Here is a 144,179-nt window from a genome sequence, read left to right as displayed (position 1 = left end):
ACTGAAACCAGCCTAACAGGTGGATCAGTTTCCTGAGGCTGCTCTAAAAATCACCACAACCCTGGTGGCCTAAACCAACAGAAATCTGCCACACACTTCTGGAGGCCAGAAGTCTGAGATCAGTTGTACCTTTTGTTAATTGAATTTCATGAAAATTATTTTTTTTTTCCCCCCCAGAGATACCATAAGAATGTGAAAGAGCAGGCCTCAGGCCAGGAGGAAATATCGACAAAGGATTTGTATAGAGAATACGTTGAGAACTCGTACAGCTCAATTACAAACAACCCAAGGAAAAAGTGGGCAAAAGAGTGGGACGCTTCCAAAAGAAGACACACAAATGTCTAGTGAGCACAGGAAGCTGTGTTCAACATGATTTGTATCAGGGAAAGAAAAATGAAATGTATAACAGAATATCCACTTGCTCTCTTTGGCTTGGTGACGGTTACAAATACAGAAGCTGCCGGGGCACCTGGGTGGCTCAGTCGGTTAAGCGTCCGACTTCGGCCCAGGCCATGATCTCGCGGTTCATGAGTTCAAGCCCCGCATCGGGCTCTGTGCTGATGGCTCAGAGCCTGGAGCCTGTTTCAGATTCTGTGTCTTCCTCTCTCTCTGACCCTCCCCCGTTCATGCTCTGTCTCTCTCTCTCTCAAAAATAAATGAAACGTTAAAAAAAAAAATTAAAAAAAAAACAAAACAGAAGCTGCCAAGTGTTGGTAAGGCCATGGAGCAACTGGAACTTCCGTAGGCTGCTGGAGGCCATGTAAAATGGTGCAGCCTCTTTGGCAAACCTATTGGCAGTTTCTTTCAAGTTAAACATGAGCCCACAGTATAGCCCCGCCCAGCCTTTCCATTTGTAGTAAGTCTTTACCCAAGAGAAACAGAGACATAAATCCCATAAGTGAATGTTCATGGCGACTGTATTTGAAATAACCCAAACAGGATACAACCCAAACGTTCATTGTAAGGATAAATGAAAATGATTTTCTCCTTTTGATTAAGGGCAAAGAGACCATGTTCCCTTTCTGGTCTTCTTAGAGCGTTTTCTTAGAGACGTAGCAAATCCGAGTCCTTGCTCTGTTTGGAATAGAGGTACCTGTTTCTAGAGAGTGAGCCCCGTCTCCAGCGTTGCGACGTCAAGGTCTTTCTCTGGCCTGGCCAAGCAGACGGCCCTCAAGAATTAGCTCGAGACTCTCTCACAGGAAATGTGGTTAACGAGCAGTGGTTTAGTCTTTGGAAGATAAGAGACATTTTTGTTTTTCATTTTCTTTTGCTGCCTATAATGTGTCAGATTTCCCCCCAAACTTTGCAGTCGGTTTTTGGCTACATGCATATAAACTTATTAAAGCTGACTCAGTAATAAAGTGTGTTTTCTGTTATTGGTATGGTGGGGTCTTTTGGGAGAATCTGATTGCTTTATACCCCCAATGCCACTCACAGCTGAATGGGTTCGCATATTGTTATCTGGTTATATGATGGAGTATTTTTTTTTTTTTAATTTTTTTTTTCCAACGTTTATTTATTTTGGGGACAGAGAGAGACAGAGCATGAACGGGGGAGGGGCAGAGAGAGAGGGAGACACAGAATCGGAAACAGGCTCCAGGCTCTGAGCCATCAGCCCAGAGCCCGACGCGGGGCTCGAACTCACGGACCGCGAGATCGTGACCCGGCTGAAGTCGGACGCTTAACCGACTGCGCCACCCAGGCGCCCCTATGATGGAGTATTGATCAGCAACAGAAGAGAATGAATTATTGTATTCATGCAACAACATGAACGAATTTCAAAATAATTATACTGTAGCCCCAAAGTGAGCCAGGTCTCTCCTCCCCATCCTCTGGGCTTTTATTTTGGCCTCAGTGTTTTGGTATTTCCCAGTGCAGAGCTCTTGGACCAGAAGGAACCATACATTTCCTTCGGTTCTTTATCTTATCTCAGGATAATTTTTTCACAGCCACAGTGGAATTCATAATTGGGGGACGGGAGAGGGTTGGACCTCAGTTTCATCATTTTTAAAAACATCTATAAAAATATGCAGGGCCCTCACCCCACCAAGTGCCAGAGGTCCTGGGAGCAGTTTCAACGTCTGGATTTGCAAACAGGTGCTGACCGCAGAACTGCCTCCCATCACCTGGGGGACTTTCTCAAAAATAGCTTTCTGGCCACCTCTGGGAATTGTGGTTTAATAGATCTGAGGTGGCGGTGGGAATCTATATTGTTTTGAAGGGTCTCAGGTGAGTCTAATAAGCAGCAAAGTGTGGGTACCTTACATGCGTATATAAGGGGGCTGCGTGGGTAACTTCATTGACCACAAAACCCCATCTTTTTCTGCCCCTCCCCCCTTTGCTTTCATCAGCTGGCTGATGCCTGAAAAGCCCCTGAAGGAGCTTGCAGCAGCCTGCAGCACAAGTGCCAAAGGCTACCCGCAAGCTGTTCCCACTAGCTGGAAGGGAGACCGATCAAAGTTGTTGGTTATTTAGTATAACCTCTCTCTTGTCCCTGTCCTGCTCCTAAGCACCTACGTGACGGTGGACCAGCGGCTGATCTTTACCAACCTCAATTTTCTGCATTGTACATTTGGGTAACATTGGACTAAACAGTCAAGATAATTTGATTTGATAATTAAGATTTGATAATGTGAGAGTTGGTGATTTTTATCTTCGTCTGAATGAAGGTGTTGGTGAATAGGTTTGAATAGGGCACAGAGAGAGGGACAAAGCTTTCATTCTTTTGGGGAAGTCTTCCTCAACACTGCCTCCCACCACCTTTGGGACAAGTGCAGGTCTTGGTTCTTACCCAGCACGCACCTTACCAGAGAATTGGCTACAGTCTAATAAAATTGTCTCTGTTTATCTTCCCCGCAAGCAAGGATCATGATTTATTCTACTTCATCTGTCTAACGCCCAGAACCCAGCTTAGTGGACAATAAGTGTTTAATAAGTATTTGCTGATTGAATAAACGGATAGAGTGTAGATGGGTGGATGTTGAAAACAGATAGATGAAGTGAAAACCGTTAATAAGAAAAGGGCTAGAAATTCGAGCACAGCGCTTCTCAAGGAGGGCGAGTCAGAGAGTGTCTAACAGCTCCTCTGGGTTTTTGTTTTGATATTTAATAAACCTTAAAGAAGTGTATGAAATATTGAATCATTTATAGGCAGCATGTGTTAAAAAGAAGTTGGGGCACAATGTGTTCTAGCTACTTCACTTCTGCCTGAGGCTGGCCCATAATTGCTACCCAGGCAGGGGTAGCCATTCTGCCACTCAGAGACCACCGTGTTACTCCTGATAAGAATTTCAAGACATCTGGGAGCAAGCCTAGAGCAGTTCATCCCATTTACCAACCTGCCTTGAACTCTCCCAGATAGACAATGTGGGGCTTGGCCTGGAAAAGGTTTAATTCTCTTATTTAGTGCCATGGAGGGTGTCGGAGGGGGTGTCGCCCTGGCCTCTAACCACGGAGAAACACATAATAAGGCTTTGGGTTCAGGTGCTGCTACCGTTGCCCCAGAAATGAAGTCGGGTCCGTGCATCCTGGAGAGAGCAGCCAGGAAGGCTCTCATTCGGTGTGGGGAGGTCGAATGCAGGTAATAGTTGGGGGGTTTCCTCTCCTGCGAGTAAAAAGGTGTAGCCACACCAAGTATAAACACTTACCATCAGATGCTTTTCAGAATTTATCCATGACACCAACATGTGGTTTGTGTCCTACTGGGACTTTAAGGTGGGATTGCATTAAGAGGGAGGGTGAGTGCTTTTTTCCCCCTTCTGAAATTTGTTGCTTGCCTTTAAGCTGGACGGTCAGGAAGGACTGACTTGCAGAATAAATGCTGAGATGCCACTCTGTCTCTGTTTTTTTTTTTCTCCCTCATATATTGAGGAATTCAAGGTTTCAAGGCCACAGGGAGTTTGCCAGTTTCTTTCTAATTTGTCCAAGAGGTGTGTCTATTCTTACATGGACTTGTAGTTCAGACTTATTAAGGCTATAGAAACATCCCTTCTCTTCTGATTTCTTTTTTTTTTTTTTTAATTTTTTTTCACGTTTATTTACTTTTGAGACAGAGAGAGAGACAGAGCATGAACGGGGGAGGGTCAGAGAGAGAGAGAGGGAGACACAGAATCTGAAACAGGCTCCAGGCTCTGAGCTGTCAGCACAGAGCCCGACGCGGGGCTCGAACTCACGGACCACGAGATCATGACCTGAGCCGAAGTCGGCCGCTTAACCCACTGAGCCACCCAGGCGCCCCCCTTCTCTTCTGATTTCTGAGATGAGCAAACACACATTCTTTCTCTGTCTTTTATTTTAGGTTTAAAGCATTTCAGGCCCGTGGGCTTAAAAAGTATTTTTCTAATGTCTGTTGAATATTCTCTCTTTAAATTATGTTCTTCCATCTTCGCTGAAAATAAAAGCCAATCTGTTTGTGTTAGCTATAAACATATATCATAAAGGAAAAAAAAAAAGAACCCAGGTGATTTAGAGGGGCAGAGAAAGAACAGGATAGTAGATGGAGATGTGTTGGTAAAATGATGAAACCCGAGTTGAGACACAGAGACTTAGGACTGAGCGAGACAAAACGAGGAATATGTATCAGTCAGGACGGATGAGGTTACGCTGTAGTAACAAAGATCTCCTTGATCAGGGCCTTCGAACTGTAAAGGCTCATTTATCGTGTGTAAAATTCCCCCGTGGTGTGGGCAACATTAGAAAGCAATCATCCTGTATGTCACGTTTTGTCAGAAAACATAAGACCAAGGCCTAATTTCAACATGTGAAGACATACGTCTTCCTGTGTGCCAGAAGCAGAGGGGAATCAAGTATCAGCGAGGAAAAGTAATGACTACTGCAGAAGATAAAGAGGGGGAGTCTTGAGAAGTGAAGACAGAGTGCAGACCACAGTGGAGACACATTCAGGGGCACTCCGGGGCACAGAGTCAAGACTTCTGGGTATCAGGACTTAGGGAGGGCCTTTGTGGGAGTCTAATGAATGTCAGCCTTAATCCCACCCAGTTGAGAAATGAGGCATGGGAGTCTTCCAATGGCCTGCGGAAAGGTCATCTTTGTTTTTGACAAGGCTGATTCTGAGGCCTGCCTTAGTGTGCCTGCATTCTGTACCCCCTTCCAGGAGGTATGGTGGCCTGACTCAGGCAACACTGCGGGGAGAAGTGACAGAGCCAGCCTCTGAGCGGGAGAAGACGTGAGGCTGCTACACCCACCCACCCTCTTAGGCCATTCTTTTCCCGTGGGGAGGAGCAGGCGTGGAAGTTACACTAACAGAGGTGCCTTCAAATGAAGGAACACCAAGAGGAAATGAGAAGCATCCCTTCTCCCCAAGTGAGACATGGAGAAGAAGCAGCCAGTTCTCATGGAGGCAGTTCTGCCTGGATGCAGGGGTGGCCGTGGGCCTTGTTTTCTCAAACACAGTGCAGCTGAGAGAGAGAAGGTGAGGGAGACAGAAGCAGAGAGAGACAGAGAAGAACCCATACGGAGGAAGAAATACTCAAGAAAAGATAAAGACCCAGAGATACTTTCGAGACAGGAAGAGGGAGGATAAAAGGGGACTCAATGAAAAGCAGACAGGGAGGGAGAGCGAGTGATCGCATTAGAGTTCCGAGGGCAACCAGGGCAATAAATACAAATACTCTTGTCCTGTGTGGGTTAGGAGGAATTAGAGGGGGCTGGAAGGCAGACTGAAGGTGGCTGTAGTTGGGCTGCACACCTGGTTCGTCCTCCAAGATTCTTCGTCCTGTAGCTCTCGTCCTCCCAAGCTCTCAGTATGATGCTGTTGGTGATTCATTGCTGAGAAGATAACGTAGGGCCGTCTCAAGACAGATCTCGTAGGTCACCAGTGAACCCTTCCTTGCTCCCTAGAGCCCAGCTCTGGAGGATGGGAATGGGATGGGAATGGGGGGAGCCGTGGGCCACTGAGATTTCACCATCGCTTCATCGCTAGGCAACTTGGTTGTGAGGGGTGATTCTTTGGATTTCTCTTCCATCCATTTTGACAGCCATCTAAAAAGGTGGCTAAAATGTGGCCTGAGTAAAGCAGCATCCATTTGCAGCTGTGCATTTCTAAGGGTTCCCATTTGCTTGCTTGTTTGTTTGTCTACCCAAATCACACAGCACACCTTTGCGTTCATTTTCCCATCTGATTTTTAAACTCAGAATGTTAAGAAAAAGGGGAGGTGGGATGGGAAGTGGGAATGGTTTTCTCACAGGAGACACTGAATTAAATTCCAGTTTCTAATGTTTGATACTAGTCAGCGTTATTGTCTCGTCTGTGTATATTCTTGTTTCAAAAACATTCATTTTTTATTTTGAGAGGTGGGGGAGTGGCAGAGAGAGCGAGAGAGAGCAAGAGAGGGAATACCATGCAAGCTCCATGCTGGTAGCATAGAGCCCAACACGGGGCTTGATCCCACAACCGTGAGATCATGACCTGAGCCGAAATCAAGAGTCAGGTGCTTAGCCAATGGAACCACCCAGGTGCCCCTGTCTGTGTATGTTCTTTTTGGCTGGTAGCAAAAATCACTCTCCAGGCCTGAGATGATACACGGATGTCCATCATCTTGGTGAGGTTCCCAAGCTGAGTCGTTTACATGATTGTGTATACACACCCCCATAGAGAGCTTTCTTCAAAATGCTTGCTCACATTTGGCATTTAAAGAATCTCTGAAGTCGTTTACTTCCTTTTTGGCCTTGACAGAACCCATAATACATTTTCCCAAGCACTTTGCCCCTTTGCTTTTAAAGTGATCTATTTTCTCAGGGAAATGCAATCCGTATGTCTCTGACTCATTTACACTTAAGTCATCAGACTGCTGTCTGGTAAAGGCTATTGGTGTTCAAGGCACCCTAGCAGATTGTCACAGAGCTTTACAGGGTATGGGACACACAGTGGCCATCCCCTCCTGAGTCAGACCAATACTTCTCCCCTCAGTGTTTCAATCCAGAACTTAAGTGATTTGGGCCAACCTAAATGTGTGTCTCCTTTCCCAGAATGTGTGATTGATGTCTATAACCTTCATAAGGACTTAATAAGAAAAACATGGGCTGATTTCCCACCTCCCACATCTCCACTTCCCCTTTCCTTAGAAAGTGCTCGGCGTTACAAATAAATTTGGGGCAGACAGATGACTTTAAGGAGTTCTGACTGCAGTCTCATTATAAAGGTCTAGCCTGGTCTTGGGTTCAGCTGAAATTGGGCTTCTGCCATTGACACAACCTTCCTTCTACTTGGGGAAGACTCATGTGCATCGTAAACAAAGAATAAACAAAACTTGGATTAACTAGGAGCCAACCTTCCACTGGGAACGCAGCCAACCCTTACACATAGTTCCCAACCTGCTTTGATAAGTAGAAGGCAAACCCTAGTAAAGTGCTCTGATATCAGAGATTTATTTAAAACAAACAACCGACTAACTTGGAGGGGTTGATGCCTATCCTTGGGTCTGCACGACTTCCCACATCTGTAGCTAAGTGCTGAACAATGAGAAGCCTTCGCTCTCAGAATGATTGCCCGGGGCACAGCCAGATCCTTAATCATCACAGAAAAATTCAATTGTGTTCAGTTCTGTGGCAGGAAAATAAGTGCACGCATATGTTTTAGAAACGTCTTCCACATGGAGGATGGAAACAACTAGAATTTTCTGGTTCAAACAAACTTAACCTCCCAAATTCAAGTAACCATAATATACCACTGCCTCTAGTATTTTTAAAAAATGATGATAGGGGCGCCTGGGTGGCGCAGTCGGTTGAGCGTCCGACTTCAGCCAGGTCACGATCTCGCGGTCCGTGAGTTCGAGCCCCGCGTCGGGCTCTGGGCTGATGGCTCAGAGCCTGGAGCCTGTTTCGGATTCTGTGTCTCCCTCTCTCTCTGCCCCTCCCCCATTCATGCTCTGTCTCTCTCTGTCCCAAAAATAAATAAAAAAAAAACGTTGAAAAAAATAAAAAATGATGATAAAAGTCACCATTTATTGCTGGCTTGCTATGAACTAGGAGCTCTATGTGCATTATCCTTAAGTCTCATCATCCAATCCCTTTCAAGAACTGATGTCTCCTCCATTATATCGATGGTGCCAGGTGGTTGCCAATGAGTGGTGATCCAGAGCTCAAGCTCTTTTCCTGAGACCCAAGCTACTTCTCCCAAGGTGTTTTCGTAGAGGCTTGAGTTTCTTCATTCTGTGGAAATTCTGTTCCTGTTGGAAGAGGGATTCCAAGGTTTCTTCCAAAATAGCCATATTTCAGCCTTCCTCCCCGGGTTAACCCAGGATTAAATCAGGTACCATCAGAGGATCAAGGCTGTACTCTCTTTTTGGTAGATGTAAGGAGAAATCATGGAGCAGTAGCCATCACATTGGGAGGAGTTTGGAATTTCCCTCATACTTCCGTGAAAAATGATTTTGGAGGGGCAAGAGCATCACAAAGCAGGGCTGCCCGATTTTGGGGGCTGGGTGTGTGAAGGATGAAGCACACACCTGTCCAATAGAGGAGGTCACTGGGTTTTACAGGCAGCCTCCAGCCTAGTGTTCATTGGTCCATCTATGGTTGGGAAATAACCATGCCTATATCCCTCAGCTACACTGAAGGGTAAATGAGAGAGCATATGTAATGTTTTATTATAGTGTCTGCTCATGACCACAGGCCCTGTATTAAGTAAATCAGAATCTCTGAGCAGTTTATGTTTGACCAAGGGAATGTTTTCCCCATCATGGAATGACCACTTTGGTTTTCTAATATGGCAATCAAAGCTCTAATCATGGCGGATCTGTGGACTGGCTTTTGGACAAGATAATTTTTTTCCTCCTTTTGTTTTCCTGGGCTTGATTGATATCAGCAATGGGATTTTACCGGGTTTAAACACATCCCACTGCATACGGTCTGAAACTGGTCTGCAAAATCAAACTGGATATACATCTAGAGGATGGTTCTCAGACTCCCTGCCACTGGCCAATCCATAAATCCTAGACAGAAGTCCTGTCCATTCCACTTCTAAGGCCATTAGAGAAACAGATGTTCAGATACCTGAGTTCCAAAATGCAGACCAAAAGAACATCTTTCTCAACATTTTTCAGTCCCCTAAAAATGTGTGTGTGTTTTAAAAGTAGGTAAAGAGCTGGTTTTAATCTTGGCTAAACTAAGAGAAACCGTTAAGGCTATTTACCAATCCAATTAGTTATCAGTAGTAAGACAGCTCCGAGAAAAATTCATGGCCAGTGTAATGGCCATGGAGATTGGCCTGGAGATTGCTAGGTAAATGCCGACTTTGTAGTCACGTTTTGAAACAAGCTTCTCTTCCTCAACACAGTGCAGTGCCCGAGACCTTGCACGTTCTGTTTCCCATGTATGGGTGACAGATTCTGCTGGCTACTTGGAGTTGGACGTAGTCAACCAAGTGGGAAAGATGAAATATCAGTTGGATTTTTGACATTCTGTTCTAATTGGGAGAGGCTGAGTCAGCTGTAGTGTGTGTGTGTGTGTGTGTGTGTGTGTGTGTGAGAGAGAGAGAGAGAGAGAGAGAGAGAGAGAGAGAGAAAGAGATGGAGGGAGAGACAGAGAGACGGAGATAGACAGAGACAGAGAGGAGAGATCGATTCTGCCATCCCCATACATCAGGGATGTATGTATCCCTGAACATACATGCTTGAGCATATGTCTCAGAGAAAATTTGTGGCTTCCCTTGCCCTACAGTCTTTCAGATGAGACCCAGGTGACAAAAGCAAGCATGGCTTGAATCTTCACGAAAAGCAATGCAACCCATTCAGTTGAGTGAAGAAATGAAATGGGAATGAGAATTCCCAGAACCTACGACCTTGCTTGATCAGCGGGAAAACCCCAACTCAACCCTGACTTTCAAATATACATTTGTCAGTGTTCATTTAACAGGGCTCTGTGCACTGCTTTGATCTTCTTACATGAGAAGAGTAACTTTAAATTATAAAAGATTACTTCTGATGACAGGAATAAAATTGATCTCCTTCCACCATGCTGGGCTTTGCATCCCCTCTCACATTCCTGAGCATTGAGCTTTCCAACTGAGGATTTGAGAGCTGACAACTCTGGGGAGAGACATGTGTAGAAAACAAGGCCTGGGCAATGGGAGGCAGACAGCAAATCTTCCCAGTTATTTTTGTCTTCATTTTGAGCAAGCTTACGGGAAATGCGTGGTCTTGTTCTTTCCAGCCACACGTACTGATGTCGAGCACACACAATACCCTGCCACCGTGTGCTGGGGTGGGGAGAGTCCGCTGCCGAGATGAGGAGAAGCGTGAAGGGAGGTGGGGAGGAGGTTAAAACACATTAACTTCTAAGGCTCCTTTAAATTGTACCATCTTGAGCAAAGAAAAGGCTGAATTATGTAAAAGCTGGCCAGGTGCCCACATCTGGCAATGGTCAGAGTGTTTTGTAAGCAGGCAGTTTCCACACAGCATGCAGAGCTGGGTCCACTCTGGAAAGAATGATGAGGCTGTGAAGAAGTCCATGGGACCTGGCCCCCAGACGGATACCCCTGGGGTGAGGGGAGCATTTGATCTCCCAGGGCAGCCAGGTGAGGTGAGTTATGTCCTCTGTGCTAGGACTTCATCGGGACTGTGTGAATTCCTGCTTGAGTCGAAAACCATCCGTCCGTTCTGGTGTCGGACTTTGAAATCAAATTTTCTCCAAGTCTTCCAAAGGTCTTGGAGGAAATAAGACCCTCTCCTGTGTCTGGAACTTTAGTCTTTCTGAGTAGACCACTCCCCTGCATTCCCTTGCCCACCCCCCACCCCAGATGGCAATCGGTCATTCCCGGAAGCCGCACCACCCCTGTGGCCCATTTGTTAGCTTCCTTCTATTTGCTGCCGTTAGGCCCGGGCCTTGCCGGGGCTCCCGGAGCCCTGGACCAGGGATCTGAGAGTGCAGCCAAGTGGCATCCATGTGGGTTTTGTATGTTGGAGGCATATGTTGTAAACAAGTCCCTACCTGGCCCAGTTTCTGTAGTTTGGACCCACCAAACCAGCTGAGGTAAATGCAGACATTAAGATGTGTATTCCTTTCTTAGAGGAACAAAAGAAGAAAATGTGTCAAGTGCGCACTTGGGGACCCATTTAGCCCAAGCGCCCAGCCTAGCGTTGCGCTCTAGGAGACAGACCAGAGGCATTCACAGAGGGGAACGCACCCACTGCAGCCAGGCTTGAGTGTGTAGAAAGAAGCACATGGCTCTCTGTAAGGGCAAAGGGTCCTGGAGCCTCTTTTTAAAACCGGCCCCTGAAGTATGTGATATGATTTAGATATGTTCATAAAAACAGCCTGGTCGGTTTCTGTTAAGTCAATGGCATTTGAATTGCTTCTCGGATATTTAGCTCTTGCAGGATCCTTTATGACATGGCTGTGTGCAATGCTGCATTTCACAAAGTCTGGCAGGCTCTGCTATTTTCTTCTTTAACCCAGAGGGAGTGGAGACAGAGAGGAGTTGAGAGCGTACCTTCTAAACCCTGTTTTTCACTGCTAATCTCACACTTTGATGCCGAATGACTTAGCTACTATTTTACAAGAGTTGGATGCTTAGCTGACCGAGCCACTCAGGCGCCCCGAACCTTCAGGTCATCTTAATAAAGCCCGTGCCAGATCCTCCAGTGTGGCTGTGGAGGGAGGGGCGGCTGTAGCTCAGAGGTCACGTCTCCAAGGTTCACCTGTCCTTGGATAGCTCATTGCCCCGACTACATTATGGGTCTAGAGATGTTGGCATCCTCTTGATCTCCCAAGCTTCCCAACTTTCCTCCAGGAGCTTCTTCAGTCCATACAAAAGGCATTGCTCGTCTGGAGGAATTAGACAAAAAAAAAAAAAAAAAAGTTCGAAAATTTTGCTTTCAGCTGCGACGTAAAAATCATTAGGTACAGTCTGGATCAGGATTCCAGAGACAAGGCCATAGTGAGCAGAATTGTCTCACTTCTGTCAGAGAGGAGGGAAAACCAAGTTTAAGCCACTGCCCGATTCTCATGCATCTGCGAGAGAGCTTTTATTCTTTGGCTTCTAGAGCCACAGAGATCTACTTCAATGAGTAAGTTTGAAGAATGCCCCACAAATACTAGCAGTATTTTTTCATGCAAGGAGAACATAACTTTCGTTACTTTTTTTCCCGTCACTGGCGTTACTTCGTTCAGTCACCGGCCAGTCATATGGAACCAGATTGCTGGATTTTTATCACGCTTCAGTGTTTTTGAACACATTCACGTGAGCCTTTTCTTCGATCTTCATATTAGCCCCATGAGGTGGACCGGGCAGGTTGTATTTCATAGAGGAGAAAGCATGGCAGCACCGGTGAGTCACTCGCCAGTGACAGAGTGTGGATGGCTTGTGACCGGAGCCTGCTGTTTGTCTCCTTAGCTCAGGTCTTCTTCAGTTAGTTCTGCAAACAGGCCAGCTGGGAGCTTCCCGTTCACAAACATTCCCTGAGCTGGGATAGGATCCTTTAGGTCACTGTAGTCTGGTGTCTTTTTATATCTCACAATTCCATAGGAACTCTTAGTTGTCCAGGTGTTTAAAAACATCACTTTTTTTTTTTTAAATGTTTATTTTTGACAGAGAGAGAAACAGAGCATGAGCAGGGGAGGGGCAGAGAGAGAGGGAGACACAGAATCCAAAGCAGGCTCCAGGCTCCGAGCTGTCAGCACTGATCCCGATGCGGGGCTCGAACTCACAGACTGCGAGATCACGACCTGAGCCGAAGTCAGATGTTCAACCGACTGAGCCACTCAGGCGCCCCTAAAAACATCACTTTAAAAAGTCCTCTGAAACCTTTTCCTTTGATCGTTCTGGGGTCACCCCTCCCTCTGGACAAATGCATTCTCAGGGCACAGGACGGAATAAGAGAACTCACCAGATTAGAGAAGCTGACCTGACTGGAGTTTACTGGTTGGTGCCCCTGGAGTCTGCTATTTAATTTGTGTTGGCTTGTTTACCGCTCAGAGAAATTGCCAAACGTGCTTTTCCTGAAAAGATGTTTTTTTCCTGTTAATTACACTGACATCCCATCCAATCAACTCCGTTGAATCTGTGTCGTGTGTTCAAATTCCGGAAACTCTCATTTGGCTGCAGACACATCCGTGCAAAGATAGTTCTGGGGCCTCGGGCTTGCAAGGCTGACACTTCCCTTCCGGGGCCTGGTTCTCCTGGCTGCTTCCATGGGACATCTGGGGAGCATTACAGGCCACACTGAAGGGTTCAGGGAGGAGGTTATCCAAGAAGGGCAGGTCTGACCTGATGGGGACATTGGGTGAGTTTCCTATAGGCTGCGGTGCCTGTCGTTCAGACGCATTTGTTAAACACACACCGTGTGCAGAAGGCATTAGGGTCCTCATACTCTACCTGGAGACACCCACAGGGGCGCTGTCACCATGCTGCAAATATTACGGCTGGAATGGAAAATACAACAGCCAACAACAGCTGCAGTGAGAGGTGTGGCCCGGGGGGAGAGAGCCTGCACAGAGGCCTGGGAAAGTCAGGCGCCAGGGCCACTTGTCCCTTTGACGTCAGACTGCATTTCCTTGTCTGTAAGGTGGAAAAGCTGGCCTGGGTGAGTTCTGAGATCCTTCCAGCTCAAGTGGTCTCTAATGGCACCATTCCACTGGGAAAACACAAGGTAAGAAGAGCCCTTTGGTCCTGCCACCAAAGTTAAAACATTCTTTTCTCCAAATAGAAGTTGTTAGTCTAAATACAGAGGCAGCTCCGACCGGGGAATGGAGAACACGGCCGAAAGCAGGTGGTTGGGTAAAAGTCGTTTTGGGTTCATGCCACACTCCTGAGGAGAATGGCTTTGCAAAGGATATGCCAGCCCCCCACTCCCTGCACACAGCCTGGTGGCTGGTGCCCCATACTCTGGTTCCTCCCTCTTCCTGGCCAAATCCTTCTCCTGACTCCCAGCTTTCCAGGGTGAGACTGTAGCCTTACCCAAGAGGCCTGTCATTCACGCACAGATTGGTGAAGGAGCTCATCCAACAAGCCACAAAGTGAGGGGGTCTCACAGGGCTGGAGGGCGCCCCTGACAAGAAGGACACAGGGGGGTGGCCCCAGGGGGCTGAGGTGGGGGGGGAGCCTGCAGGGAGGGTCTGCCCAGGGCTGCCTGCTTCGAATTCAAGGAGGGGCTGGCTTGGCCAGGGCACAAAGAACAGGCCCAGGGCTCTGTTCACCCAGAAGACCCATGTGGTTCCATTCAGATCGCTTTGGGATAATAATGCAGTTTTCTTTTGTTGTTTGGCTTGTTTGTTTGTTTTTTAAGAGTTCACATTTCCTGTGCCCAGGGTTTTCCAAACACCCCCATGCACTGCCCTTTCCAGATGGAAAGGCCTTTGAAGGAGTGACTCCCTCCGCCCCACCGCCCTCGCTTCCCCGTCTCCCGCCCCGAGCAGAAGCTCCCGGGCAGCCTAACAATGGGTTTTATTTTGGAGCATTTTCTGTTTTTCAGAACCGGAAGCACTGGAGAATTTTCTCCTGGTGGAAGTGCAGTTGCTTGAAGGCACTTTTGTTTGGAAAGGGAAAAACCAACCAAGGGAAAAAGAACAAGTGACATTTAGAGGCCTCAACGATGCCAAATGAGAAAGAAGAGGCCTTCGGGAAGGGTGATGTGGAGACCCGCGAGCTTCTGGCTGGCCCTAGGACATCTGGGGAGGGCCTGGCTTTGCCTGCATCCCAGCCCCCCTCTCCGCATGGAGAGGATCTCTCTTCATGAAGTGGTCCCTCCACCTACCTGTATTTGTTACACGGATTAGCTGCTGGGTAACAGATCTAAAGAAAGAAGGTAGTGCTGTCAGGGATGAAGCAGTAGGATGTTATCTTACACTCCCCTGCCTATTTTATGGGGAACCTTGTCAGCATGCCCCCTCCTTCCGGCAGTTTCCGAGGATGAGCACAACCTGGGCCGGAGCCCTTCTCCCAGACCTTCGACATCATCGTGGCCCGTCTCAGAGACTCCACGCATGCACTTCAGCTTCCATCTTTGTTCACTTCAGAGCTGGGGGATTCTTCAGGGGAGAAATGAGGAAGACACTGGGGGGAAAGACAGAAAGAAAGGGTGGGGGAAGGAACCCCAGGCAACAAGTGGCACTTGTGCAGGAGGGGACCATATCCTAATGACAGCTTCTGGCATCCACGCCCTTCCTGAACACGCAACCCTGGGGGTTCCCATATCTATTTGAGGGAGCTAAAGGCTCTCTTCGTAAGAAGGGTCCTTGTGCGGTCATCCTCGGCCAAAGAGGAGAACAATAATAAACACACCGCCATGAGTAGAAGAAGGACCATCCTGTCCCCCTCCCTGCATTCCTGCTCGCACACAAGATGAGAATTCTGTCTTTTCCAAGGTAGGATGCATAGCCTAGGTCTCTCTGTCTCTCTGTCTGTCTCTCTCATCTTGAACCTACCTCTGGCTACAAGCTTTCTCCCATCACCTCTGCTTCCAGGTGCTAAACAAACCTGGGCACTGCCTGAACCACTGCGCTCTGTCCTGGGCTCCTGGGCGCACTTTCCTCTGCAAGTCATTGGTCCATGTGTCTGGTGGGCAATGACCTCTATGCAGCCCCAACTCTCCCCTTGAGTGTATCCCAAAGTCTCAGCCTAACAAGAAAGGAGTGGGAAACTGCTTTGATCTCCATCCCAGCTTTCCCTGAAAATCATCTGGTGTTTGGATCTTTGATTCCTGTGCATAATTCTCATTTGGTTCAGAATCTACAGAAAGACTGCAATTAATAATGGCTAAGAATTACTGAGGATTGAGTCTGTACCAAGAAAGCACAGGTTTAGAGGATTTCGGTAAAATGTACCAAGTCACTGGCCAGGTGATGGTGGGGCCTGCATGACCCTTAAGCTCATGCTTTCAAGAATTCCGTGTGACATTCGATAAAAGCAAGAAATGAACAAGTGGGACCACATCACGCTAAAAAGCTTATGCACCGCAAAGGAAATCATCAACAAAATAAAAAGGCCACCTACCGAATGGGAGAAGATATTTGTGAATCATGGCTGGTAAGGGGTTAATATACAAAACAGAAATGATAAAACTTAAAACCAAAAAAACAAAACCAAAAAGAACAAAAACAATCTGACTAAAAAACAGTCAAGATCTGAATAGACATTTTCCCAAGGAAGACGTACAGATGGCTAACAGGTACAGGAAAGGGGGCTCATCATCAGTAACCATCAGGGAAATGCAAATCAAAACCACAATGAGATATCACCTCACATCTGTCAAAATAGCTATTATCAAAAAGACGAGAAATAAATGTTGGCAAGGATGTGAAGAAAAAAAGGAGCTCTTGTGCACTGTTGGTGGGAACGTAAATTGGAGCAGCCACTCTGGAAAACAGTATGGAGGTTCCTCATAAAAACTAAAAATAGAACTAGCACATGATCCAGCAATCCCACTTCTGGTTATCTATCCACAGCCAATGGAAACTCTCACTTGAAAAGATATATGTACCCCATATTCACTGAAAGATTATGTACAATAGTCGAGATATGAAAGCAACCCAAGTGTCCATGATGGATGGATAGATAAAGAAGATGTGGTATATGTGCACAATGGAATATTACTCAGCCACAAAAAGGAGTAAACCTTGCCATTTGAAACAACATGGGTAGACCTTGAAGGCATCATGCTAAGTGAAATAAGTCAGACTGAGAAAGATAAGTACCGTATGATCTCATTTTTACGTGGAATCTTTTAAAAAAACTCCAAAAAACTGAGCTCATAGACACAGAGAACAGATTTTGGGGTGGGTAGAAATGGGTAAAGGGAGTCAAAAGGTACTAACTTCCAGTTATTTATTTATTTTTTTAATTTTTTTTTTCAACGTTTATTTATTTTTTTTGGGACAGAGAGAGACAGAGCATGAACGGGGGAGGGGCAGAGAGAGGGGGAGACACAGAATCGGAAACAGGCTCCAGGCTCTGAGCCATCAGCCCAGAGCCCGACGCGGGGCTCGAACTCACGGACCGCGAGATCGTGACCTGGCTGAAGTCGGGCGCTTAACCGACTGCGCCACCCAGGCGCCCCCTAACTTCCAGTTATAAAAGAAATAAGCCATGGGGATGTAATGTATGGCATAGTGACTACAGCTAATAATACTGTATTGCATATTTGAAAGTTGCTAAGAGAGCAGATCTTAAAAGTTCTCATCCTAAGAAAAACTTTCGTAACTCTGTGTGGTGATGGATGTTAAATGGACTTATGGTGGTGATCGCTTCACGACAGATACGAATATTACATCACGTTGCACACCTGAAACTAACATAATGTTGAATGTCAATTATAACTCAATTTAAAAAACAGAGTTGAGCAATTTAACTTGGGAAAGAAAAAGAATTCTATGGGACAAAGAATCTGGGGAAAGTCAAAGGCAGGAAGCTGGAGAGAGACCCGCAGACGGTCTGAGGGAAGGCATCCCTGGGGCCCTTGGGACAAGTCTAAGTACAGTTCCTGTCCCCATGCCCTTGCTGACCCATGCCAGCTCTCATGCGACAAGAAGCAGGGATTTATTAGGCCATATGGCTTGGATTTTCCGGGGTATCCCTGATTTCAAATATTCTTTCTCATCCCCAGATAGTTCCAAAGTGGCTCTAAAAATAGAGTTGACGTGAGTGTAGAGATTTTGGAAGCTTGAGCCATCTGCCCAAACTTTGAAAACATCATTGTTCAAGGATAGAAATTCATAAGTGCAATTTCAGAAAATGAATCTTCCCTCTCACTTATCCTTTCCCGGTGTGTATGGTAAGTGGAGTTACGAGAGAAAAAATAAGTTTAAAAATTAAAAAAAAAAAAAATTCACCAAAGCATTTCAAATACGGTGTTCATTTTATATTCCCAGCCTCTATGGAGTTGAAAGGCAAGGCCAGCAGCCCCCCTACCAGCCCATCATAAGCCCTCTTGGTGGGGTCCTTCCTGCAGCCTGGAGGGTATGAAGCTGTGAGGCTGGCTTTAGAGTGGCTGTGGGAGAGCCCTGGAGGCACCGTGCCGGCAGGTGGCAAGGGGCATCTCCTGCCTTTGGCGTGTGAGGGTGTTTCTGACTTTGCTGACCTGGGAGCCCCAGAGGGATATGAGACTTTGTGAAACTCTGCCTGGAAAATTCTCGTAGTCTGGGAGGTGTGGCTTCTCTACTCGGAACCCCTTGGTCCGAAATGCTTGTGAGATCTTTGTTGTCTCAAGTGAAACTTCCCCAGACAGTCCCATTAAGGCTTCATTTGCAGAAAGGAACTTAATCTCTATAGCTGCCAGTATTGCTGATGTCCACCTTTTGGGGGCTCCTGTCTTGCTGAACTGGAGGGAATATTTTGGGCAATGTGCAATGAGAGGACTCTGGAAAGGGGATGAAGCCAGGCTCTTTGAGTTTCAGGCCAGGACTGTCTTCTGGCTCTGTGTCTCCCAGGGACTCGCTTGGGAAGGCTGTACTGGCTTCCTCCCCCCCAGTAAGGTCTCCTGCGGGACTGAGCCTGACCAGGTGGGGCTGACTCAGTCCTCCTGAATGGCCTTGATGGCTTGTGGGCCTTTTGAACAGGCAGAGTCCTTAAAATTCGCTGTGTCCTTTTAGGCAGAACCCCAAGACTTCACAGATCTCTCATCCCTTGACAACTCTCCACTTTCCAAAAGGCTCCTTAGCTTTTCTTACAGGCTTGCCATGACCAACAGCTGCTTGGGTCCCTTTTCCTCTAGTCTTCCTCTTGCCCTTACAGCTGAGTCAAAAATTTAGGCAGAATGGAAAGAAGGAGGAGGGCCCAGAATAGAGCATTTCTCCTTCCCATTCATTCTTCTGCAATCACAGAGCCTCTGTGGATTTTCCCACCTGCACATCCAGGAGGTCCAGGTCCAAGTTTAAGAAGTGCTGGAGTGGGTTAGTGGTATTCTACCAGGTTTGCAAAATAAAGTAAGCGGGCTACACATGAAATTTCTACCCACAGAAAGCGTTAGGACAGCCTCTTTGGAAGCATTCTTTGAGGAGTATGTAATTTACTAGGAAGCTCATTCTGGATAACGCCATAAAAAGGCTTACCTTAGCTCATATGCCAAATCTTTAATCAAATAACAGTGTATAGCAGGAGCCTGCCAAGACTCGCTGGATGAAAGCCACTGTGATTTCTCCCTACAGGGCTATACATAGATGGAATCCAATGGATTCCACACAGTATGAATGAATAACAGATCAGAGAAAGCTCTTGGCGGATCTGCTACAACTACCTTAGATGAAAAAAAGATTGTTTCTTCATATTAATATTTACGTGTCATGGGGTCATTGCCATTTGGCTGGGTTTGCTGCTTGAATGAACAAATGATGACATTCTGACCTGAAATGCTGCTGCTTTTAAGAAAGCCCATGCACATACTCTCCAAACCAGTCACAGACTAGTCATAAATGATGCTCAGCAGACAATGTTTATGGACTGGAAAAGCTAGGCAAAATATCCATGACCATTTCAGAGGGAAGAAAAAAATTGACGAAAAACTGTGCTTGCTGCGAAAATCTCACCTCAAACTTAAGAAGTTGATAAAATCTCACTAACCTAAATTTCAAATTAGACTTTTCAGATCTTCTAAGAGGAAAAGGAAAATGTTGCATGACATTTTCTGTTATTTGATTTTTTCCAATAGCTCCTATGTATGAGAAAATGGTCTGTATGCCTTTGCCTGCACAGTATACATTTTTCAATATGGTTTCCCTGCAGTGTTGGTTGAGGAGCACAGTTGACCATTTGGAGGGCCACCTGGTCTGAATTCCAAACTCCTGAAGCATAGTCTCCAGAGACCCACAAAGATTCTGAGGTTTCCAGGGTTCAGAGAAGTAGGTGAAGAGGCTACAGAAGATGAGCATCTATCCAACCAACATGTCAACATCCAATTATTTATTTATTCATCAAGACAGGGTGTTGAGGGATGTCTCTGAATTGGTCTTAGACAAATGTGTTCCATAGGAAGTTAGAAATTACTTCCTTGCTGACAGGAAATAGATATGACATATTCATGAAAAAGATGGACTTCAGTGAATTAGGACAAAGAATCCTGACCCAGCATGACAGCTCAGTGCATGAGTCCCATGTTGAACATGAAGTCAGAAGCTATCTTGAATGTGAAAAAGGCTTATGATGTGTAAGCTGCTTGAGCGCCCCAAGAAAGCGTCAAAGAGACTGACCTGCCATGTTTCCCATGGGATTGCCATGGGATCATGAAGAAGGCACGTGGCCAAGGGACAAAGGGACTTATTGTCTCATTTTGGCCATTGCTTCAGGGGTGAAGGACACTCGAAGGATCAGGAATTTGGCAACTAGGGAAAGGGGAGTTTTTCAGGTTAATATACCAACTTCTTGTCAACGTTGACGTATATTGTTTCATGTTAATGAAATAATAATATCCTGTGCCAAAAGTCTTTATGAGAGATGGCACACAGGGAAAGAAATAACTATCTGATTCAATCTAGTATTTAATACAATTCAAATATGTAGCAAACAAGATAGATTATTCATAAAATAATGAATCGTAGCCTTTCATGTATCCAAGAGTTGGCATGAAGGTCATTCATTCATTCAGCAAATGTTTACTCATAGAAGGGTTTTTTTTTTTTTTTCCTGTGCTGCGTGGGACACCTCATGTTACTTCATCAATGGCTAATTTCATGTGGAAAATGGCCAGTGGTTTCTGTGTCTGCTCTGGAGCATGGAAAGAAACATCGATTCATGCCAGACTGAATAAGTCACCCCCAAGACTACTGTCCTCAATCATTCTCTAGATAAGTTATGGTATGATGTTAGCCACTGTGACCTACAAAGCTATCATGCCAGTGACTCAAAAGAATGGTGGTTTCTTGTCTCTCATGTAATAGTTTCCAACGGGTTTTCCCTGTCAGTGAATAGCTCTTCTCCAAGTAAGGATGCAAGTCCCAGTTCTTTTTCCTCTTGTGGCACTGTCATTTTCAACTCGTGGCTCTCAGGTTCTCCTCCCTCATTTGCATAAAGCCAGAGGTGGAAGAGCATGAAGGCAAGTGTGTAGGAAGTTTTAAGGGCTAGATCTGCCATCACACATCACTTCCTCCCATGGATCAGAACTCAGTCAATACCACCTGCCAAGCCACAGGAGATGCTGGGACAGTCTAGCTGTGTGACGGTGAGGAATACAGCAGACTCTGCCACAAAATACATGGTGGGCCAAGTGCTGGGCTGAGTGTCACAGGTTTGAATGGTATGCACATGTCACATGGAACTCAAGTCACTTGTCAGGTTCACAGCTGACATACAAGTGGCAGAACTGAGACTGGACCCAGGCAATGGGACTTCAGAACACACACTCTTCACCACTATGCAGTCTGCTGTGCTGTATGCTCCAGTCACACCCCCATCCCAGAAACTTGGTGGGGGGTGCTGCTCTGAGCACAGCCTCCTGCCCCTGTCCACGAAGGTGCTGAAGGAGTGGTCGCAGCCTCCACAGTCAGTATGTGGTGTGTGTATTGGAGGGACCATACAGGTGCCTTAGGTGAGGTTTTTCTCAAATTGCAGAAATATGTTAAATGAAACATAATTTTGGAAGAACTACAGGAGACAAAATAAAATCTCTTTTTAAAGACCTCCAGGGGTGCCTTGGTGACTCAGTCCATTAAACAACCAACTCTTGATTTTGGCTCAGGTCATGATCGCCAAGTTCATGTGATTGAGCCCCACACTGGGCTCCACACTGTCAGCGTGGAGCCTGCTTGGGATCCTCTCTCTCTCTGTCTCTCTCTCTCTGCCCCTCCCCTCCTTGTGCACTCTCTGTTTCTCTCTCTCTCTTTCAAAAAAATAAACTGAAAAAAAAAAATAAAGACCTCCAGTGAAGGCAACATCACAGCTTTCTGATGATGTCTTCATCTATAACCAGATTAGGAGTTTCCTCTTTTTATCTTATGCTTCATGTTATGGCATAAATTCTAGCTCCCTCTTCACTAAAGATTGAGAACAGCTGTCTCCTTTCCAATTTATTGGACATAAGATTCACTTTTATTAAATTTCTTCTTTTTCCCCTCTCCAGTCTACAAGTATTTCGTTTCCTTGCCTCATCTCTCCCCACTGGATCTCCAGTTTAGGGCTAACAGCATGTTGAGGATGGTCTTGGAGTTCATCTTCCATTGTGCCATGGGACCTAGGAGTGAACACAAGAGCAGTGAGCTAGGGCCTGGTGCCATAACTGCACAGCTGCTTCTGCCCCTAACTGTGTGACCCTTGGCATGTGACGGAAACTCTCTGCACTTGACTGCCCCCATCTGAAAGAGAAATGGGCAAGATAATTTATTTCTACATTTCTTCAACTCTGAAGCTGCTTTGAATAAATCTTAACAGCTCTATTCCAGTTTTTTTTAATCTTGACAGAGAGCATACCAGTTCCAAAAAAGAAAAAAAAAATTGTTAAAGTTCTGAATCACTTGATTTTGCACTTTCTGGGTGCCAGAATCTTGACCCTAATCATCAAGTAAAACTTGTCCAGTCTAGATATCTATATTTGATCATCCAGTGTGTGTGTGTGTGTGTGTGTGTGTGTGTGTGTGTGTAACTCAGATGATTCAAAGTCAGATACAAACGACATGATTCAGGGGCACCTGGGTGGCTCAGTCGGTTAAGCATCCAACTTCAGCTCAGGTCATGATCTCACAGTTCATGGGTTCCAGCCCTGTGTTGGGCTCTGTGCTGCCGGTTCGGAGCCTGGAGCCTGCTTTGGATTCTGTGTCTTCCTCTCTCTCTGCTCCTCCCCTGCTTGTGCTTTCTCTCTCTCTCTCAAAAATAAATAAACATTAAAAAAGAAAAAGAAAAAGGAATAAAATACATATTCAAAAGTCAAATATAAAAAAGTATAGATTGAGGATTCTGACTCCCACATCTTCCCTTCCACCCTGTTCTCTATCACCTCATTATTTCCTCCCCATAATCTCTGCTTCCCATATATTATTCTACTAGTTCTTTATGGAAATATGAACAAATGTGCTCCTCTCATCCACCAATTCTTATTATATTATCTGTACCTTTCCTTTATTTATTTTAAATGTTTAGTTTTGAGAGAGAGTGTGTGAGTGGGGGGGCAGATAGAAAGAGGTCAACAGAGGATCCAAAGTGGGCTTTGAGCTGACGGCAGCAAGCCCAATGCAGGGATCAAACTCATGAACTGAGACGTCAAGACCTGAGCTGAAGTTGGACACTCAACCGAGTCAACCGGGTGCCCCATCTTTTATTTTTTTATTTGAGAGAGAGACAGAGACAGAGACAGAGACAGAGAGAGAGAGATATCTTGAGCAGGGGAGAGGGACAGAGGGAGAAAGAGAATCTTAAGCAGTATCCATGAGTAGTGCAGAGCTCAATGTGGGGCTCCATCCCATGACCCTGCCATCATGACCCGAGGTGAAATCAAGATTTGGATGCTCAACCAACTGAACCACGCAGGTGCCCCAGTACCTTTCCTTTTTTGAATTTAGTTTTGATTTTTTATTGAGATATAATTGACATATGTTTTATCAGTCTCACGTGTACAACATAATGATTCCATATACAATCTAAGGATCACCATGATAAGTCTAATTAACATCCATGATCACACACAGTTACAATTTTTTCTTGTAATGAGAACTTCTAAGATCTACTTTCTTCACAACTTTCAAATAAACAATCCAGAATTGTTACCTGTCACCCTGCTGTACATTATATCCCATGACTTATTTACTATATAACTGGGGGGTTGTATCTTTTCACCACTTTCATCCACGCCCAGTCCCCTGCACTTTTCCCTTTTCACTAGGCTCTGACATCTTTCCACGTTTCTCTTTAGATGGTGTCCTCACTGTTTTCTCATAGCTGCATAGTATTCCTTTGTCTAGAGGTATCATGATTTAGTCAGCTTGTCTCCTGTAGATGGATGCTTGGCTCATTTCCAGTCTTTTGTTATTACAAACAATGCTATGATGGATAGCTTTGCAAATATGTGTGCAAATCCTTCTGCAGGATAAATTCCCAGAAGCAGTATTATGAGGTCAAAGAGTAAATGCACTTGAAGGTCCACTAGATCTTGCCAAATTGTCCTCCATGGGGCTTTATGGTTCTTACATTTCCATCCTCGATACAGGAGAGTCTCGTTTTTCCACAACCTCCCCGTTGGGTGGATTGTCAAATCTTTGGACTTTTGCCAGTCTGATAAGTGAGAAATGGTAACTGAGGATGGTTTGGGTTTTATTTGCTTTTATTAAGAACAAGTAACTCAGAGCCCTTTGAAAGCAACAAACAGATTTGTTGAGAATGATGGAGTCACATCATGGTAGGAACCGTATTTGACTTATTACTTATGCTCTAAATCAGAGTTTCTTCACCTGGCTGCACAGCAGAATCACCTTTTCACAAACGTGGGAGCCTGGGTCCCACCTTAGCCAATGAAAGGAGAGACCTTGGAGACAGAGCTTTAGCTCATTGTCCCTCAAGCTGAAGTTCTCTGGGTCGTGAATCTGTTTCTCTTTTTCTAGCTGTATTCTCTGTGTGGCATCTGGGGCCAGCTTCTGTATTCTCTTTTTCCTTAGCTGCAGAGGAACATTCTAAGTCTTTTCTGCAGCAAGCATGGCTTCTTGCTTGGGAACAAAGCTGCGAATAGACCCATTGAATGGCGTGTCCCAACAAGCTGCGTGTAGCATGGGAAGCGGCCACCATGGAGCATCGGCTGTTCAGCCCTTCCTGCCCAGTGCCTGCAGGCTCCACCAACCCTTAGGACCACAGGTTTGTCTCTCTCTTTCTCTCTCTCCTTCAGAAGGAAACATTAAAAAAAGGAACAACAGGATTCTAAGGCTGGCTCATGTTCACAGTTACGCTTCTGTCCTCCTAGAACATTTCCAACTTAGCTAGTGTAGGACTGCTCTGGATTTTCAGGACATATTCCAAATGCAAATCATCTGTCTTACCAATACGTATATATATGGATGTAAATACACGGATACTCATCCATATCATAGAAATAAAATTGTGAGGTTCTGCACCAATTTCAAAATCATGTCCTACAACTGAGAACTATGGCTTAGGAACTTAGCAAAGTGGTGAAAAACCTTGGCTTCGTCTCTGATACACCTTCCAGAACTGTGGTGACTGGAGGGGCTAAGATCCTCCTCTTTGAATGCCAAGGGAACCTCAAGATTTGCTCCAAGTGGCACACGGACTGCAGGTGGTAAAACGCTGTTGCCCTCCTCCCTCTTGCTCGGCAGGAAAAGCAGTTCACTTCATTGCCCTTCAAGTAGGGAAGACAACTGGTCCCAGTGAGGGAGGTCCTTGTGGGGGAGTGGGAGAGAAAGGGGATGTGCTTTGTCTTTCAGGGCAGGAGGGAGCTGTCCTACAGTCTTGGGGCTGGCCGGGGGCTGGCATAGACTCTAAATAAGCTGCAGAATTGCCTGCAGTGAGTGTGGAGGCGGGAGCCCAGCAGCAGCACCCTCTTCCTGCTCCAGAGAGTCTACAGAGGCACCTCATAACCCAACAGACTTGACTCCATCTAACTTCAGCCACTCACAGGATCAGCAATAATCTGTTCACTTGGTAGCCCCCTCTGAAGGGCATCTGAGGCAAGTAAACCGAGAATAGTAGCATTTATTGAATGAATTTGGGGTTAGTAAATGGGAACTGTATCTACAAGTAACATCATTTTCCATTCTGTTTCTAACGTAGTTATTTCTGACTACTTCTATGGCTTGGAAAGGTGGTGTCAAGAGTTTGAAAATGAGCAAAACCATCACTCTTACTGTCTTCAAGGTCCTAGACTTCATCTCCCCCAAGAACAGGGATAAGCTCATTCCCATGAAGAGAATAGTTCCTTCCTCTCCTTCAGCTCTGGTCCAAAAAGAATGGTCCTCACTTTTGCGGATGCCGCGGAGGAAGGTCAAACAAATGTGTGGAGAGACGTAGAAGGGCCAGTGGACAGGGGTACTTGCTGTGCTGTGATTCTTTGGAGCGGCTGTGGAGGTCCCCGGGGACACCTTGCCCAGTGTAGAGCCCTGACCTGGGCATCTCAGCAAGGTTAGTTTCCCCTGGCCCCCAAACACCCACGAATGGAGACCACAAATTTCGGTTGGCTGTGCTGTGGATTCAGAAATTTCTTTTTTTTTTTTAAGTTTATTTTTATCTATTTTGAGAGAGAGAGATAGAGAGCCAGTGGGGAGGGGCAGAGGGGGGCGGGGAAGAAAGAGAGAATCCCAAGCAGGCTCTGTGCTGTCAGCACAGAGCTCATTTGGGGGCTCGAACTCACAAACTATGAGATCATGACCTGAGCCAAAACCAGAAGTCAGATGCTTTAACCGACTGAGCCACCCAGGCACCCCCAGAAATTTCTCTGAGTACAGGGAATATGTGAAGTTGTATCTGGTAATCAAACAATAAAGGGGGGACTGGGGTGCCTGGGTGGCTCAGTCAGTTAAGCATCTGACTTTGGCTAATGATCTCATGGTTCACAGGTTCCAGCCCTGCGTCAGGCTCTGTGCTGACAGTTCAGAGCCTAGAGCCTGCTTCAGATTCTGTCTCTCTGTCTCTCTCCCTGCCCCTCCCCTGCTTGTGCTCTGTCTGTCTCTCTCTCTCAAAAATAAACATTAAAAAATTAAAAAAAAATAAAGGGAGGACAGATTTTTGAAATCGGCATTTTTTGAAGCACTCAATGGGGCACAATTTACTTGCCTCCATGAAAAGTCTCTGAAAACATTCTATCTCCATGGTGCAGAGTAGACATTCATTCTTTGCGAAGTTTCCAAGCAGGAGCAGATACCAGACAAGCTAGTTGTTCGGCATCACAAATTCAAAATAGTTATATTAGCTGTATTTAAAATGTTTTACCTGGTTATTTGGGCACCCACAAAGCCCAACCCAACACGCCTGATTTTCTTCTGGTAGCGTCTAGAAAAGTTGATTTTTTTTTTTTCTGTTTGGCCGCCCTCTTCTTGACCTCCCTTTTCTCCCCAGTGCTACTTATAAGATGGCCAACCTCTCATTCCAAATAATTACTTAGTAGTACCAGACGCTGCTTTTTCCCACAGTGTGTCTCCCCCTTCTCCATGATTATAAGACAAAGGCAAACGACGTTTCTCAGAAAAGAGCTGGAAAATTGGAACCCAGAGAAGTGTGTGCTGCTCGGTGACCCAAGAGTCCCCCAGGGGTACCAGATCCACTTCCCACCTCCAGGGTTTCCCTTTCACAGTCCCCAGAGAAATGCCACCAGTGCAATTTTCTGCATCTCATTCCAAACTCACGAAGGTTCTCATTATATTTTCAACATGAAACCTCAGCACTCAAAACGAATCATTTAGGATGACAAGGAAAAGATATGAAAGCCTCTGGTAACTGGAATAATTAGAGGAACGGAATCCCCAACTGCACCGACTTGTCCCTTCCATTTTGAGTATGAGGACAGGCCAGAGAGCTTGGTTCACACCCAGAACCTTCCCCTGGCTCTCTGTGAGGCCTTGGGCAAATGACCTTCTTGGCATCCTGGAGAGCTTCATCTTTCTTTTCAGTAGTCCTGTTGGGAAAGGCAGGGGTTTAGAAACTTCTGCAGGAAGCTGGCCAATGCTTAGGCTTTTCAAGCTTATCTGGTGTCCTCGGCTTGTCCCAGGAGGGAGCATAAGTAGAATTGCCTTTCGAATGTGACCTATAGCTCAGCCGTGTCACTCTCCAGGATTCTGAATTTATGCCTGCCAGAGAAGTTTGTCCAGCGTTTAAATTAGGTAGAATTTCATAGAACCAGCACACCAGCAGGTTTTTAAATAGAATGTCTTCCCAGAGATGGTTGTCCATACCCATGGGGAAATGCACTGAGCTTTTCCAGGGAGGAGCTGGCCCGATACCCAGCCTAGTAGAATCCCAGTTAAGTCTTGTGCAGAGGTTAAGGCCAGCTTTCTGGGGAACACAGTAAGTTCGGGAATTGAATAGTGGCCAGACAGGTGTTATTCGGTCCAGAATTATCACAGTCTTTGTTATTTGCATCATAAATGTGCACCCAACCTCATTTACTTTTAGTCATTAGAAACCTCCTTCCCTGCGGGATCCATTAGTGGGAAAGAGAGGCTGATTTCAGATACGGGAGCTGTAGGAGGTAACTGATCGCCTGGCCTACCTGGCCCAGGTGGAGGCCAACCGGGAGGCTGTGGGGACTCAGCCTGTGTGGGAAGAGTGGGGGGCTCCAGGGACACAGGCTGGAATGCACCATGGACCTACAAAAAGCAGGGCAGAGTGACACCTAGTGAGGCCAGCACCGGGGTCGGGGGTACTCACCATGTTGGATGTATAGTTTGCAATCCACAGAGGGTGGAAACGTGAAGGTCCTTAATGATATTGTGGTTGGAGATCGAGAATTTGGATTTATTTTCTATCACCACTGTTAAAGGAGCAGCAGTTATAATTTATGAAGTGAAATTCATCAACACACTGAGAGTAAAAAAGAAAGAGAGAGAGAGCAAAGCATAAATAAACTATTCTCCAGGAGGTCATGGGGTGGAGTTAAAGTTTTTTGAAGCATGGGTTTGGAGCCAATGAATCATTGTGTTTCACTCTTAGCCCTGCCTCTTAGTGATGGTGAGACTTGAGCTCTGAGTCTCAGTTTGCTTGTCTTTAAGGTGGGAAAGTCATACACGACTTATGAGAGAGCTGTGGGTGTTACATATGAAGCTATCACTTCATGGTTTCTGAAATGCTAAATCCCCACCCCCTCTCCTTCCAATGAATGGAGCACTTTAAAATTCAGTTTTCTGCTTAACTAAGTCAAATCTCCTTTGGTTCAGTCCTTGTTATAACGCCTTTCTGAAAGGCATTAGTTAATTAATTCTGACTTTCGCCGATTCACTCAAAAATCCAATCCAAATTCACTCAAATTAGTCCTGTATTATGAATATTCATTCATATTGTGCTTTATTGTGAGTTATTAGAGAGGCAGGAGACTGGGATGGACATGAGCTGTAAGGAACTGTAGATGTTTTAAAATTCTGTTCCCAGTTTGCTCATTTATTTATTTTTCCAGAAAATGAGTAGCATAAATAAAAATGTAATTATTTAAGAGTTTTGATTAGTTGAGTTTTTGCCATATATAACCACTCATTATCTGCCTGTCTGTCTAATATTTATATACATCTAATCCATCAATGGTATGAAGTCATGCTTTGGGCACAATTTGATTATGCGTCTCTAAGTTATTTCATGAGATTTGTGAAGTTGATTTGTACATCACTAATAGGATGGAATGATTTAAAGTCCATAGAGAGTGGTGCCCGGGTGGCTCAGTCGGTTAAGCGCATCTGGCTCTTGATTTTGGCTCAGGTCATGATCTCAGGGCTGTGAGATGGAAGCTCATGTCAGGTTCTGTGCTGATAGCACAGAGCCTGCTTGGGAATCTCTCTCCTCTTTCTCTGCCCTTCCTCTGCTCTCTCTCTCTCTCTCTCTGTCTCGCTCAAAATGAATGAACATTAAAAAAGATAAAATCCACAAAGAAACGATGAGTAGACTGGTTCCTCATTCTGTCCATCAGCATTTGCTGAGTCACACTGAGCACTCTGCTCCAAGCACTGTCTGAAAGTGGTAATGGTTATGGGAAGGGAAAATCAAGGGAGATCTCAGACCATCAACTGAGTCCAACCAGGAGCACATGTGGGGTGTGGCAGTGCCTCCTTCTGGGGTTCCTAAAAGGAGGGGGGCCGTGTAGGAAGCCCATGCTGGAAGTAGCAATGGGAAAAAGCGTGCATCCCATTATCTGTCAGATCCGCTCGCTGCTCGGGTCTGGCTTAGAGGATGGCGTCCATGAGGGGTGAACTGAGCATGTGCAGTCTTCTCATACTTAGGGTTTCCCCCTACCGGTCATGACCATTTGTGGGTAATAAAAACATGGACTAGCATTTACAAAAGTGAACAATGAGAATAGGAGGTGTCTGAGTGGCTCTTGGGTAGTGAGTCTAAGTATTATTTTGTGAAACCTGTATTTCAGTTGTGTGTATGGGTGTATGCCTGTGTCCTGTGTTGTGACATAAAATGTGGTTCTCATCATGGGTCAAGGTCAAACAAGATTGAAATGTCACCGTGTTGACAATGGGTTCCCCAGTGGAAGTAGTTAGAATGGACTTTAATCTAGAAATCATGAGTGCCAACATTTAAAAGTATCCAACAAATGTTATGCTTATCTTATACAACATTCCTTCATATGCTCCTTGAGCAAAAATAGAAAGATTATGATAGTCAGAACTCTACTGTCCATGAAAACAGAAGAAGCTAACACTTTAGAGCAGGAACCAAGCTCTACCTATATGGGAAAGCCTTCTTTTGTGCAGGAGGGGACAGGAATAATACTTTGTGTTCTTAAGGTCAGTATTATTATTGATCAGCTTGATGGATCATCTGCTTTCCAACATCTCCTTGAATGCATTGCCCCAAATGACAGAATGTCCAAACTTTCTTGAGACTGTTTTTAAACCTACACCTTTTTATTTAATGTTAGCATTTCCAACGAAATCCTGGAATCATTCCAGTTTCCATTCTAGACATCAATATATATAATTCTTCATTCCAGACTCAAGCTAATCAGCATAGCATGGAAATTGTTTAGTCCTGGAAGTCCTGGGTGGGAGGTAAGGGAAGACCAGAGTTTTCACCTATCCACCCCTCCCCTGCGTCCTCTGCTGGTTATCTCCCCTCCTCCGACCTCCTGTTGTAAGCCACAAACTGAGAAGGTGGGTCCACTTTGGACCATCTCTGAAGTTCCTCTCAACCTCAATCCTTCCCTTCTCTATTCAAGTTAATTGTTCTTTTTATGTCTAGGAACAGTAGACCCCACCCACTTCCTTTCTCTCTCACATTTTCTGCTTGAGTGTGGCTAAAAGCACAGGCTTACTCCTGTCTCCAGGGCAAGATAAGCTTCTGACGGCTGGTAGTAATACACATCTAATTGGCGCACATCAGGGCCATATGGACTGCTTTGGAGGTTGAATAAATGCCAAGGTTGATTTAACTGGGTTATTTGGAATGGGGGAGGTTGTCTGTATTTACAAATTATTTAGTACTGGTAAAGTATCTTTTCTCCCAGAAATATAAACCATTTTTTCAAGCTACCCTTCCATGCTCTCTAAATTCACTTAATCCCGTTCAGTGTAGAACAACTCCATGGCTCTTGACTCCAAGGCATAAAAAGAAAGGAACCTAATAAAAGCCATAAAATGTTAGGCTAGTGATCCCCCCTATCAGTTTATCTCTGTCCTGGGTGCTGGGAGATGTGTGCTGAGTGAGTTTTGCACTTTTCCTATATGAAGTTGATCTCCAAATATTAGTGATGCCTATAGAATATTCCCAAATTTCCCTTAAGATCCTATTAATTAGGCCTAGTATGCATGAATTATCTGAATCTATTTTGAATCTATTTATAATTTTCCCTGACATCCTCAGCATAATTTGTTCCATATGCTTACAGCTTGCGTAGTAAACAATATTTCCTTCTATTTGTCACCAAGACAACCTCTCTCAAACTTTAAGGAGTCTCTGTTGTTTAGCTTGTTGCTTTTGACTGAGCTGGGCTTTCCCCTGGCATCATCATCCCATTATCTCACAGCCTCTGTTCCCAGGCATCAGAAGTCCATCCCCATGGTGGAAGACAACCCATCCATGTCCCTCTGGACTTTTTGTGGAATGTTCTTCCTGATGCTTGTGGGCAGAATTAGCCACAGCATTCTAGAGATAAGCCTTGATGTTGAGATTCACACTTTCAAGAGAATAACTTCTCGTGCTTTCTGAACTGGGTTTCTTTGACATAAAGACGCAGAATAATGTCTGGGTTATCAATTAACAACTTATGTGAATTATACACTGTCCAAAATAGACCTCATGCTTGAACAGTAAGGTCCCTAGCTTACCGACCGTAGCAAAATAACTCATTGAAGACCTATCGTAAATGTACTCCAAGAGCGTTCCATACTTGTAACAATCTCATATTCTAGTTGGAGAAACTGCCTCATACACACACACATGTGAATATCAGGAAGGACTCAGGGTTTTAACTAGGTTTTAAAAGATATGGTAGAGGGGCGCCTGGGTGGCGCAGTCGGTTAAGCATCCGACTTCAGCCAGGTCACGATCTCGCGGTCCGTGAGTTCGAGCCCCGCGTCGGGCTCTGGGCTGATGGCTCGGAGCCTGGAGCCTGTTTCCGATTCTGTGTCTCCCTCTCTCTCTGCCCCTCCCCCGTTCATGCTCTGTGTCTCTCTGTCCCAAAAATAAATAAACGTTGAAAAAAAAAAATTAAAAAAAAAAAAAGATATGGTAGAATAAAAACCAACAATAAAAGAAGATTAAAGAAAGAAAACTGTTGGATGTCCCTTAGTCTTCATTGCCACAACTGGAGGCGGGAATGACCATTTCCATTGGTCAAGATGCAGAAACTGACTCAGAGAGATTGAGAGTCTGTCCAGGGCAGATCACTGCCGTACTTTTTAGTCAAGATCATTGGATCCTATTCTCATGGTGATCAGAGAATTCAATGCGAACCCTTTGCCCTGACTTGCCTTGCACTGTGCTTCCTGAATATTCTCTGATCTTCCTGGCTTCTGACATCCTGAACTGCTTTCCCAGTTTTGGTCTTGGTGCCCTTGTGACCTAGACTTGGTTCTGTGCCCCAAGTGTGCAGTCTCTGTGTTCCTTCCCTGTAGTACCATGGACTGTATCTGTGGCCACTGGGTCAGGCTGCCCAGATCCCACTCCTCCCAATCCTACTTTGGGGACCCGGCTTCCATTACGGAAATGGAACTCTGACCTATTGGATTTTAAAGTTTCTGCTTTCCCCCTCAATCCACATCACCTCCAAGGGAGGAATGACAGGGCGTTTCAGATGGCTGAGAACACTCAATGCATGATGTCATTGAGGCCCATTACTAGCCTTCCCAGCTCTAACCCTTAGGAACATGTTGGCTGCCCCTCATTGCTTTCGCAAGACAGAGAAACATAACATGCAAGTTGCCCAAGAGCAGTTGAAGTGGAAAAAAATCCTTGATTTCTTTATTTTTCTAAATCAAATAAAATCCGACTTAATTTCTTACTCAGAAAGCTTAGAAAAAATTAACTATCAGTCTCTTTTCAGGGCTTTCCTTGCCTCTAACTGCCCCTCCCCTGCTCCTGCTCTACCTTTGGATTGTACAAGACACTGGAGAGGACCCACCCTGTGGCCTCTGCTCTGCTGTGGTGCTTGCCCTGAGCTCACTGATGCACCTTAGGTGGGCAGTTCTTGGGTCACTCCTAGTCAGGCCAGGAAGACCCCTTGACAGCTCCTGAGAGAGATGAGATACAGTAACTCACCAATTCCACTTTCTTCCCTGGCACACATATATCTCACCTTGTATAGCAGTGAGGTTGAGGTTAAAACACTGTTTCTCGCCAACGGGATATGGCAGAAGTGATGTACATCACCTCCCAGAGTGACCCCAGAGCCCAGGTGACTCCCTACACCAGCTCTATCTGACGGAACTTTCTGCCATGATGGAAACTTTCCATACCCGCACTGATCACTATGATAGCCACTAGCCTTATGGCACTGAAGATCTGAATTTTTAATTTTAGTTAATTTTTATTAATTTAAACTCAAATAACCTCATGGGTCTAGTAGCCACCATACTGGGCATACAGATCTGCCCTCTCATCCCCCTCTGCAATGACCTTGGAAGTCACGTGTTCTAGAAGGCATAGCCACAAGATAGAAGCGGCCCAGGTTCTCAGGTCACCACATGAAAGGCAACTGCCCGGGAAAGTTGCTAACTTAGAGCAGCTTGACTCACTTTATGTGCTGTGTGGAGCCACAGAGTTTTCAGGTGTATTTGTTAATACAGAGTGACCTGACCTGTGCTGACTATGGCGGCTCCTGGGGCCGCACAGGTGCCCACGTTGCCATCCCATCAGGGTCAACTCCAGCCCCGCCCACCAGCCAGCTCTGACCCCTGCCCTAGGAAGCCCATTTCCCTGCCCCTGCCCTGTTCCTTTCCCATTGCTTTGCTGGTCAATCCCTTCCCTCTTCAGCCTTCCATCGGCCAGACTTTATCCACCCCTACTCTGGGTCAACCTGGCTTGCTTATCCTCAGTAGGCCTAGACCACGAGGATTAAAAAAAAAGTCTTATTTTGGTTTTTTTTTTATCCTAGGCCCTGCCTAGTGACCTCTCTTTTTTTCAGCTCTATTCTTCCCTAGAGTCTGCCACCGAGAAAAACAAAGTACAAAATTTCTCAATAAGTACTATACTGCATTAAATTATTAATAAATCATCTAGTTTTAACTACAATTGCAGAGCTCTGGGAGTAGAGATAAGGGAAGAAATTATTTTCCTTTATTCGTGCCAAGTTGGCACTTTTGTCAAAGGCCTGAGATCCTGGCATGGGCAGTTCCACAGAAACAATTTATTTAAAAGTATAACCCAGCTGGGCAGGCCACAGAGAGCTCAGCTCTCACCCCACACCCACCCTGGTCCAAAATCAGCATCCCACAGAACAAACCCCATCCCCACAGGGTCTTAGGAAGAAAGGCATATGTTACTGAAATTTTCAGTAAAATTTCTTGGAGAGACAGGGAAGAAAAGTCACAGCCCATTCTTCAGGGTAAATGGAACTCCCCATCAAACATTTCTTTTATTCCCCACCCCTCAAGTTTCTCCCCCTTGCCAGCTGTTTCTCTTCTTACTCATCCCTCTCCTGGCCTCTCAAATTCCCTCCTAACACCCCGGACAATTTCCTTTCTCCCTCAACTTGTGTTACTCGCTCTGCAAAACAACATCTCCCAGAGCTGGCCAAACAGGGAGGACATTTCCTCACACATGTCCTTTGTGAGGGGGAGCTCACCCGCCACCCACTGCCCACCCAAAGCAGTTCAACAAAAACAAATAATACAACCTCGCTATTGTTAGAGAGGGATGTAACCCTTGTAAGCAAAGCCTAACCATCTGCTTTTTTCTTCCTTTCAGATGGTCTCATGCCACCATTTGTGTGAGGGGATACCTTTCCCGTGAGCCACTGTGGCTGAAGTCCTGGGATCTGGTCCTTTGAAGAGGATCTTACTCAACCTGCGCTGTTTGTCCTCTGGCAGCTACAACACAGCACAGACCAGTTCCCTGCCCCAGAGAACCTGCAGCTTTGACTGCAGCTGGTGGAAGGAAGCTTGCTCTCCCAATGCCGCTGTTTCCGCTGCAACCCTCATTGTTCCTAGACTTAGTTACCACATGAGTGGTTCAAAGCAATAATCTTCTTTTGCTCTCATTTTGGAGTCCTGTGTTTTCCCCATCCGCCTCTATTATCCTGAGAGCCTTATTTTTCCTCTTGATCCAAACCAAACACTGTTTATCAGTCATAGGAAGGGCTTTGCAGGGTTCCTGCCCACAGTGCGGAGTGATACACAGAGCTTCCTGTGCAAGCATGGCCCTATTCCAACACAGTGGAACGGGCTGCAGGGCAGATCGGCGTCATAAGCTGGAATGGTCTGTGCCAGGGCCAGGGAGTCACATCTGTCCTTTCTCTGCCTGTCACCGTGGGCCAGAGAGGGCCTCAGACACAAATGTCAGAGCCTGAGTGCCTGGACCTTTCTTAGGGAGGACCTGGTGCGCATTGAGGGTAGTTCCGATAAAGGACGAGAAGAGTGATACTATGGAGCACTGTGTGTCTTAGAAATGTTTATATGCTTCCAAAGCTGCTTTAAACATGATGACACACACAGAGGGGTTCCATTTTTAGAGTTCACCGGAACCTAATGGGATTGGGGAGGGTCATCTTGAGCACTGCCCTTAGAAAGGGTAGTACTATGAAGGGCTCCTGCATGATTGATGAGGAGAAAGGAGACCGCCTTCCCACCCAGTGCTCCCATTTACCAGGCATGTGACCCTGTGAAGTTCCCTCATTTGCCAGGGTCTCAGTCTCCCTATCTGTAAGTTGAGAGAACTGGACTCAAGGTTCACCACTCTGTGAACTCTCCATATTATGAGCATGCTGTAGAGTACTTACTAGAAAGGCTTGGCTCACAGGTTAGATGGTGGCCACTTATTGAGCCACTCAGTAGGGACAACAATGGGCATTGGGAATACAAGGGCAGCTAAGATACGGTCTTTAGCCTTGAGATGATCACAGTCCAGTATAGGAGATACACAAGTGGGCAGATAGTTATGATTCCATATGTAAGTGGCATAGTACATAGAGGTAAATACAAGGTGCTTATAGAAGCATAAAGGAGGGGTGTACTGCTGCCTGAAGAAGTTAGGGTGGTTTTCTAGAAAAGTATGATCTCCCTTTTGAAGAAGAACACATTGCCAGGCGGAGAAGGGGCTGAAGGAGGCAGGGGAGGTGTGTTTCAGGAAGAGGAAACCACCTGAGAGAATTGTGCTTGGAAAATGACCATCATCTCCCCACCCACCTATGGGGGCCACTTCCCACATCTGTGCCATAGGAGTCCAGCCCCCAGTCACACTGAGTGGACCAGGGATAGGTATCTGACTTCAAAGCAGCTGGTTTATAACTGGGACAGGGCTCTATGACTTGCAGCCTGGATGGAGACGCTTCAGGCAGCAGCTAGCATTGTTGTCTCTATTGAGTGACCAAATTGGGAACCAAAGATCGCTGTGCTTATCTGGGAAACTGAGAGAATGAGTTTGCATGAATAGTGGTGCTGAGGGAGTTGAGGTTGAGCCTGGGTGTACAAAGTCATGAGGGAAAATGAGCCATGGGAGAATGGAGTAAGAAGGAGAGACCATGAAGGACAGGCCATACAGAGGAAGCAGAGCTCTCATGCATCGTCTTCCATTCCCTCATTCTGGGAGACCCCAAGAGGAGACTAGCCTCCAGCTCCTGGAACCTTCTCATTTCTGTTCTCAGGAGCCCTGTCATTGTGTTGAAGTTCTTTTCTTTCTTTTGGATTTAATCTTATAAAATTAAAAAAAAAAATGTATAGACAAAATTTTAACATACCCACACAGCTATTACCCAGAATTAGCAAATGTTAAATATTTGCTATGTTTGTTTTTCTAGACATATACATTATAAAACAGAAGAAATTACAACTTAAATTTAATGTTGAATATTCTCTGTTTTTCTTCCTTGGTCTCTCACTCTTTTCACAAGAGGAACCAATTAGAAATTTGGCCCATATAGGGGCGCCTGGGTGACTCAGTCAGTTAAGGGTCAGACTTCAGCTCAGGTCATGATCTGACAGTCTGTGAGTTCAAGCCCCGCATTGGGCTCTCTGACAGCTCAGAGTCTGGAGTCTGCTTCAGATTCTGTGTCTCCCTCTCTCTCTGCCCCTCTCCTCCCACTCATGCTTTGTCTCGCTCTGTCTCTCAAAAATGAATAAATGTGTAAAAAAATTTTTTTAAAGAAATTCGGGCCGTATCCATGAAGATTATATAAAGGGGCAATGCCTATATCAGCAAAGAAAGGCTTTCCAGAGGTGGGAGCTTCCATCCATGTCTCACTGACTAGAATCTTGTCACGTGGCCACTCCAGCATAAGGGGGGAGCTAAAACCAAGTGTGTTTTTTGACTGCTGTTGTTTGCTTAATCTGATGTACTGCTTGGAACAAAAAATGATTATGTTAAGATGGAAAGAGAGAATGAATTTGGGGTGGCAACAAGCTGATTTTACCCGTGAGGTGTATTTATCAATTTGTAGCTGGGGCTCTGGCAGTTCTTAAGATTTTCTTGTTGTCTTTAGTGTTTGTTCCACAGTCACAGGACTGTGAGCCTGTGACTCCATTTATTTGTATGGATTCTGCTAAAGATCCAGGACATTCTTTCACATCTGAAAACTTCTGTCTCCAGCTTTGGAAGACTCACTGTCTTCTCCACCACCATTTGCTTTTTCTGAAACATCTTATTCCAACCTCTCAGCCTCTGATTTTTTTTTTTTTTAATGTTTTACATCTTTTTGCCTCTTGCCCTATATTCTAGGTGATTTATTCAGAGGCATTTTCTAGTTTAAGTATCTATTGAGTTGTGTCTAAATTTCTGTTCAACTATCCATCAAGTTAGTTTTTTTTTTTTAAACTAATGATATAACCTATATTTCTACACTTTTAATATGTTGTTTTTCATTTTGATTTCTCATATTTTGTAGGGTTCCATTCTTGCCTCATGGAATCCTTTTTTTCCCCTTTATTTGTGAACTTGAAAAAAATATTTACTTTATGAAGCAAGATTGACAATGAATTTATAATTGTTGGAACTGTGTGATGGGCGCATAGAGCTTCTTTATTTTCTCCAATGCATGTGTTTGAAATTTTCCATTTAAAAGTTTTAATGATGAATCTGGGGTTATAAGCCAATAAGAACATTATTTTTCAAAGTTTACTAAGGTGCTGTTTGCCTGGTATGAGGCTGTTCTCTGATGTGTAAAGAGAAGATTGATTGAGGCCCCTTTCTTTTTTTTTTTTTTTTAATGTTTTCTAATATTTATTTATTCTTGAGACAGAGACAGAGCATGAACAGGGGAGGGGCAGAGAGAGAGGGAGACACAGAATCTGAAACAGGCTCCAGGCTCTGAGCTGTCCGCACAGAGCCTGGCGCGGGGCTCAAACCCACGAACTGTGAGATCATGACCTGAGCCGAAGTCGGACGCTCAACCGACTGAGCCACCCAGGCGGGGGCCCCTTTCACTCCTCAAATAAATATTAATTCAGTGCCTTCCTCTTCAGTGCAAGATAGCAGTGAACTATCCTCAGAGCACTTACGTTCTAGAGGGGTGACACAAATAATAAATAAAAAAACAAATTTGAGGTGAGTAATAGTTACATATATATATATATATGAAGTTTTAATGATAATAGTCATTTATTTGGGATTTTGGTTTTTCCCCTAGTTCTAGGGGCACCAGGTATCTCACTTGTGGCACCTGGGACTCCTTTCCCCGTGTCATTGTCATTATGCCTTGAGAGTGCTTCTCTGGCACGTGCTGCTTTCTCTGGGACATGCAAATGAGCCAGGCTTCAGGAGCCACTGCACAGTAAGGCTTAGGTTTTGCTTCTGCCTGGCCTGGAGGGTTTCACTACTTAGTTTCTCGTCTTGAGCTCCTGGCATCATGTAGAAAGCCCAAGTTTGAGCTCTGTGCACAGGCATGGCACAATCCTGGGCTCTGACTTCCACCAGATAATCCCTTTTCCAAACATAACTTTCATGAATGGCGAGTTTTTCTGGTTCTTACCCAGGCCAAGGGGCAGAATTTTTGCCATTGTTTTCTCAGCCCTTTTTGACTTTATGCAGGGACCTTATGCAGTAGATAGGATCCAGCTTCTCTTGGGCTCGTCTGCTTCTCTTGATCCCACACGCATCCTGCAGGCAGCAGAGCCATGGAAATCTATGTGGGTTTCATCCCCTACTAACTACTTTGAATTTGAGTTCCTTATTCCTGGCACCTGGGGATTACTCTCTTAGTTTCAAACATTCATAAAGAGCAAAAAAAGTTATTTTATTACATTTTACTACATTCCATATTTTGGGGCCAGAAGGAGGGGAGTGGGCTTGGCAGTCTGCTTAGGTCTGGACCTGGTCCAATGTCATTGCCTTTCCAAGAGCTCTTGGCACCCTTTGCACTGAGCTTCCCCTTCTCTTAAGCTAGTTTGAGTGAGTATCTGTACCTTACAATCAAAAGAGCTCTAGCTAGAACAGACATGATGTGGTCAGGGAAAGATGAGATGATAGAAGATAGATAGATGATAAGCAGTTTTATCTCTGGGAGTTAAGCAAAAGTTTTCAGCTGGGGAGTGATGTGACTGATTTGTGTGTGAGAAAGGCACAGAATGCAGCACTTGGAAAATCAGACCGCTTGGGGTTGAGGGCAGGGAAGAGAAGAGAGGCAGAAGGACTCTTTCTATGGCCATCTCAATAATGCAGGTGAGAGGTGATGAAGTCCTGAACTAAGAAGGCAGTGGGAATGTGAGTTTTTTAGGGGCAAAAAAAAAAAAAGATTAAAATTGGTGAGTATCTGCTCTGCCTACGCTAGACATTTTTCATGCATTTTCTCATTTACTGTTTGCAACACTGTGGAGAGTTCCATATCTGACTATTATCCCTATTTACAGATAAGAAATTACAAGCTCAGAGAGATTAAGTAATTCGATCCAAGTCCTATAACTGGTAAGTGGCTGAGTCAAAATTTGAATGTAAGTCTCTAACATCAAAGTCCATCCACATTCTTTTCTTTACATAAAGGACCTTTTAATAGGAATTGGTATACATTGCATGTGGAGGAAAAGGAAGAGGGAAGAGTCGACAAGGACCCTTGAGGTTACTAGCTTGGGAAGCTAACAATTGGAGAGACCACTAATTGAGATAAGGGCACAGGAGGCAAACCACGCTTGGGGAGGAAGGAAATTAGTTTATTTTGTGCAGTGGCTGGAAGTCATCTAGGTAGAGATTTCTAGTGGATGATTGGAAATAAGGGGCAGGAGCCAAGGAGAGACTTCAGCTGGAGATATAACCCTTGAGTCTTGGGCTTAGTGCTGGTTACAGAAACCAGATGAGAAGATGAGAAGTCTTCAGTGAGTTGGTGGAGTGAGGACCTAGGGTAGACCATGGGAGGCATCAATACCTGAGGAGAGAGCATAGGTGGAGCCAGGGAAGTTGTTGGGAAATATGGGAAAAAAAAAAGGGAAAGTTGTTGGGGAAAAAAAAAAGAAAAGAAAAGGTAGTCACAGGATCCATGGCAAGTAGAATCTTCAAAACGAAGGGAAGAGAGATTTTTTTAAAGAGGGTATTTTCAATACTAACAAATGCTAAAGAGGTCAAACAGGATATAGACTGAAAATAAGACATTGGATGTGCCAATTAGGAGGTCATCTATGACCTTTGCAAGGACAGAGAAAAGGAGTGATTAATCTTGCCTGGGGCAAGAGAAAGCTAGAGAAAGGCTTTACAGAAGACTTGACATTTGAGTTGGGCCCTGAAACATGGTGGGATTGTGCCAGGCAGAGAAGAGGGTGAAAGGCACTTCGGGCAAAGGGAACAACATGAGAGGAAAACAAAACCCCAGGCAAAGGCACCATTTGGAACTTAGAGCTCTTTGGATTTTCACAGGCAACGTCAAGTTGGCGGCACAAGTGTATTAGGCCATGTTTTGTTTTCTACATTTCAGAGAATCTTATGGTTTCTCTTTCCACTGTAGACATAATAATGGAGATTGGGAAATACGGTTGGTGTCTTCCAAAGGAACACAGGGTTCAATCCTCTACGAAGGCAGAGTTCTAATCAAGCAGAGCGAGTGGGGAGACTCTACAGGTACATCTCACAGAGCACGTCATGATTTAGAAGGGCAATAAAGGCTAGCTGCTGGTACAAGTAACCCAAAGCTCTCTGCAGTTTGACACAATCAAGGTCTCATTCTCATGTACAGAATCTGACAGCATCCAGCAGCACTTCTGGGAAGCTCTCTTCCAGTGGTGACTTGGACATCTGTGTCTCTTCCATCCCGGACCCTTTCCCTCTCAGCAGAGGGAAGGGAAAAAACCTGTAGAGAAATCATTCTAGACACTTGGTCAGCCCAGGTAGAAGGGATACCTCACTGCCACTCACATTCGTATGCCATATTTGGTCACACAGCCAACCTAAAGGCAAAAAGCCTGGGACATGTGTGCAAGCACACTGATATTGTGAGCACTAACTGTATATTCCATTGATTGATGTTCAAATATTGATTATTAAAGCATTTTTGTTTCTCTTGGAAAATGTAAAAGGCTTTAGGCATTGTCCATTGTCTATGTTGAGGTAAGCCTGGTCATCTGATTCACTGCAGTCTGTTTCTCAGAATAATCTTTCATGTTTTTCATAGGAAAGTAAATTGGTGCAGCCACTGTGGAGACTAGTTGGAGGATCCTCAAAAAATTAAAAACAGAACTACCCTACAACAATTCCACTTCTGGGTATTTCACCCCCATGTTTGGTGCAACATTATTTACGATAGCCAAAACATCGAAATAATGTAAGTTTCCATCAATAGGTGAATGGACAAAGAAGATGTCACACACATACACACACACACACACACACACACACACACACACACACACACACATGCACACTGGAATATTATTCAACCAGGAAAAAAGAAAGGAAATCCTACCATTTGTGACTACAGGGATGGACCTTGGGGGTCTTTTGCTAAGTGAAGTAAGTCACCCAGAGAGAGACAAACACTGCGTGATATCACTTACCTGTGAAATCTAAGAAACAAAAACTGACCTCATTTCACAGATACAGAGAAGAGACTGGCGGTTGCCAGAGGGGTTAGAAGGTTTGCAAAGTGGGTGAAAGGTAGTCAAAAGGCACAAACTCCCAATTCTAAGGTGAATAAGTCCTGGGCATGTAGTACAACATGGTGACTATAGTCGTTAAGAGTGTAAATCGTAAAAGCTCTCATCACAAGAAAAAACTGGTTTTTAAGTATACCTGGTGGTGGATATTAACTGAACTTCTGCTGTTATACATGTATCAAGTCATTGTGTTGTAAATCTAAAAGTAATAAAATGTTATATGTCAATTGTGTCTCAGTGAAAACAAATAAGACCAGAACAAAAATCTCATATTGGTGGAATTCTTCCCTCACACTGTGAGCAACTCTCCTACAGGGTTAAAGACCATACAATTGTGCTTATTGGTGTTTGCCAAGGTGAACCCAATTCTCAAGGCAGAATCAATTTGATGGATTCATGGTGCCTCACTCTTGTGGTTGGCAGTGTAGAGAACACCACAGCACAGACGACTCCTTTCAAGAAACATCTATGTCAACTCTGCAGGCTGAGCATGGAGGATTTATTGCATATCATGATGGTGCAATACTTTTTGTATATTTAGTCAAGGACATCTTAATTTCTGTGTGTGGATAATATAAAAATATTAACACCAATTCTAAGAAAGAAAAACTCCACACATCATTTTTAAAATTTTTCTTATTACTCCTTTGATTTTTTTTTTAAAATTTTAAATGTTTATTGTTACGAGAGAGAGAGCGTGTATGTGAGTGGGGGAGGGTCAGAGCTAGAGGGGGTGCACAGAAGATCCCAAGTGGGCTATGAGCTGACAGTATCGAGTCTGATGTGGAGCTCAAACTCACATACTGTGAGATCATGACCTGAGCTGAAGTCGGATGCTTAAGCGACTGAGCCACAATCCTTTCAATTTGTTTTAATAGGCATGTGAAGTCCTCATAGAGTGGTGTAAATAGCATGGCTTGTTCTTAAGCTTTGCCACACCACATCATCTGCCTGTGTGACACGACTTTCTGCCACTCTCATTTTGCTGTCTACATCCTGGTCATGCCGCTCTACCCTGTTCTTGACCAGCGTCCTTCTACCTCAAGACGTCTGTTTGGCATTCTCGCAGATGGTCTTGCCCAAGCTTTTCACATGACTGGTTTGTTCTCATAAACTGGTCTCCACTCAAATGCCGCCCCCTTAGAGAGGATTTCCTTGAGCACCCCGTGAAAAGCACCCCCCTTCTTCCCTATCATGTCAGATCACCATACTTACATCATGGCATTTTCCACAACCGGTATGCTTTTCTTTCTTTCTTTAAGTTTTTGTTTATCTATTTCACTAGAATGTGAGCTTCTATAATGAACATGTAAATTTTCTTCTTTTTCGAATTTTTCCTATAAGCTCTTTTCCTGAATAAATAGGAGAGAGATTATTGAATCAAACGTTGTAAATATTGTTATGTTTCTTGAAATGTAGTTGCCACATTGCTTTTCAAAGGCTGTGCCAATGCCTCCTGGGAAGTGGTTTGTACCATTTCACTTCATTATTGTTAATACACGGTTATATTATATATGTACGTTGAATACATTTAGCCAAATTGCCAAATGACATATATATGTGTATATATGTATATACACACAAAAATACATATACATATATGTGTATACATACACACATGTATGTGAAAGTTAACAAGTTGACTAAGCATATTCAAGTATTATTTATGAATTACTAGAGACTAATTAATACCTAAGCATGAGATAAAATCCCGTATTTTATCCATATTCTCCTCAAGCCAAACTGAAGGACACAGTCTCCTTTATTAGTACCCCTTCCCCCCTTTCTGAAGTTCTTTATGCCTCATGCAATAAAGAATCTTCTCTAAGTGCACCAAGACAGAAAGGGGTACAGCATTCCTAAGAAACACATCCCATCTCTCTGCATTTACTTGTCTACGACCTCAATAACCAGAACAACAAATCTGCAAATGCCTTTAAATGCCGAGACCATTCGGGTGAAGGAAAGTCTAGCTTTACTAAGCTTTTGCACCGTCAAAATAAACAGATTGGATTTATAGAAAATTATCAGGATCTCTGTGGCTCTAAGCAGAGCACACAATAAAATTCTTGCAATATTTGGAAGGGCCAGAAACTTGTTACTTAACAACTAATAAGAAGTAAAGGTGCCTTGCCCTGGCAGGGTCCTAGTTCCCCAGGAAAAGAAGGACTGAGGAAAGGAAAGGATGAAAAAAGAAACAAACACAATCAGGGCACCTTGCACAGATAGTGATAAAGTGATAGTGATAAAGTGCTGTGACCTGGAAGGTGTGTTTAACATAATCTCTGCACCTGGGGCTCAAGACAAGGGACAAAGCAAAAAAAGAAGGAAACCCGGAGGCCAAGGCCACCCCTTCGACTTTTGTCGATTTAACAAACGTTTATTACTCACACGTGGTGTGCAAGGGAGGCTGAAGCTATTAAGATACGGCCAGAGCCCTTGAGGGGTCTTTTTGCTTCCCTGGATTTCTACACAGTCGTGTTTAATGAAGGCTTAGAAACAGCCTGGCTTCCAGCTCTCAGGAGCTGACAGAGAGATTTAAGGCCATTTTATTGAAACACCAGAGTATCTGGCTACTCTAAGCCAGCGAGTTGCCGCTGGAGGGACGGGAGTGGAAGGGTCATGGGGTGCAGAGGAAGGGCTGGAAGGTGCCGCTTCTCCACCAGGCTCTGCCCCTCCCTTGCTGCGTGACCGTGGGGAGCCCTCTTCGCTCCCCTGTGACCTCAGCTACCTCCTTTGGGAGATATGGAGGTTGGACTATGTCACTGGGTTCTCAACCGCCTCCGATAAGTCCCAGGGTTTGGATAAGCGTTTTCTAAACACCGAACATTTGAATTGCCTGAAGAAAGCTTTAATTCTGTCTTGATCTTTCTATAATTTCACTTTTAAAAAGATTTTTGGCTTGTTCATTTCTCATTAAAAAAAAAAAAGTGGTAAGCCATTGATTGCACTGGGACATCTCCAGCAGTCCCCCTATCTAGCATTTTTGAGTGTTAGAAATATTCCAGTTCCTGCTCCAGGTGATTGCAAAGCCCAGCCGACTAGGTTAGTCCTCCTCAATCCCTTGATCTCCTCTCAATTTGAGCTAAGCCTGCTTTTCTTTTTTTTTTTTTTAATTTTTTTTTTTTTAATGTTTATTTATTTTTGAGACAGAGAGAGACAGAGCATGAACGGGGGAGGGTCAGAGAGGGAGACACAGAATCTGATACAGGCTCCAGGCTCTGAGCTGTCAGCCCAGAGCCCGACGCGGGGCTCGAACTCACAGACTGCGAGATCATGACCTGAGCCAAAGTCGGACGATTAACCGACTGAGCCACCCAGGCGCCCCAAGCTAAGCCTGCTTTGAGGCTGGACGTGAGCGGCCTATACGCTGTTACTGACGGATGGCTTTGAACGCAGGCACGCACAGAGGTCTGTGAGAACTTGGGGGTCTCCCTTAAGGAAGAGACAAGTAACATTTGTGCGTACTTCAAGTCGGCCTGTGACAATGAGTCTTGCCCTTGACAAGAGCATCAAAAGTAAATTCTGGGGGTAGCCCAATGTAATTTTCACACTTCCAGGCCACTCCATCTCAGTTCAACAGTGGACTTCAGTGAAAAATCCACGCTGGCTCACAAACTCTACTTGGGCAGAGGCCTAAGCTGCAGGTGTCAACACTGGTCTCAGAAGGACAGTTGGGGGGCAGGTACTGACACTGATAAACACAGATGGAACTGGTGAAAATTTTCAGAAGACTTACCGAAACAAAACAAAACAAAACAAAACAAAACAAAACAACCAGAAGACTTTTCCCAGCATTCTGCATTGGCTCTTGAGTTAATTGACTGCATTGCCCAAGCCACTGTGTAAAGGAAAGAATGCCCAGAAACATGTGGAGAGCATCTCAATTAAAAACATGCACTGTAGGAGGCGTGTGTGCTAAGGTTATCGTAAATCCGAGGGCCGCGGGGCCTTACTGTGGATGGGCGCCCTCCATAAGCCGGGGAGAGCTGACCGCATCTGGGACATGGGGGACTGAAACACCTCTGGAAAACACCTGGTGCTCTGCGTTCTGACCTCCTCGGATTTTCCCCTTCTTTCAAGGCAGGCTGATTTGCCACCATGGCCTGTATTTCAGGAGGGATTTTGGAATCCTGAAGGGGACGGTGATAATGAAACTTGGATTTGTTGTTCTCCAGCACAAAATGCTTAGGTGAAAATTCTGAAGACAGATCTGCTTCCAGCCGGATGAAAATCGTCTACGGCCTCAGAGATTCCTTTTGAGCCAAAGTCCTAAGGGGGGGTGTCCAGGCGTCCACTTGGGGTCCTTGATCTCCGCCCAGCCAAAGGAACAGCTTTGCCCATCAGTCATCACCAAATCAATGTTAGATCATGAGATTTTAAGAGGTGAATCTCCCATTCCACATGCTATTGATGTACTATCGATGTTTCTCTACTGGAGAGTTTACATCAGTTACCGGTTGGCATTTTGGAGTGCCCGTGATATTTGAAAGATCAAATCTGACGCTAGGTGAGAATCTCTATTCCCTGGATCTTAACCCCAAAACACCATTATGGTCAAGTATTATTTGTAGTATCAAAATGCTGTTGAAATAGTTTGACCTCTTTATGATTTTGATAAGGTGACATATGAACCTTGTCAAATGTAAATCCTGTTAATGTGAGCTTTGAACTTTTCCACACTTCTGTTCTCCCTTCTTCTTGGAATGGATTGCTTAACCCAAAGAGAAATTGCTAGAAAGTCATTTTTATCAAAAGAATCCTATTTCTTTGTTTTCTTTTAGAGTTCCCTGTTGCTGGTGAAGTCTTAGCAGCTGTAGCAGATATTCTTTGCCACTCGTGGACTTATTTTAGGTTTTCAGCGTCTTAATCAGGATCATTATAATTCTGTAATTTTTGAAGTGTCTTTGGGATTGTGGATGATATAGGGTTCTAACCCTTCATGCTGGTATGGGCCGTCAGTACCCTCGAAGGGTGTCTCCGACACACCTTCTGATAGTTGGAACCAACCTGAAAACTCCAGCAATTTCCCCCAAACACTGCTGAACCCAAAGTCATGGTCTATGCCAGGATGGCCAGAGGGACAGGCCCCAGACTGCAGTGCCTGGAAGTGAGGGCCGTGTGTCCTCACCGGCCTAGCCCGGGATGGGACTTTCAGTTTCAATAAATGCATTTGCTGCTCATATTAACCAGTGGGTTTCTGTACTTAAAATGAATAAACCTGATGAGGCACTGTCTCATTTAATTAATTTACTGAATGGTAGAGCTTTTCTTTTTTTCTTTTGCATGCTTCCTATCGAGTCTGTGAATTGAGGATGTTGCTTCTTTCGTAGACTGTGGACCCAACATTTCTTCCCCTTCACTGGTGTGTTGGACTGTTTGCAGTTAATTACTACCAGAAACTAGTTGTTCGTGTTTTAAAAGAGACTATTATGGCCCACAGAACTCAGCTTTGGGCCCTCGAACACCCCAGAGGCCCTCTGCTCTCCATCCACACTCCATTCACACAGTTAAGGCCTTCTTAGCTGACACGGGAGTGTCGCTCAGATTCGGTCATAGCAGATTTTCATCTTGCCTGTTCTTCGAAGAGCCATTGAGCTGTGCGAACAGGCAGGTGATCAGTCTGGCAATTCTTGTGATGTGGCATCCGGCAACCACATATTATGTATTCAGATCTGGCCACTAATATTTTCATTTCCTTGAGTTAACGAAGAGGCTGGGTCGAGAATTTTGAAGTAATTCAAAACAGATTAAAAATCCTTCTATGTGCTTTTAGTGATCTCGCTGGGTTTACCAGGAAGACAAAGAAATTTACAAAAAATAGAGCGTTCCTATATCTAATGAAAAGTTAAATAATTTTCTCAGTCTGGAGGGTTTGACTCTAGCTTCTAGGCTATCACAAAACAGGCTGGGTTTTTGGTGTTTTTTTTTTAACCTTTAGTGAATTTACATACAGTAATCCGGACAGAAATGTGAACCTGGTCACACTCCTCGGGGCATGAACCAGGAGATATGGACAGCCCTCGCAATGTAGCTCAAACAACTCACTTGCATTCGGAAGAATGGGGGGGGGGGGGCGTTGGAATAAGAGCCTCTAAGAGACTTGAAAGCAAAGCGGGGTTTTCACATCGCCTTTATGTTTTATGAGTGTTAGGAAAATGTTGGCTGTTTACTAATTATCAAAGCTGTTTTTATGACTTCCCCAAAGGAAAACAAAAAAGGAAAGGATCCAAGTGCATATTCCTTTCGGCCTGGGATAAAAGCTTGACCTTTAGCGCTCTTGGGGGAACTACATGGTTTGTAGCGTTGGAAAATAAAACTCGGAATGCATGTTCAGGAAAGCAGGAAGCTTTGAAGTTGGAAGCCAAACAGGAACAGCAACAGCTGGAGTGATTGGGGCAGTGCACGCGCTGGCCTGCGCGACAGAGCCCTTCATGCACGATCCCCATGGCAGAGTGGATGCCCTTCTCTTTGCACGGGGGCTTCTGCTGGTGTCCCAGGGACACTCAACTCTGATCAAAAAAGGACACGATAAATAAGCCCAAAGATCCCAGGGCATCTCTGTGTTTGCCGAGAGGAAGTATCATGGCCATGTGGTCGACACAACCAGTCTTGCATGGAAGCCTCAGACACAAGGAAAATAGGACAGAGAACACGCCATTACCACTGAAAATTTAATTAAAATGATTTAAGACTACCAAGCAAGTTTGACAGGAACAAAAACACTTCTGCCTTTTTAAGTTTCTGGGGCCTTGGAACTGGCACCAAGCAGAAAAGTGTTTTCTTCACGGAAATTTTTATTTTCTCATTGGGATCTACATATTAGGTTAAATGCCATCCATCACCGTTCAAAAATTAGCATAAAATATTCTTTTCCCCAGAGAGGATGTGAAAATCTCTGAGTTTGTCAGTTACCATAACCACTGGGTTCCAGTATTTATTTGCATTCTTAGTTTGGTCTCTTTTCAATGGACAGGCCCTTTACGGCTTCCTTCCTGTTTCTATCAGCGGAAATTGAACAGTAAAAATTGTAAATAACTTAGCTCTATCAGTTCCCAAGATTTAGATTCTTTCTTTTATATTCTCTTAAAAATCAATTCAGTTATACCACTTTCTAAAAATAAAATTTAGGGTTGCATTTATTGTTCTCCTCGTGTCATGTTAACCTGTTTGATGAATTTATGACAACATGCCATTTCCGTTGGGTTGACATTCCCAAATGCTTGTGGATTTGGGTTTGCAGCACAGATCAGTTATGATTTGAAATTTACAATTTACTACAAGTGCTCTCCAAATGTACATCTATTAACAACATTCCCCCAAATGTAAATTTGGATTGGGCACCATATTTTTCTTCACCCCATCTGTGGGGTGTTGGAGGCAGGTGAGACCAAAGACCAGAAACACTAAACATGGAAGCCCTTGTCAGAAGAATACAACAACAACCGCAACCACACAACAAAACCCACAACAACGAGGCTAGTGTTGACAAGGTTTGACACCCGGTATAGAAACCGTCTTGCACAAACTATTCCTACCAAGTCTCATCTCTTCCTCTGGCAAATCTGGTCGTCCTTTTTGAAAAAAGTGAAGGTTTGCATGTACACAGTAGAAGAAACCAAGAGCACTGTGAGGCTTTTAATGAGAAAGAGTTCCTTGCTCTGCCCAGTCCCTCTCCCAATGCCCAATTCCTGCTCTCCAGTGGCAACTTCACTCAACTGAATTGCCTGCTTCTTTGGGCTTCAAACTCTATGTGTCCAAATGTCTACAGACCTCTGCGGCCACTTTTAGTTTACCACTTCAGGAGGAATCCTTGATGAAGAGTTTGCTTTCTTACAACTTGCCATCCCGCCCCCCTTCTCCCTTAGCTGTGTGCTCCCCTCATCCTGTTCTGCCGGCATTGCTATGTGGCCGTTTTTGGCGAAATCAACATTCCTCATCTATGTTTTTTGGGCCACATTACTTTGATTTATAGTTGAGTCATATAACATGGCATGATTGCTTTTCCTTTTGTGCAAGATCCTCCTCTTTGAAATAATGACTGTCTCATTTTCTTTTTGTTTGCTTGGCTTTCTAAATATCTAGCGCTCATTCATTCCCCAAATCTTCTACAGAAATGAGAATATTTTTTGCATACTCCTGAGCTTATTGTATGTTTCATTAGTTTTGTACAATATATCGTCATTATTGTTACCATCACTGCTATACCTGGTGATGTCTGTGCCTTTGGCTATCCTACTTCAATTGGGTCCAGGCTATTACAAATTAAATTGAGTTATATGGGGCGCCTGGGTGGCGCAGTCGGTTAAGCGTCCGACTTCAGCCAGGTCACGATCTCACGGTCCGTGAGTTCGAGCCCCGCATCGGGCTCTGGGCTGATGGCTCAGAGCCTGGAGCCTGTTTCACATTCTGTGTCTCCCTCTCTCTCTGCCCCTCCCCCGTTCATGCTCTGTCTCTCTCTGTCCCAAAAATAAATAAACGTTGAAAAAAAAATTTTTAAATTGAGTTATAGAAAAAAGTAAGAAGTAATGTTTCTTGCACATCTAAAAATATGAAAAAAATTTTTCACTTGCTTTGAAATAAAATATACTTCTGTCTTTTTCCTCCATCAATTTTTTAAAACAATTTTTTAATGTTTATTTATTTTTGAAAGAGAGAGAGAGAGAGAGAGAGAGAGGCAGTGTTGAGCGGGGAAGGAGCAGAGAGAGAGGGAGACACAGAATCGGAAGCAGGCTCCAGGCTCTGAGCTGTCAGCACAGGGCCTCACATGGGATTCAAACCCACAAAGCCATGAGATCATGATCTGAGCTGAAGTTGGATGCTTAACCAGTTGAGCCACCCAGGTGCCCGTTTCCTCTAAAAACTTCTTAAGGGCAAGAAGTGTGTCTTATTTAGTTTTGAGGTACCTACAGTCTAATTCAGAGCCTGACTTATTATAGAGGCAAGTTGTACAATGTTTCTTGAATTGAACCAACAAGGGAGGAGATATATAAATCCCTTCCAAAGAGGGTGTAAAGGCTTCTGGTTTCTGGAATCACATTTGCTTGGCGTATTTGGTTTATGAGCTCATGGGGCTCATCTAATTGCCTGGCCTTTCCTCCCTGCTGGATGGGCTGGATGTCCAGGGGCAGGCTGGGGACAGGTCACTCTGCTCTCACCAGGCTCCCCTCTGGGGCAGGACCTCATGCCCCTAGCCCAGGTTGGGTATGATGGGGACCATCGGCACTGGGCACACAGAGACCAGGGATGACAGTGCTTCTACTCTCCAGCTAGGTCTCTCACACGACCCTCATCTTCACTGGAGCATCACTAACTGGGAGGCAGAGTATTCAGCAGCCCCAGCACCTGACATGGTGCCTGATGTGGAGCAAGTTATTCACAAATATTTGTTGGATTAATTAATCATTTAATTAAGCAACAGAATCCAAATTATTCCTCCCAAGGAAACTGGTAGCGGTCAGCGGGCTAACATTTCCATGCCGCAAAGTCTTCTGAGAACAAGCCCACAGAGCAGGAAAGGACCATGGAAGAAGGGTGTGCCTGGGGAAGGCTGGTGGAAGGAAAGTAGTCATATTTATGCCCAATAACGAGCCCCTTCCTTCCCCCCACTCTCTAACCACCAGATTCCAAATGTTGGATCACCATCTTTCCCTTGACATCAATGGACATCACCAGATCCTCTGCCTGCTGGTTCTTAGCAGCTCGGGCCCCCTGCCCAGAATGGAATAGCCCATAGCCAGGGCAGCTCTGATGCAGGACTTCCCAAAGGACAGCCCTGGGCCAGGCCCACACCAGCTGTCACCCTTTAGCTCTGAAGGGACATTTTAGTGGGTGGATGTGATGCAATGGTTAGTCTGGTTGTTTCTCATACATTAATTTCACTGACCAATGACTTCACATTTCCACACCATGTCATTGGCTTTCTTCAGGGTAGAACTGAAAAGGGATTGATTGGTCATTCCTGAAACAAAGTGTTAAATTGCATAGTACCACCCTCTGGCACTCCCGGGAATAATGGGACAGGCTTAGCATGCGGAGACCAAAGTAGAATCTGGCTCTTGTCCCCGATACTATTTGGTGACCCTGGTGCAGGTGGCTATCATCTGGAGGGGTCCCAGGGGACAGGTGGCCAGCTGGGTGAACTGACCACTACACTCTATCTAGACTCCTCTGGACAAAACACCACTGACACTGGCTTCCCTGAGCCGGCAAACTACACATTCCGCTCCAGTGGGAGGTTTGGAACCTGGGAATCTGAATAATCCCTCTGAACTTCAGGTCAGCCTGAAGATTCTGTGGGAACACACAACTGGCGTGGCAAGAACTAATCTGATGGAGGGACTTTCATCCTGCCCGTGGTCAAAGTCATCTTGCAAATGCCACGATACCAGGTGCGAAACACCTTTACCAATATTTTGAGGTACTAGAAAAGATTTACAATTTTTTTCATAAATTTCTAGTAACCTGTATCATCTTAGGATTTTAAGATTCTTCTTTGCCTTCAGTTAAATTGTCTGGAGAAGTTGGAGGTTATGCTTTTAGTAGCACGGCAGTGGACTCTCCATCGTCTTGTGGCATTGGGATCAGGTCCCCCAGAAGTACTCAACAACAGACCCTAATGGGACCAGCCATAGCCCCAGTCAGAGGGGCAAAGGGAGGGCACCCACCTGGCCACATTCTGCAAGGTAGGGGCTGACCTTGCATTCCTTCTGCTGTGAGGAAAGGGCTGCTTCCTGGCTCAGGGGGAGGGCCAGCTTTTCAAGATACAGAGCCCATCACTGGCTTTCCAGAACAATGCCCTTGCTGACTTCATGCATAAGTGAATCAGCACAGACCCAGCTGAACTTTTCCTGGAAACAAAAATGTGTGTTTAAACATTCAGCTAAGGGGAGCCTGGCTAAATGTGTATGAACTTTTACAGTGCTCAAGGAGAGGCTCTTGGAAACCTAGGGCCTCTTTCTGACCTCCACCCTGCTGAGGAGAACACAAGCCAGCACTGACCGGTCATCGGGAGGGCACAGCTTGCTTTGTTTAGACGTAGCCTGGGCAGGGCCCCAAGCCAGATTCTTCTCTTGTGTGGTTTTTATAGGAGTTCTCTTAGAGCAACAGACTAAATACAAATATGCTCTATAACCCCCAAACCGTTGCTTTAATGGGTTTATCATAAGGTTCCCACTGTCCTTATCTGTGGTGAGGTTCCTCTGGGAGCTTCTCTGAAGCTCCCCTCACCTCTGCCCCACCCCTACCTTTCCTGTGAAGAGGTGTGATGGGAAAGCCCCAGCCAGCACCCAGGGAACCGGCCTGGTGACTTTGGGAAGGCCATTTCATTTTCTTAAGTTTCAAATGTCCTCATCTATAAGATAGAGATGATAAATTATCCCCCCCCCCCCACAAATGGCCTAAACTAATCTCTTAGTATTGTACCTGCATATGTTATGGGAACCATCGATTTCAGTCGGGAGGGAGGCAAACCACAAGAGACTCAAATACAGAGAACAAACAAAGGGCGGATGGGGGGGGGGATGGGGGAGAGGGAAAATGGTTGATGGACATTGAGGAGGACACTTGCTGGGATGAGCACTGGGTGTTGTATGTAAGCTAATTTGACAGTGAATTATATTCATAATAAAATAAAATAAAATAAAATAAAATAAAATAAAATAAAATAAAACTGATAGTTGCCTGTGAAATAAGAAAGAAAGAAAGAAAGAAAGAAAGAAAGAAAGAAAGAAAGGAACTGACCTATGGGTGTATTTGAGTAGCCACACACCCGCTAATGGAGTTTATGTTCTTCAAATGTTTGGGGGAGCTCCCTGGGGTGAAACTCCTGCTGTAGATTATGCAAAAAGGATCCCATTGCCATCAGATGGACAGCGGCCCTTTGAGAGGGGAGGCTCTAGACAGACCAATGCATGGGCTGTGAGCACATGAGGGCAGGAAGCGTTCTTCCGTTTGAGTCTCCCAACCTCTCACTGAATCTGAGACTTATTTCCAATTCCATTTAGCAGATAGGCAATGTAACTGAAGATTTTCTTGATAGGGAGGAATTTATACATGGGGAAGACGCTACAGCACCAAGCAAATGATACTTGCTTGAGAATAGCTATGTGCCAGGTGTTATAGTTAGTGCTCATCCTGTGTTACCTCAATCCTTGTGGTTGGAGAAGGGGGTCTTCCGCCGCAAGAAACACCCACCTCCTCTCAAGTGGTCTTGCTATAATTCCACAAGTGTTAGTTATGGCTTTGAAATTAATTACTTCTTTGAATTGAGTTATTGTAGACGTTTAGCCAAATGCAAATTTTATCTGGAAAAAAAGAAAGCTTGAGGTGCAATTTTCATCCATTGAGACTAACATGAGACTATCTGTCCACCCACAGAATAGAGAAGGAATGGACACTGGCGAATTTTCACATGAAGCAGAACTCCAGAAAGTTCTAAGGACTAAGGAACAAGTGTGCACACGATAGGGATGGAATTTTCCTTCCTTCTTCTCTCCTCTCTTCCTTTCTTCCCTTTCTGCCTTCATCCCTTCTTCCCTCCCTCCCTTCCTCTCTCCCTCCCCTCCTCTTTCTTTCTTTTCTTCTTTCCTTCCTCCCTCCCTCCCTCTCTTCCTCCTTCCTTCCTTCCTTCCTTCCTTCCTTCCTTCCTTCCTCCCTCCCTTCCTTCCTTCCTTCCTTTCTCCTTCCTTCCTTCCTTCCTTCCTTCCTTCCTTCCTTCCTCCCTTCCTTCCTTCCTTCCTTCCTCCCTTCCTTCCTCCTTCCTTCCTTCCTTCCTTCCTTCCTTCCTTCCTTCCTTCCTCCCTTCCTTCCCTCCTTCCTTCCTTCCTTCCTTCCTCCCTTCCTTCCTCCCTCCCTCCTTCCTTCCTTCCTTCCTTCCTTCCTTCCTTCCTTCCTCCCTTCCTTCCTTCCTTCCTCCCTCCTTCCTTCCTTCCTTCCTTCCTTCCTTCCTTCCTTCCTCCCTTCCTTCCTCCCTCCTTCCTTCTTCCTTCCTTCCTTCCTTCCTTCCTTCCTTCCTTCCTTCCTTCCCTCCTTCCTTCCTCCCTCCTTCCTTCCTCCCTTCCTTCCTTCCTTCCTTCCTCCCTTCCTTCCTCCCTCCTTCCTTCCTTCCTTCCTTCCTTCCTTCCTTCCTCCCTTCCTTCCTTCCTTCCTCCCTCCTTCCTTCCTTCCTTCCTTCCTTCCTTCCTTCCTCCCTTCCTTCCTTCCTTCCTTCCTTCCTCCCTTCCTTCCTCCCTCCTTCCTTCCTCCCTCCTTCCTTCCTTCCTTCCTTCCTTCCTTCCTTCCTTCCTTCCTCCCTTCCTCCCTCCCTCCCTCTCTTCCCCCTTCCTTCCTTCCTTCCTCCCTTCCTTCCTTCCTCCCTCCTTCCTTCCTTCCTTCCTTCCTTCCTTCCTCCCTCCCTTCCTTCCTTCCTTCCTTCCTTCCTCCCTTCCTTCCTCCCTCCTTCCTTCCTCCCTCCTTCCTTCCTTCCTTCCTTCCTTCCTTCCTTCCTCCCTTCCTCCCTCCCTCCCTCTCTTCCCCCTTCCTTCCTTCCTTCCTCCCTTCCTTCCTTCCTTCCTTCCTCCCTTCCTTCCTCCCTTCCTTCCTTCCTTCCTCCTTCCTTCCTTCCTTCCTTCCTTCCTCGACAGAGGAAATTGATACTGCTGCCATCCCTTCCTGTAGCCAAGGGAGAACGCTTTAGATTAAGAAGGAGTGATTAGGAAAAACGTCTTTGTTAGTTGATGGAAGAGAGCTTTGTAATGAAATCCAGGCAGGGAGCATGATAAGGCTAGAATATTAGTTCACAAGAAGTAGAGTCAAAGCTAGTTTTATTGGAGGAACAGAAATGCTTTGTTTAGACTGGATGGGGGGGGGTGGGTTCAGAAGGAAATAATTATTTGAAGCAGAAGCTCTCTTTGAGTCTAGATATTCTGGGAAGAAAGAAGCCACGATCTGGAGCAGGAGACTCTGAGCTTCTGCCTCACACCAAGGATGGAACTCCTTTCATCCTCCTCCTGGGGCCAGTTCACACTGCAGGAAACCAGTGTTTACACTGCAGGGCACACAACTGCAGAACTGCTGCAGGGGGAGAAAAGTCACCCTGGTGGTGTAGAGGCTGCAAATTCTCCAGAGGCTCGAGGGCTCCCCACTGTTGTCAGGAGAGGCAGAGCTTCTGAGAAAATGGGAAATCTTCACGGAAGCCGTGGAACTTGAACAAGCTTGATCTAGTTGATAGAGACCAGGTGGCAGAGGGGCCTCTATGAGCAGAGTCCCAAACAGGAACCAGCATGACACTTTGGGGAAATCCCAGGAGGCCAGTATCCTGCAAACACAGAATTCTGAGGTAAGGCTTGGGGCTCAGCTTGAGAACCAATTTGCACAGGTTGTGATTTGCGTGGTTTTTCTTCAGCAGTTCAGGTGCAGAGGTAGAGGAGAAGAGGTAGGTGGATGCAGAAGTGTGTTTGCAGGGCATTTGGGTGGGAGAACATGGGAAGAAGGATGCTGAGGCTGTTGGCAAGAAAGGGCTGAGAGGATCCTCTGTGAGTTTTAGTCTGGGTAAGGAAGGAAGGGAGCCTTGGAGCACTGAGCCAGGGGCTCTGGATGCACTGCTTTAGTGAGCAAACGGAATTATCACAGAGGCTTGGATGTCAGGGTTAGGAGTTGAGCAGGGTGGGGTTCTGATGGTGTCTGAGGCACACACAGGAGTGGATAACCAAAGGGAGTGTGAAGGAAGATTGCAGGGATGGAGATGGTCCAGAAACTAAGACTAGGCTCTTTTATTAAGCAGCTTTATCGAGATGTAATTCACATACCATGTAATTCACACATTTAAAGTGTGCGATTCAATGGTTTCTAGCATATTCAGGAACATGGGGCCATCGGTGTGCAACCTAATTCCAGACATGTTTATCACCCCCAAAGAAACCTGTACCCATTATCAGTTACCTTCCTTTCTCCCCTCCTGCCAGCTCCAGGCAGCCTTTGATCCCTTGATGTACTTTCTGCTCCTAGAACTTGCCAGAGGCTAGACTTGGGATTGATCATCTGCATGGACATTGAATCTATTCCGATGCTGGGCTCCAGGATGGGGAGAAACTCTCAGCTTCTCCTCCCCTCTTTTTCCCCAGTGCATAGAAGAGTTCCTGTAAATGGACACTTGCTGAATGATGACCAGAACTGGACTGTGACTTGAGCTACCAACTCCCAGGAGATGAGAGGGAATGGCAATGCGCTATGAGAAGATTTAGACTTTTTGCTGCCTAAGTATGGTTTTGCACTTTACTGAGTTGCAAACTTCATGCTGCTGAGCCAGTCCAGATAAGTCCGTGTTCACTTGTGTGCAACAAAACAGGTGTCAGTGAGCTCAGCTTCATGAAAGGGATTTGTTCTGAGGATAATTGTGGGCCCCTGGGTAACACACTCCCCTTGATAATCAGGAGAGAAAGGTCCATTATCGATTTATAGTAGTTGTAGGAGCCATACTCAGAAATTTCCGAGCCCGATGGTCTACCCCACGGCCCTTCCTTCCTCATTCTTTTACATCTCAAGGACAAGACCCGCTTTTAGAATAATTTTTTGTGCATAAGCAAAGCCACACAAGTGCCAGCACATGTCCCTTTCCTGTCTCTCCAATATGACTACTTTTCTTTTTTTTTTTTTTTAATTTTTTTAACGTTTTATTTATTTTTGAGACAGAGAGAGACACAGCATGAACGGGGGAGGGGCAGAGAGAGAGGGAGACACAGAACCGGAAGCAGGCTCCAGGCTCTGAGCCATCTGCCCAGAGCCCGACGCGGGGCTCGAACTCACGGACCGTGAGATCGTGACCTGAGCTGAAGTCGGACGCTTAACCGACTGAGCCACCCAGGCGCCCGACTACTTTTCTATATGGTCAGTGCGCAGACTTGTTTTTCTCAAGGTCTCTGGGCTGTGAGGGCAACACTGGGTAAAACTGCCGACCCCATTAACCACTGTGCAAACGTGACTTATCCACCCATGTAATCTACCCACCTTGCTTGCCCTCAAGAGAGCATGGAAATCTGAGGGCAGCAGGATGTTGGGAAGAGGGCCCAAAGAAATAGTCAGCTCTGCTCCCTCCCCAAGGTTGGCTGTGAGAGTCCCACTCCTGAGTCTTCTAACCAAGCTATCCAGCTGTCTTTTTCTTCCGTGAGTCTGTATGTGGTTTGTTTAGTCCCTTGTTCATGAAATTTAACAGTTTGCGGTGATCTCATGACAGCCATGGTGATAGGCGCAAATGCTCGAGCCACACTAGGGTAGAAATGGTAACTGTCACTTGGCGTGAAGCCGGAAGCTTCAGCAGGCAGGAAGCAACAAATGTTCTGAATCTCGTGTGCAGTTGTAAGGCAGGAAAGTGTTCGAGAGTCTTCTTATCCAAAGTGGAGAGTCATAGAAGGTTCCAAAGCAAAAAGGGAACATGGGTCCATCTGCTTAAGGAAGACAATTCTGGTGGAGAGGAAAAGCTCAGAGGCTCTGCAGGATGTGTGTGTTTGTGGAAGGAATTAACTTCTCTTAAAGGGGCTGTGTTAGAGTGTGCTGGTGAACCTCTTAAAGACACTTTCCACTTCTTCCAGGGTTCTAGACATTCTGGCCGGAGCCATGGGTTCTCAACATAAAACTGCATTTTGCAGTCTCCTTTGAAGATGAAGCCATCAGACTACGTTCTAGTCAATAGGACTCAAACAGAGAAGTCTTGGGGAAGCTTTAGGGTGTTTTTCTTAAGAGATAACTGGTACATGCCCTTTGCCCCATTTTCCATGCCCTCCCTCTCTTGGTGAAATTTGCCTGAAAATTGCCATAGTGACCTCTGAAGATGAGAACCATCTCAGGGATGGCTGAAAGGCACCCAGGTTTCCAAGAACTCATGGGGCTCTGGAATGCCCTCCTCTGGACTTGTGTGTGAGACACTCACCTCCCTGAATTTTAAGTCACTGTTACTTGGGTATTTTCCGTTATTTGATCCGGACCTAATTCTAACCAATAAACAGGCTATCCGAACCCGAATCAGCCCTGCTTCCCTTCTGGAGTCCTTTTAGGAGTCATGGTGCCCCCAACTGAAAGACATCAAAATGCACTGAGCTCTCCGCACATCCGAGGCCACTCCCTGGGCTGGTTCCTGGTTCCATCTCCCAGTTGTGAGTCCGTCTCAAAGCTACACATATGGCTTTTCCACCACGTGTGTCTTCATCATCCACTTGAATGGTGAAGGAAAACGCTCTTCCCGGGAACAACAGGGATCCCGTTGAGGTCACGAAGTGATGCTGGCTCTGGCACTTGGCTCTGTCACAGCTCCTGGGTCAGTCCCATTCCTGGAGGTGACCTGTGTGGTCCCTGCAGTGCCAGTCAGCACGCACACCTGTGATCACAGAAAGGGCAGTTGTGGAAAGGCATACCCGTAGCGGGCATTGGTGTCTGTCGCCCAACTCAGCCCAGGGCGTCAGGGTCATGGGAGCATTAGGACCACCGGGTAGTCCTTGCAGAACAAAGATGCTACTGAGACCAGCTGGTAGGCGTCTGGTACCTCCCCAATCCCACCCTGTCTCTTCAAGTCTTCCTCTGTTTTAATCTAAATGGCTGCAGGCAGTCATTCCATGGGTGTCGGAGGGAAGACAAAAGTGAAAAATTTCTGTTAAAACGTTGAAAATGAAAGGAAGGGCAGAGCCTAGCAGTCTGGCTGAGATGGCCCATCTCTCCTGCCACCTTCCTTCTCCTTCTAGAACCTGATTCAGGAGGCTCTTGGACACCGGGTCCCACTCAGTCACCTTTGGCAGTGGCTAAGCTCCAGACTCTTTTTTTTAAGTTTTTTTTTTTTAATGTTTATTTTTGAGAGAGAGAGAGAGAGAGAGAGAGAGAGTGCAAGCAGGGGAGGGGCAGAGAGAGAAGGAGACACAGAATATGAAGCAGGCTCCAGGCTCTGAGCTGTCAGCACAGAGCCCGATGAGAGGCCCAAACCCATGAAGCCATGAGATCATGGCCTGAGATGAAGTGTGATGCTCAACCGACTGAGCCACCCAGGCGCCCCAGCTCCAGACTTTTCATTTCCGTCATTGCCACAGATCTTTGAGGGGAAAGCAGCCTCCTATGCTCCCTAGTTAAATTGCACCATCGTTTCTAATAAATGTTCCACTACAACAATATGCTCTGTCAGAGAGCAGGGCCCTGGAAGCCGTGAAGGGCTGTCTACGAGGGGCCGCTTCCTGTGAGACTACATATGGCTCCATGGTCCACTCTTTCATGAGACAGATGGGCGGGCCTCCCTTCATGTGGCTCACTGAGCTGTTTCTGCAGTCCACACTGTCCTGCTGTGGCCTGCCCAACAGTCTGAGGTGGACCATTGGAGTACGTATCCGGAACCTGTATTCTTCCCGTCGGGGGACTATTCCTGCCCTTGGAGTGAATAATCCCCCAGTGGAAATTCTTCGTGTCTAGTTCCACTGAGCATACATTCAGCTCATTAGCACACCTACCCACTAAGGAAGGAACCAGAATCAGTGGCTCTGCTACTTGCTTTCTACTGGGCAGTGTAGAGGCCCAGAGGCCTGGCCACCCACCCGCATTCTCTTGAGCTCCAGAATATTACACTTGGAAGAAGTGTCCAAAGAGTGCTCCAAAGAATGCAAAATGTCTTAGGAAATTAAGACTTTTCAGCTACATCTACATATTGAACCCGTCGAGAGGATATTGACAGCATTGATGAAAAAGGTCTGTTCGTGGTGTATCGCTCATTTGTGGCGTTGCCCTAAGACACGGCAACAGCAGTACCTGGGTGCTGGCTCTGAGTGCTCACTCGGGTCGGTTCACTTCTCCAGGGCAGGGTGAGAATGCAGAGTGTGGGCCCCTGCACGGATAGGATTAGAGTGACAATGCTCAGTGTGGCTTTTGGAGGCAGGCAGATGCCTGCATTTGGGATGGGACCCCTCCTCTTGGAGCTGTAGTCTGCTTCTCTGTGCTTCACTTTTCATCACTCTGTGCCCCGCTTACTATCTGCAGGATGGGGATGATGATCCCAGCTGGTTCTGGGTGTCTTTTACTAAAGATAATGAGATAAGTCTGTGCCTACGTGGCTGATGAAGCCCCAGGAATGGGCATGTTTGCCTTCACACAGCCAGACAAGGATCTTACACTGCAGCTTTGGAGGCCTTGGATTGGGCCTCATAGCTCCAACCCTGGGGGTAAATCATTTGTACTTTACCAGGCTGTGAATGAAGGCTTGCCCATAACATCGGTTGGCTTTAGACTGACTCAATCCCATTAGTTTCTGATCCTCTTCTGTTTATGGATGTTGTTCACCAAAGCACCGGTTCTAGTCCTGATCCTGGAATCAGTTCTAGAAGATTAATTCACATACAAAGTTTCCCCTGGACGCTGTCGGCCCCTGGTCCTGTCTTTGTATCTCAGGTCACTTATTTTCTTGGCTTCGAACACCCTTATCTGTCCTTCCCAATCTACCCCCAGGCCCCCATGCGGGCACCGCGGCCCCTCAAGACCACGCTAATTCTTTCTGTTCCAGCCAGTGGTGGCCTTAGATCCTCTGCAGCAATCAAAATCGATGGGACACACACATACACGTATGCACCTACACACATGCAGAAACATACAACACATACACACACACACACACACATACACATATATATACTGTATATACATGAAAGACTAATAGAAATATACAACTCTATATTGTATCATACATCTCTGATAAGCTTGGAAGCAACTTGAGATCAGGGACGATTTCTCAGACGTTGGTATATATTCGTGTCATGAATTGACATATTTCTTTTTTTTTAAATTTTTAAATGTTTATTTGTTTTTTGAGAGAGAGAGAGAGAGAGAGAGAGAGAGAGAGAGACAGAGTGTGAGCGGGAGAGGGGCAGACAGAGAGGGAGACACAGGATCCGAAGCAGGCTCCAGGCTTTGAGGTGTCAGCACACAGCCCGACGTGGGGCTCGAACCCACGAACCATGAAATCATGACCTGAGCCGTAGTCAGACGCTTAACTGAGTGAACCACCCAGGCGCCCCATGACTTGACGTATTTCTAATGCATATTTCCTCTTCAATATTCCAAGGAGAAAACCTTCACCTCCTGTACGAAACAAGAAATATCAGATAAGAAAGAAGAGAAAATAGAATTTCTGGAATTTCCTACTTAAAAAATACTGGGATAGTTTCAACAACACACACGATCTCATACAACCTCAGTTGTTTCTAAATGAGATGATTTTCCAAACATATTACCAAATGGTAATCTGGAGTTTGAACTTTAGTCTTGAACCCAATAGAACCGAGCTTGCCGGAAGGAGGAATGTGAGTCCTTTGGGGATGGGGGTGGGAAGGGAGAGCACTGGTGAAAATTAATGCCACTTTTATTTTTAAGAAAGGAGCACATCTGCTCGAATGGCCTGAAGTATGCAAGCAATGAAGTGGGAACAGTGTTATTGGTGCTGTGTGCTTGCCAGGCAGCTGCTACATCCGCCAAGGAAGACATGCTGGAAAGCGTGGTCTAGCCACGTGTCAGAGCCTCACGTGCCCACCACGTGAGCTCTGCAGCTCCTCCCGCAACTTTCTGGAATCACTCCTTCGGCCTGGGGGTGAGTTGTGGTTTATAAGCCACACTGCTGTTCCTCAGGAAGGGTGTATCTACACCATGGGGCAGGGACTTTGGTGGTGTTTTCTCTTGTTGGTTCATAGAACATACCAGCATTTGTTGCGCCAACAAAGTAGTGGGCAAAGCCCAGAAGCAAGAGTTTTAGAAATGGCCTCTGATCTTACCTCTGTCGCTGCGTGTCCCTGGGCAGATTGATCAACTTCTCTGGGCTTCACTTTTCCTTCCTGTAAAACACGGAGATTAAAGATTAAACTTTACTCGTAACTTAAAAAAGAATTTCTCCCTAATCGGTGGAATTCTTCCTTAAAGTACAAGCGTGAATAGAAAACCTTTGTTTATATAGCACACCAAAACAAGGCTGCTGGAACTGTACGCTGTACCTCGGGTTCACTCTGTTTGGCTCCTTTACCCGTGAGGAGGCCCATGAGGTACTCAAGGGTTTAGGAGAGTTTGAGGACCTGTGAAATGTGCATAATCATATCTGCATAGCGTTCGCCTCTGGGGCCACAAAGGTTCATATTTGCCATAATCCTGAGTGGTAGGTGGCTGGGCCAGGGCTGTTCTACCTGTTCCACAGGTGAGGAGAGGGAAGCTTGGAGTTGATGGTGACCCAACCAGTTTGCACACAGCTACCTGGTAGGTTTTTTTTTGCTGGCATCAAGATCTAGATTTTGTCAAATCCTATGATTCTAAAATCTAGCATGTGCCTATGAAACAAGAAACTATCCATGGCTGAGATAAAACATTGGAAACACTGTAAGTGTCTTGTGTTTTTCCAGATCATTATGGGTGGGAACCATGTGGCCACAATGAGCAGCCCCCTGGGCTCATTAGGGTGAGAAAGGAAGCCCAGTAGATGGTTATAAATGGCTGAGATGACCTTGAGGGATCGTCCGTAGCTTAGAAATGGGCCAACTGTTTGGATATGGCTGCTAATTTTGTGTACTACACGTGTTGTCCTTTTATACATTCGTGGTCTGGCCTTCAACTGTCTCCTTTCCATGAGTTCTCCACCTGCCTTCTTTACACCTCCTCATGCTTTGGGACCTTGGTGAGACCCTTCTGGATTATTCTCCACTCTCCCCAGTCCATGGAGGTCTCCTTTCACTTTGTGGAGTCTCTGTGACTCTGCAAGTCTCTACTCCTTTTGCACTTGCCATGCGTTGCCTTACTTTTGAGAGTGAGAGAGAGCTAGGGGAGAAGCAGAGAGAGAGAGAGAGACAGAGAGAGAGAGAGAGAGAGATAGAGAGAGAATCTTAAGCAGGCCTGCACTGTCAGTGCAGAGCACGATGTGGAACTTGATCTCATGAACTGTGAGATCATGACCTGAGCTGAGATCAAGAGTTAGATGCTGGGGCGCCTGGGTGGCGCAGTCGGTTAAGCGTCCGACTTCAGCCAGGTCACGATCTCGCGGTCCGTGAGTTCGAGCCCCGCGTCGGGCTCTGGGCTGATGGCTCGGAGCCTGGAGCCTGTTTCCGATTCTGTGTCTCCCTCTCTCTCTGCCCCTCCCCCATTCATGCTCTGTCTCTCTCTGTCCCAAAAATAAATAAACGTTGAAAGAGTTAGATGCTTAACCGACTGAGATACCCAGGTGCCTCTCATTTATTGGCTTCTTAGTGAATTCACATCTCATTTTCCCGCCCCAACTATGGGCCCCATGGGTACAAAGTAAGATCTTTGAGGACCCAACTGTCACTTGTGCAGTGCCTTCTGGAGTAAAACAGTCACAGTCCCATTTGGTCCTCATCAGGGATGGTCAGGATGGGGACCACTGACCTCACTTGCAGAAGATGATCTGAGGCCCTGTTGGCTTGTGCTTTCGGTCAACTTTGCGACACTGAGCTGAACATACTGTGTGACACAAAAATGACATCTCATGGGAAAATAATATGGCTTTTGTTTAATAAAAACACAAAAGATACTCAGAAGCTCCGTCAGTCATTCCGGTCTCATCCTAACTGGAAGCACAGAAGGAGGCAGACGTGGCAGTGGTTGGGGAAGCAGGTGTGAGGCTGGAAAGCCCGAGTCACAGGCGGAGCTTGGGCGGACAGGACCGCCCTGCATAGAACCTCCTTCCTCTCCCACCTCTACCCTTCCCCCTGTGATTCCACGATGTGGTACCTACTCAGAACAGCTCCCTTCTGACTAAATCCTACCCCTCCCATTAAAAGCATATTTAAACCTCCCTTTCTTAAAACAGGCAAATATACAAACTTTACTGATGGGACTTTCCCTTCAAGCTGAAGGCAGATCTCCTGCCCCTACCGTGTTTCTCCCACTGCGCTATAGCATTCCGTGCTTTACCTTTCAAGGACGCCTGGGCAAATATCATCAACATTTCTACTTTATATCCTAGAAACCTGAGTCTCAGAGAGGTTGAACAAATTGTCCAAGGTCACATGCTTATGGCAGTTTCAGGGTCAAGATGCAAACCTAGGTGGGTCTTATTCTAAACTCAGGCTCTTCTCTAAATCCCAGGGCTGCATTTATGCCAGATGCCGATGACCCCTCATAGGCTTTGCTCTAACCAGTCATGCTCTAGATCCCAGGTCAAACTAGCCAATTTCATACCTGTTTTTTTTTGTTTTGTTTTGTTTTAATTTTTTTTTCAACGTTTTTATTTATTTTTGGGACAGAGAGAGACAGAGCATGAACGGGGGAGGGGCAGAGAGAGAGGGAGACACAGAATCGGAAACAGGCTCCAGGCTCTGAGCCATCAGCCCAGAGCCTGACGCGGGGCTCGAACCCACGGACCGTGAGATCGTGACCTGGCTGAAGTCGGACGCTTAACCGACTGCGCCACCCAGGCGCCCCTCATACCTGTTTTTAGAGAAAGATTTTCCTAGTTGGCCCCATCTTTTCCTGAGTAACTTCTACCAAATCATTGTGGTTCCTCCCCTCGGAGAGTAACATAACTACATAGTAGAGCATAGCTCATATCTCCAAATTCTCTAGGTTCAAAGTCTGATAACTTGGATGCTAGCAGGTTTTAGGGCAGTTCAGGATCATTTACAGCTAGAATAGAAAAGGATGATGGGGATCTGGGCTTCCTCATTGTTTAAGTTGCAGATTTTTTTTAGTTTATTTATTTATTTTGAGAGAGAGAGAGAGAGAGAAAACACATGAGTCGGGGAGGGGCAGAGAGGGAGGGAGAAAGAAGCCTAAGCAGGTTCTGCACTGTGATCCTGAAGCCCAACTCGGGGCTGGATCCCACAAACTGTGAGGTGATGACCTGAGCTGAAACCAAGAGCCGGACACTTAACTGACTGAGTCACCCAAGTCACCCAGGTGCCCCAGGTTTCAGATCTTTGTTACAGGGAAGGAAAGAGACTTGGCCCAGGTCACACACACATGAACCAGCGGAGAGTCATGGCCAAAACTCAAGCCTCCCCATTGTCTGCACTGCTCAGACTGCTCAGACTGGCCCTTTGGAAAGTTAATTGAAAAGAGAAAGGCCAGTTTTCAGGAGTCCTGTGGCTTGGCTGGGAATGCAAATAGCTTCAGAGAGGAAATGAAGACTAGTCTATGTTTGAGACACAAGTCCCAAAGGGAAGTTCAAGTCCCGAAGCTGGAGTTTCTTAAGATCTTCAAATTCACAGAGAAGGCCCAGTCATGTGGTGTCTATGACCTTGGGGTAACAATTCATAAATGTGAACTCGACCAAGGCACTTTATGCCATCTGCCTCTAGGGAGCTCAGCACACAAGGGAAAGCTCCAAGTGAAGCCACTGGGCCTTCTGGGCCCAGTCCCTGCACCTTGAAATCTTTGTGTGTGGGACCTCAGATGCCAAAGTAGAGAGGGATAAGGGCCTTTGGTCCTGAGAGCTGGTGCTCATGACGCATTCCCGCGACACATGGTCTGTGACTAATTTGGCAACGCACATGAAAGGGGCTAATTTTGCAACATTTGATTTCTTGTGTGCCTAGTGTCTTCTGAATGGTCAGCCATTTCACTTCATGTGACCGTGTTGCATAAGGAACATCTGGCTGGGCACATACACTCACTTTTCCACACGGAGACCAGGCGGCCCCACATCCTGCTGGGGCGCCTGTCCTGCCACGCACTGAGGGGTTGCTTGGGCACACAGTGAATGTGTCAGGAACAAGATATTCCCCTCTCTAGCAAGGATGGGGAAAGTACCTGTGTTGTGAACTTGGAGGACTGTAAACAAAAATTTATTTATTCGTCTAAAAACATGTGCACCCTGCTTCACGCAGAGTGAGGGACGAGGCACGCGTGCGCCCTGCCTTCTTGGCACTTGTAACTTTGCAGGGAGACTAGGAAAAGCTTGATTCTGGCCTTGTATTCTGAGCATGTGCAAAACCAGCTGGCTGGTCAGAACTATCTGTCCTCAAGGTCACTGGCCCTTTAGCTTCTTGTGCTCTCAGACCTTGAAGTCTTGATTTTTCCGCATGACTACTGTACTCAGAATTCTCTTGAGCTTCTCCACATTGCACTGGTGCTTCCTTGCTAGAAAAGGTACCTCCTTTGAAAATCAAAGGTAACAGCCTACCTGCTTTTTTTTTTTTTTAAAGTAAATTTTATGGAGGTATAACAAAGTGAACAAATCATAAATGTACAATCCGAGGGGGTTTTGCATGTAAAAACACCCATGAAACTGTCCAAACTAAGGCACTGACTATTTCCAGAACCCCTGGAGCCCCTCATTCTCCTTCCCTGATGCAAATATGCTCCCCACCAGGGTACTGTTTTTTCAAGTCCCTTGTATGCCAGGACACATGGGGATGTCTCTAAAGTGACTTTGACACTTTTAATCTCCCTTCAGCAGAGAGAAAAGACTTCGGCTCAGGCTGTCAGCAAGTTCAGCTACGGTTAAGTAACTAGCTCCCTCCATCCTTCCTTCCTTCCTTCCTTCCTTCCTTCCTTCCTTCCTTCCTTCCTTTTTCTCTCCCCCCCCTTCCTTCTTTTCATGTTGCTAATGGCAGTAATGAAATATAATTTTCATACCATAAAATCCACCCTTTTAAAGTGTGCAAGTCTATGTCTTTTAGATGAGACTGAATGCATTCAGTGTGGTAAAGCCGTAGACCTTTTTTAGGATACTCACAGAGTTCTGCGACCATCCACTATCTTTTTTTTTTTTTTCATGTGTTATTATTTATTTTTAAAAGTGTGAGAGACAGAGCACACATGGGGAAGGGGCAGAGAGAGAGAAAGAGAGAGAGAGAGAGGGAGACCTAGAATCCAAAGCAGGCTCCTGGCTCTGAGCTGTCAGCACAGAGCCCGATGTGGGGCTCAAACTCACTACCCATGAGATCATGAGCTGAGCCCAAGTCGGATGAACTGACTTAGCCACCCAAGCACCCCGACCACTCACTATATTATTCTAGAACACTTTTATCATCCCCCAAAGAAAGCCAGTACTCCTAGCAGTCACTTCATATTCCCACCTTCCTCATTCATGGGCAACACTAATCTCCTTTCTGTGTTTATGAATTTGCATATTCTGGACATTTCACATAAGTGGAATCATACATGTGGCTTTTATAGGAGGCTCCTTCCACTTGACATAGTGCTTCAAAGTTCATCCATGTGACAATATGTATAGGTGCTTCATTTCTTTTTATGACCAAATAATATTCCATTGTTATGGATATGCAATATTTTGTTTATCAATTTGTCAGTTGATGGACATTTGGATTGTTTCCGGATTTTGGATGTCATGCATAATGCTGCTATAAACACTCATGGGCAGGTTTTTGTGTCGACGCGTGTTTTTAACTCTCTGGGGCATTAATAGATCATATCATAATTTTACGTTTAACATTTTGCAGAACTGCCAGTTTTTTAAAAGGAGCTGCATCATTTCACAATCAAACTGGCAATGTGGAAGAGTTCCAGTATTTCCACATCTTCACCAATGTTTGTTATTATTCGTCTTTTTTATTTTATAGTAGGCATGAGGTGGTAACTCATTGTGTCTTGCATTTCTTTAAGGACTAACGATTATAAATGTCTTTTCAGGTACTCATTAGCCACTTATACTTTATTGATTATTTACTTAATGTTTCTTTATTTTTGAGACAGAGAGAGCAGGGGAGGGGCAGAGAGAGAGGGAGACACCGAATCCGAAGCAGGCTCCGGGCTCTGAGCTGTCAGCACAGAGCCCAACGCAGGGCTCGAACCCACAGACCACGAGATCATAAACTGAGCCAAAGTCTCAGCGGTGCCCCTGACACTTATACTTTAGACAATGTGTACAGAAGTGTCTATTTAAGTTGTTTAGCTGTTTTTTAATGGGTTATTCTCTTTTTCTTTTTGAATTGTAAAAGCTTTTTATATATTTTGGAGTGTAGACCCATAAGAGATATATGATTTGCAATTATTTTCTCCCAACCTTTAGATTGCTTTTCCTTTTTTACATTGGGTCTTTTGAAGCACAAATGTTTTTAATTTTGATAAAATTCAATTTATTTTTTCTTTTGTTGCTTGTGCTTTTGGTGTCATATCCAAGAAACATTACCTGATCAAAAAACACTGAAATTGATTCCTATGTTTCCTTCTATGGATTTTTATATTTTAACTCTTAAATTTAGGTCTGTGATGTATTTTGAGTTAATTTTTGTGTATGGTGTACAGTGGGAGTCCAACTTCACTACATTGCATGTAGAGATCCAGTTGTCCCAGCACCATTTGTCATAACGACTGTTCTTTTCCCAGTGAATCGTATTGGCACTATTCTCAAAAATCAATTGACTATAAATGCAAGAATATATTTTTTGACTTTCAATTCTATTTCTTTGGTTTATATGTCCATTCTGTAAGTCTATGTATATGTCTATCCAATATGACAAGTCTTGGATTACTGGTGCTTTGGAGTGAGTTTTGAAATCAAGAGTGTGATTCCTCTGTTCTTTTTTTTTTCTTTAAGATTATCTTGGCTATTCTAGGTACTTTGCATTTTCACATAAATTTTAGGGTTAGTTTGTCAATTTCTGCCAAAAAAAAAAAGGCAACTGGTATTTTGATAGAGATTGTGTTAAATTTCTAGCTCACTTGGGGCCCTTGGGTGGCTCAGTCAGTTAAACATCCAACTTCAGCTCAGGTCATGATCTCGCAGTTCATGAATTCAAACCCTGCCTTGGGCTCTGGGCTGACAGCTCGAAGCCTGGAGCCTGCTTTGGATTCTGTGTCTCCCTCTCTTCTGACCCTCCCCCATTTGCATTCTGTCTCTCTCTCTCTCTCTCAAAAATTAACATTAGGAGCACCTTGGTGGCTCAGTGGGTTGAGTGTCCAACTTTGGCTCAGGTCATGATCTCATGGTTCGTGAGTTCAAGCCCCACATCAGGCTCTGTGCTGACAGCTCAGAGCCTGGAGCCTGCTTCGGATTCTGTGTCTTCCTCTCTCTCTGCCTCTCCCCCCCTTTCCCCTGCTCTCACTTTGTCTCTGTCTCTGTCTCTCTCTCTCTTGAAAATGAATAAACATTTAAAAAATTTTAAAAAATAAACGTTAAAAAATATTTAAAAAAGATCTGTAGCTCACTTTGTTGACCACTGCTATCTTACCAATATGAATAGTTCCAATCCATGAACATGGGATGTTCCACTTATTTAGGTCTTTAATTTCTTTCAGCGCTGGTTTCGACTTTTTGGTGTATACATCTTGTACTTCCTTTGTTATACTTATTCTGAACTGTTTTAGCCTGTCTTCTTGAGTACCTGCCTCAGGTTCTTAGCTTTTCCTTCAGTGTCTAGTGCAAGAAGTGAAAGCCAGGCACTATTTTCCGTGCTACCAGTCTTTGTGGCTTCAAATGTCTCGTGCCCTCTCCTAAATTTAAACAGGGCATCCTTAGCAGTCCACAATTCTGTTCCCTAGTCAATCTAGGTGAACAAACAACTGCCACTGTGACAGGTAACTGACATGTCAAAGCTAGACTTTGGCCTGTCATTTTAGAAGACTGGCAGCTTAACTTAGTGGACAAGATGGAAAGCTGTATACATGGTTACAAAGCTCAGGCCCTACTTTGCTACGGCCTTGTTGGTTAACATATTTGTTCATATGATAATCCATTTGCCAAAAGTATAAGTGTCCCCATGAAGGTTATTACTAATGCACCAAATTCAGCATGTCGAAATGCATGAAGTGAATGTCGGAGAATCGCATCCAAATACAGTATCTGAGAGTTCATCTTGTGGAATTTAAAAATTATCCTAGCTGTGTGAATAAGTGCACTCTCTTCATTACTTTATGTACTGCTAGGTCATTCGATGTTTTTTTAAATTTTTTTTTTTTTTACATTTATTTATTATTGAGAGACAGAGAGACACAGAGCATGAGCAGGGGAGGGGCCGAGAGATGGAGAGACACAGAATCCGAAGCAGTCTCTGGGCTCTGAGCTGTCAGCACAGAGCCCGACACGGGGCTCGAACTCACAAACCGCGAGATCATGACCTGAGCCAAAGTCGGATGCTCAACCGACTGAGCCACCCAGGTGCCCCTCACTCGAAGTTTTTAATGAGCACCTCTTATGTACTAATCCTCTGTACTAGGTACCAAGGACACAAAGATGAAGAAGACAGTATTTGCCTTCAAGAGGTGTAAAATATAATAATTAAGAAAAGACATCTACACAAAATTGTGATATGAGATATAAAACAATAGATAAAATGTAACCTGAAGGCAGAAGGCTGAGAGACTTATTTATATTAATGTGGCCAAAAAAGTCGTCCTGGTAGTGGAGGCATTTGAATTGCATCTCAAAGAATGAAATGAATTTAGCCAACAGACCTGAGGTTAGGAGCGGAGAAGGCATCACCAACAGAAGAAGTGGATGAAGGAAGGAAGAGGCACAAGACCACAGTGTGTATTGCAAAGACATCAGAGTGACCCAGTGTGTGGCTGGAGCATAGGGTGAGGGATGAGACAGAAAGCAACTGGCCGCTCTCCAGAAAACATGCTGCACAGTAAGTTCACCCCAAAATGCACACTGATCCCAGGACTTGCGTGTGGCCAGGAATGTCTCCTTTAAATGGATTTGTAGTTAAAAGGTTGAGTCTCAGTAATCAGACATCTACCTAAAATCCTGCCATATAATCTCACCGGTGGATGGGGTATTTTTCTGTGCAAGATATTAAATTATATTGTTTACTGCTAAAATTATGCATTTTCCAGCCTCCCTCATGGCTAGATGCAGCCCCGTAACCAAGATTTGGATGATGATATGTAGGAGGAGGTATTGTGCGGGACTTCCAGAAAATCTTTTCAAAAGGAGGTGTTTGCTTTTCTTTTCTTTTTTTTTCCCCCTGTTTCTTCCATTGCACAGCCTGGAATATGGACATTACAGCTGGAGCTCTTGCAGCCATCTTATGCCCTTAAGATGAAGGTCAGGCACTAGAGAGTGATGCAGAGGTTAGTAAGGGACCTGGGTGGTAATTAACTGTGGAGTCCTGAAATACCTTCCTTTCGGGTTTCTCTCTGAAAGAAAAATAAACTCCTTTCGTGTTTATGCCTTTAAAGCTTTTAAAGCTTTTCTGTTATGGGTAGCTGGACTTGATCCTGCTTGATAAGCGTGATGTAAGCAAGATTTAAGCCAGGTATTTCGATGTCAAAGTCCTCGAGTCCACCCACCACTCTGAGGAATTTTAACACGTATGTGCATAACATTTTCTGTATGTAAACTGTGTTTTAATAATTCACTGGATATGTAAGGAATCGACTCCTCTAAAGTTGGATAAAATATAGTGCTTTTAAAAAATCACAATCGGGGCGCCTGGGTGGCGCAGTCGGTTAAGCGTCCGACTTCAGCCAGGTCACGATCTCGCGGTCCGTGAGTTCGAGCCCCGCGTCGGGCTCTGGGCTGATGGCTCAGAGCCTGGAGCCTGTTTCCGATTCTGTGTCTCCCTCTCTCTCTGCCCCTCCCCCGTTCATGCTCTGTCTCTCTCTGTCCCAAAAATAAATAAACGTTGAAAAAAAAATGAAAAAAAATCACAATCATAACCTTTTGAGGAAGTACTTATGTCTCTGGGTAAGGGTATATATGAGTATGTTTGGCTGAATAGCTCTTGTAAAAACGGGATAAAATGTAAGATGATACTTGCATGCAATCACATTAAAAAAAATACTGTCTAGGCAGTTAAATTCTAACTGCTGAGCCCAGTGGACTCACAATAAAGTTGTTTTTTTTTTTTAATTTTTTTTAATGTTTATTTATTTTTGAGACAGAGACAGAGCATGAATGGGGGAGGGGCAGAGAGAGAGGGAGACACAGAATCAGAAGCAGGCTCCAGGCTCTGAGCCATCAGCCCAGAGCCCGACGCGGGGCTCGAACTCACGGACCGCGAGATCGTGACCTGGCTGAAGTCGGACGCTTAACCAACTTCAGGCGCCCCACTTAGATCTTTTTATGAAGGTTGTTGACCTGGAGGAGTTTGGGTATAATCAGATAACCAGGTTGCCAACTTGAAAGTCATTTAATATTATGCCATGGCTTTGAGACCCATGTCACTGACACCAAAGACAGACAGACTTGAGCTCTGTTGGTCATTTGCTAGTTGGAGGACTATAACGAATTAATAACAACAATGACATGGCTCCAAGATCACATCTCCTTCCACTTTTCCCCCCAATATTTTTTTGTCCTTAAACTATAAAAGCAATATATGAACTTTGTAAAACTTTGTTAAGAAAAAAAAAAAGCAAACATTAGCCATTGATACAGGGCTACTATTGAAGTGGATATTGAGCATGATCGGACAAAGTCGAAATTCTCTCAGGTACTTTTACTGAGAAGGGGGCGTGCCTATTTCGTGATGTTTCAAAGGAAGGCCCTATGCTGTGTAGTTTGGGGTTGGGGTGAAGTCACTTCAAGTGACCATTGTATGCTAATGGCACATGAAGTGTACTAATTGTGGTAGAATGAGTATTAGGCCAAGAGAATGGACACAGAACTCTCTGTTAAAAAGTTACAAAGCGGGGCGCCTGGGTGGCGCAGTCGGTTAAGCGTCCGACTTCAGCCAGGTCACGATCTCGCGGTCCGTGAGTTCGAGCCCCGCATCGGGCTCTGGGCTGATGGCTCAGAGCCTGGAGCCTGTTTCCGATTCTGTGTCTCCCTCTCTCTCTGCCCCTCCCCCGTTCATGCTCTGTCTGTCTCTGTCCCAAAAATAAATAAACGTTGAAAAAAAAAAAAAAAAAAAAAAAGTTACAAAGCTACTAGGAATTTCTCCAAAGGATACAAAAATGCCATTTCGAAGGGGCACACGCACCTCAGTGTTTATAGCAACACTCTCAACAATAGCCAAATTATGGAAAGAGCCCAAATGTCCATCAATTGATGAATGGATAAAGAAGATGTGGTATGTGTATATATATATATATACATATACACAATGGAATACTACTTGGTGATGAAAAAGAATGAAATCTTGCCATTTGCAACAACACGAGTGGAACCACAGGGTATTAATGCTAAGTGAAATAAGTTAGTCAGAGAAAGACAGATATCATATGATTTCACTCATATGTAGAATTTGAGAAACTCAACAGATGAACATAGAGGAAGGGAAGGAAAAATAAGATAAACACAGAGAGGGAGGCAAACCACAAGGGACTCTTAAATACAGAGAATAAACTGAGGGTTGCTGGAGGGAGTGGGTTAAATGGGCGATGGGCATGAAGGAGGGCACTTTTTGGGACGAGCACTGGGTGTCATATGTAAGAATCACTGTGTTCTACTCCGGAAGCCAAGACTACACTGTATGTTAACTAACTTGAAAATACATTTTTAAAAAAAAAAGTTACAAAGCTGCGGCAGCACGCAGGTGTTCGCATAACCAGCAATCAAAGGACCACCATTCCCATTCATTTATACACTTGCTTTATTCTATTTGTTTGAGCTTAGGTGGAAACACAGTGGTAAACAAGACACAGAGACGATTGGAGGGAAATCATTCCTGTTGTGAAAATTCTTTACCAAGCATTTAGTTCCTAAAGATTGTGTTTTTTTGCGAGTTCATACCTGACCACTGGCTTGCTATGGTTAATAGTAGGGGTCCTAGAGCAGGAAGCAGGTATCTTAGCATTTTGTATAGAGTAACAATGAATTGCTGAGATACAGACATATAAGAAAAAGTCCTCTGGACCTGGGAGAAAAGCTGGGTTAGTAAAGAGGGTCAGGGTTTGGGCCCAGACTCAGACTCCATGAGCTAAATGCTGCATGCTATATTCTTAGCCTCCTCAGATTGTTCTACTTTGAGCCAAATTGGGTAAATCCTATCGACCCTTCAGAGCAAGATCCTATAGAATAGAGAAAAAAACCCAGGGACTTATGATCCTTTAGAGAATGTGGACCCTGTGGCTCATTTTTGTCTGAGAATGTTACAGGTAACAAGGATATTGACTCAACTGGTTTGACCATCTCTGCCTGTTATCTATCGATCTTTCATAATTTAATTTGAAATACGGTATTTAAAGACAGCCAAACAATACACAGCTGGAATGGAGATTTTCCACAATGAGGGCTAAAAACAGAAAGTTGCATACAGGCACCGCCGTGTTTCTAAAGACCTGTCTTATTCTTAGCCTCACAGAAGTATTTAGGTGAAAGTGGCATGGGGAGGAAGGAAATGTGCATTCTGGAGGTTTAGACACAAAGGAACCTCCCAGGAAGATATACTGAGGACTCTGGTAAGTTCCATTGTTGTCCTCCCTGGCAACCGGGAGCTTTGGACTCTCCCATCATGAGTGAGTGTGAAAGGACGCTTCCCCACCCGTGAAAGGGGGTGTCCCTAAGACTGGCTGCTGAGGGGCTGCCCAGCACACACTCGACATTGACCGTACTGGGTCTTACCACACTCTCTAGGGCATGGAACCTCACGCCCAGGCCAGAGAGCTTTCAGTCAAACACATGCTGGTGTTTACGGTAAGGCCAAATCATGAAAATCCACGTTAATGAATTTGTTCGCAGAAATATCACATCCTCCCCGTCCTCGCCCCAGTTAAGTGGTCTCTTCTTCATAAACCCGGGTTCCTTGCAAGGGTCACCATCTCTCAGGCAGTCTCAACAGCAAGAACTTAACAGAAAGGGGTCCTTCTGTCCACAGCTACACCTACAATGGAGAATCAGGGTGGGGATGTTTGATTCCCAGCCCAAAGGGACACAATTTTATCATTTAAAAGCTACAAATATGAAAAATATTGAAAATCAGGCGAATGTTCAATTGAGTAGATTGCGACACCCAGTTCGACAGAGTTTGGGCAAACAATAGAGCCATTGATTCATTGTCCAGAGGCGTTGCTGAATTCTCGTCTCATCTTGGCCACCTTTTTCCCACATACGCACACTCACGCAACACCCGCACGTAGGCACACGCACATGCACACACACGTGCACATTTGCACACGTGTGCGCACGTGAGTTCGACTGCCTCTTATGCCTCCGTGCTCAGTACAGGTGGATGTGCTAAAATGCACTGAACAATCACTATGTGCCTGAGCCTTGGCTGAACGTGTCGTATTCATGATGCCACTCAGTCCTCGTGACCACGTTTTGATCTGGTAGTATCATCCACTGCACTATGACTGGACCCCCAAGACAGGGATTTTTGCAAAGCTCAGTTTATGCTCCAACCCGGGTCCGCTCTCGACCATCTCCAAAGGCCTCAACCACTTCCTTTGCCTCCTGCTTGGAGCGGGAGGAGCAAGTGGCCCCAGTAATGGTTTACCCCCTCCTGTGGTCATGACACCCAGCCACTGTTGCCACTTCTGGCACTGACAGAAGACTCTAGTGTCCTCAGAGACTTCACTGTCAGGTGCATCTGTAGAGGCTCTGGCCTGGAAATACAGCAAAATGCCGATTCTTCCCAGGACAGTTTTATCAGTGGGTTTCGATACTAGTCATTAAAGTCTTTCTTTTTTTTTTTTTTTTTAATTTTTTGTTTTCAACGTTTATTTATTTTTGGGACAGAGAGAGACAGAGCATGAACGGGGGAGGGGCAGAGAGAGAGGGAGACACAGAATCGGAAACAGGCTCCAGGCTCTGAGCCATCAGCCCAGAGCCCGACGCGGGGCTTGAACTCACGGACCGCGAGATCGTGACCTGGCTGAAGTCGGACGCTTAACCGACTGCGCCACCCAGGCGCCCCTAAAGTCTTTCAAAGAAAATTGTCTCCTTTTCCTTTTTTTCTTTTTGGTGTCCAGGTTTTAGGGGCCCTACGGGTGGCCTTCCCTGACTAGACCCACCAGCACCTCTAAGGGAGGCACCTCGGTGAGTGCCAGCATCCTCAGAACTCTGCTACCCCTGAGACCCGTGACACAATATTCCCTCACCCTCTGCCTTCTCCCCTCTTTGGCTCTTAGGAATGACAGGAAGAGCCTTCTCTCTCCAGCCGCCAGGCCTGTCTGCACTCACAGTCTGTTATTAGCTGTACATCTGTATACCGTGCTTACCAGCAGAAAGCCCCGATCTACGACTTCCATAACCCCTCCTGCCCCTTGCAGTCATGTTGGGGAAGAGGAGTTTGGAGTAAATACACAGGCGGGCCGCATCCCAGCCAACACTCGGCCCGCTGCTGTTTCAGCCAAGTCACAACCCGCCACAGGGAGAGCAAGAAGTCAGAGCGTGCGGGCGGCCCGGTTGGATGTCAGAGCTCCCCGTCTCCCAAAGTCAGACATCTGAGCCTCCAGACCCTCCTACTGCCTTTGATGCCCAGCCTGCTGGATCATCCCCTCCGGCCTATCAAGCAGCTCCGGTAACTATTGACCCCTCTGACCATGTCTTTTTTTCTTCCCCATTAAAGTTGCTCCTTTAAGGAGGATGGGATAGTGGTCATTTTCACATCGGTGTGAAATCGGCAGCGAGGTGTTTTGACTCCTATGACATCCGTGTGTTAGGCAAGTCTTGGAAAAAAGAACCGTCCCCATTCAATCCAATTTTAGATAATAAAGTGCACTTAGCGCGCGTTAGTTCCTGTTGTGCTTCACACACACACACACACACACACACACGTAGGCTAATGAAAAAAGGAAACCATAGCCAAGACCGGAAGAGAAACCTAATGGCCAAAGGCAAAATCTTAAAAGCTTACTGAGATAAAAGGGGACTTTCAAAGGAACAGCAGAAGCACTGAGGATTGAACTTCTCAGAAAGCCGGAAGAGAAAATGTTAAGAGAGAAAAGCAAACAGTTTGAGTAAATATGCTACCACTCAAGAGTGACAAAGAAAATTGTCATTTTGCAGAAGAAATCCCTTAGGCAACCTGCCCTTTGAAGGTCAAGAGCAGCCATCTTTTTGTATGTAAATCATGCAGCAATGTGACCTGGCATTGAAACCAAAGGTTATTTTGTACACAGGGAGTATGAAATAGAGAAGTATATGTTCCTAGTATCTGTCCAGTGAGAAATGAGTGCTCGCCAATGAACAAAAGATAATTTTTTTAAATATTCTTTTTTCTGGGGCGCCTGGGTGGCGCAGTCGGTTAAGCGTCCGACTTCAGCCAGGTCGCGATCTCGCGGTCCGTGAGTTCGAGCCCCGCGTCGGGCTCTGGGCTGATGGCTCAGAGCCTGGAGCCTGTTTCCGATTCTGTGTCTCCCTCTCTCTCTGCCCCTCCCCCGTTCATGCTCTGTCTCTCTCTGTCCCAAAAATAAAAAAAAATAAAAACGTTGAAAACAAAAATTTAAAAAAAAAAAAAAATTCTTTTTTTTTTCCCAACGTTTATTTATTTATTTTTTTTTTGGGACAGAGAGAGACAGAGCATGAACGGGGGAAGGGCAGAGAGAGAGGGAGACACAGAATCGGAAACAGGCTCCAGGCTCTGAGCCATCAGCCCAGAGCCTGACGCGGGGCTCGAACTCACGGACCGCGAGATCGTGACCTGGCTGAAGTCGGACGCTTAACCGACTGCACCACCCAGGCGCCCCTAACAAAAGATAATTTAAATGGTAACAAAATATTCTGTCTTGGTGAACTGGGAAAGAATTTCTTCTTTCCTAGAGTTATATTTCAGAGAAACCAGTTATCTCTGACCTAAGAGAGGAACACGGAGGGCATTCAAGAGACATCACAACTGCATTCAAAGGGCCAAAAGGGGGACATCGGTGCAAATGGCTGAATTTCCAATGAGCCAGTGATTTGGTTAATATATTGTGCCAATGCTAAGCTCTGTTCTTCATAGTTCTCCCATGGTTAGCTAAGATCTGAACATCATCGAAAGGGAGTGAGGAGTTTGTTTTTTTTTTTTTTTAATGTTTATTTATTTATTTTTGAGAGAGAGGGAGAGGGAGAGCATGCACACAGGAGGAGCAGAGAGGGAGGGAGAGAGAATCTCAAGCAGGCTCCTTGCTGACAGTGCAGAGCCAGACATGGGGCTCGAACTCACAAACCAGGAGATCATGACCTGAACCGAAATCAAGAGTCTGATGCTTAACTGAGCCACCAGGCGCCCCAGAGAGTGAGGAGTTATAAACACACCCTTTGACCTATATTTGTACTTCTTCTGTCCATCTAAAATGAGCCCATAACAAGGTTCTGCGGTCTGGGGTTTTTTAGAGGTACATCTAAGGATGGCCGTCCCCTGCTCATATGGCATCCTTCTTAATGTCCCCAGCATTTGTACCGTCTCAAGCAACAACCAGACACGCTCGCTTTAACAAAACAAAAACATCACACACAGAACAACACAGCAGAAACAGAAACACAGTGCACAAGGTCCAGGAGCGATGCTGGGCCCATGCTCACAGCCAGTCCTCCATACCCAGGCAGTTCCCCAGGCTGCAGGCCTCTAGGGGTGGGAAGCAGGCAAACACATTTGTGCCCTCTCTGCTGGGGACACGCAAGACTCCTCAAAGGGCTCCTGGCCTCCCCACGCTCCTGTCCTGCCATGGAGGGGCTTTAAGCCAGAGCCACCTTCCTCTTTCCTGTCTCCCTTACTGGTAGCTGGCAGGGGACAGCCAGGTGCTCTCCCTCCTGCCTCTCTTTGCCCACGGAGGCACCCACAAGCAGCAGTGCCTGCGTGCGTCTCAAAACTGCCTCCGCAGTTCTGTCTTCTTGGCAAAGGCGGTCCTTATATGAAAATCAAATGGTCAATTTCAGGACCAACCCATCTGCTCCTTTGGCGGTGGGTCATGCGACCTGCGTATGTTCTGTTGGGTGGTTTGGGCGGGGCCGTGACCCTTAAGGAAGAGGAAGGGCAGAGGTTGCAAGTTGCAACATCTGTGGCAAAAGAAGTGAATTATCCTCAGGAATCCCACACGTCGGGGTCTCCATCTTCTCTGGCACAGACATTAATGATCCAGACCACTGTCAGAGTTTTAGGTTTAGCCCCCAGTGTGTCCACCATTCCTGAGTTATAAAGTGAAGGCCCTATTGAAAACTCCGTGTCCAAGTCTGCTCATCTAGTTGTCAGCCTGCCTCCCATACCTCCTTCCAACGTAGCGCACCATGCAATGGAGTTGTGCACATCAACCAACCTTGGGGCTTGTTCTGGGAACATGGTTGCCCCTCCTTCCCCACTGACAGCTCCTCGCAACGTGATACCCCGTGTTAGGGAGAGAAGATAACAGCAGACCCATGGCAACTACTCTCAGATTCTTCTGGTCTGTGTAAAACGAGGTCATACCTCCTCCCCTCCACATGCGCAGTTCTCACTCTTGCATCAAGAAATTGGTTACCACTAGAGCTCTGTGGTAGGGCTCAGGTGGCCAGACAAGGCTGCGGGTAGGGGCAGTCAGGCAAAGCTGAATTCCCACACGTCCAGATTTGGGGAGAAGATGCCCTCAAAGACAGAATCTTAGGATGTGCCCGCCACAGGGTAGAAAAGGCCAAATTTCTGGTTTAGCTGACATCAAACGTGTGGATATGAGTTCTGGAGATTTGGGAAGAATATCTTGAGGCCCTACACAGTGATGAAAACAAACAAACAAATCTGATATTTTGGTGAATCCGAGAATGAGACCAGAGGGTCAGAGCTTTCTGGAGTCTAGAGCATCTCTCTTCCTCTTTTTCACTGCGCGTTTGCCATTTCTCTGAAATACCGGAGTGAACGGGAGGGAGGGAGTGGGCCCCGAGCTAAGAGTTACAATGTAATTTGGTCGAATGAATGACAAGAAGCAGTTACAAGATTCAACATACATCTTCTGCCCCCTCCTATCCATTTCTCTTTTCGGCCGAACCACACTGCCCTCAGTGGCAATGATTAGTAGGTTGACATAACTTGTAGACCTGACTAGCTGCAGGAGCGAGAGTTCTTTTCGTTTCTTTTTAAGAAACAGCCCTGCTATATATAGAAAAATATCTAGTTCCTCTCTGGTGCTTCCTGAGCTCCATTTCTCATCTCTTTAAAAAAGGCATTTGACTAAGAGGGCTCTTTTCAGGCCTCTTCCAGTTCAAATATTCAGGCGTTAAGGCTGTCGATTCCTGGTGTAGTCGAGCATCACCTAGCTTATGAAAATAAGCCTTCCGTACTAGAGTGTTGTCCTAGAAAGGACACGGCTCTTGGAATTCAAGACACTTGATTTTTGGTTCCAGCACGACTGCCTCCTCATTCAGTGGCCACCGAGCAACTCACTGAAGGAAAATAACACCAACTTCCCAGAGTCGCAGTGAGAGTTAAGTTGGACACAGCACGTGAGCGTTCCTTGCACAGAGCCTGGAACATTCAAAGTGCTAACCCAGGCGCCCCCTGCCCTGGCCCGTTTCCTACACAGTGGGGGCCATTCTTTGTAGTTGGTATTTACAGAAGCAGAAGAACGTGTAGTACAGCTAAGTACAGCTAAGCAATGATGAAGAAGAAAAACAACTTAAAAGATCACAAGTTTGTTTAATAATGCCCACAAAGGGATATGTGGAAAATACAAGTTTAAACCGAGTAAGGATGTTGGCTTTTTTTGTATCACTATGATGATTGCTATTTTTTGCTAATTTTTTTATAAGATTCTTTTCCTATGAGATTTTGCTCCGGTGCTAGCCAATGGGATCAAAATATCGTTGCCCATCAATCCTAGATGCAGCATCTAGACAATTTCTGCGTAATTAAAACAGTGCTGGGCGATATGGGGGTTCACTAGTCCTCATTCTCCTTTCTTCTCTATGCCTACAGGAGACCACACTTCACTGCTTCCTTGCAGTTAGATGGAGCCACACACCTAGATCTGGACAATGAAATGGAAGCACAGGAGGCTTGCGTCACTTCTGAGCTGAGGCAGAGAGCGAGCCAGCCCCAGCAGGAGCCTGCAGTCTCTTCCTCCCTCCCCTTGAATCGGAGATATCCCAGATGACAGAGCCTCTGCCAGCCTCGATCCCTGCGTGCCCCTGTGGACGGGACACCCCCTGCACCCGGTTGGACGTGAGCAAGAAATTGCATGCGACATCACTGCAATTTCATGGTTCGTTGGTTACTGCAGTCTAACCTAGCCTGCCCTGAAGAGTACAAAACAACTCATGAAGAGCAACCGATTAAAAAAAAGGAAGAAAGGTCATCACCAAATCACTTTGCAGCAGTTGTGGCCATCGGTTCCTGCTAATCAACAAAGAAAGAATCAGAAAGTAGTGAGAATGCTAACACACCATACAACAACTTACCAACAATGATCACTTCTCCAAAATCCTTCTCACTTAAAGGTTTCCACGGTTGCCTGCTGCTGACTTATCCAACTTGTCGAAACGAAAACAACTATAGGTTATTTATTCCTTCAGCAAATGTTTGTGCGTCAGATTTACCACGATGTGATAGGAAACAGGCAGCCAATAGGACAAATACACAAAATCTATTCTATGAAAGGTGGTGATAATGGCTGTGCTAAAAAGGAAAGTATGAGGGAAGAGGGTAGAGAGTGTTGGGTGGGGATGCCGTTTTAAATAGGGTTGCAGAGAATATCTCACTTAAAAAGTGAGACAGTGAGATGTGCCGATACCTGAAGGGAAAGTGATCCAAGCAGAAGGGACAGGGAGTGCAAATGGCCTGAGGTAGACGTCTGGCGTGTTTGAGGAAGAGCAAGGAGGCCCGAGTGGCCGAAAGGAGAAGGTGAGAGGAGGGGGTAGTGGGAGATGAAGACAGTCATCTTTAGATGAGGGATGGAACAAATTATGTGGGGCTCTGCAGGTACTGTAGGTAAGACTGATTTTACTGAGTGCGCGTGTGGGGAAGCCAGAGGAGGGTTTGAGCAAAAGAGTGCTGTGCTCTAGCCTTGCTGAGAAAAGTCAGAAGGAGCAAGGCAAGGGCAGAAGAATGGAAACCAATTAGGAAACCATTGCAACAGCCCAGGAGAAGAAAGACAGTCTTCGACCAGGGTGGGGTAGGGGTGAAGGTGAAGTGTGAGAACATAGGTAGAACTGTGGAAATTGTAAGCTGTGAGAGTCCAAGAGTGCGCTAAGGGTGTGGGCCTGAGGGACCACATATTGAGCACCTCACCTGGAATCGTTACATCCACATATCAGTAGAGGCACCACTGAAAAGGTACTTGGAGAAATGCAAACCAGAGAGGCGGAATCTCCAAGATCACCAATATGGTGGTCCAAGATGAGAACACCCACCCATCTGATCCCCACACCCATGCTCCCAGTCATTCCTCATGGGCCAGCTCCTTGTGGAGAGCATTAGAAACAGAATGGAGGGGTGCCCGGATGGCTCAGGCGGTTAAGTGCCTGACTCGTGAGTTTGGCTAAGACCTCGTGATCTCACAGTCTGTGAGATTGAGCCCCGTGTCAGTCTCCGTGTGAGGACAGCAAGGAGGCTGCTGGGGATTCTCTCTCTCCTTCTCTTTCTGACCCTCCACCACTCATGCTGCACCCTCTCTCTCTCTCTCTCTCTCAAAAAAACAAATAAACTTAAAAAAAGAAAGAAACTGGAATAGAAAGCGAGAAATTTAGACAGAGCGTAGTAACCAAGAGAAATCTGTGTCAGAGGTCTCCCCTCGCCCTTTCTTTTATAATTGTTTTTAACGTTTATTGATTTTTGAGACAGAGAGAGACAGAGCATGAATGGGGGAGGAGCAGAGAGAGAGGGAGACACAGAATCGGAAGCAGGCTCCAGGCTCTGAGCCATCAGCCCAGCGCCCGACGCGGGGCTCGAACTGACGGACCGCGAGATCGTGACCTGAGCCGAAGTCGGACGCTCAACCGACTGAGCCCCCCAGGCGCCCCATCCCCTTGCCCTTTCTTAAAGCACACATGCCACCCAAGTGGTTTCTGAATTACAGAGGATCTAAAAGGAGTGTTTCCTTTTGTCACTTGCCAAAGAAAAAGGGGTCACTTCCAAAGGTTTTCTCGGTATATCCTCTTACCATCCACCACGGCTTTGTGTTTTAGCGTGAGGCTCAACGTATCGGAGGCCCTTCTGGGAGCTGCTCTCGGGAAGAATGCTCGCTGTGTAACCATGGACATCCGTTGCTGCAGTCAGTTCTTGACAAACGTCAGCGTGTTTCCTGACCACCCTGAAAGGAGAGGGCAGCAGCTGAACTTGGCCCACGTACCTTATTTCAGCTCTGAGACACATGCAGTGGCTACACGGGGCTCTGGGAGGGGTCGGCACACGGGAGAGAACCATTTTGCTCTTTGACGTTTTGTTAAAATACCTACCTAATCCTTCCTTGCATCCTTTATGATATTTTCTTGGGTAAAACGGCACCATTTTCCTTCATGCAGGAGAGAAAAGTTTTTCCCAAAGTTTGAGCTTGGCAAGCATGAGCCTCAAAATGAATGAAGATTCTGGAACCCCACCCCAGTTACACTAAAGACATATTTGGGGTGAAGCCTGAAACACCTGTTTTGAATAACAGTGTTTTGAATAAGCTCTCCAGATTGTTTTGATGCACTCTAACTCTGAGCTAACGATGGGCTAGATTAAGAACCAACAAAACTGAAATTCTAGCCTGGAGAGGGACTCACTATTTGCTACATGACCTTGGGCATGTCACTTTTGTCCCCTTGAGCCCTTGTTTCCTCTGCAAGAAAATGAGGGAAATGAGTACAGTGCTCACTGAATCTCCTTCTAGCTCTAATATTTTATGAATATTCACGTCCTTCCTGGAACACCGACCGGCTCTTTGGCGTCACACGTTTGTTATTCCTCTGAAGGAAGGATGCAGCCACTTCATCGACCCAACACCATTTCTCAGACAGCAGACCCTCCAGAAGTCAATCTGTCCCACCTTCTCCACTTCCAGTGTCTGCCCTTCCCAGCGGGGATGGCGGAGCTTTGGGGCCAGGCTGCCCTACGGGCTTCTCATAAATGTTCTGTCACAGCCTGGCTGCAAGTGTCTGGGCTCAGAAGTCGGCCCGGGCTTCCCCAGCCTGGGTACGAAGCAGTGATGGATGGCCCCGCGGGGACAGGCAGTGGTTCTCTGTCCTGACTCAGTTCCCCTTCTCAGGCTAACTGAGGCCTTTCTCAGGGCTGCAGCGAGCCCAGAGCAGAGGACAGTTGTCACATCAACTGACTCAGAAGGACGTGGCTTCCAAGTGAACACAAGGCACTCTTCTGACCAGGGGTTAGGGCATGGGACTGAACTTTGAAGAAGAGCGCTCACCTTTCCCTTAGTCTAAACACATGCTTTAATCTTCTCCCCTCCGGCCTAGGGCCCGGACCCCTTTCTTGATCCCATCGGCTCACACTGCTCTCTCTTTCTCAGGGCACTCACCATTGCCATCGGCCCCGTCTTCTTATCCTGGCTTGCCTTTTTCACAGCTGGTTTCTGTGGGTCGATGTGGTGCTGTGGAAATGCTGCAGACCTGGGGCCCACAGGTGGGGTGTGAGTTTCAGCTGTGCGGGGAAGTGTCTACCTCTGAGACTCAGGTCTCATCTGCTCCACGGCGACGAGCCCACATGGTGTAATACAAGGAGACAATGAGATAACAGACGGAAACTCCTGGCACCTGATGAGAATCGTCTGTGTCTTGCAAAATCTTCATGAGCTTAGGCTCTAAGTAGATACAACCCTTCTTTTCCACTTCCAGAAGGTTTGACAGTGGCTGACGTTTCTTGAGTGCTTGCTACCTGCCAGGCACTGTGCTAAATTCTTCCATGCGTGAGTCATTCAAACATCACAGCCACTCTGTCGGGTAGGTCCTATCATCCCAATTTTAAAGACCGCTATACACAGTGGGGTCAGGGACCAAACCCAGATCTATCTGGTTCCAAAGCCCACCAGCCACTAGTCTCCAACCACGACTCGGTTGACATGTATGGGGTGACCCTAGGTTTCTGGATGTTTTTATGTCCCTGTATACTCTAGCAAAGCAACCAACTTCTTACTGTTTTACTATACTGGTTCCTTCATTAAAAAAAAAATCTTAACATCTATTAATTTTTGAGAGACAAAGTGTGAGTGGGGGAGGGGCAGGGGGAGAGGGACGCACAGAATCCGAAGCAGGCTCCAGGCTCTGAGCTGTCACCACAGAGCCCAATGCGGGGCTCAAACTCATGGACCGTGAGGTCATGACCTGAGCCAAAGTTGGACGCTTAAGCGACTGAGCCACCCAGGCGCCCCCTCTCCTTCATCTTTTTAATCCCACAACTACCCTAGAAATTCCCACCATTCACCTCGAACCTAAATTATTTTCCTTCTAAAGTAATAATAACAATAGTGCCGATGCTAATAACGAATGGCTTTGAATGTATTTTTTCTTTACTTTTATTTCATTTTAGCAAATAAATGTGAGAGCGAAGGAATAGCTGACGAAGCCGGGAGCACCTGTGGCTGCTACCCCACAGCATGCCGTCTGTCGGTGATGTCCGTCCTGCCAACCGTCGGGAGCACTGTGGTTCTGGAAGGGCTGAAGTTTTGGACCCGCTCCTCAGGTAGGGGAGAGGAAAAGATTCCAATCATGGCAACCAAGCTGAAGCCTCGGGTATGTCATTATTGGCTTTGTGACTGAAACATTCATAAGCTCTTCTACTTTTCAACACAAGCTAACACCACCTGCCTCATAGGGTTCTTGGAGAATAAAAGGAAACAGCGCCCGAACCCAAGCTTGCTCACAAGCAAGAAGTGTTAGTAGATAGTTCTGAATTGAAGAGGTGCTTAGTAAGTGTTCACCCTTTGGGTTTAATTGGAAGTAACTTTTTAATCTTAGGCTACTGACTTTTACACACTTTCAGAAGGCAATCCCTTAATTCGTAGCATTTCATGCTCACGTGGACAAAGTAAGAAAGGCAATCGGCAACGAGATATAGTGGTCACTGCAGAAGACAAATATGGACACAACCACACTCATCTCAGACTCGAAGGCAGCCATATTTTCCAGCGGTCTTCCAACAACCGGTTCGTACAAACTTCACATTCAGTTAGCACGGCATTCCTTGGGTGAGGACACGGAGGAAAAGCGATCCATTTCATATAAGCTCGAATGGTATTTGTCCCACCCAAAACGGGAGAGCGTTAACATCTGTACCTGCTATGTTCCAGAAGCTCATTTCGTTCCCATCCCTTCCATCTCGAGGAACTGTGTAGCAACACCTTGCTATTCATTCTGCTCTTTTCTTGGATGGATAAGTGTGATAACATAATTGCTAACTCTGTTAACCAGTAATCGTGAAGACAAGAGAAGGAATTGTTTTACTACTTGTAAATTTGTAAGAGCAAAGCATTGAAAATTGATTTGCACTATATCCAAAACTATGCCCTTTAAAACACTTATCTTAACTTTTTGGTAATTGTGTTAAGAATTTTTACGATCAGGGTATAAAAATTGATCTCTTTTATAGACTAAAAAATCGCTGTACTGTTTAGTTGCATCTGTGTCTTAGCTTAACGCAAATGCACAGAATTTACATTTACTTGCATTTGACTTTTGAACCTATTTTAAAATATCAGTGGTAACTGCAAATTGGTGCAGCCACTCTGGAAAACAATACGGAGGTTCCTCAAAAAATTAAAAATAGAACTAGCCTACGACTCAGCAATTGTACTACAGGTATTTATCTAAAGGATACAAAAATGGTGATTCAGAGGGACAAATGCACCCCAATGTTCAGAGCAGCACTGTCAACAATAGCCAAATTATGGAAAGAGCCCAAATGCCCATTGACTGATTAATGGATAAAGAAGATGTAGAATATATATATATATATATTATATGTAATGTGTGTGTGTGTGTGTGTGTGTGTGTGTAATGGAACACTACTCAGCGATGAAAAAGAATGGAATCTTGCCATTTGCAAGAACATGGATGGAAATAGAGTGTATTATGCTAAGCAAAATAAGTCCATCAGAGAAAGACAAATATTTAATTTCATTCATTTGTGGAACTTGAGAAGCACAACAGAGGAACATAGGGGAAAGGAAGGAAAAATAAGACAAAAACAGAGAGGGAGGCGAACCATAAAAGGCTCTTGAATACAGAGAACAAAGAGAGTTGCTGAGGGAGAAGTGGGTGCGGGAGTGGGCTAAATGGGTGATGGGCGTTAAAGAGGGTACTTGTTAGGATGAGCACTGGATGTCATATGTAAGAGACGAATCACTGGGTTCTACTCCTGAAACCAAGACTACACTGCATGTTAACTAACTTGAATTTGAATAAATACATTTAAAAAATATATTGGTGGTGACATAACCCTTAGCAGATAGAATGGTGTGTTTCAACACAAATTCAGTTATGAACGAGTGGACTATCTAAATTCTCTCCTGTAAGCTTTTACATATTTTTTTAAATTTTTTTTTAGCGTTTATTTTTATTTATTTTTGAGACAGAGACAGACAGAGCATGAACAGGGGAGGGGCAGAGAGAGAGGGAGACACAGAATCCGAAACAGGCTCCAGGCTCTGAGCTCTCAGCAGTGGGGCTCGAACTCACGGACCATGAGATCATGACCTGAGCCGAAGTCAGACGCTTAACCGACCAAGCCACCGAGGCGCCTCAGCTTTTACATATTTTACTGTTGCAATAAATGCAAAAGAGAGAAAACAGTAAAATATTGTAAATCTATAAATTATGCTAAATAAACAAAAATTTCAAAAATCAAAGAAAATTAAAGCAGTTTAATGAATTTTGTCAATAAAATAAAAGTAAGTGTATATTAATGGTGTATATTTAACATTATGAAAATGTTATGCAAAATATGTATAATACTGAGCAGTGTTAAAATAAGATAAATAATATGATTAATGTTCATTCTGGCTCATAAATCTTGGTAAGTGTGTGACTGTAGCATGCATTTCCCAATTCGGGTAGCATTAATTTCTTGGATTTAACTTGCAAGGAAAACTCTATTATTTTAAACAAGTTAAAAATTATTATAATACTGCATCTATTGATAATTCTTAAAGTGTTTTCCTTCAATGATTATGCAGTTATTGCTTTGTGGACCACAAATGGATTAGTAATTTTCAGATTTCTAAAACAGCAGCCTTCTGGTGAAATAGTCGTTGAAAAACTACTTTGAAGCATTCAGGAAAATATTCCCATGCTGTATTTTTATTCAAGCCCAGTGAGATTGGCAATTTGAAAAATGAGGGAGGGAGACACTTCATAGTTAACCTTTAACGCACATTTCAAAAACATTTCAACCTTCTAAATATGTCAATTTTATTACAAAAATGGAAGACATGTCAGTGCGTTTGAAGACTTAGCTCATTTATAAATAAAATATACATCCATGAAAGCTTTGGGCTTCATTCTTCTAAGAATACTTAACCGAACTTTTATTTTTAAAAGAATTCTTGATGTGATTGAACAATCTCTTGAACTTCTGCTTTCCAAGTAAGCCACCCTTATTAGACATTAAATAACAAAGGCTTTCTCGTCCTCTTTATTCAAAGAGAAGTGTTATAAAATAACAAATGCTTTCTCGTCCTCTTTATTCAAAGAGAAGTGTTATATATGTGATGTCATGCATTGCCCTTAGTAAAATATACAGTTTGCACAGATTATGCAAGAATTTCAATTAAGCATGAAAGTGCTTGCAGGGGATGAGGGGCACAGAAAAATGTTGGTAATGGCAAAGCTAATGTGCACACATCGGTTCACTTTTGTTGGTTTCTGTAATTTTCTTTCTTTTTTTTTTAACTTTTCTTTTTTTTTTTTTTTTTTTTTTTTTTTTTTTTGAGACAGAGAGAGACAGAGCATGAACGGGGGAGGGTCAGAGAGAGGGAGACACAGAATCTGAAACAGGCTCCAGGCTCTGAGCTGTCAGCACAGAGCCCGACGCGGGGCTCGAACTCACCGACCATGAAATCATAACCTGAGCCGAGGTCGGATGCTTAACCGACTGAGCCACCCAGGCGCCCCTGTAATTTTATTTCTTATGTGAGGTTATCTACCAATCACATGTACTGGCCCACTTTAAGACAGTCCAATACATTTTCTAAGGCAGAGATGTTTGCAACAGCCATACACAATTATGTAAATATTTCAGAAGAGATATTTGAGAAGTGATTCAAAAGCCTCAGTTAATCCCCCGCTTTCATATGATAATTATCAACAAGGCATTGCGAGAATTTAAAGATTATATTTAAGATCCCAGGGAACGTATCATCTAAAAGATAAGCCATTTTTATGTTACAGTATTTTTTTAATGTTTATTTATTTTGAGGAGAGAGAGCACACGCGGAGGAGGGGCAGAGAGAGGAAGAGAGAGGATTCCGGAATCCCGAGAGAATTCCACTCCCAGCACAGATCCTGACAGGGGGCTTGAACTCATGAACCATGAGATCATGACCTGAGCCAAAATCAAGGGTCGGACGCTTAACCGACTGAGCCACCCAGATGCCCCTATATTGCAGTATTTTTGAATTGATGGAGAATAGCGGTGAAGAGTGGCAAGAAGCTTGGTTTTGAATTCTGGTAGATAAGCTTCTGTCTCCTGTAAAGTGGGGGTAATAACGTACCTAGTTCATGAAGATAGTGAGAGGATCACACGACACAATGTGTGTAAAGTGCTTGTCATAGTTCACGTGTAATAAACGGTAGCTGTTTTTAGTTTATGATTGTCTTAGTTTTCTAGAGCTGCCGTAACAAAGTTCCACAGACTGTATGGCTTGAACAACAGAAATTAATTTCCTCACATTTCTGGAGGCTGGAAGTCCAAGGTCAAGACATCAGGAAGGTTGGTTTCTTCTCTCTCCTTGGCTTTTGGATGGCCACCTCCTCCCTGTGTCTTCGCATGGTCTTCCCTCTGTGTGTCTGTTCTTCATCGTTCCTTGTAAGGACACCTGTCATATAGGACTAGGGGCCATCCATAGGGCTTCATTATACCTCAATTACCTCTTTGAAGACTCTATTTCCAAAGGTAGTCACATTCTGAGGTAGTGGGGGTTGCCAGGACTTCAACATATGAATTCAGTGGGGGTAGGGGGTGGGGGGGGACAAAATTTGGCCCTTAACAATGGTCAGCAATCAGGTTTGGTAGACTGCTGTGATTCAGCCATAGGCAATTATTGATCTAATTCCACACCCCACTCTATACAGGATCTAGCTGAGAACTGAGAAGTCAAGTGTTTAGCCTATTTATGTGTGCCTGAACTAAGAATTTAAGCCTTAAAAATCTGGTCTTCTTTCAGAAACATTTAAAGCATCAACTAATTAGTAGTCACCTTACTTGACTCTTTTGTATTGTATTTTTCTGAAAATCTATTGAAAACATTTATTATTTTTCAACTTTAAAAGTCCTTTGATTACTTTTCTAGTAAGAGGAAAGGCTAATTCGATGGAAATCTTTGCTTACTTAATTTCGCTTAATTTTTATGTCCTAATGACCTATGAACTTGGGAATCATCTAGGTCCTGATGGTGTTTGCACGTTCTCTGATGCAGTATAATGTCACACAGTACAGTTAAGTACAGTATTGGCCCAATAAAACTTGTAGGCTCCGTAGCAGACTAGCTGTGTGCTTTGGGCAAGTACCTTTAGCTTTGCGGACCTCAGTCTATTCATCTACAAAATGGGAGAGTAAAGTTCTACAATGTTATGAAAAGCTATTACATTTAAATGATCACCTGGATGAATTTGTGCTTTGACATAAGGACCACACCCCCAACCCTGTTTCAGCATACAGTCATCACTTCTATTTTCTATCCAGTGGCTTGGAGCTCTAAGTATTGTTCCCATTGCTTTTATCTGGAAAGCCAGGCCACGCTCAGGCTGTTAAAATTCTTTCTCCATGACCACAGACAATGCTGGAGTTCAGATTTTCTGGCTTTAATCAGCATTAGCTTTATTCATTTTGGTTTAACTTATTTTCAATTTTTTCCATGGATTTTTAGTGTGTATTAGGAATGGGGATGAACTTATTATATTCACTTAAAAAACCCCAGTCTTTGGGCGCCTGGGTGGCGCAGTCGGTTAAGCGTCCGACTTCAGCCAGGTCACAATCTCGCGGTCCGGGAGTTCGAGCCCCGCGTCAGGCTCTGGGCTGATGGCTCAGGGCCTGGAGCTTGTTTCCGATTCTGTGTCTCCCTCTCTCTCTGCCCCTCCCCCGTTCATGCTTTGTCTCTCTCTGTCCCAAAAATAAATAAACACTGAAAAAAAAAATTAAAAAAAAAAAAAAACCAGTCTTTTAGCTGGAAGCAAGGTTTTGTCAGCCACATTCACAATCTTCTGAGAAATAAACTACTGGAAATCATATAATCTTAAAGAGACAATGACCATCAAAAGTATTTTAACATTTAGTGAAGAAACATGGCACATTAAGCTACAATATATGCCTAAAGGGTAAACCAGCTGCTGTACAAGGGGGGCAGACATAAGGAATAAATAACAATTAAAACCCTAAGTCACTTTTAAAGAGCTTGTCTTTCATGGCAGAAGATTAATTGAGAACATTCGGGAGTCTATTTATCCATGTTGACTGTTCTCTTGGTTATTCCATGTTTATCTCTAAGGTGGTAATAAGACAGTGACCTCATTGACTCCTACAACTTCCTAGCAAATTACTCATAAAAGCATACAATGAAAGGCAAAACCCTAACCATGCTGCAAATTGGGGCTATCTGTAAATATTAGAGGATTTGACCTATCACGTTGGCAGGATGTCTGGATACATTTCTTCTCAATCAAGATGGGGAGAAAGAAGGTCAATGAGATGCGTGAAGCTGGTGACACTCAAGAGTGAAGGAAGGGCATTTCAGGGCAAATATTTTGCTATGAAAAATACTAGGAAGTTTTAGAAAATACTTGACGTGTTCTCAGTAAATCTCAACAAAAGGTGAACTTCATGAACAAAGAGAGAAAGGCTGAAACCCAAGATGAGATGGAAAGCACGCTGGCAGCAGTAACTAAATAGATGGTGGGAAAGCTTTAGAAAACTCACAAGGGGCTCAGGTTTAAGGTGAAGCCTGGGCATATATGTACCTCTCCGTCCAGCTCAAACTCTATGGCAACAAAGTGAGACTTTTTCAGAAGAGAATAAATCCATAGTAGAAACGCAAAACAAGAGTCATGCTCGTAGATTTTCTTGACGATGATGTCTCAAGGCAGGAGAGGTGGAATTGATGGAGAAACCAATCTCTGCCTTGGCCTCAGCCTTCTGACCTCAGAGAAAGCAGGGACCACCAGCAGGAGAACTCTGATGTTTCCAACTAAGAGAAGGATGCTGAGGGTCTGTCTCCAGGGGAGGGACCACGGCTGGAGAAAGACTCTTAATTAATCATTGATACCAATATGGCAAGTCTTAGTGTTAGAGAAAGACCCAAAGGACTTCTTATACTATCTTCTGGTTGCCATAGCAGAGACTTCGGGGAATAGAATGACCACTGTCATGGCTCTTAACGACGACAGACACAAAACCATGCGGGCAACTCTGCACAGCAGTGAAGCCACGGAACCCCTCCCACTAGACTCTCCTGGGCTGCCCACCTCTTGCCCCCACTGCAGGCCCCTAGAGACCAAACTAAGCAGCCTGGCTGCTCTCAGGCTCAAGCCTGGGTCCCGGGTGAGGAGCGTGGACACATTCCCTGCTGACATAAAATTTTAGGGGAACATCAATAATCAAGATGCTTATTTTGAAAAGTCAAAAAATTAATGCAAAAAAAAAATCAAAATTTTTTTAGATGTTTATTTATTGGGGGGGGGGGTGCACACAGAGAGAGGGAGGCAGAAAATCCCAAGCAGCCTCTGCCGATCAGCACAGAGCCTCGATCTCATGAACCGCAAGGTCATGACCTGAGCTGAAACCAAGAGTCAGAGGCTCAACCAACTGAGCTACCTAGGAGCCCCTAGAATACCAAAATTTTAAATAAAGATGGGATCTGTTTGTCTGGTCCAGAGAGCCCCTACTTGGGCTCTTAGAAAGACCCTACAGCACGTTCTTTGGGGGATCTGGGACCCTGTGGGACTTAAGAAAGAGCAGTTCAGAAGTAGGAGCCACATGATGTTGTGAGCGTTGACTATTTGGATAGAGAGAAGGGAACGGGGCCATTATATGTGTGTATCCACAATAAAGCAAAATGACTTCAAGTGAAACCTGAAGAAATCAAGGAGACATTCACTGGGGACACCACACACACACAGTGGTCGTCTTGACAGGTACCAGGGCCCATGTCCTGACCTTGAGGGGTTTCCGGCTGGAAGAGACAAACCACCCCAGCAAGGAGAGTCTGGGGATCTGTGACAGCAGCAGGTGTGGGGCTCACAGGTGGGGGTGCAGAGACAGACACCGTGTGTCCTGCCAGGGGTGACGATTTGAAAAAGCTCTGTAGACCACGGAGGACTGGTAAACACATTTAAACCCAGTCCTCATCATCAGCTGAGACTTCTAGCAAGCTGTCTGCATTGCTTAGTTTTACTACATATGAGAAATATGCGCGGACACTTTCATCCCGTTACTCCCCCGTCTGTCCTCTTGCCTCTATGGCCACGCCCCCCAGAAGCCTCCCATTCTTCTGTGTCCCCGGGCTTCCAGAAATCAAACCTCAGGTTCCAGAGAGAAGAATACTCACCTTACCACAGGCTGAGTCGGGAGCTGGTTGAGCCAATGGGTACTCCGGGAGGCCCACACCCAGAAGCCAGTCTGGATATTTTAGCATAGGTTTGCGGGGATCGGAAGTGCCTGTCACAGATATCGAGCAAGGATTTGGCTAATCGATGCATGAATAGCGCAGTCCATTCCGCGTATACTATTTCTGCTACTCAAAAGGGTCGGTGCGAGGACAGCGAAAACAAATAAGGGAAAACAGAAATAGTTGTAGTTGAGGCGGTGAGACCGAGGGTACTCACCTCCGCTCTCGTCTGTGACCTTCCTGGCGCTTGCGACAATTATGTGGCGGATCCGTGCGGCCCTCCAGCGTCCCGGGGCTGACTGCAGCAAGGCCACAGGCGGCCCCTTTCTGTGCCTCGGTCTCTCACCCCGGAAAGAGGAATGAATGATTCTGCCAAGCGACCTTCCCACTGCATTATGTGCCTTGGGCGTGGAGCCTGTGTGTGCTTCATCCTCCAGCACAGGCCCAGTACTTAACAGAGAGCCTCAGCGGAAAGTGTGCATGAAATAGTCATTAAAAGCCTGGGTTTCCGTTTCAAAAAACAGTGTCTTTCATCGTACGTGTTTGGCAGCAAAAATGTGAAAGCCGTCATTTGTACGTTTCCTCGTTAGGACCCCCTCTCTTTTTGTACTTGGTCCCCAGCTATGCTCACAGAGCCATGGAGAGGGACCCAGGACTCCGTGGGCACCATGCGCCTTTAACTTTGCAGAGTTTATAGACTTTTTTTCCAATGTTTATTTGTTTATTTTTGAGAAAGAGAGAGAGAGAGAGCGAGCATATGCATGTGCAAGTGGGGGATGGGTAGAGAGGGAGGGAGACAGAGAATCCAAAGCAGGCTCCAGGCTCCAGCTGTCAGCACAGAGCCCGACGTGGGGCTCAAACTCACGACTTGTGAGATCGTGACCTAAGCCCAAATCAGACGTGTAACACTGAGCCACCCAGGCTCCCCTAAGTTTGCGGAGTTTACATGTATTGCTCAATCACAAAAGAAAGAGCAGTCTCCTCCCTGTACTATTCGCTTCTCTGTTGCTTTTTCACTAGGCAGACTCTTCACGGATATTCCACGATTCACCTCACAGAAAAGACAGCAGGCATAACGTCACCCCTATCTGAACACAGTTCTTCAAACGAGTTTTTGTTTCTGGCCTTAGCTCTGGCACAGATTGGTCTTTCCGGTTTTTTTCTCTTCCCTTGGCATCTGCTCTGGAGTTCAGTCTCCTTATCTGAGAAAGGAAAGCGTTGAGCCGGCTTCTTGAGGCTGGGCAGGGCGGAGGGCAGTGAGGAAGGGCAGGGGAGAAGGAGGCAGCCGCAACCAATAGAATCCTACCGTCGCACCCAGGCAAAGCTGCTCCCCGCCCCTGCTGTCCATGTTGAACTTGCGCCTCGGGAGGAAAGGTGATTCTGCTAAAATTTTTTGAAAATCACTTCACTGAATAACCGTCAAAGTCTTTTTATTTGCTTATGTATGTATGTATTTGGCTTGTATGTACTTTGACTCAACCCACTTCTATTTTGGAAGCTTCTATGTGTTTTCTTAATGACTTCAAAAGTATGATCAGAAGGACAGGATGTCAAGATGCAGATAAATAGCAGTCATGAAGGAATGAAACTTATAGCACATTTCAGTATGATTACGTAAGCGTCTGTGTGCTCTTTTAAATTGTGAGTTCCTCTGGGGCCGTGACCGTGTCTTCTTAATAACTTTTTCTTCGCAGTGAGTGGCCACCAGATATTTAGCAAGTGCTCCATACATGTCTGATGAATACCAAGCGAAGACATGGGGTAACGTGTATTAATTATAGCTCTTAAGGTAGCTGTGTAATGTCTGTTTGGTAGTCTCGTCCTAGGAGAAGAAAACTTTGATGAGGATAGCTTCATGGGATATGTTTATTGAACACAGTGGTGCAGGGATTAGAAGACACCTGATCAGGGAGATAAACCTCATTAGTGATTCTGGGCACAGCTTGGAGAGCAGTGTGGAAGGAAGCTCAAAACACCCACCTTCTTAGTGTCCCAGGGAAGGAACCAGAAACCGAATATAAGACTTACCACGAGGCGGGTGAGAAGTTTAGCCAGGGAAAGGACATGTTTCAACACATTGTACTAGCTATTTTCAGACGTTCGGATGGAAATCATATAAGCAGTAGGGTAGATTTGTTCTAAATTTCTCCGTCTGGCAGAGCAAAGACCAGTAGATTTAGGTATAATGTGAGGAAGAACTTTTAAAAACTCTTTTGTCTTACAGTAAAGCAGCTTGCCTCTAAAGCACACTGTTCTGTCCATAACCGGGACGGTCCTTGCCTGTGGCAGAGGGCCGTCCATGGCACTGGGGGGGGGGGGGGGGGCGGATGGAGCTGATACCCCACCCTATACAGCTAGTTAGACCAGACACGCTTTCACCCCTTCTAGTGTTCAGGATTTCTGTCCCGACCATTTGGGAGAAGACAAATACTGAGCAAAGATAACCCACATAAGAAGATATCTTTGGGATTTTTGTTACCTACAAATGATATTAAATCTCCCATCCTCTAATGCTAAACTTTGCTTTGTTGCTGAAGACAGAAACAATCTATGAATAAGACTTTGTCATAAAAGGAACTTTCTACTTCCTAAGCTTATTTGAGCCCTGACCCTCACTCCATGGGATGCCTTGTCATTGTATCTCTTTTTATTGCCAACTGGAGGAGTCAGAATTCATAATGGGGGAGTATCCCTTTCTGGCCCATTTTCAATTATCAGAAGATTTAGCAGGCTTTTGGGGGGACCCTGCTCATCTCTGTTGCCCTGCGACCTTCTGAGTTAGCCCCTTTTATCTCTTTCGGGTTGTGGGACGTCCCAGCATGCCACACCACCCTGGCTAAATAAACCCGTAAATCTAGCTTTTGTGTCCCACTAATCCTTTTATTTCCTAAATCTCAGTTAATCCAAAAGGCTTACTTTCATCTCTTTCACTGTCCACGGGGTCACCCTCGCCTCCTACCAGCAGTCCTTGCAAGCCCCGATAGAGTTGAAAGGCTTCCCAGAGTCTCCCCGATTCTCATTAGATCCCCGGCAGATCGGGCAACACCTGCCAAGTGGCATATTGGAGAAAGGCCCCAGTGGGCAGTGCCTGAGTGCTGGGTGACAGCCCGGTGCGACCCTGCCCGGAGGAAGCCAGCCGCTCCCCTCTGAGTCACTCCCGGCCACTGCAGCCCACACTCTGACCTCGGAAACGGGCCACCACAGGCCAGTGACAAAACCAAATTGGGCTCAAGGAAACCCAGGGGGGACCGATGCATGCTAAATAAATTTTATTCTTGTCTAATTTAAATGAAGATGAGTTTGGGTTTCAGGAAAAGGAACAGTAATTCAGACATTACCGGTTGAAGGAAGCCAACAGGCCGCTCCTTACTCCATTCAAAACCAACATTTCCATGTCAGTTCCTTCTGGATGCTCATTTGGATCATTAAAATGCCAGCAGCCGCATTTATAATTTTTCTCATCGAAGTGTCTTTGCTGACCTTTGTTTTATGGTTTTACCCTCCTGCTCACGTCCCCAACCTTCCCGGTGCGGATCTCCGGCGCTGTTCGACATTGGCACTCACTGGCCTCTTCGTGTGCTGTCTGGATTTATTAATTCTGTTCTCATGAAGTAGTTGGAAATCCCTGAACTCAGGGTTAGGAGTGTTGGGAGTTTTACCTAACTTTAATTTAGGCTCTTACCACCGGCTACCCCGGGGTTAATTTCCAGCGCTCCCGTTTTCTCAAAGGCAAACCAGCAAAATTCTATTGACATGACAGAATTGGGCAAGGGTCAGAGGAAAAACGCAAAGCAATCGAAGAGACTGACACACAGTAGGTTAAAAACAGTTGTTAGTTTCCACCGTCTACAAAGAATGTTGAGAATTCATGAGATAAGGCGTGTGCAGGAGATCCGTACTCCGTACAGGCAATAGGAGTCTAAGTGATCTTTCCATTTATGTTTGAATAGCAGCTGGATTCCAGTTTAATTAATCCACATATGGTCCAATCTAAAGAAAGACTCTCTGAGCACCCGGGTGGCTCTGTCAGTTAAGCCACTGATTCTTGGTTTCTGCTCAGGTCATGATCCCACAGTTCATGAAATCAAGCCTGGAGTCGGGCTGTGTGCTGATAGCATGGAACCTGCTTGGGATTCTCTCTCTCTCTCTCTCTCTCTCTCTCTCTGTCCCCCCTAACTCTCTCTGCTCTTCCCCTGCTCATGCTGTGTCTCACTCTCTCTCAAAATAACAAAATATTTTTTTAAAGACTCTCCTATCAGATGAGTCAATGGGGTGGAGACAGTGGGAAAGACGGAGAGCAGGGGGGCGCCAGTGGCCCGCTCTCCAGCAATGGAAATGCAGCCTCCAGAGGATGCAAGCTCTCTGATGAACAGCAGCGGACTTTCATCCTGTTCCGCCGTCAACAGGTTGCAATATGCTTCAGGACGATCTACCCCTTTTTTTAAACCTGGTGTCACCAAGCAACCTTCCGATCACCCATTCTGTCTCCCAGGCGCCTTGGAAGGTGCACCCCAGAAGACAGGCCAATCCGTGGAGAATTCTTCCTCACAGTGGATTAATACTTTGCTGGTCCGGGCCACACAACGGCCTCTCTAGAGGTGGGTCAGTGTGAGTCCACCGTGAAGATTCTGACCTCCGCCCGGGGGTGCTGTCAGCTGCTGTGTGTATGGCTGCCCACCGAGGAGCAGACCCCAGATGGCTGAAGCTCACCACGGTGCCACCACAGAGGCAGTCCTTTGCCAATGCCAGCCCTGGTCTGGGGCGTGCTCCTTTGACTTCAGTCCAAGCACTTAGAGAATCGAGACCTTGTTTAGGTCTCTTTGTGTTTCCCACCAAGTGTGCAGCCCAGTGCCCTACACACAGCAGGAGCTCAAAAATTCATGATGTAGAGGTGGAGGAGAGCCGCTGCTATTTAATGTTTTCAGAGCACCTTCCGGATGGTCGTGCTGTCCTGAAGCTTGGACCTCGGCTGGGTAACTTCTTGAGTAATGACTCTCCCGGGGTCATGCATTGGCCCATTTGCACTCGGCATGGTGTTGTGGTTGCTGTGTGTGGCACTCACAGGTCCCCCCCAGACATCGTTTCTCATTGTTTATGTTCCTAAAACATCATGATGTTACCGCTCGTGTAGGACTCATTTTGTACTTTATTTCCTTGTGACCCACTTTTTAAAAATACACTTGTAGGGGCGCCTGGGTGGCTCAGTCGGTTAAGCATCTGACTTCGGCTCAGGTCATGATCTCGCGGTCCATGGGTTCGAGCCCCGCGTCAGGCTCTGTGCTGATGGCCCAGAGCCTGGAGCCCGTTTCGGATTCTGTGTCTCCTTCTCTCTCTGACCCTCCCCCGTTCATGCTCTGTCTCTCTCTGTCTCAAAAATAAATAAACGTTAAAAAAAATTAAAAATAAATAAAAATTAAAAAAAAAAATAAAAAAATAAAAATAAAAATACACTTGTATTTCCCCTAGGTTATCAACTTCTTGATAAGGCCCGTGTTATAGTCCATCTTAGAAATTCTTTGTGCAAAACTGCAGACACACATTGAGAGTTCAAGATGTATTTAAAAAAAAAAAAATGACGCCCCGTCTTGAATGTGGCTCCCTCGGATCTCTGTAGCCTTAGTGTTCTCTTATCGAACATTAAAGCCGGTTCTAATTTGTTTGGTGGGATGTCAACCTAAATCTAAGACGGGGGGTTGGGAAACCATATTTTTAACCTATAGAATTCCATGAGAAATATGTGAAGTGTACTTGAAGGTAAAAAAATTTCACGAATAGGAACCAGTACAGAGAGTTCTGTTATTTCCAATTAAAAAATTATCTAGGACTTGGTAGCAGGTTGATAAGGATGATGATAGAGTGATAAGAATGGCAATCTCTGGGGTTTCTTTCACATTTCAACCTTAGGAAAATATTAAGAATAGGAGGTTTCTCCAGGTATCTGCCTATCTTATGGGAACAGTCCCTTAAACTACTTGTGTGACTGAGCAAGTTGTTATTTCTTTTCTTTTCTTCTTTCTGTCTTTTTTCTTTTTTCTTTCTTTCTTCTTTCTTTCTTTCTTTCTTTCTTTCTTTCTTTCTTTCTTTCTTCTTTCTTTCTTTCTTTTTCTTTTCTAGAGAGAATCCCAAGCAGGCTCCATGTTCACACTCAGCACGGAGCCCAACACCAGGCTTGATCTCATGACCTTGAGATCATGACCTGAGCCAAAATCAATAGTCGGATACCTAACTCACTGAGGCTCAAATTGTTATTTCTTTTTTTTTTTTTTTCAACATTTATTTATTTTTTGGGACAGAGAGACAGAGCATGAACGGGTGAGGAGCAGAGAGAGAGGGAGACACAGAATCAGAAACAGGCTCCAGGCTCTGAGCCATCAGCCCAGAGCCCGACGCGGGGCTCGAACTCACGAACCGCGAGATCTTGACCTGGCTGAAGTCGGACACTTAACCGACTGCGCCACCCAGGCGCCCCTCAAATTGTTATTTCTAAGGAGCTTTTGAATATCCAAATTAAAAAAATAATAATGTTTATTTATTCTTGAGAGAGAGAGAGAGAGAGAGTGCTCGCACGTGCATGAGCAAAGGAGGGGCAGAGCGAGAGAAGGAGACACAGAATCTGTGTCTGAGGCTCTGAGGTGTCGACACAGAGCCCTACATAGGACTCGAACTCACAAACTGCGAGACCATGACCTGAGCCGAAGTTGGACCCTTAACTGACTGAGCCACCCAGGAGCCCTGAGTATCCAAATTTTTAAAACTGGAGTTTTTCATGATTTTTTTCCCCTAAGAAATGAGTTGTTTTTGCTTACTAGTATATCCAGCCAACATTTAACTCTCATGACATGAAGTTTGTTAACAATTAAAAAAAAAAAAAAAAATGAGACCGCTCTTTAAGGAGCTAACTGCCTCAAAAAGAAAAAGGTGTAAATACAAATAAAATGTATGAAAACATAATGACAGTAACCTGCAAGCACATACCCAAATATAATAGCTTACGAGAGATGGTCACATAAGTGTCAAGAAGTTTTCTCAAGGGTTTTGAATAATTGGAAACTTTCCCCAAATCCCCAGAACACATTCATTTGAGCAAATCAACCCTTCCAGTCTGGCAAAAGGAGAAGCCAGATGTGGTGTGAGAACTGGTTAGAGAGAAGACTCTGTCCTTGAGTGTCCTCTCCCATGACCTAATAAAAGGTCCCCACTTTGGTCTCTACACCCTGGGTGTTGACTTACGAGCTCTGTGCCCAAGGGACCCACCTGGAGCTCTCTTGTTGGCACGTGCCACACCAATATGCGCGCGCACACGCGCACGTCACATGCCTGGAGGGCGAGAATGTGGGTGTGCAGAGGGCTCAAAGACTGTGCAAGTCTCCCCAGCCCAAATTCCCAGCGGATAGTCCTTGAGTGGCTTCCAAACACCAAGCAAAAATAGGGCCGAGGCTTTAAGAGCAAAGCATTTCCACCACCCGTGCTATCCAGTCTTGCTAAAGCCTACTAGCTCAACGCTTAAATGTGAATCATACATGGACCGCCCTCGGAGGGAAAAAACATTCCTTTGCATCCCCAGAGTTGACTTAAACCTATTTTGTTACAGAGGCGCTTAAATGCCTACAAACACTAAATTACTTATAGAGACCTTCCACTGGTAATCAATGCTGCACTCGGGAGGCGACCAGATTACGGTTTCTAGCATTAGGCAGAATGAGAGCTCAAGATAAAAGATGTGTACAGTTTTAGAGATACCAGGTTGCCTTTTTGCACATGGGTTTATGTGATTCTGAGAAATATATTCAGTATGTTGAATATATATGTGTTCAAAACATATATTCAATATATTCAAATATATACACACCTTTAAAATTTAAAATCATTTCAGGTGCCAACCATAGTGGTAGCATTGGTTAGGAAGCAAACAGATGGAAATTAAAGCATGGAAATTTGCTTTGATGGAAATTAAAGCATTTTTGTCCGCAGAGAAATTATTGGTGGAAATAAGACATTTCCCTTATACTCTCTGGGTTTCTCAAGCGAGGGAACCATTCCCAGGCTGAATATTGCTGTTCTGTGAGAAATTTTTACAGGTCTGTTCTCATTTCAGTGTTAATCTAGAAAACTTACTTGTATTAGACTTAAAAAGAATCTGATATCTCCATATAAAAAATGAAGGACAGAGCCTTCTAGGAGTAGGAACAGGAGAAGCCACTCCTTCAAACCACCTTAAACCACCTCAGTGAATCTGGGTTTGAAGAATCTTCAGAGGGAACCACCAGGCTGAATACCATGGCCCTCTGTCTGGCCTGGCTGATGCCCAGTGGGAAGATGTACAGAACCCACCTCCAGGGACCATGGGGCTCTGATGGGGGAGCCTCAGGAAAGGCACAGCTGCCTTGAGGCTCATGAAGCTTCATCCTTCTAGGGTGGGGATTTTGTTTTGTTTTGTTAATATGCAGACCAATGAAAAAAGCATGAATTTGGAAACAAAGGTTTGTATTTCTTTTTACCATATCAATCACCCCAAAGCCCTGAAGAAGCCCCCTGTTACTGTCAAACTAGATGCCCCAACTAAGAACATTCTATCTGTAAGGTACCAGGCGGACTCCATGACACAGAATGGAACAGAATGAAGAATATAGCTTAAAGAATAGGTGAACAAAACAATAAACAAACCAACAAATATTTATGTGTGAAGTGTGATAAATGGACAGGGTGCTGTAATGGGAAAGATAAAGATAGTGTCTCTCAAAATAGCCTATTTAAGGATGTTTTGAGGGCAAAGACTTTTTCTTTTAGGGAACGTATTGGCCTTATATATTTCTTGATTGTGTAATTGTAACCCATAGGATCTGAGGGGTGTCAAAAAGGGTTCCTCTCACTCCAAAATATTTCCTTAATTTCTAGGATCTCCAGATCAGATATTTCAGTTTGGTCCTCCCCACTGGGCTCACAAGGCCAGGAGGGAGTTCCCGGAGACAAGGCCACAATCCACAGAGAGATGGCAGCTGCTTTACCCCCTGCACACAAGCACAGTAGGACCCATGGGCATATGGGGTCAGGCACAGGGTTTAGGGAAAGTAGCAGGTGGAAATCCCAGTGGTGGGTGGTCAGGTAGTTATCTCACTGAGGCCTGGATTCGGTGAGCAGCAGTGAAGATGTGAAGAAAGAAGCTGATGTGTACTTGGAAAGGTAGAATCTATAAGACTAGTATCTCTTTGACATCCTGCTCCATGACATTTCTCTGAAGTGTGTAGTCCGTGGAAACTTGTGTCATACCGAAATCGTCGACAGATAAATTGTAAGCTCATTTTTCCTAGATCTATTTCCCACCATTTATGTCTGGTCCTAAGCTTGCACTGATAGAGCAGGAAAAAATATCAGAGTTCAAGTCCATTGTTGCTACTATGCCTTTAGGAGATTCCTGCTTCTTTCTCCCACTCAGTCTTTCCTCAGCAGGTGGCTGTTTGACTAATGGTAGTGGCAGCAGGAAATGGGAGGTGATGGAGTGCAGGACTTCTGTACTGATAACATCCTGGGGATGGGCTTCCTTCTGGTTATTCCTCAGAAAGCAATGTGAAGGGACAGGAGATCACAAACTCTTAGACTGAACTGGGTCCAACTCCTGGCTTCGTTTCGTGGGCAAAATATTAACTCTCTCCTAACTTCAATATCCGCATGTATATAGTGAAGCTCGTAGGACTGATATGAGGCTCCGAGAAAGTGCCTGCATGTTCCCTGGCACGAGGTAGGCTCCCGACAAATGCCATTTTCAACTCCCAGATTAATTTTTTCTGTTGGATGATCAGAAGGGCTTAGGTTCCTGGAAGGATATTGAGGAAGCATAGCCGTTCCACACCAGGTCTCCTTGGCCTTGCCACCTAGGTGGTCAATGGCATTGTCACATCTCGTGTGCCAGCACTGATGTGAGAAGAGTATTGTTGGGGACCGGACCAGCTGGCGTGCAGGGCCACGCCCCCGAATTAGTTGACACTGGAGACCATGGACACAGCAGGATGGGACCCACAAGCAAAGGCCAGGCATCGAGGAGCAGGACAGAGAGAAGGCATGTGACGAGGAAGAACGAGCGTATGTGCAGGTGGCCTGTGTTAGGCGAGGCATCTGTCATCCCACTTGGATACTGCCATGCTCACGATTTATGGGGCACGTGTGGATTCCCACTGTGACAGTCGATGTCCAAGAAAGCCAAGCGTCCTGGGCACGTATCAGAAGTCAAGCACCTTGTATACATGGTCACTGGGCCTCACGATACCCCTGAAAGCTTTTCTCAGATGTGGACACTCGAGACTTCAGTGACATGCCAGGGCAGCACAGCCAGGAGGTAGCAGATGGCCGATTTGAGACCAGGGCTGTGACAGCCAAGCTGCTGCTCGCGCCCCGACCGGCCACCGTCTCTTGGCACGACAGACCGTTTCATCTCTCTTCCTTAGTTGAGAAGTTTCTCATTCCTCGTCGTCTTTCTAGCTGCCCTGTCCCTGTCCCTGTCTGCGCAGGAGGCTGTTAGGGAAGAGTTAAGGCAGACACTGAGCAGGGGAGAGGACCTGTCCAAAGTGAGCCCCTTGGGGACTGGTTACTACCGTGGGTGTGCACGCCGGAGGAACCCTTCATGTCTCGGGATCTGTCATGGCACAGAACTGGCCTGCCTGCCATTGGAGAAGCCTTCACAAAACGCCTCGCCACAAACTCAATGGATAGATAATGGAAGTGAAGTACAAGGGAAAGGGAGTGAGGGCCTTGCGGGAAAAGAGGATTATTTTTTTTTCAGCTCGGCAGCCCAGGAGCTGGTTGTTTGCTGCATGACCTGGATCCAAGGCCCTTCCCCTCTCCTCCCTCAGGTGGTGACAGGGGCAGCGCCTCTGGTCACCTGGTACAGAGGACGTGACCCCGTCCGCCCTCGTGAGGAAGCCCAGCCCGGCTCCCAGCCCTCGGATGGGAACAAGGAGGAAGAAATAATAAAGAAAATGCCAAGAAAATCAGCCGTGTCAGCCAGGAAGCCTGGGGCCTTCGCTCAAAGGCCACAACAGAAGAGTGCCACGTATTTGGAAAGACCCGGAAGGCCCAGAAAGGCAGGACAGCGAGGCGGCCGTGAAGCTGCTGAGAAATGCCTTCCTCACGTAGGGAGATTTCTCAGCGCCTCCTCCAACGGCATCTTGGGCGTGGAAGGAAAAACACACAGTGACAGCAACATAGCTCAGTGACAAGGTTCCGGAGCGAGGAGCCTGTCACCGGGGAGGACCTCTCTCCCCACTCACCGGGCACCCCCAGGGAACATGTCAGCCTCCAGATAACACACTGACACAGGACAGGGGGCTTCCCAGCAGTGAATGGGGGACAATTACAAAGAGGGAATGGGCAGGAGTCACCCGGAACCAGAGGCACCTGGACGGGAGCTGCAGGGGGTGTCTGGACCTGAGTCCCAGGCACAGAGAAAAACACTTCGTCACCTCCTTGTCTGATCTGTTGTCCTAAATCTTTCCTTTCTCAGCGTTGCCAGGACTGCAGCTTGCACCTCCGGAGCTGCCTTTCCCCCTTCCTCCCCTGCACAGGCCTGGCCCATCCCTGCTCCCTTCCGCTGCTCACCGACCCTGGGAACCCAGGGCATCCGCGGTCCCCAGTGTGGCTCCCGTGTAAATCTCTTGGCTTCAGCTGCCATTTGTACGTTTCAAAGTCCTTAATTCCTCACCCCAGCCCAGACGCATCTCTTGAACCAGCTCTCCATCCCCAGCAGCCACAGCTGCACCCTCACGGGGGGGGGGGGGGGAGGGGGGGGGGGGCTGCAGGCATCGCCGAGGTGCGCAGCCACATAGAACTGGTTGCCTCTCCTCCTAAATGCCTCTTTATCTCCCCTCTCGGCAGATGCCACGATCACACACACCCTCAGTTGTCCCAACAAGTCTGCGGAGTCATGTTGTTTCCTGCCTTTCTTGCACCAACCCCCCCCCATCCACATCCCTGGAGTGAGCAAGCTCCCCTCTCTGTGCCTCCCACAGCTTGTCCCCACCCCCACCCTTGCTCTCACCTTTTCCTGATGAACTATCCCCAGGGCGTGCTTCTGGGGCCTCTGCAGAATACATTCTCTCTTATCTTCAGTCATTGTGGGAGGCCTAACTCCTGACTCCCAACCCGCACCAGCCTCCCGTGCCCCACTCTGGACCAGACGTTGAAAACCGTGGGCTGTAACCGTCTGTTTACATAGCTGCCTCCCCAGGGGCTGGAAACCCCTCCCGAGCCAGGATCCGGCCCTGCGCAGCCAGCCAGGCAAGTGTAGCTAGCGTTCAATAGGTATTTGTTGGAGAAGAGCAGCCGAATGCGTAAATGGGTGATTTTCTGAGCTGGAGAGCTCTCACACCAAGCTAGTTTTTATAACTAGGAGTCTTACACTTCCCCGTTCATCCAGGGCCGTTTTGAGTGCTTCAGTTCTGCCAGGTGCTTTTCCAGGCGCTGCTGCTCCAGCGAGGAGCCAAACAGACAGCAAGAAATCCTAAGCCCTTGGTGGGACTTACGTTTTAGTGGCAAAACTCTGCGGAATAAGGGTGAGGGCTGAGGGGGGCGGGGCGGGGGAGCCCAGAAGATGCACGGTTGGCAGCAGGGAGGTGGCGAGGGTGACGGCCCAGCCAGGAGGGAAAGAAAGCAGAGCCCCAGAGGGTCCCCGGGAGGCGCCTTCCAGGCAAAGAACGCATGCGTGTGAGATCTTGAAGGCCTGTGGTCTTCCGGGAGCAGCAAGTTCTAGAAGAAGGGCCACTTGTCGTTGACAAGGGGTAAAATGAAGGCAAAAATGAACCCATTCAACCTGGTTCTCGGAAAAAGAAAATGTTTGGGATGGGGGAGGGAACGGTGAGGGAAAGACAGGGAGACAGTAACTCCCGGGAGTGACCTCTGGGGAGCTGCAATTTCCCTGCTCTTACCCTCATTACCGGCTGTGGCGGCATCCCTGGGGTTGGGGCGACCACATCACTGGGGATTTCGCGGGAGCCTGACCTCCTCTTTCCAACCAGGCTGGCCGGGCCAGGGCCCAGCGGGCGAGGCGCTGCTCAATCGCTGTCTGTGTGCATCCGCAGGGGCCTGGACAAGGGGGCTTTAGAGAAGGAGTTGGCCACTAGCCCCGCTGTGGCAAAAAGAATTTGAAGAGGGAGGGGGGATCGTTTGCAGGAAGAGCAAGCAGCGGCTGAAATAGTGAGTGCACGGGGGCGGGGAGCCTGGCCTCTGGGAGGTGTCCGATGCAGGAATGAGCCTGGCTCTGGGGCCCTACCTCTGCCCTCCGGAGCCCTGGCGTCCGGGGTATGAACGGTGGGCATCAGCTAGTCCCAGTGCTCAGGGAAGCGCAGCCCTGGAGGCAGGTTCTCAGACTTGCTTCACACAGGTGGTCAGGAAACAGCTACAACAGTAGACAGAGATGGGGGGACCCTGCTGAGCCCCTGGCCCCCCGAGATCACCACCCCCCACCCCCCCACCCCACCCCCACCCCCGAGCCCCACCAAATCCCATTTAGATCAAGCCCACCCTTTTGTGTTCGGCTCACTCTCTGCTCCTGGCTGCCCACTCCCGACTCTTTTAAAATGGTAATAACTGCCTAAGACTTGGGAGTAAACTCCCCAAAGTCCATCTGTTCCCCACAGTGTAGCATGAATTCATTTAATCAGATTCTTTCCTCAGGGACCCCCTGCCCTGAGACAGTGGGATGTTTTACAGAGAGGAGGAAAGGGAAATGTTTGAGCTGGGGAGGCTGAGACCTCTGGGACCTTAGCAGGATTCTTGCAGATGGGATGTGTGCTTTCTGAGACCACACGTTTTTCTAGACAGGGAACAGCAGTGTGGGCTCTGGGGGCGGGGTGGGAGGGTGCTCTTGGGGAGGCTCTGTCGGGTTGGCAACTCCACCCCACCCCTGGAGGAATGACAACAGGGCCATCACATGCTAATATTTTATGTTTGAAGACAATGAAAACATGCTGTCATTTAAAACTAATACGGCAAGGTTAAGAGGTTTGCATCCTGAATTCAGGGATGTCAAAGTGTCGGGAGGGAGGGTGTGTTTAAGAGTGAAATCAATACACTGTATCCTTTGTCTAAGTTAGATACCATCCATGCTACATTTAACAGCAGGGACAGGCACAAAAGTTTTGAAAATGTATAACACACTTAAATGAATGTTTCCTCCATTAAAATTTTTCTGTGAATGTGAGGACTTCTCTCTCAAGTTTTATTTTTTATTTTTTTTTATTTTTTATTTTTTTTTTAATTTTTTTAACGTTTTATTTATTTTTGAGACAGAGAGAGACAGAGCATGAACGGGGGAGGGGCAGAGAGAGGGGGAGACACAGAATCGGAAACAGGCTCCAGGCTCCGAGCCATCAGCCCAGAGCCCGACGCGGGGCTCGAACTCACGGACCGTGAGATCGTGACCTGGCTGAAGTCGGACGCTCAACCGACTGAGCCACCCAGGCGCCCCTCTCTCAAGTTTTATTGACAGCCGTGGGAGTAGCTCATTTGCCTGGGAACAGGCAGTCTCTTCCAGGAATAAACAACAGGGGCTCCCGAGGTCACCTGTGGTGTTTCGTCCTGGGTGAGAGTCCATGTGACTGGAAGGGACAGTGACGATGAGACCTTCAGAGATGAGGCAGGGCTTGGGGCTCCAGAGGCCTCTGGGATCGAGCTGTCCTTAGCTCCTGCTGGTGTAAGCTGAGCGAGGGGGACCCTATCTCCGGACACCAAGCACACGACTGGGTAAACTCAGGCACGATGTGAGTCAGCAACCAGCTGGTGGAAAACCCTGGAATCCTTTGTTTCCTGGATCTTAGTAATTGCAGGAGCATACACACACCACACCAACTCCCACACTCATACATGCACAAAGAGCCCCACATACTCACACACACACTTACACACACCCACAAATCATCCACATACACACAACTCGCTTACACACACTCAAGGGCCCGTCTTTACTGTTACCCCAGAACACAATGGTCCATTTGAACAGGAGAAAGGTGTTTTCTGAAGATGGGAAAGTCTCCTAGGAAAGAATCATCTTGAAGCTTCTTTGTTTTCCGTAATTCAAGCAGAACAAATTCTGGGGTTTTTTTTTTTTTTTCCTATAAAAAAAGAAAGAAAACGCTGTTGATAGTCTGAAGTTGTTGATGAGTTGTGGAAAGTAGGGGAGCTAGAAAGAATCTTTGGAATTACACGCCACTGTCTTACACACACACAACTCACTCACGTATCCGCAATCTGAGAGTGCCTTCAGATTTCTTGCTCTCGATAAAGAAGCAGTTGTTGTTTTCTGGATGCATAAACCTGGAGGCAGGATGGATGTTAGCAAACGATCAATTCCAGTTCAAGATATTTTCCCCGTATCTGTAATGTTACAAGAAAACTCACATTGAAACGGAACCCATATTTTAAGGAATGCCCATGCTCACATTTTTCATGTTAGCAAACAACTTATGTTTACCTGTTTTCTGTGTTTGCACCCGGGGATAAAATATTTCTTTCCAAGACCAAGCCGGAGACAAGTTAAGTCCTTGAGACTGTGCTCCTGGTAAGACCTCATCTGTGTGTAGAAAGGCCCCAGAATGACCCAGGTGAGAGCCAACCTTGTACAGAGGAAGGCCATTCTGGAAAAATAAACCTCAAGGAGAAAGTAAACCCGGCCTTAGAATAGCCATGCTTAGGAAAAGTGCAAGAAAGTAGGTTTGCAGACTCGTGGTGAGGACACTAGGTTCCTATACATGAATGTTATCTATCCATGTTAATAAAATCTCAGGACCTGGGTCCCCCCCAAATCTTTGGAATTGAGCTTATGGTTGGGCAACAGTGAGGCCCTGGCTGAGGGGCAGGGCAGCCTTTCAGACAATAGTTTCTGGACTATTCTGACTGCAGTTTGGCAATCACCTAGTCAACCTGCAACTTGTCTAGGAAAGGAGGGTGCTATTGGGAATGTGGCTGGCTGGGTCATGTGTCTTTAGGGGGGTAATGGTGTCACCACCACTTCCATTCTGGGATCAGAACTTCTGGGTACCCTTGAAGCATCTCGGGGAGAGAAGATAAATCCCTAGGCATTGCCTCAAGAGCTTTTGCTTCAGTAAGTGTCACAGTTTTAATAAACACCATACATAATTCTGATACAGTTGGTCTAACTTTCCAATTTGAAACCTTTCTCTACACATTAGGAACGCTTCAAGGGAAAAAGAAAAGAAAGTGGAGAGAACCCAGATCAGTCAACATTTCTCCTTATTAGCACATCTGGGAAGGCAGGTTAATATACCTTACTACAGCTTTCCACTTCTAATGATTTTCCTCCCCCATCCACCTCTAGGCGATGCATCTGTATTAAATTCATCCTCTTTCATGTTGTTTACCTATATGGCTCTATTGGGTCTCATTCCAGAAGGAATTTTAAAAGTCCCTCGCAAAATGCATCACATACAAGCTGAGATAAAATTTACGATAAAGGACTGGAAAAATACAGACCGAAAGGCAAAGCTACTAAAGTTGAACACAGAAATGTTCATCATTAAGTAGAAACAATTCCACCTACCTAATATTTCTTTACTTCATAAAAATGGAGATCATAGGTACCCTTCACAATCATTTCATAGCATCGTCAATACGATTTCAATGTTCTAAAAACTTGTAAAGTTAACACCCACCCACCTCACTTTTGATGGAGAACTAACACATTCTCAGTGCACAAAGTTGGAAAATAAAGGTAAGTATAAGTGATTGAAGGTGATCAACTTTAATACTTAAGTGTGCTTCCTTCAATTTGGAGAGATATAGGAATATGCATATGCGTATCCATCAGGACAGATTAGTTATGTCATAATTGAAACCATACTACAATAATTTTTTTTTTCAATTCTGCTTTATATGAAATGTGCAGACAAGGCACATTTATAGAGAGAGAAAGTAGATTAGTGGTTGGGGAGTGGGGAGGTGAGGGGAGAGGGGATGGGAAGTGCCTAATAGGTAAAAAGTTCCTTGCTAGAATGATAAAGTTGTTTCCAAATTATTGTAGTAATTGAGCAGCACTGTAAAATTATTCAAAAGCCATTGAATTGTATACTTTAATTGGGTGAACTTGATAGTGTGTGAATTATATATTAATAAAGCTGTTAAAATATTGCAGTTGGCTATACACTACATACACCCAGATTTCACAACACAAAATCCATTTTTTTGTTTGCAATTTTCTTCCATCGCCTTCTGTTAAAATGAATATCAGTTTTGGGGCACCGGGATGGCTCAGACGGTTAAGCTTCTGACTTTGGCTCAGGTCATGATCTCACAGTTCATGAGTTCGAGCCCTGCATCGGGCCCTGTGCTGACAGCTCAAAGCCTGGAGCCTGCTTCAGATTCTGTGTCTCCCTCTCTCTCTCTGCCCCTACTCTGCTCACACTCTGTCTCTCTCTGTCTCCCAAAAATAAGTGAATGTTAAAAATTAAAAAAAACGAATATCAGTTTGTATTACTTTGTTACATAGATAGTGACTTTGTAAGGGTGATCACTCCAGACTGAAAACTTTACAAAGCATTTTAATGAAATGTTATGTGTCCTTCCAGGAAAAAAAGCAAATTAATATACATAGTATACATAATATATGTATTATGACTCAATATACATAGTAACAATAGATATAGAAACATCCATCCATCCATCCATCCATGTATCCATCCACCTATGTGTCCATACATCCATGCATCCATCCATCCAGCTATCCATCCATCCTTCCTTCCATCCATCCATCCATCCATCCATCCATCTATCCATCCATCAATCCATCCATCCATGCATCCATGCATCCATCTGTCCATCCTTGCATCCATCCATGCATCCATCCATCCATCTGTCCATCCATCCATCCATCCATGCATCCATGCATCCGTCCATGCATCCATCCATGCATCCATCCATGCATCCATCCATGTGTCCATCCATCCATCCGTCCATCCATCCATCCATCTATCCATCTGTCCGTCCATCCATCCATCCATCCTTCCATCCATCCATCCATGCATCCATCCATCCACCCATCCATGCATCCATGCATCCATCCATGCATCCATCCATCCGTCCATCCATCCATCCATCCATCTATCCATCCATTCTTCCTTCCATCCATCCATGCATCCATCCGTCCATCCATGCATCCATCTGTGCATCCCTGCATCCATCCATGCATCCATCCATCCATCTATCCATCCATCCATGCATCCATCCATGCACCCATCCATGTGTCCATCCATCCATCCATCCATCCTTCCATCCATCCATCCATGCATCCATCCATCCACCCATCCATGCATCCATGCATCCATGCATCCATCCATGCATCCATCCGTCCATCCATCCATCCATCCATCCATCCATGTATCCATCCACCCATGTGTCCATGCATCCATCCATTCATCCATCCATCCATTCACTCAGTAGCCATTGTGTGCCTGCCATTCACCATCCCATTCAGCCACTGAAAATCCAGTGGTGAACAGAGGAGACTATGGTCCTACTCTCACCACATCATTCTCTCACCCACAATAACCCACATATCACACATGAGGCACACACGCCTGTTCCTTGAGCTCCTTTTCTTCCACCAACCATTAAAGTAATTTGTTAAATAAAATACAAAAGGCGTGTTTGAAAGGAAATGCCAGAGGCAGGTACAAACTCATAGAATTTCAAAACTTAAAAGGTCCATAGCAATTTTATGGACCTGGGAATTCACCCATGGGAGTTCAATGATTTGATAGAGGGGGTAAGTATGTAGCAAAATGAAAACATCTAAACCCCACAAACTCATGTCGACAGCACAGCAAAAAAAAAAAAAAAATATATATATATATATATATATATTTTTTTTTTTTTTTCTCTCTCTCTCTCTTGAGACATGTTTATAAGGCAGATTTTCTGGGAGAGTCCCAATTATAGGTACTTTTATTCTTTTTCAAAGGCCATTTAAAATGTTTAAGTCTATAGATTTATTTTTATTCCTTTGTTAAGGCTTATAAAAAATAAATTCCTAAGTCAAAAGTGGTGTTGTTTTTTTTTTTTTAAGCATGTTTTTGATTCCTTTGTCAGGCCGTATTTTTGGTTTATAAAATACAGTCGCCATAGCCACATTCTTCTCAAAAAGAGTAGTTGGTTGTGGCTTTGGAGTTCCCTGTCCTCTGCGCCTGCCAATATCATTAGCTCGCTAAACCTGAATTTCTGCTTGACTCAAGATCTTTAATTACTCCCCGCGTCTCTCAACCCCTTCATTATTACAAGCAATTAAATTGCAGAAGTAACATCATCTTTTTGACATCTGGAAGATATTACTACTCATCTCTTTTCTCTTCAACCAAGTCCCCCTCCAAGGCTGAGCAGGAAACCCCCGCAAATGTCCATGAGGGGACGATGCCCAGGCAGGGGTCAACACAGTGAGCTGGCCAGCCTGGATCCGCCAGGTCACACGACTGAGGATGGCCACCCAGGCTCAGGGCCTCAAGCCCTTACCCGTGAAATGGGAGATGCTGCTGTATCTGTATTTCTGAGTCCCAGAAATTCAACCTTGGAGGCATGTGAAGACACAAAGGAATACGTCGAATATTCTTCCTGGAAAGTCATTATTGGATGGAAACAGAAAAACATTATTATTTCATTAAAGCAGTCAGATTTACAAAAGAACAGAATATCACATTTACAAAAGTATTAAAGCTGACGTATGAGTTCTCAAAAAAAAAAAAAAAGTGTCTTACATTCAGCAGAATCTTCTGGTTAAATGCAGAGCCTCCTGGCACCCAGGGCCCCTGGGTAGATGGCTGGGAGAGCAGTGATGGCTTGAGTTCTGTTCAGCTCTAAAGCCCGAAGACTCCATAAAAAAAGCATAAACCTTGTCCAAAGGCGCCAAACAAGGTCTTCATTTCATTACAGAACAACCCACCCCAGAGAGCCTAACACGCATTAGTAGCCCTTTTATTAAAATGAAGGCTGGGTTTCCATCCAAGGGAGAAGCCCCTCCCGGCCAAGGGTGAACACCACCTCCCTGACCCCAGGCCCCTCTCCTGTCCTGCAACTTTGGGCTCCAGGGTCCTCTGTTCCCAGCTGTGCCTCCTCACAAGCAGAGTCTCCAGGAGGCTGGAGGGCCCTGGAGAGGCCTGGGGGACACCGTGGGCACCCGCGCCTGGGCATTCCCTTGGGCCCGTGGCTCTGGGCTTGAGTTGCACGGTGTGGGCGGTCGGCCAGGGGGCCGCTGAAGTGGACACAGGGGGAGTTCTATCAGAGGGAAGAGCAGAGCTGCAGCCACAGCGGACCCCGCCAACCTCAAAGCTGGCTGTTGTCTGTTGTCGGAGGGAGGGGTGATGGAGAAAATCCGGAAAGGTGAGAGAGGACCCGGAGGGAAGTGGGGAATTAGGGAAAAGTGTGGAGAGCAGGCCCCGCCCCCTGGCACCCTAGCCAGTCCACGGGGTGGGGGGGAGGGGGGGCGCGGAGAAGATGAAAGTGTGACCACATCTGCGAGGATGCCTCCAAGGGGAGGTGTCAAAGCCGCCTCTGCCCTGGACCACTGCCTGGTGCCCGTAAATCCCGGGAGCGCCTGCGAGGTCCCACTCCAACCTCTTCCTCTCATATTTGCTCTTATCCTTCAATTTTGCGGTCCAGTGCTGTGTGCGGTTTGTTTGCTTTGAACCTCTGCGGTGAGAATAGTGCAGATCATTGTTCCCTTTTTCTTCATGAGCCTTTTTGAATATCGACGGCGAATGTCCTGTGAATAGTATTTTCAGTCACCGCATCATGTGCTGTCACGGGTTGGGGAGATTTTTTTTTTGAAGATATTCGCAACAATTTCTCTTGGGCTTCTTTGCAGTGAGACTTTTTCAACGGGCGGGGGGGGGGGGGTGTCTTTTTTTCTTTTTCCCTATTTCCTTTGAATTTGGACTGTCTTCTGAGGTGCCCAGTGAAAAGAATGTGGTGGATGTGATGTTGTAAGTCCCCCGGGGCTGGGCCTCAAGATGCCCTATAATTTCTGTCCACTTCTCCCCCTTGGCAGGTCCTGAGAAGGTGGCATGGGGAGGTTGAGCCTCCCGAGGGTGACAGCAGAGGTACCCCACCCAGAAGCGAGTCCTGACTGCCAGGCACTTGAGGGGGGTTGCCTTGGACCTTCCAGCTCATCTAACCCTCCAGCTGAATAGATCCCACACCCCACGCAATGGTGAGAAATCCTGAATAGCTGTTGTTTTAAGTTACCAGTTTTGGGGTGCTTTGGAGTGCAGAAAAGGCTAATTGAATCTAATGTGGGAATTGTGAATTTGACCAATTTTTACCTTTATGTTTTTAATGTTTATTTTATTTTGAGAGAGAGAGAGAGAGAGGGAGAAAGTGTGCAAGTGGGACAGGGGCAGAGAGAGGGGCGGGGGACAGAGGATCTGAAGTGAGCTCTGTGCTGTTGGCAGAGAACCTGACGCAGGGCTCAAACTCGTGAACCGTGAGATCAGGACCTCAGCTGAAAGCGGAGGCTTAACCAACTGAGTCACCCCAAATTCAAGGCACCCCTCGAATTTGACCAATTTCTAACCCCACCCTCCCAAACCCTAGGAAGCATTTGCCTCTAATGTTCAGCTGAGCCCAGGGATTAGTCTGATCATGGCCAGTGGGTGACAGGGCTTAGCAGGGAGAGAAGACTGAGAGATGAGCTCTCATGGTAGAGACAGAACATGATTGCCTCATTGCAAAATGGGGAATCTGACACTCGCACCTGTTAAACGATATAGGTAATGTTCAAGAGCATACGCATTGCCATCAGGCAGACATGACTTCGACTCCTCCCTTGTCACTTATTTAGCTAGCTAGGTGACGTCTTCATCTCTCAATTTGCTTGTGTGTAAGATAGAGACAACGCTATCAAACTCTAGTGTTGTTTTGAGGGTTAAATGCAGGAGTGTGTATGAAATACCTCGCCTGGTTCCTGGCACATAACAGTCACTCTATAAATGGCAGCTGCTAAGCACCCTGCCAGGTCATGTGGTACAAAGTGGGGAACTGGCATCACCCAGTCTGACTCCGAAGTTCGTGCTCTTTCTACCGTATTTCACTTTTTATCCCTGACATTCCTCCCCAGAATCCGTGATGAACAGATTTTATTTCAGGTGTCAGCTCATATCCATTGATCTGCCAGATTTTAATTGAGGGCCTACTATGCTCCAGGTATCAAGCTCTGCTCTAGGGCAATGAGACAAGGCAATGTGTCAGGAAGGTCTGTTTGGGGAGACAGATGATAACAACACAGATGAATCTGTGACTGTAAAGCACGGAAAATGCTGGGAAGGACAAGACTGCGTCCCATGAAGGAGAGGAGCAGGGAGCTTTGATCTGGAGTAGGCACAGGGCTGCTCCAGGGAAGCTTCCTGAAGAAGCGACATCTGAGCTGAGATATCAAGAGTCAAGGGCAGTTCATGAGGTAAAGAGGGTGTGTTGGGACCAGAAAAGACGGCTCTCATCAGAGGGACAGCAAGTTTGAAGAACCTAAAGCCAAAAGGAAGATAGGACTTTGTGGGGGGTTAGAGGACAGAGGGCAAATGTAAGGCTGGTCCCAGGGGAGGAGTCGAGAGGACGCAGGGGCACGTCACGTAGGGCTGTGGGGGCCACGTTATAGACTTTGATCTTCAATTAGAGTGAGGAAATCCATGAAGCATTCTAAGTAGGGAAGTCACATAAAAAAAAAAACCAGACAGCATCTGGGATGGCTGCCTACATCTTGGTTCTTCAAGAAACAGCAGAGCGATCTCTTAGCAATGTGGGCCAAGATCTCGGGAGGCGATGTCGTTTGGTTCCACCACGTAGTAGGCACGGAGTAAGAACCAGCTGAACAAATGTGGGGCGCCTGGGTGGCTCAGTCAGTTAAGCGTCTGACTCTTGATTTGAGCTCACTTTGTGAGTTCGAGCCCCACATTGGGCTCTGCGCTGACCTTGCGGAGCCTGCTTGGGATTCTCTCCCTCTCTGCCCCTCCTCCACTTGCTTTCTCTCAAACATACATAAACATTAGAAAAAAAAAAAAAAAGAACCCGCTGATCAAATGAAGGAACACTTGAATAATTTACAGAAGGCTCGGCGTGTCAGAGGCAGTAAGAGAAACAGCTGTATCTTGGGGCCAGAATCCCCTAGACGCTACAAAGATGCATGGGAACTCTTCTTTAAAAAAAGAAAAAAGAAAAAAAATCTCTGCCTTCCTCTAGTCTCCCTATTTTGTAAACTGTATGTTAAGCCTTCTTTGAACATCTGTTTATAAGGTGCTTAGAAATTCTGTGAGGAAAATCATCTCGGAGACTCCATAAGCTATTGCTTCTCCCCTTTGTTTGACATGCTCTCTTGCATTTTCTGTCCAGCCATTGCCCAGTCATCTCTAGTGGGGATCATTGTCATTTAAAAGAGCCACTTACTGCTTGAAAAATAGAGCCGCACCATCTTGTATTGGTGCCAGTTCTGCTCAATGGAAGTCACTGCTGGAAATGAGGGAAGAGAAAGTTTGCAAACATCTTTTGCAGGTTCTCCTTCGGGAAGCCCACTCTTCCTCGCTTCCCAGATGTGATCAAGGGTACAAGGAGGGAGACATGCAGATAGACATTATGGGGAGAAACCCACTAAAAATAAACACAGCCCGGTCTAGTATATATTTTTAAAGATTCATCCATGTAATTCAAGATCAGTCATTTAGAAGCAGCCCCACTCAATGCCACATAGCATTAAAACCCAGCCACTATGAAGTGAGTCATCCTATAAGAGCAGGTTGGACTGAAGGCTGTGTCACAAGACATTTACATTCCTTCTCTGAAATCCACTCTTTTGATAATGAAAGGGGTGAAGAGTTTAAAGTCACCACTTACGATGTTCTGGAATGTTTTCTTAAAAGAGAAAAGACCCTCTGGAAATGCACCCAGGGGTTCAAAGGCATAAGTGTGGGTTCAGGAGGACTAAGGAATTGCCTCTTCTAGGATAGCAAGGAGCTGAGCACATTCTCCTTCACTTGGTAACTCAACCTAAAAGGAAAAAAAAAATAGGAAAAAAAAAAAAGCTTTATTTCAGCGTTAGGCATATGGTTGGCATTCGCCAAGTGTTTATTAATAATAATGACTTAAGGATGCCAAACCCCTTCTAGAGCAAATTGTCCCAGATCCAAATTCCACAACGCGCCAAAGGATTTCAGTGTCCTGGCAGGAGGCTTGAAGGATTGGAACAATTCACACATAGCACAACTCCTGCTCACACCACAATGCATTTTCTCCTGCCCACTTCCCACGTCGACTCCCCCCACATCAGTGGGGTGGCCCATCGGATACCCTCCACCACATGTCTCTAGTTAATCAAGGGTTGTTTCTTTTTCTCACCTATACCAGGCTTTCCACATTTCCTTCACAAGATAAGCAGGTTCAAACTTAGTTCTTCCTCCCGAGAGGGTGAACAAAGACAGCCTTCGTGAAAGGGAAAGACCCAGAAGTGATGGAACCAGTGGCAAGACGGTGATAGGCATGCTATGCTACTTCTCTGCATCCATTCACCTCTGCAAGGGCACCCAGGATCCCCTCATCAGGTCATTACCCATTGTTCTTCTCTGAAACAAACATAAAATTCACCTGCGTCCAGCCCTGATTATCTTGGTAAGTGTCCAGCACTTTGGGATAACCTAGCCGCCATTTTTCCAAGTTTGTAGATGAGCAAACCAAGGCCACAGGTTGCTCCGCCTTTCTGTCTCTCAAAGATAAATACAAGATAATGAGCACCTGGCTTGGTAAGGATGAGCCATATTCACCATGGCTAGAACTTCGTACTGAGTTTGTTCGAGCTCAAACTCCTCCCCACTCTTCCCCTGAACGGCAAGACTCATCTTCTCGTCCAAAAGGAGCGGAATAAGATTCTTATCGTCACTTGGCTTGCCAGACAATAATGGATTGTGCCAACCTCGGTGCGTTTTCTTCCCCAAACACATCTGCCCTCACGAATACACACAGCTAGCTATTCACACGGTCCTGACTCTAAGCCATTTTAGTTGCCCACAGTTGCCAGAGTGGGAGGGGCCATGACAGTTTTGTTCATAGGTACAATAGAGAGAACGAGTTTGTGTTGTGTTTGAATTTACTTTCACTTATAATAATTTCATTGCGCTCTGTTGTATATTAACATACATGGGAGAAATATATTAGTAACAGCCAGAGAGAAAGGAATTTCGTTTTTTACAGATACGATTCAACTTCTTTCCAATAAGAGCATGGCTCCATCTCCTTAATATAAGTTACAAAACTTATTTCATACATTATGTCCCTTACCTGGGTCAGGCACTCTGCCGTAACTCTGGAGACACAAAAATGAGCAAGAGAGATGTGCCCTGTCCTCACTGAGCTCACCATCAGCTTAACAGCAGAGAGAGACGAGTAAAATATGATTCAAATGTAGCTTCAGTGTTCTGTTTCTTGATCTGGGCGTTGGCGACACAAATGTGTTCAATTAGTGAAAATTCAATGAATTGCACACTTTTCTCTGTGTGTGTGTGCATGTATATGTGTATAAATATATGTACCTTCATCAAAAAGCTAAAAAAAAACCCTTTAAGAATCTATTGGCTATATCCAACATATGACTGTATACAAGGGAAACGGCAGCTTTTCCATGTTCTGAAAACATTCCCCTAATACAAGCTGCCGTCTTGGGTGGGACCTGCTGAACAAACAGAAAAGAGAAAATGGACAAGATCAGGAGCCTGATGTAGGAAACCACGAAGGCTGAGATTTCCTATGTCATGTTTTCAGGTGCTTCAGAAATTCTAGTCACTTGAATGGCCTTAAAAGGAGTGTGTCTGGACCCCATCCATTCTGGACCAGCAGAGTTCCGCCCACCAAGAGAAGGTTGGGGGCCTTTTAATCTGGTGCAGAGCTGGCCTGGACCAGGTGAGCCCAAGCAAGGAACCAGGAATCCTGCCACGATTCAGAGAGGATCAGAGACCCAGGGTTCGGGCAAAGGCCCAAACAGTCTGGTGATAAGTTCTCGAGTGGGTCAGGAAAGGGTGCTACAGTGTTGTTGGCAAGAGGGCTTCAGGTTAAGCAGGTTAAGGTTAAGAGGTTTCAGGGTAAGCAGGAATGTCTGGCTGCCCAGGACCAGGGACAGAAAGGAGTGATGGGGGATACAAAAATCTAAGTCAAGGGGCTGAGGAAGGGAGAGAGGGGGGTGGAGGCAAAGCAAACAGGCAGTTCAGGAATGGTGTTTAACCCAAAAACTCACTCTGGGAAGCTGAGATTTCTACTAGCCAAGATCGGGTAGCAGGGCTGGGATCTATACTCCCACCAAAAAAAAAAAAAAAAAAAGCTAAAACATTGGGCAAAAGATTTGAAATGACGGTGTTCAGACTGAGAAGTGAAAGGTGAAATATACAAACAGACCATGGCCAGACTACATCTAAAAATAGCGGTCTGACCATAGCCTGTGGCACTCAGCCTGCGAGGGTGACCCACTCTGCAGGAACCAGCCCAGGAGGGTGACCCACACTCTGCAGGAAGTCAGACAATGAGCCCTGTGACAATCAGCCCCCCAATCAGGACTTGATTAACAACTGATAGCTTACCTAATTTTGGCCTCGATCTCCAACTTAGGACCAACTGCAGAAGGGCAAATATGTATCCTTAACCAATCAGACAGAATGCCTGCATTCTAGTTAGCCCGCCTACAGCTTTCCACACCCGCAGCCTCCAGGCAGGGGCATTTGCTTGTCCTCACTTGAGTGGTCTTCATTTGTTTCCACTAAGGGGAACAATGCGGTGAGTTCCATGGCCACTGCCCAGGCCACAGCACAAGGAGGGCACCCGAGTGGTACCAGGAGGTGTCCCAGAGCGGGGCAGGCAAAGTGAGAGTCTGGTGGGGGGGCAGGCTGGCTGGAGGTAACGAAGCAGAATCTTGCTGAGCAGAGATGTACGGAGACCAAGCTCGGGTGCAGGATCAGCCAGGGAGCCCTGGGGGCAAGTGGAGCTCAGTCCCCTGGGGATCTTCGGGGGATGGGGGGTATAGAGCATACCTCAGAGGTACCCTGGCCAGAAAGGGGAGGAAGCTCAAGAATTTATCCTTCCTCTCCCCCTCCAAGAGGCCGGGGGGGGGGGGGGGGGGGGGGCGGCTGCAAAGAAGCCAGAGGGAGAGTCACAGTTGAGATGTGTGTGAGGCACTGACGATGACTACATCACCTTTCCATTCCTGGTTCGTTAAGAGTTACTATTTTTTTTTTTTCTCATGAACTGCCAATGAACTTTATAAAATGTGTTTCACACATCTTTCGGTGTGATCACAACTCTCCTCTTTTTTTTGGATGATGTCGTGAATTACACTGATTTATTTTCAAATGTTGAACAAACGCTGCTTCAGTGAATAAGCCCGACCTGTTTCTGATAGAGGATCATTTTTCTATATTACTGACACTCACTGTAGACTTCAAAGTGTACTATATTCCAGAAAGTATACATGATGTAAAGTGTTCACTAACACCTTATTCAGGGCTTTACATCTCTGCTGATGATGGTGACTGTCTGGTGTGTTTCTTTCTACTGTCCTTATCAGGTTTTGTGGTTAGTTATTCTGGACCCATAAAATGAGCTAGGCAGTAGCCCCTTCCTTTTTATTTTCTGGAAAAGTTTACGTATGATTGGTAAAAAGAATCTGCCAGCAAATTCTTCTGGGCCTGGAGATTGGGGAATGTGTTTAATTACAAATTTGATTTCTTTACTAAAAATAGTGCTCTGGTTTTCTACTTCTAGACTCTGCTTTTAGCAAGTTGTATTTTTCAAGTAATTTTATCTCAATTGAAAAATATGTGTAGAGTGAAGGCTGGCAGAGTATCAAAGATAACTGAATTTAATCATTACTGCATATGGCCGAGGGAAATGTTGATGGCTGGTGATGTTTGGGAGAGCAAAACAGTAAAGATCCATGTAATTAATAACTTGTTATATCTTTATTTGTGAAATTTACTTTCTTCCTTTCAATAGTTGTGCTTTCATAATTCAAATTTTTACAGGATTGATATTCTGTTGTCACTACTGTTGAACGAAGTGAGCTTTCTTGAGTCCTTGTAGTTATTACATTGAATTTAATTCATTTGAATTTGGAGAAACTATTCCGCCAAAGGAATACCAATTGGAATGTCACAAAAACTATTAAAAGAATTCTTGTTTTCGGAAAGAAATTACAAATTTGACACATCATGACGCATATATCATAATGGGTTATTTGTGGTAAACTATTTTCATCACAGAAAATCTTATGAAACATTTTCATTTTATCATATAAACTTAATCCTATATATTTATAATCATAAATTTAAATTTAGCGTATCACTGATACTGTGATTTTCACCATCTGTATCCACACACTATTCCTGTTTTTCTTCTTCCAAATCTGTAAATTTGCGGTTATTATAAAAATAGTGGGAGGTAGCAGTTACATCACGCAATTTATTTAAATCTCTCTCTTTTTGCTTTTGTCTATATATTTTTATTATTTTTTGTTACTTTCTTCTAATATGTTTTTCATTGCTTTTTGTGGAAATCACTTCTCTTTTTCATTTTTTTTTATTAATTTTTAAAAATCCCAGTTCGTTAACGTACTGTGTGATATTAGTTAGAGGTGTACAACATAGTGATTCAACACTTCTGGATAACACCCGGGGTCCATCATGACAAGTGCACTCCTCAATGCCCATCTCCTGTTTCACCCATCCCCCCCTCCCCTCCCGTCTGGTAACCATCAGTTTGTTCTCTGTAGTTAAGAGACTGTCTCTTGATTTTCCTCTCTCTCCTTGGTTCTTTTGTTTTATTTCTTAAATTCAACCCATGGGTGAAATCATACAGCGTTTGTCTTTTTCTGACTGGCTTATTTTGCTTAGCATTACACCCTCTAGCTCCGCCTCTGTTGTTGCAAATGGCAAGATTTCATTCTTTTTTTATGGCTGAATAGTATTCCATTGTATATCTATACCACACATTCTTTATCCATTCATTTATCGATGGACACGTGGGCTGCTTCCATTATTTGGCTACTGTAAATAATGCTGCAATAAACATAGGATTGCATGTGTCCTTTTGAATTAATGTTTTTGTATTTCGGGGATAAATACCCAGTAGCGCAATTACTGGACCATAAGGTAGTTTCATTTTTAACTTTTTGAGAAAACTCCAAAAGGCGATACCAGTTTGCTGAGTGGCTGTACCAGTCTGCATTCCCACCAACAGTGCATGAGGGCCCCTATTTCTCCACACCCTCCTCAACACTTGTTTTTTCCTGTGTTTTTTATTTTACCCATTCTGACAGGTGTGAGGTGATACCTCATTGTAGATTGGATTTGCATTTCCCTGATGATGTGTGATGTTGGGCATCTTTTCATGTGTCTGTTGGCCATCTGGATGTCTTCTTTTTATTAAGATTATATCGTAGCTGGGTCTTTAATGACCCAACACTAGTCTCTGCGTAGAAATGAGTTTTGGGATCCTTTACATATGAATCTTTTCCTTTATATATGAGTCTGTTCCTCACATGAACATTTTCATTTAAAAACTCTCTGTTGGTTTATTGGAATGTTACTTCTTGTAAATTTCACATGCAGTTTCTTTTTTGTCACCAACATGTTATCACAAATATTTTCAGAGCCAGCAAATTTGAAAGATGTTTCAGTTGTCACCTACATACCCACCACTAATTTCTACCTTTAGCATTTTACTACGGGTGTTTTATCACCTATCTATCTATTCATTCATCACCTTACTCATCTACCAATTTGTCTTATTTTGAGATGCCTTATAAAGTAAATTGCAGATATTAAAATACTTCTGCTCAACTCTTTGTACCATGAAATGTTCTTTGATTTTAAGAACATATTTTCTCCACATATTAATAGTTTTCACTTCTTTAAGTTTATTTTTATTTATTGTGAGAGAGAGAGAGAGTGCGTGAGTTGGGGAGGGGCAGAGAGAGGGAGAGAGAGAATTCCAAGTAGGCTCTGTGCCGTCAGAGCAGAGCCTGACACAGGGCTCGATCCCATGAACTGTGAGATCATGACCTGAGGTGAAATCAAAAGTCAGATGCTTCGGGGCGCCTGGGTGGCTCAGTCGGTTAAGGGCCCGACTTCAGGTCACGATCTCGCGGTCCGTGGGTTCGAGCCCCGCGTCGGGCTCTGGGCTGACAGCTCAGAGCCTGGAGCCTGTATCAGATTCTGTGTCTCCCTCTCTGACCCTCCCCCGTTCATGCTCTGTCTCTCTCTGTCTCAAAAATAAAAATAAACGTCAAAAAAAAAAATTAAAAAAAAAAGTCAGATGCTTAACCGACTGAGCCCCCCGGGCACCCTGGTATTTTGTAGCCTAAAAAAGGTTTTAATACTTTTGAAAGCAAAATAACTAAAGTTAAATCTGTTAAGATAATATTACATTAATTGTAAATCAAAGGTTCGAGCTCATTGTAATTGTGAATAGAACAATTTTAAGTTAAATTTATTTTACTTAAAGGCCACAATAGAGCTTTGTATTTCATGATATTCTATTGTTTTTCTTCATTCTTTTGGTGCATGTTGTATCTTTTCTAAATTAAACTCGATTTTTAAAGCATTTATTGGCTTTCCCATCATGTATTCAATATGACCATAAGGCCATATTTTCTGTGTTTCATGGAGATGTTCCTTTGGGGCAAATGCAAAGAAATATCACAAGTAATCACTGAGAGGTTCTGAAAAATGTCGTCGACACCCACATATCTCTTTGTTAATTAATTCAAACTAGACATTGTATATCACGCAAGAATACTTTCAGATTTCTAGCCAAAATTCTGGCAGCAACTTTTTCTTTGCTAACCTGTGGCTCTATACATTCACAGCTCCCCTAGAAAGACTTTCGAATCAGTTCTTCATGCTAAAATTTACTTTTGCAGTTCTTGATTTAAGTCACACCTGTGTTTATAACAGGTGTAAGACCGGGAGCTACTCATAAATCCCAGCTTCCTTGTTTTTGTTCTGCTTGTAGTTCAACATATGTAATAAATATTAGTTGTTCAACATGACTTTTTTTCCCTGCTATAATCTAGTTAAAATAAATAATACTTAAATTTTTAAATGTTATGCATGATTTTTCTTTCCCTTTATCACTCCTTAAAATATTAATCTTGAGTTCTCCATCCTAGAGATTAGTATTTGCTATATTTATTTTATCTGGCTTTTGTGCTTACCATTCTAGAATCAAATTATGAAATTATTTCTAGTAAACTTATAAATGCTCCATTATATTCTTTAAATTAAAAAAAAAATTAATGTATGTTTATTTTTGAAAGAGAGACCCAGAGTGTGAGTTGGGGAGGGGCAGATAGGGAGATACAGTCTCCAGGTCTGAGCTGTCAGTACAGAGCCTGGCAAGAGGCTGGAACCCACGGACCGGGAGATCACGACCTGAGCCGAAGTTGGATGCTTAACCAACTGGGCCACCCAGGCACCCTTCCATTATATTCTTTAAATCTTGTGCTGTTGATGCCTTAAAAAGCAATGTTATGCTTAGTGAAATACTGGACACATTACTTCATAAGAATATCACGCTAATGTTTTCTATTAGCATTTACTTGTCACTGTTGAACACCATCTGTTGTTTACTCTTTAATCGGCTTTATTTAAAAATTATACGTACAGCATATGCAACTTCTTGGGTTATACAAATGACATATCATGCTATTTTAATCAAGATAATAAGCTTTTCCAGTTACAAATGGGATCATTAACCTGAAAACACATTGTAAAACATTTTCACAAGAGTAACAAAATGCTTTCTTTGAACCTAGCATACAAAAGGTACATTTTTCTCCCTCCATTTAAAAGATTTTAGTATAAAATAAAATCTCAAAATTTCAACTAATGGAAGACTATATTAAATTTTAATGCATTGTGTTTTGCCGGAAACATTCTCACACTGTCACATGGATGCGATGGCCACTTCCCGGGGTCATCATTCAATGAACATCACTCAGATTTAATTTTTCCATTGTAACTTGCCAATTTTATCCCCCATGGAGAGGTTAGAGTTGTAATTAGAGTATTCAGGTTGACTTTTTCTGTCATTTTCAAAATCAGTAATCCAATCTTCATTTAGTAAAGATGATGAAATTTTAGGGATTTGTTATGACCTTATCAACTTGTGAATTTGATGAAGATAATTTACTGCTCATATTTTTTCTTCTAATAAAGGATTAAATATTTATAAATAAAGTGTCTAATATTTTGTTTATATTTTGTAAGTCATCTTTAACTAAAATCTGCTTAATTTTTTTTCAGTTTTTAAACATTTAAGAAGACCATATTTTGGAAAATGTTGTTGATTCTTTTTTTTCCAAGGTGTACTTTCGCATTTTTATTTCATTTTGACCTTTATTTATATTCCTTTTCTTTTACCTAATATAAAGTGTTAAAATCTAATTATTTTAGGGGCGCCTGGGTGGCTCAGTCGGTTGGGCGTCCGACTTCAGCTCAGGTCATGATCTCGCGGTCCGTGAGTTCGAGCCCCGCGTCGGGCTCTGTGCTGACAGCTCAGAGCCTGGAGCCTGTTTCAGATTCTGTGTCTCCCTCTCTCTCTGACCTTCCCCCATTCATGCTCTGTCTCTCTCTCTCTGTCTCAAAAATGAATAAACGTTAAAAAAAAAAAATTAAAAAAAATCTAATTATTTTAAATATGGGTATATCTTCCTCAATCTACGTGTACCCATAAATTAAGGTAAATGAAAAACAAGACATTTAAGATTATTGAGTGTTTTCCAAAAATTATTTTTTTCTAAAGTACTTAAGATTATCCATTAAAATCCAATGGGGCGCCTGGGTGGCGCAGTCGGTTAAGCGTCCGACTTCAGCCAGGTCACGATCTCGCGGTCCGTGAGTTCAAGCCCCGCGTCAGGCTCTGGGCTGATGGCTCAGAGCCTGGAGCCTGTTTCCAATTCTGTGTCTCCCTCTCTCTCTGCCCCTCCCCCGTTCATGCTCTGTCTCTCTCTGTCCCAAAAATAAATAAACGTTGAAAAAAAAAATTTTAAAAAGATTATCCATTAAAATCCAAAAGCAAAGTACAAATCACAATTAATTATAATTAATAATATTAACATTCTAAATAAAAATGTATTGTTCTAATTAATTTAAATGGTTTTATAAATCTAGCATTTAACATTATCTACGTGCTAACCTTGTGTTTAGATCAACATATTTATAAGGTTAAGAGCAATGTCAATAATTTTTATATTACAAAATGTGCTTTGATTTTTACCAACATATACTCATTTGTGATAACCTCTGGAAATACAAATTAGAAAACCAAGAGCGTCAAACAAAAATAATTGACCCTCCACACTGCTGGGTAATGCTATTTCATCATGCGAGTGTCTATTGCCCTCTGCTCTCTGAGAGGAAAGATTTGACAGAACTAATCCTTTTTTGTTTTTTCTTACCTACGTTCTTCCACTGTTGAAATCCTTCCCAGCACTCCAAAGCAATATCCTTCTCCAAGGTCAGCAGCAACACAACCCACAAGCCTTCAATGACATTTTGAAATAGTTGCCTTTGACATCAAGGGCCTAATGCAAGAGACACGGACAAGTATTCTCCTGAGGCCTGAACAGAGTTAATCATGAGTGAAGGCTGGGGTTGGTAATGTCACTTTTGTGCGTTTGTGACACACAGGGGCCTCAAATGTTTGGGCTCTAGGATAGAGAATCCTTTGAAAGGTCTGATGATTGTACTGGTCAGGAAAATACTACTTAATGATACAGTTGAAATAGATAGAGTACCAACCAACAGGACCAAAGCAGGAAATACATAGCTCAACTCTTGCAATTGGAGTTGTTGATACATTTCATTTAGATCAAGTAGATTAAGTATTGTAAAAGATACAGAAAATATGAATAATACAGTTAATAATTTCAACCCAATAGCTATATATCAAACTTGATCCTGACCAATAAAATACACATTTATTTTTGAGCACACGTGGAACATCTCCCAACATAATTCATAACATAGGCCACAATATGCTACATTATCCAGATTATACTTTCTGAAAATAATGTAATGAAAACAGAACTCAGCAATGACAGGCTGGCTAATACGATCCTGTATAATGACTAAAAAGTAAATTTAAAAAGTTACTAGATAATCCAGGTTAAAAGGGAAACTATAAGGGTTATAAAATAGCCAACATCTGTGGGATCAGCTGAGAAATTAATAGTTATGAATATGTATGTCTGAAACCAAGAAAAATTCAAAATAAATGAGCTAAGGAGTCAACTCAAGTTACTGTAAAAAAAATAACAGAGTACACCCAAAGAAACCTTAATGGAAGAAATATAGCAGCAGAAATTCATAAAACCAAGAATAACAACAACAACAACAACAGCAAAAACACAGGGTAAAGTAACAAAATCTGGTTCTTTGAAAAGCTAATAAGTTAGATCTCTGGAAAACAATGATCACAAAGAAAAAGAAAAAAACACAAATAAGCCAAATTAAAAAGGACTGTGGGGAAATAAGCTTAGATATAAACAAATGGTTTTTTAAATTATGAATGAATATTATAAACAAACATATTCCAATATATCTGAAAACCTAGATAAAACGAATTTCCGGAAAAATGCAAGAAGGGAAATAGAAACCCCAAGTAGGTCAATAACCATTAAATTAATTAAAATGGTGAACAAACATCTGTTTAACCTTATCTAGATAAATAAAATTCAAGAAGTGCCTGATATTGGCTTTACAAATAAAGTCTATCAAACATTCAAGGAGTTGACGTTCCCCATGCAAACCTAAAAGATGCTGCTCCTGAAGATAGGAAATTAATTTTACAAAGTATGTACTACAATCCAACAAGGACCACAAATAAAAGAAAATTAGAGGCTAACTTTATTTATGAACCTAGATGAAATAATCACCAGTGAAATATAATGGAACAGTTCAAATTGCACATAATCCCTGAGCATCAGGCAGATTGAATGAGAAAAGGCATACACCTTGGCATATCATACTCTGAGGAAAAATGGAAAATATGACGACTTTCAGATATAAGGAAAAATTTATGTATAAAGCAAAAAGAATCAGAAGTGCAACAGAGATTTTCTTGTATAGCACCAGAATCCTGGAAAATGGTGGAATACTATCTATAGACTAGAAAGAATAAGTATTGCAACTGAAGAATTCTGTATTATAAATATCTCATTCATTTGTCAGGTTGAAAGAAAACATCTGAAAATATTAAAAGATTCAGAGACTGTACCACCCTTGTATACCGATTAGGAAAATAATTTTTAAAGAGCTCTAAACAAAGAACAAGTGAATCAAAAAGGGAAAGGTGAAAAGGAGAAGAGAAATAGCGAGCAATGAAACTTGAAATAAGTGACTAGATAGATATATATAGATAATCCAACAGTTAAAGATAACCTTCCTAAGAATATGCAATATGAATTCAACATAAGAATACTTAAAACATGGGGCACCTGGATGGCTCAGTCCAATTTCAGCTCAGGTCATGATCTCGTAGTTCACGAGTTTGAGCCCCACATCGGACTCTGTGCTGGCAGCTCAATGCCTGGAGTCTGCTTCACATTCTGTGTCTCCCTCTCTCTCTGCCCGTCACCCACTCATGCCCTCTCTCTCTCAAAAATAACGGGGCGCCTGGGTGGCGCAGTCGGTTAAGCATCCGACTTCAGCCAGGTCACGATCTCGCGGTCCGTGAGTTCGAGCCCCGTGTCAGGCTCTGGGCTGATGGCTCAGAGCCTGGAGCCTGTTTCCGATTCTGTGTCTCCCTCTCTCTCTGCCCCTCCCCCGTTCATGCTCTGTCTCTCTCTGTCCCAAAAATAAATAAACGTTGAAAAAAAAAATTTAAAAAAAAAAATAAGTAAACATTTAAAAACATTAAAAAAAACCCAGACAACTACAAGTGGGTTTTGATACATTGAGTGCAATATATATCTCAGCAAAACCTAGATGTTGAGGTGGGGGGATAAAGAAGAAAGAAAGGAAATGAAAAAAGACCTAACATCTTGTCTGGGAATGAGGAGTTGAGAGAGAATTCTGGGGCCCTGAAAGTATCTAAAGCTCATGAACATCAGGGAAGACAAAAAAACCTTTAAGGGAAGGAAAAGGGACAGTAAATGAAACCTGATCATACAAACAAAAATGAGAAAAAGATGAAGTAGGTAGGAGAAATAATATTCATAAATTAACATATAAGGAATAAAAATTATTACAATAAACATGAAGAAGGCTGTTTTCCTATTGCAAACGAGACCTTTTCAGATTGTACTAAGACAAAAAAGTCCAGCTAAATACTGAAGGTTAGAAAGTCACTTAAAGTAACAAGACGGATTTAAAATAACAATATAAGCAAGGAGATAATGTGAATACAAAGAAAATGAGAGCAGTGGTGGCACTATTCCTTGTAGGGTCTTGAACAACTTAATAAGTACTGTTTTAAAGTCCTGTTTGCTAATGTCATGTTAGTGTATCCTGAAGTCTGTATTTATTGATTTTTTTCTCTTGGCTAGGATCACTTGTGTTATTTCTTAGTATGTCTAGTAAATTTTTATTGTATCATGAATATTGTGAATGATACGTGTAGAGACTCTGGATTTAGTTATGTTCCTCTGAGAAGTGTCAAGTTCTATTCAGGCAGGTCTCCAAATAGTATCTCCTGTGGTGTTCAGCAGGTGAAATCTCTCAGTTCTTTTAGCTCCCAGCTGCTTTGTTTGCCAGGCCTCTTGAAGTCTCCCAAGTACACCCTTGGTTCAATAGCTAGAAGATTTTATTATTCAGGAAGAGTTTATATGCAGAGTTATGGGCTCGTTCTCTCTGTAGTTTCTTTCCTTATGGAATTCTCTTAATCTTCCAGTTATCCTGTCAGATGTGAAGTCTCACTTCTGATTCCTTAAACTTGTATAAGACTGTCGAGGCTTGCAGTGCAAATTGGGGGAGTGCCATCGAGCATTTAAATTTCACTGTGGTAGGTAGAGTTCTGAGGTGGTCCCCAGGATTTCCACCACTAGTGGACATGCCTTGGATAATCTCCTCCCCTAGGTGTGGGGGAGAGTTGTGAATAGGATGGGATTTCACTCATGTGATTAGGTTAACTATGTGGAATTAATTAGACATAATTAAAGTTTCCAATCAGTTGACAGTGAATTAACCAAAGGGAAGATTATCCTAGGTGGGCCTGACCTAATCATGTGAACCCTTAAAAGAAAGAGAGCCAAGAGCAGCAGATGCTATCCTATTGACCTTAAAGAGGCAACCTCCATATACTGGGGAAGACCATATGGCAGGGCACAGTGAGCAACCTCTAGGACCCGAACACTTCAGTTCCACAGCAGAAAGAAACTGACTTCTTCCAACAATCTGTGAGCTGCAAAAGACTCCACAATTTAGACAAAACTGCAGCCCTAGCTGTCCCCTTGATTGCGGTCCGGTAAGACCCTGACGGAGGATCCCTCTAAAATGTCCCCAGATGTCTCACCTACAGAAACTACGAGAAAATACATGTGTATTGTTTCAAGCCACTAAATTTGCAGTGATTCATCGTTGCGGCAATAGAAAACTCATACATATTTTCCCAGTTTAGTTTTCATCGTTCAAGGCCAACTTTCCTTCAGTTTCTGCTTGCTTTTGGGAGCTGTCTAGTGCTACGTGTGTGTGTGTGTGTGTGTGTGTGTGTGTGTGTGTGTGTGTGTATTCTGTGCATTTATAAATGCAATCTGGTGGTGCAATTCTGGTGGCCAAACTTCTAGTCATTACTAGAAGACAAAACCCTCTGACTTTCAATGAGTTCATATTTACCTGGTCTCCAGAATGAATTTCTTTTTCAATAGATAAAGAACAGTCCTCACTGAAAATAAAGTAAACTGAAGGGTTTGCTTTTAAACTTACTGACCTTGCCTGTATAAGAGAATTAGGGCTCCAAGTGGCATACCTCAGGAAAGAACAGAGAGATGAGTCCCAGAGAACTTGACCCACATCCCAATTCTTCTGCCTGAAGGCCGACCCTGGAAATTTGATTTTGCCCCAAGATTACAAACAGTTAACTTTGGTGTGAGCTGCAATCCACTCAGCTAAGACTTCCCTCCTTACCATTTTTCTCCTGCTTCCCATAAACGCTCCCCTCAGAACCATTTCGCAGGGACGTCCCACAGAGTGTTCTATGAAATGGCAGCAGCTTGGTTACTGAAGCACGGAGGAAATTGGGTTCCTCAACAACCTGTTAGGAATAAACAAGCCCAACGTAATTTTTATTCGTGCTATCCCATTGTTCTGCAGGCGAGAAATCATACTTTGCCCATGTTTTAACTGGTTAAAAGAACACATAAGACTATGGCACACAGATCGGCCCTCAGGGGCTTTCTGGGCACACACAGGCACCATATGGCAAGATACTGGAGCGAATGTGCAGCGGGAGGAGAGTCCATAGGAAGCAGGCGGAAGATTCCCGAAGACTTGTTGGTGTTTGGCTTCGTGTTATGATGCGTGCAGTACTACTGCTCCCCGGCATCTGCTTCTCCCTCAGTCTCTTCCAATCGTGCAGAATTGAATGAGTTTTCAAAGGGAAAATGACTTCCATTTCGGCATGTGGAGCATTTGTTTATAGCTGGGTTTGCAAAAAAGAATCTGGAATTCTTTATTGGTAATTTGCACGTTACTAAATAACAGATGGTCTGCAAAAGTGGTTGGATTTCAAAATGCCTAATGTGGAAGGAGTCCCATGTTTTATAAAAAGTTCAAGGGACACCAAACGGCCAAGGCCAGCCAAATACCTTGAGGAGTGCAAAGAGCTATCTGAAAACCCAAGACCCTCTCTCGGAGACCGGGGGTGCTTCCCTCCTTGCGCATTGCTGCTTGTGGGCCGGCCTGTGCCAGCCTCCCGGCTGTCAGGTAAGCCCAGGGCCGCGCTGGCGAGGCCCTCAGGCTGGCACTCATCACTGCGTTCCTGCAAAACACCCGAGTAACAATAATCGTAACAGTTACGTTTTAATTCTGCGGATGTGCTGCACCTAACGTCCTAACACACCAGAAGGAGAAGGGACGGTGGGGGAGAGAAAGGGAAGGGGGAAGAAGAGGGAGCGGAAGAGAAGAGAACAAAACAAAACAGAACGGAACAGGCCGACCCTGTTTTGTTTTCCCTGAATAGCTCCCTAAACTCTCCCGTGGAAGTGTTACTTCCGACAAGGTTTATGTGCGGCTGTTGTTTGATGTAGCAGTGCTCGCTCAGGAAGCCCGGATGTGCTGCAGGGGCATCTGCCTCCTCCCTTAGGAGGAAGCGCGAGGGTATGGGGATTCCAGGCCACAGGCCATTTGCACCTGTGCCAATGAGAGGGGGTTACTGAGAAGATTACAGACCAACTGGAGGAGGTGCCTCAACACTAACGGGGTACCCGGGAGATAGAGGAGGGGTGCTGTCTACAGCACCTCCACTGGCCTGAGACGCGGCCAGAGGCCCTCTCTTTCTCCAGCCAGGAGCACGTTCTCTGCCTCAGCAGCTGTGGGGAGTGGGCAGTGCTGTGTTCCTCCTCCTGCCTCCGCCCCTGGCTCTCTCCCACCGACTGAGGCAGAGGAGGGGGCAGATCATCCAGGGGGACTGGGAAAGAGCTGGGCGCGTTTTCTGTCCTCAGAGTGAGGATAACTGAGCAGGGTAGGGTGAGTTGACTTCTTGAACTAGGAACTCTTTAAGGGCTTAGCAGTTAACTAGTAGGCTGCATTTTTGGTTCTTTCCAAGGAGAAAGACAGGGGCAATACTGACTTAAGAGCTTAAAACTATTGACAGCTGGCAAGAGGCCCACTGAGGCTCCTTTTTAGGCTAAATCATTTCAGATACCAAAAGGAAAAGAACTTGGGGTGGTTATAAATGTCCGTCTGGGGCTGTGCAGGGCTTCTACTTTCTAGAGGGAATTTGTATGAAAATTAGGCCCGTTGAGACTACGTGGAATTTGAGGCTCAACCTGACCTTTGTACCTCCTGTGCCCCCAGAAGATTTCCACTTCTTTAATAACAACTCACCGACTTACGTTGGTAGAGTATTAGTGTGTGAAAGACTTTCCTATCCACTGTTTCATTGTATTTACATCATTTCATCTTTTAAAATTTTTTCCAGAACACATTTATAAAATTATTACCAAATGGAAAAGGGTTGAAAAGCACCAGAATATCAATAGGGGAATGCTGGAAGTTTCTTCCAGAGTCACTTCCAAAAAGAAAAAGAAAAAAAAAAGAAAAAAAAAAAAACCAGAGGGAGGGAGGGAGGAAGGAAGGAAGGAAAGAAAGAAAGGAAGGGACTTCCAAAAAGAGAAGAAAAAAGAAAAGAACAAAAATGGAGGGGGAGGGAAGAAGGAAAGGAAGGGAGGAGAAAGAAAGAAAGAAAGAAAGAAAGAAAGAAAGAAAGAAAGAAAGAAAGAAAGAAAGAAAATCCTTAAGATGTATTCTCAGAGTTTGTTCATTAAATAGAAAGGACAAGTTGCTCTAGTCCGCATCAGCCGTGTGAGCTGAAGAGAGACGGCTAATTTTATTCCCATTTTACAGATGAAGCAAAAGAAACAGAGCAGAAAACAGTGCCATATCTGAGGTCACCAAGCTCCTTAGTGACACAGCTGGGCCACAGCCCAGACCCGCAGACCTGGAGCTCTTTTGGAAAGTGCCCCCAGGCGAAATGACCTGAGAAGATCAGAAAAGGCAAGTGAAGTCATCTCACAAGGGGGTTGACCGGGGAAAGGGCATCTTGGGACCGGGGCCCTGAGAGGCTCCATGTCTGGAAACGTGAAGAAAGCCATTCGCTGCTGTGATTGGAATTGGGGCTTTGGTTTCAGACTCCGTGAAAATGCAGTGACACGTCCAGTAGACTTTTAGTCGGGGGCTGGCTATGTCATTGCCAATCCTGTGGTTTTAACCTACTGGGTGTCCAAGAGGGGAAGGGCAGGAGAGAGTTCTGCCTCAACACTACACTGCTCCCGGATCGTTCATGTTCTCAGCTTCTTCCCCCTTCTTTGCTGTCATTCATGCCTTGCTTAGTAGCTCCTGACTGGATTGGGCTCCACTGGTCGGTCCCATCTCACAATTAGGATAGCTAGAGCACCCCCCCCCCCCATGAGGCCCCTCACTGCCCTGCTGGCTGTGCTCCATACCTGCCCCCCCAGCACAGCTGGCTTCGGGCAACTCCTCCTCAGGCTACCCTGTGGCCAGTGCCGCTGCGGGTGGGGACAGGCAGTCCTCTTTCTTCGCCCTCCCCCCACCCCGAGGTGGGGCTCAGGCAGATGCGCCCACATTAAGGATTACCTCAGCCCATTCCCTGCTTCCATCCACACGCAGGGGAAGGAGGTTAAAATGAGATTGGTTTATTTTGTCCCTCATTATCAAGTCTGGTAAACAAAGAAAGGCTTGACTTGGCATCGAAGGAATTTAAACTATTAGCTCAAATGGAGGTTTGGGGATTATCTGTGGATTTCCTTTATTTGTTCTCTTTCCTCTTTTGCCATGGCTAATCCAAATTTGATGGGAAGCGAGGCATAAGCTATTCCAGAAACCTCCCAGAACCCTTTGTGATGTGGGATCCCAGCCTGCTCACAGGTTTATTTTTGTCACTTCTTGCCTTCGCATCTCGAACCCGGGCCCCCGCGTCTCTGCGTGTCATGCTGTGTACTGTTTCTTGAAGCCAACAGCCTCGGCCTCAGGGTGTGCCTCCCGGGCCTCCGGGAGCAGGACGTAGGTGCTACCCTGATTCCAGGTGTGTACCCTTTTGTGTGCGGGTGAGCTCCGGGGGTAAAGCCTGTTCCTTCGACAGACCTCTGCTGCTCACCCACTCACGTTTCTGTTGGTCCCCGAGGAAGGAAAAGTAATTCCAGGGTTCACGTCCTCTCGCTGGGATGGAGGCCTGCCATCATGGGGAGTGGGGGATCTTGTCCACCAGCAGTCCTGGGGCGCCCCGTAACGCGCTGCGCCGTGCCCTGCATGAGACAGCCACAAAATCTTTACAAGTCCAGTTGAAAGCCACAGCAACCTTAGAAAAATGTTTGCGTGGTAGCAAAAGATAAAGCCCACTTACGTATTTTTCTTAAACTGCTAAAATCCTGAAGGTTGGTCTGACTGTTTTGAGCATGATTCCGACAAGGCTTTGATCAGGAGTGAATATCAAATTATTTGCAGCAAGGACTTTTCCTTTGGAATGGGTCTTAGAGTCCTTTAGGCTCCAGGTGGACTGTTACTATTTATGAGATTTGAATTTTTCTTTAAATTAGCAGGGCGTCAAAGGCAAGCTTTAATAAAGATATTTTATTAGAAATTAGAAAGTTGGAGCTGTGTCTTTAAGAATAAAACTCTGTGCCTGCACTAATCCCGTGATATATTTGAGGGCTGATTTCATTGAGTTAGCCAAAGAAAGACAGGTGAAAAAGAACGATTCCTGCCCTAATACATGAAAATCAGCTGTGGATAAAATAAGCCTGACAATCAGTTAAAACTCTAGAATTCTCTGGTTCAGGCATGAGGGAGAGAAGGCACTGAGCCCGTGGTGTGTCCCTCCCCAAGCGAGGAAGGATCTAGGCTCCAGGCAACTTAAAAAACTTGGGGGCTCTCAAATTCTAAGAACGAAAGTTCAGTTACACGATTGACATTTGAAACTAACTCTTCAGAACTTAAAAAAAAAAAAGTGTTAAGGAAAGTCGTGAGATCTTTCAATTCCAGTTATGAACTTGTCCTCAAACATTTGCGATTCAAGATCCCATTCATGGATTGGTAACAATTTCAGCCTGTGTGAGTATGCCTGTGATGTATAGGAGATACAACGAATACAGGCACGTCAGATCTGTAGTTCACTCCGTTCCCTTCAGAAATAAATACACTTTAAGTGATCTTTCAGTACATAGCTTTTCTTTATTTTTGGAGCAATAAGGAGTAAAGTTGTCTGAGAAATAGTTTAGGCAGCCGCAAAGATTCTAGCAGCCAGTGAAGAATTTGCAGTAAAATATCATCATAACATGTTGCTTACTCCAGGTTATGAACTCACCTCCCCCGTGCTGAAATGGTTCTTAACCTGCTGGCCGTGCATGTTGAGTTCAACACCTTGGCTAATTCCCACTCATCCTGCAGAGACCATTTTAAGCCATTTAAAGAAGGAGCATGAATAGATTTTAAATCCTGACCGAACAAGGTGCATCAGCATGGCACGTAAACGGACCTGTCGAGGATTTTGTTCATGCGACACTTTGCGCTGATCGCCAATGGCGTTTGGACAGGGGATGCTTTACGTGTCATAGCTAAGTCCCAACTTCTTCGTACAAGACCCCAAGGAAGGACCCAGCACATTTTCCGTAACTTGTAGAAACAAATGAAATCACCGCTTATTACTTCCTGCCTCCTTTCCCGCAAATGCCAGGACATGGGGCCATTTAATTCAGCACTAGGAAAACTATTGCATTGCTTGAGGGGATGGGCACTGGACCACATAGTTAAAGAGGAAATCCAGTTCATTGCCATTCCTCTGAATGGAAAATGAGAACTGGCATCGAGATTTCGGCCAACATTAGCAGTCATTTGGAGCTGAGTCTGGTTCCTAGACCTGATCGATCCTGGTTTCACATATGCTACCCCAATTTTAACTGCCCTCCAATTTGGCAGAAAGCAAAATAGAAATGCATTCTCAGGGGCGCCTGGGTGGCTCAGTCGGTTGAGCGGCCGACTTCTGGCTCAGGTCACGATCTCGCGGTCCGTGAGTTCGAGCCCCGCGTCGGGCTCTGTGCTGACAGCTCAGAGCCCGGAGCCTGTTTCAGATTCTGTCTCTCCCTCTCTCTGACCCTCCCCCGTTCATGCTCTGTCTCTCTCTGTCTCAAAAATAAATAAACGTTAAAAAAAAAAAAAAAAAAAGAAATGCATTCTCAATAATGTTAAACTGGAACATAATTTGGCTAGGAAAGGAAGATGGTTATTAGGAATTTGGGGGGACAGAGATATCTAGAACTTTCCTCTTAAGTTTCTTTCTTGGCCTTGTGCATCAGCCACCACCCATCATAGCCTTAGAGAATCTCAGAGTGAACAAGAACACAGAGATAATTTATTCTCAAGTGAAACTAAAGTCACAAAGCTTCAGTTGCCTTCTGGATGGCAAATTCCAACAGACACGTTTTGGTCCTTACTTTTTAACAATCTTCTACAGTATTTGACACTCCTGGGCATCCTTAATTTGACAGTCCGATTTCCCTGGACGCCCAGGGAACTGCTCTTGCTTGAGTCCTGTTCGTTCCTGCTTGCAGCTCCCCAGCCCCCTTCCTATGTCCACATCGTAAATGTTAGAATTCATTATGGCTTCCTCTGCCGCCTTATTTTCACACGCCACCCAATCCCCCTAGGTGATTCTGTTCAACTCCATGGCTTCCGCAACCACCTGAGAGCTGGTACTCTGTCTGACATGCATTATCCAGTGTTTACTGGATGCCTGTTCCTGGATGTCTCCAGAGCTCTTCAAACCAACATGTCAAAAATTGAACACACCCTCTTCCTCCACAAATGGCTTCCCATTCATTTTCCCTCCTATGGATACCATCACTGCATTCCCCCATTTACCTAATCTTGACCTGGGAGTTTTCTCTCTCTTTTGCCCTCTTCATCGAACTGATCTGTAAGTGCCATCAACTGGTTTTCCCTAAGTGACCATAAAATCAACTCCCCCTTCTCCAGTTCCGCTGTCTTGGTTTAAACAGTCATCTTTCTTCTGCTGGATTATTTAAGTAACTTTCTAACCGATCTTCCTGACTTGATCATTCCCCTCAAACCATCACTAGTCCACTGCCTGATTAATCTTTCTAAGATCCAAAGAAATTAACAACCCCGGGCATTAAGCCTACCAACAACCCACCATGACTTCTTTTTTTTTTTAATGTTTATTTATTTTCTGAGAGAGAGAGAGACAGAGTGCAAGCAGGGGAGGGGCAGAGAGGGAGGGAGACACAGAATCCGAAGGAGGCTCCAGGCTCCGAGCTGTCAGCACAGAGCCCGATGTGGGGCTTGAAACCACAAACCGTGAGATCATGACCTGAGCCAAAGTCTGGGGCTTTAACCAACTGAGCCACCCAGGCGCCCCAACCCTTCATGACTTTTAAGATCATTTCTGAGGGTAAGATTTTTCAGTATCTGATCACATCCCCTTTGACCAGTCTTGACACCTTGACCAGCACGTTGAGAAGATTCCATCGGTAATGCTTCTCTTTTGTATGGCTAGCACTGTGCTACAGGTGCTGTGTAGCATGCATAAACGTCATAGGGCAACAGTGTGGCTGCCAGAACCTAAAGAGAAAAAAAAGATCCAATAGGAAAGATAAACATGGGGGTGCCTGGGTGGCTCAATCGGTTACGCACCTAACCCTTGATCGCGGCTCAGGTCACGATCTCGTGGTTTGCAGGCTCCAGCCCCGCATCGGACCTGGCTGCTGACAGCGCAGAGACTGCTTGGGGTTTCTGGTCTCTCTGCCCCTCCCCCCGCTTGCCCTCTCTCTGTCTCTCTCAAAAATAAATAAGTAAACTTAAAAAAAAGAGAAAAGGTAAACCCGCATGTCGTTATTGCTTTATTGGTTGAGATGAAATCACACCTGTTTTATGATAAGGAAACATTTTTGAAAGACACGGAGCGAACATGCATGATTTCTTGCATCTCGTTTGTTGATTGCACATCGTATTTTAAAACTTTCCCTGCTTTTTGCTTTCAGTAGGTTAGGAAGAGTCAGTAACGTAGAATCCGATTGTGAAGAGATGGTGGCTGCAGATATTAAAATGTCCGTGTATCAGCGTTGAAAGATTTGGATAACAAAATGATTGAGAGCAATGGTGTGTCTGTAGGGGATGCTGGGACCCTAGCAGGGATGCTGCTGGGCTGGTGGACGTTCCTATCCCAGAACTGGAGGGCCAGCCCAGCGAGCTTTGTAACTTTCCTGCGATCAGATGCAGTAAATGCCTCCCTGACTGATGAGTGCTGTTGTAATCTGAGCTACTGACCCTCTGTGGGCAAAAGGTAATTTTTGCTTATCTACCAGTGGGCCTTCAGAGTTTTTAAAATGCTCTCACAATAGTGATTACTAATACTCATGCTATGGAGCAGGGGCCCAAGTCTCAGAAATTGAAATGTCTTGTCCAAATTCACAAGGCCAACAAACCGATGCATGGGGAAATGGAGACCAGGGTTTCCAAATCCTACTTTATATAACACGTGCAGGGGTCCACTGTCACTGTGTAACATGGGAGAGAAGAATCTAGAAAATGAACAGTGCTTTATGCCTTGTTCATGGGAAGTCAAGGGCCAAGGGGAGGACAGTCACTGAGTCTACCAGTCCAGGACTGGTGACGTGGGGATGGGCAGGACGGAGTGGCCCAGAGGAGAGGAGCACTCTCTCCAGGTGAAGCACCCTGTGAACAAGCCAGGTGGGAGACACCAGGGCTTTTATTCTGAAGGGAAGGCAGCAGGCATGTCATCCAGAGTCAGGAAGGGCAGCTGGCTAGCCCCATGGGTGAAACTCCGGCGATGGGATGTGCCGGCACATGAAATAACAGCTCTGGACCTGCTTCTTTTACATCATCACTGATCGGGAATGACGTGAGACCCCGCCATGCATCAGAGCTTCACAAACCCGGCCCAGAGGCCCACGGAAGGGACAGTCTTCTAACAGCGCTTTCCACTCGTGATTGTAAACAGTCCACGCGGGTCCTTTTAATCTTGTGACTATTTATTTTCCTGTTTGTTGTGGTGGGGGAGCCTAAGGCAGAGTGTGATCCAGAGGGAGCTGGTGGCAGGCAAGGGCTTCACGGGACAGCCAGGGCCAGAGGGGACTGTCTCTTCCCGGGAGAGTGAGGGGCTCAAGTCGGTGGCTAAGGCACTGATTCTGTAGCCAAGCCACATGGTGTTTGAATTTTGGCTCCCCTTATGGAATAAATTAGAACAAGTGTCTTATCCTCTCTGAGCCTCAGTTTCCCCATCTACAATGCAGAGGCAATAACATGTACCTATGTTATATGTATATTACCTTTCATTGTGTGCCATTACTTCACTAAAAGTCTGTCTTTAGCACATATTCACATGCCAACGCATATGCACGTGCACACAGGAATGCACACACATGAACTGCACACTCATGTGCACGAGAACATGCATACACATGCACACGCACACCCCGAGTCAATCTACTTGATCCTAAGACATACTGCAAATAAAGGGTCAGAAGTTTGGCATGCTTGTCTCATATATTCCAAAGTGAGTTGGCCATTTTCCTGATCTCTATCTGTTTTAATATGAAATTTATTGTCACACTGGCTTCCATACAACACCCAGTGCTCATCCCAACAGGTGCCCTCCTCAATGCCCATCACCCGCTTTTCCCTCCCCCCCCACCCCCCATCAACCTTCAGTTTATTCTCAGTTTTTAAGAGTCTCCTATGGTTTGCCTCCTTCCCTCTCTGTAACTTTTTTTTCCCCCTTCCCCTCCCCCATGGTCTTCTGTTAAGTGTCTCAGGATCCACATATGAATGAAAACACATGGCATCTGTCTTTCTCTGCCTGAATTATTTCACTTAGCATCACACTCCCCAGTTCCATCCACGTTGCTGCAAATGGCCAGATTTCATTCTTTCTCATCGCCAAGTAGTATTCCACTGTATATATAAACCACATCTTCTTTATCCACCCGTCAGTTGATGGACATGTAGGCTCTTTCCATAATTTGGCGATTGTTGAAAGCGCTGCTATAAACCTTGGGGTACAAGTGCCCCTCTGCCTCAGCACTCCTGTATCCCTTGGGTAAATTCCTAGCAGTGCGATTGCTGGGTCATAGGGTAGGTCTCTTTTTAATTTTTTGAGGAGCCTCTACACTGTTTGATACAGGAGGGTATTAAGTAATGGAGGCCACGCGACCTAAGAAACATCCACATTCCTCCACAAAGACTTTCTGGCTTCCCAACCAGTTGCCGAATTTTATAGCTTTGCATCTAAACCCTGACATTTCCACCAGGGGTTGGTGAGCTCTGGCCCTATTTGGTGGCTGCCTATTTTTGTATAGCTCGTGAGCTAAGAATGGTTTTTACCATGGCCGAAGGAAAAAAAAAAATCAGAAGAATATCGTTTGTCACGTGGGAAAATTGCATGGGCTTCAGTTTCACGTTCATAACCCCATGTGTGCTGGTGCCCACTCACTCTTCTGTGGGTCGTCTTCCGGCCGCTTTCACGCTGCGACTGCAGAGCTGAGTTGTGACAGAGGGTACCCTCGGCCCACAAAATCTGGACTGTTCGCTGCCTGCTGACAGGTTACTTGAACTCTCTATGTCTCAGTCTTCTCATCTGTGGGGTGGGGAGGATGATTCCCAACTCACAGGACCGTGGAAGGATTGGATGCGGTAACGAGTGAGGGGCAGCACAGTCACTGACTCATGGTAGCCATGAAATGAAACTTGGTCCCTCCTTCCACCCCCTCTAATGAAGACAGGGCATCACAGACCCATATTTGGGGGAGAACATACCAGTCTTCCCCCACCGTGAAGGGCAGGCTGACTGTGGCGTTATGATCACGTTTACGTGTTCTGCTGTCTTCTGGTGGCCCAAAGGCAGAGGCAGGCCCCTGTGTTTGTAATTGTGAGAGATACAAACTTGGCCTTGGTACTTCTCAGTCTTCTCTATCCTGGGCCCTTTCTTCTCCAGCGTATCAGCTACCCATCATCACAACAACACCACACAACAAAAAACCCCAGCATGTGGATGGCACACAACAATATACATTTACTTAGTCTCTGAGCCTAAGGCCTTCAACTGATCTGGGTCGTTCCCTCACACAGGCCCCTTGGGACTTGACTGGCTTTTGGCTGCCCTAGGGTGACCTTGGCTGGTGCCCTGCGCCTTTGATGCCAGTGTCTTTGAACTTCCCCCAGGCTAACTCAGGCAGTTCTCAGGACAACACAAATGTGTAAGAGCCATCAAGCCCAATCACCCAAGCGCCTTCCAAGCCTTTCATCTATCCCATTGGCCAAGACGAGACCTGAGGCCAAGCTCAGAGTCCACTTTTACAAGTATACTCTCCCTCGCTATGGGAGAAGCTCCAGGATCACATGGGAAGGAGCTGGCACGTGAAAAAAGGCTGTTGCGTGACCATCACCCTTGAGAGCTCCTTAACCAGGGCATTTCTGCTCTCCTCCCTTTCCCCAGTCCGTCCCTGTTTTCAAAACAGGTGCTAAAGCCCATTCAGAAGCAGAAATCAATTTGAAAGGAGTAACAGAAGTTTAAGATCCTGACTTTGTTGGTAGTATTTATATTTTAACTGGTTGCAAACTGTGAGTTAGGGCATGTCACTAGGCGGAATGTCAGGGAGCAAGAGACAGCGGTTGGTAGGCAAACTATGGAAGAGAACCTGCTTCCCCATTTCTTTGGGGGGCATGCAACCTAGGTGGTCCCCCACT

At 45.2% G+C, this 144,179-nt stretch overlaps 2 long non-coding RNA genes across 3 annotated transcripts; both read right to left on the bottom strand.

Annotated features, from left to right (window-relative positions):
- Positions 1 to 26,992: 26,992 nt before the first annotated feature.
- Positions 26,993 to 35,253, bottom strand: LOC112868372 (uncharacterized). Its single transcript, XR_003224275.2, has 3 exons — positions 34,962 to 35,253; positions 28,238 to 28,390; positions 26,993 to 27,485 (listed from the first exon to the last, which is right to left on the bottom strand). It is a non-coding gene; the product is annotated as an uncharacterized LOC112868372 (long non-coding RNA).
- A 26,812-nt stretch (positions 35,254 to 62,065) lies between these two features.
- Positions 62,066 to 84,201, bottom strand: LOC112868421 (uncharacterized). Of its 2 annotated transcripts, none has more exons than XR_003224281.2 (3): positions 84,073 to 84,201; positions 63,006 to 63,065; positions 62,066 to 62,319 (listed from the first exon to the last, which is right to left on the bottom strand). It is a non-coding gene; the product is annotated as an uncharacterized LOC112868421 (long non-coding RNA). The 2 variants fall into 2 exon arrangements; XR_015242717.1 differs by lacking the exon at positions 84,073 to 84,201 and adding an exon at positions 63,171 to 63,325.
- Between the last annotated feature and the right edge of the window lie 59,978 nt (positions 84,202 to 144,179).

The sequence above is a fragment of the Puma concolor genome, chromosome D3 (assembly GCF_028749965.1).
Source record: "Puma concolor isolate L17-30 chromosome D3, mPumCon1.1.hap2, whole genome shotgun sequence".
NCBI classification, from domain to species: Eukaryota; Metazoa; Chordata; class Mammalia; order Carnivora; family Felidae; genus Puma; species Puma concolor.
Note: the sequence above shows the minus strand (reverse complement) of the source record. Positions and strands in the feature narration are given on the sequence as shown.